Here is a 133,685-nt window from a genome sequence, read left to right on the forward strand (position 1 = left end):
GGGTGTGTATTGAGAGATGGGAGTGGAAAGGTAAATACAGGATAACTGCGTGATTAAAAGAGCTTTCAATAAAAAAGAAGGAAGTAATTACGAGATCAGTGTCCCTTTATATCCCAGAGAAGGGAATCTCCAATCTCCCACAGTGACAAGGTTAGCCTTGGACAGGAGCAAGGGCACTTCATAGAATATAAAAGGAGGAAAGGCAGAGCATAAGCGTATCTGTTTCGGTAGGCTGGTAGATTTAATCATGGAACAATGATGAAGTTCTTTTCTCCTTCAACTTTTTTTGGTGAAATATTAAGCAAGATGAACAGCAGAAAGTGGGAGTGAAAAGACATGGGAGGACATTTGAAAGGGATAAAAAGGTATGAAGCAGTGGGATGGGAAAGTGAACAGACCCAGAAATGTCATGATTTGGGGGTTGCCAAGAGCCCACTGAGGCTTGTGGTTACGGACTTGACTCAGACAAGACAGAGTGATTGTGAGTTTTTCTCCAGATATGTTCAGCTCCTTTTGCAGGTGCAGGGTAGGCAGGAGTTGTATTTAACTAAGGATGGATTTTTGCCAGGCAGGTATGATGGAGAGATGGGGCAAGGGAGAACTCATAGCACTGAGCCATGCAGTCCAGGCTGGAGAAGTTGAAGGGAGGCTTATGTTGAAAGGTTGATTGGATCAGAGGACTGAATGTACCAGGGGTAAAAGCATGCATAGCTGGAGTGGGGATTCTCACGTAGGTGAACTGGTGGTCTCACTGACTGACGTTTGAAGTTGGGACTTTGAGTGGAAGGCAAAAATTGGAATCAATTTCTTTTCTTTTCTTTCTTTCTTTTTTTTGGCCGTGCAACATGCAGGATCTTAGTTCCCCTACCAGGGATCCAACCCGTGCCCCCTGCAGTGGAAGCACAGAGTCCTAACCACTGGACTGCCAGGGAAGTCTCTGGAATAAATTTCTTGAGGCCTGTGGACCTTGGATAAGAATTCTCGATGTGGATTGGCAAAGTTCATAATGTTTCAAAAGTTTTCTGTTTTGGTAAATGTATGAGAAATAGGCACTCTTATACATTGCTAGTGGAAATGTAAAATGATACAAACTCCACAGAGGGAAAACTGTCAATATCTTACAAAATTAGAAATGCACATTTCATTTAACCCAGTGATTCCGCTTCTAGGAATTTGAAAGTCTAAGATAGACTTTCATACACATACTCGAACACAATTATGTGTGTACAAGAATATTCACTGTTGTATTGTCTATAACTTAAATTTTAAAAGGTTGTGAGTATCCTAAATATCAAAAAATAAGAGATTAAATAAGTTATACTACTTCCTTACAACAGACTACTACAGAGTCATAAAAAAGAATGAAGCAGCTCATTATGCCTTGAATTGGAACAATTCCTAAGATATATATATTTTTATATATATATATATTTTTTTTTTTTTTTTTTTGCGGTACACGGGCCTCTCACTGCTGGGGCCTATCCCGTTGCGGAGCATAGGCTCCTGACACGCAGGCTCAGCGGCCATGGCTCATGGGCCCAGCTGCTCCCCGGCATGTGGGATCTTCCCGGACCGGGGCACGAACCCACGTCCCCTGCACCGGCAGGCAGCCTCTCAACCACTGCACCACGAGGGAAGCCTGTATCTTTAAAGTTTTGAAGTTCACCCGGTTGAGTTTGGTGGCCATGAATATACAGAGATACCAATTTCTGCTGTTTTGTAATTTTTCTCCTGCCTTGGTACTGAGAAATTCAGAAGGATGATAACTGGATTCATTCAGGGCTGAAGTTTTTCCAGGCAGATGTGATAGAAAGGTCAAGAGGCAAAGACATTTAAGATATTAGTTAGTGGACGATTGAAATAATAAAACATGGGCTCTAGGCTACCATTTTTAAAATGCTATCAAATATAAGAATGGGCTGTTGACAAAAGAAAGGTGCCAGTGGGTTGGCAGTTCCAATGAGGTTGAAGACTAGGTAAACTGGGGGTGCTTGAGAATCACATCTGGAACAGAAGGTTGTAGACAGAAAACAGAATGTTTGAAGTGATCATTGTAGCAGTGATGTAAATTTTGATAATGACCAGCTTGTTGGCTAAAGTGGAGGTGGGGAAGAGTGTCATCAGAGGTGAGAAGATCAAGGAACTGAGACAACAGGTTTTTAGACGAGTTGCCATAAGGACATTAATATCTCCTTGGAAATGGCAGGACTTGGAGTAGAGGAAGACTCCTAGTCGTAGGTTAAAGTTTTCAGTGAATTAAGAGAAATGACTAGGAAGTTGACAGATGATGCAGAGAAGGGGCAGAAGGTGTGGCACATCCCTAATGCATGGATTCAAATCAGCAGGGAAATTTGCACAAAAGTTGGAAGCAACTGGGAATAAAGATGATACAGATCCCATCTTTGGATCTTAAATACATGCAAAATCGTTCTCAAATATGTTCACTCTCCACCTATTGCCTGTCTGGGCCATCAGCACCCCTCTCCAGGAGTTCCACAGTAGCTTCCTAAATTGTCTTCTTGTCTTGGGTCTTTCCTTGCTTTGCTGTGCTCCTCTCACACTGAGTCAGTTATTTTTATAAATTAATAACAGATTCACATCACTATTGCCTGAAACCTTTTCATGACTCTCTGTTCTTCTCTGTTTCTTTTTTTTTTTTTAATATGTTTATTTATTTATTTTTGGCTGTGTTGGGTCTTTGTTGCTGTGCGCGGACTTTCTCTAGTTGCCGCGAGCAGGGGCTACTCTTTGTTGTTGTGTGTGGGCTTCTCATTGTGGTGGCTTCTCTTGTTGTGGAGCATGGGCTCAGTAATTGTGGCTCACGGGCTCGAGAGCACAGGCTCAGTAGTTGTGGCTTAGGGGCTTAGTTGCTCCACGGCATGTGAGATCTTCCCGGACCAGGGATTGAACCCTTGTTCCCTGCATAGGCAGGTGGATTCTTAACCACTGTGCCACCAGAGAAGTCCTCTGTTCTTCTTTGGATAAAGTCTGAATGTCTTATTACGGCTAAAGAGTTCTTTATAGATCACAAACCTTGACTCATTTTTTATTCATTTATTTATTTTAGAAATATTTATGTACGTATTTTGGCTGCGCTGGGTCTTAGTTGCAGCCTGCAGGATCTTTTAGTTATAACAGCATGTGGTATCTAGTTCCCCGGACCAGGGATCGAACCTGGGCCCCCTGCATTGGGAGCACGGAGTCTTACCCACTGGACCACCAGAGAAATCCCTAGACTCATTTTTTAAAACTCTCATCTTCCCATTTTCCAGCCAGAAACTTCAATGTGCCAGACTTTCACACACAAACCCTTTTTCGTTTGTAATCTCATTCACACTCAGGACTTTAATTAGCAATAAAAAAGAAATGACACCAAATACAAATCACCAGCATAATCTCTCTTCTGGACCCAGGATCCACATATGTGGAACACTGCTTACCCGACATTTTCCCTCTTGTGTGTCATTATGAACTCATGATATACTAAACTCCATGATATATTAAAATATGATCATTTTGCAAACTGGTGACCCACAAGTCCCATCTAAACTGATGATATGGGGAATTCCTTGTCGGTGCAGTGGTCAGGACTCAGTGCTTTCACCGCCAAGGGAGCAGGTTCAGTCCCTGGTTGGGGAAATAAGGTCACACAAGCTGTGTGGCACCGCCAAAAATAAAATAAATAAATGGCTGATATATGCTTTGTTTGCCATCAGAGTGTCTTAATTTTTTTTAATTGGATGCTTTTATTAAAAACGTGGAAGATTACATATTCAAGTCCAGATTCGTGGTTTTTCTTAGAAAGCTGAAAGATTTGGCCACACTGCACCCACTGTCCTCCATAGGAATCAGCATGAGCTGAGTGGTGGCTGGCCTCTCTAGATGGGGCGTATGGGTGCCAGTTTTCAGACACCATCACTCTTACCTTTATGTGGTCTGCTTGCTGGGACCTATAGCCACTTGTGTTTGCAACCCCCAGTCTGCTATGGTGTGTCTGCCTGCCTCTTCTTCCACCCTTAATTAGATCCACACTTCCTGTGGTTCTCGATGTGCACCAGCGATACTATTTTCAGTTCCTCAAACATCCATGCTTTTCCTACTTGAGGATTTTCACACAAGTTATGCTCTCTTCCAGGAAGGCTCTTCTTCGTCCCGTCCCACAACAACACATATACCTGGATGATTCCTACCCTCCTTCTCCACTGGGCTTGGAATTACTTCCTGAAAAAGAAAAAGAAAGTGTTCCTGGCCTCCTTGGCTTATTTAGTTCTACTCTACGCCCTCATAGTACTCCACAAATTTCCTTATTATATTAGTACAATTTTGTTAAGTGTTTCCTGAGTACCAGATATGTCATAATTATAGTTATCTAAATTTTTGCCCACTTAGAGTATTTCAATGACTCTTTCTCTATCCTCTCAAACATAATTAAATAATTGATTAAATTTGTGTAACTTAAACGTATGATATGACTCCTTTGTGGGTGGCCCTCCCACTAAATTGTAAATGACTAGAGTGTGGGATTATGTCTGTCTACAGCGTTGTTCTATCCCCAGCACCTAATTTACTGTTGAACACCCAGTAATTTAGTAGTAGGTACTGAGTAAAAAATGTTGAGTACATGAATTAATGAAAGAAGAAGAATATAGGATAAAGGGATTGGATATGAAAACTAAGGGGAGGTGGGGAGATGAAGACCTCCTGGCTTCTGAGTTGAGCCACTGTATGGTTGGTGGTGCCATTAACAGATAAAGGTGCACTGGACAAGCAGAAGGCTGTGAGGCAGATTAATTCCATTTTGGACATACCAATATTGAATGTTTATGAGACTCGTGAGTACGGGTATCTGGCACATAATTAAACATATGTGTCTAGAACTCAGAAAACTCTTTAAAGTGGATAGTATCTTTATTTTGCAGAGTTGAGGTCAGACAGACCCCAGGCACACACAACTAATAAGCAGCAGAGATAGGCCCTAAATCCTGTTTGTTAGGCCTGAGATTAATACTAACCAATCTTTCAGGCCTAAGGTTTAACACTATCCATTCTCTTCTTTATTGCTATGACACTTGTTGTATTATAAAGAACACTATTCATTTTAGAGATCTGTCCTTCTAAAATATTCATTCTTAACAGAGCTTATAATAAAATAACATTTTATTTTATTTATTTTTAAATATTTATTTATTTATTTTTGGCTGCGTTGGGTCTTCGTTGCTGCTCACGGGCTTTCTCTAGTTGCAGTGCGCAGGATTCTCATTGCGGTGGCTTCTCTGTTGCGGAGCACGGGTACTAGGAGCGTGGGCTCAGTAGTTGTGGCACACAGGCTCAGTAGTTGTGGTTCGTGGGCTCTAGAGCGCAGGCTCAGTAGTTGTGGCACACGGGCTTAGTTGTTCCACGGCATGTGGGATCTTCCCGGACCAGGGCTCGAACCCATGTCCCTTGCATTGGCAGGCGGATTCTTAACCACTGCTCCACCAGGGAAGCCCCTAAAATAACGTATTTTAAATTACAATCTTCAATTTCTACTCATCGGTTCTTAAACTGCGGACAATAACTCACCCTTAGGCTTGGGTGCCAGTATAAAATTGTATAATGCTTTCCTGCCAGAATGTGTTGTCAAAGGATAAAGAACAGTGTGGCCTAGCAGAAAAAAATACGAGCTCTGGGCCAGAGAGATCTGGATTTGAATCCAGGCCCTGCCACTTACTACTGTAGGAGAGGAGAAAACTTATTCTCTATCTACTCATGATCTGCTTCTGGGGGACTGTGAATTAAACTGAGAAAAGATATAATAACATGAGAAAAGGCATATATTTCCTTATTGGTGTTAATACTTTTTGTACATGGGGGCTTCACAGAAAAGAATGAAAACCCAGAGGAGTGACTAGACTTGGGGCCTCATATACAGTTTTAACAAAGAGCGATATATTATGGAGAAGTGACTAGGCAAAGGAAAAGGGATTTGTGCTCCTAGGAATGGTACATTGTGAAGGGTGACTACGAAAAGTGTGGTAGATAAGGGATATTTGGTACGGTTTGTTATGCAGATTCAATTCCTCTCTGGTGGTAAGAATCATTCTCCTCTTACTGGTATGGGAGTCGGGAAGTTTATGTCATCTTTACAAATGGGACTCTATGTCATCTTTACAAAGGGAAATTTGTTTCTCAACTCCCTTCAGCCTAAAAAAATTAATATGCCAAAGTGGCATATTTGGGGTGGCATGCCCTGATCCCCTTTACTACATAAGCCTTAGGCAGATTCCTTTAACTCTTAATCCATATACTTACCTGTAAAATATTTAAGTATTTGTGTAAAACACATAAAGTCCATGACTAGAACATGGTAGATGCTCAATAAGTGGTAGCTACCACTATTATTATTATTATTAGAGTAAGAAAGTGATTGAGAAGATAGAGTTATATATAATGCTGAAGTGAGGTGGAAGTTAAAATTGTCAGAGCTAAAGTTAAGGTCCAATGAGGTTAGGGTACAGGATAGAGTCTTCTACATGGACAATGAAATGGCCTAGAATAATAGTGGGGCTTTCATGCAATTTTGTCATTATCAGTTTCTGCCTGTCTTTCTTGAGGCCAGAAATAGTGCTTTATTCATTTTTCTATTTTATTTCCAAAACAGTGATTGATACATAGTAACACTTTCAAAATTGGATGCATGACACTGTCCAGAGAATGAGAAGACAAGACACAGATGGAAGGAAATATTTGCAAAAGATGTATCTGACCATAATGATGGATAAATGTCATTATACATCTGTTCAAACCCACAGAATGTACAGCACCACAGGTTAGCTTTAATGTAAACTATGGACTTTGGGTGATTATGATGTGTCAACGTAGGCTCATCAGCCACAGCAAATGTCTAACTCAGGTGGGGGATGTTGATAATGGGAGAGGCTGCTGTGCATGTGTAGGGCCACAGAGTACATTAGGAAATTCTGTACCTTCCCCTCAATTTTGCTGTGAACCTTAAACTGCTCTAAAAATATAAAGTCTTAAAAAAGAGACATACCTTTTTTTACTTTATTTTATTGAAGTATAGTTGATTTACAATGTTGTGTTAATTTCTACCGTACAGCAAAGTGATTCAGTTATATATATATATATATATATATTCTTTTTCACATTCTTTTCCATTATAGTTTATCACAAGATATTGAATATAATTCCCTGTGCTGGACAGTAGGACCTTGTTGTTTACCCATTCTGTATATAATAGTTTGCATCTGCTAATCTCAAACTCCCAATCCATCCCTTCCCCACCCCTCCCCCTTGGCAACCACAAGTCTGTTCTCTTTGTCTGTGAGTCTCTTTCTGTTTTGTAGATAAATTCATTTGTGTCATATTTTAGATTCCACATATAAGTGATATCATATGGCATTTGTCTTTCAAAAAAAGAGACATATCTGATAAAGGATTGGTATCCAAAATATACAAAGAACTCTTAAACTTAACAATAAGAAAACAAACAACCTGATTTGTAAAATGGGCCAAAGACCCTAACAGATACCTCACCAAAGAAGATATACAGATGGCAAATAAGCACATGAAAAAATACTCCATATCATATGTCATTTGAGAAATACAAATTAAAACAACAACGAGAGGTTGGTGACCACATGGAGATGTGGGGAAGATGGAGATCACGGAAGCTCCTGGTCCTTCATGGTACCCTGCCCTAGGCATCTCTTCCATCTAGCTGTTCCTGAGTTATATCCTTTTATAACAAACCAGTGATATAGTAAGAAAAAAAAATGAGACACCACTACACACCTATAAGAATAGCCAAAATGTGAAATACTGACAATACCAAATGCTGACAAGGATTTGGAGCATCAGGAACTCTCACACATTGTTGGTGGGGACGCAAGATGGTACAACCACTTTGAAAGTCAGTTTGGAAGTTTCTTACAAAACTAAAGATACTCTTACATATGATCCAGAAATCACACACCTTGGTATTTTCCCAAATGAGTTGAAACTTTAGGCCTACTCAAACACCAGCACATGGATGTTTATAGCAGCTTTGTTCATAACTGCTAAACTTGTACACAATCCGGATGTCCTTCAGTAGATGAATGGATAAATAAACTGTGGTACATCCAGACAATGGAATATTATTCAGCACTAAAACGAGTGAGTTATCAAGCCATGAAAAGCCATGGAGGAAACATAAATGCATATTACAAAGTGGAAGAAGCCAGTCTGAAAGGGTCACATAGTGTATGATTCCAACTATATGGCATTCTGGAAAAGGCAAACTGGAGACAATAAAAAGATCAGTGGTTGCCAGGGGTTGAGGGGAGGGAGGGATGAATAGGCAGAGCACAGAGGATTTTTAAGGCAGGGCAAGTACTCTGTATGATATACTACAAAGATGGTTACGTGTGAGAGTACAGAACCAAGAGTGAACCCTAATGTAAACCATGGACTTTGGGTGATGATGACGTATCAACATAGGTTAATCAACTATAACAAATGCACCACCCTGGTGGGGATGCTGATAATGGGGGAGGTTGTGCATATGTGGGAAGAAGGCAGTATATGAGAAAAGTTTTTATCTTCTCAATTTGCTGTGAAGTTAAAACTGCTCTAAAAAATAAAGTCCCCAAAAAATTAGATGTGGAACTTCCCTAGTGGTCCAGTGGTAAGCCTCCGCGCTCCCAATGCAGGGGGCCCAGGTTCGATCCTTGGTCAGCGAACTAGATCCCGCATGCCGCAGCTAAAGATCCCACGTGCCACAGCTAAGACCAGGTGCAGCCAAATAAATAAATATTTTTTTAAAAATAGGTGTATGCATGGATGAATGAATGAATGAAAACAAACTGTGTGGTTAATTCAGGAATCTGTTGAAGTCAAGCGGGGTTTAAAAAAAAAAGTGTTTATGAAGAAGAAGACTATAGGCCAGATTTAAAGTCTGAAATATGTCATACTTATAAAATATATTTGTTTAACTATATGTATAAAACATGTAATGTAGGGAATTCCCTGGCCGTGCAGTGGTTAGGACTTTGCGCTTCCACTGCAGGGGGCATGGGTTTGGTCCCTGGTCAGGGAACTAAGATCCCGCATGCGGTACAGCCAAAAAAAACCCCAAAAACAACACGTAATGTTATAATAATGATTATCATCTACTAGTTATCTATTGTTGTATAACATGTTACCTCACAACTTAATGGCTTGAAGTGACAAACATATATTACCTCACAGTTTTTGTAGGTCAGTAATCCAGACACAGCTTAGCTCAGGGCCTCAGGCTCAAGGCATCTCACAAGGTTGCAGTCAGGCTGCAGGCTGAGATTATGATCTCATGTGAAAGCTCAAGCAGGGGAGAATCAACTTTCATTCCATTCATTTGTTTGTTGGCAGGACTGAGTTCCTCGCTGGCCATTGGCCAGAAGCCTCCCTCTGCCCTGTGGGCCTCTCTGCCCTGTGGGCCTCTCCAAGCGTAGCTTACAACATGGCAGTCAACTGTCCTCAGGGAGAGGTATGGGGAGATGAATCACAGTATTTCTGTAAACTAATATTGGTATTAACACCCCATCACCTCTGCTGTATTATATTCACTAGAAGTTAGTCACTAAATCCAGCCTACACTCAAGGGGAGAGCTTTACGCAAGGGCATAAATACCAGGAGGAAGGGATCCCTGGGGACCATTTTATTTATTTATTTATTTAAAAAATTAATTTTTTTAAGGAAGGAAATTCTTTTTTTTTTAAATATTTATTTATTTTATTTTTGGCTGCATTGGGTCTTCATTGCTGTGCACGGGCTTTTCTCTAGTTGTGGAGAGCGGGGCCTACTTTTTGTTGCAGTGTACGGGCTTCTCATTGCAGTGGCTTCTCTTGTGGAGCATGGGCTCTAGGCCAGCGGGCTTTAGTAGTTGCGGCACGCAGGCTCAGTAGTTGTGGCTCACGGGCTCTAGAACACAGGCTCAGTACTTGTGGCACACAGGCTTAGTTGCTCCACGGTATGTGGGATCTTCCCGGACCAGGGCTCGAACTCATGTCCCCTGCATTAGCAGGCGGATTTTTTTGTTTGTTTGTTTGTTTGTTTTTTTGGCGGTACGCGGGCCTCTCACTGTTGTGGCCTCTCCCGTTGCGGAGCACAGGCTCCGGACGCGCAGGCTCAGTGGCCATGGCTCACGGGCCCAGCCGCTCCACGGCATGTGGGATCTTCCCGGACCGGGGCACGAACCCGTGTCCCCTGCATCGGCAGGCGGACTCTCAACCACTGCGCCACCAGGGAAGCCCTTGAGGACCATTTTAGAGGTCACCTACCATACACACATGACCATTTCTAGAAAGGTTTGACAAGGATATGCAGTGTTCATCCGCTTGGCCTATCAATCATGAACTCTCATGTAACTCTTCCATGGGATGCTATGACACTCTGCCCAAAGGATTACAACTATGGTTATTAGCTTATTATTCTTCTTAAATTAAATCTTCTTAAATTGATATTAAATATTGGGTATGAGACCATTAATACAAAGTGACATCCTGTTTATTTTATTTTATTTTTTTAAGTTTTTTTTTTTTTTTTTTGGCCATTCCATGCACGGCTTGCAGGATCTTAGTTCTCTGACCAGGGATCGAACCTGTGCCCTCTGCAGGGGAAGCACAGAGTCCTAACCACTGGACTGTCAGGGAGTTCCCATGACATCTCTGTTTATTTTATTTTTTTAATTAATTTTTTATTGGAGTATAGATGATTTATAATGATGTGTTAGTTTCTGCTGTACAGCAAAGTGAGTCAGTTTATACATATACATAAATCCACTCTTTTTTATATTCTATTCCCATATAGGTCATTATAGGATATTGAGTAGAGTTCCCTGTGCTCTACAGTAGGTTCTTAGTAGGTATCTATTTCTATATACAGTAGTGTGGATATGTCAATCCCAATCTCCCAATTTATCCCCCCCCACCCCCGACATCCCTGTTTAAATGAGTCTTCCTTAAGTTGGATGAAAAAGGGTGAAACACAATGGTATGGCTGTTTCTACAGCTTCCATGGGGAAAAGGTAGGGAAGTATAAAGTATATAGTATCACGTCTGCAGTGTAGAACATTCCAGAAGACAAATAAGCTAGAAATGATGCTCACTGCTTTACTTTCCCTTAGCAACTGACACAAGAAGTGAGGTGATGCCAGAGGACTCTCTGAGTAATACCTTTATTCTCTCCAGCTATATTTCTCAATGTGACAATATTGTCCTGGGTTATGAAGGCAACCACTTTTCTTTTGAATACTTAAACACTTGGAAGCCATGATGAAGTGTGATGCCAAAATTAAATTAAAATAATGAAGTTAGGGATCATAACTTCTAATGTACTCATTTTTTAAATGAAGCATCTGAGTCACAGACAGTTTACAAACCACTTGCCCTAGTTCACCGCATTCCATGGACATTAGTGGGGCTGTAAGATCAGACCCAGTTCTCTTCCCCTTGTACTTTCATTGGTATGTCTGACACAGGCAGAGATTTTTTTTTTATCATTATATGTATTGGTTGGTCTTGTTAGGACTAGATTATAAAATTATGTCTTTTCTTATTCTATATTCTGATTGTGTAAAAAGGGACACTTGTATTAACATGTGTATGGTATTCAGTTGTATAAGGTGGAGAAAGCACCCTAGAATAAGAGGAAATATTACATAAGACTGTGAACTTTGGGATCAGATAGTCCAGAATTGAGGTTCTATTTAGTAGCTGTGTCATCCTGGGCACATTATTAAACTATGTTAAACCCTAGTTTCCCCATTTATAAAAACAAGAAAAACAGTGTCTCTCAAAAAGAATCATTGGATGGATTAATGCCTGATACACATTAAGAAAGAAGTAGCTGTTTATTTCTCTCCATTCATCCATTCAATCACCCAGTGTTAAAAACTTGAATTACCTTTCATGGAAATCACAAAAAGGGACATGTAATCCTATATTTGGACGGTTAAGAGTTGGTATATTGCTTGGTAAATAAAAATGAAATTCCAGTCTTTAAAATAGTCTGTTCTTTCACTCTAGTCTAATCCTACACATTTCTGCGTAAGTACACAGGTTTTTCACTCTCTTCCAATAAAGTGTTTGTAAGAAAGGAAAATTTTTTCCCTCTACCTTTTTAGATTTAATACCTGGGGTGTGTGAATTAAACTGACAACAGACAGATTAACAGGGGGAAAAGGTATATAAATTTAATTGATGTTTTTAATTTTGCATGCATGGGGCTACACAGAAAAGAAGTGAAAACCTAATGAAACAGTTAGACTCAGAAGCTTATATACCATTTTAACAAAGGGTGACTAGACAAAAAAAAAAGGAGGGGGGTGTGGACTTCTAGGGGCAGAAAATTGTAAGAAGGCAAATATATGGGATAACCAATGGAACCCCTTTAAGACATATTACCTATATAAATAACCTATATAAGGGTTATTTGAATAAAGTTTGTTTACGCAGACTCACCTTGGTGTTAGCTTTCCATCTTCTTCAGGTCCATAAATCTCCCAGGGAGGGTATTTATGGCAGTCCTCATTTCTCAGAAGTTTCTGCTTTTAGTCAGATAAAGAGAGCTCCAAGAAGTTTTCTTTCTGCATCTGTTGATTCCCAATTGCCTTCAGCTCAAAATAATCCATATGCCAAAGTGGCATATTTTGAGGTGGTATATTCTAATCCCTTTCATATTCATCATTTTTAATTCTTCTATCAAAATGTGACTGTGAAAAAAAAAAAATGCGGTTGTGGTCCCAGGACACAAAGACTAACAAGCTACCAATCATAGCCTCAAGGAGCTCACAGTCTTAATAGGAAAACAAATATAAACAAATTACTTCAATATAATATTGTGAGTGTTGCAGTTGAGTTGTTCAGAGGCTGCTATGGGAACCCAGGTAGGGAGAGAGACGTAATCTGATATACGTGGGGTGGTGGTAATAAGAAATGGTTTCCCCAAGGAAATCATGCTTGAGCGAGCAGTCTGAAAACAGTCATGGGAGAAAGAGCATTCTAGGCAAAGTCATAATATGTGCACCAAGCGAAGAGGGGGTCCAGTACATGCAGGTTATTAACTATGGCTAGAACTCTGACCTATGGGGAATCAGCAGGAAATGAGACTAGATATACAGGCAAGAGCTATTGTATTAAAGACTCCTGCTTAAGACTGAATTTCACCTTGTAAGTGAGTGGCTTTTAAAGTGGCTTGGCACTAGAGGGTGTGCAAGATGATCCATTTAGGCCAAAATATTAGAACTTGTTTTTTTTAATTTCTTCTACTTTGGGATATGTTGTATAATGTATAAATTTGTGTAGTATTACATATATACACAGTTTATATCTAAGTAAATAGACATGGGTTGGGAGTATATGCCCTCCTCCCCTCCCCATAGGGTTGTATGACCAAAGAAGTTCGGAGATTATTGCCATCAAAGGGTGTTTTTCACAGGAGTTAAGCAATTAGATTTGTGTTTGAAACAATGCTCTCTAAGGTCAGGAGGGGGCAAGATTGGAAGCAATTATGGAGAAGAAGAGATGGTTGCCAGTGGTGTGGGTTTGAGTTGCTGTGGGCCTGAACTAAGGCTGTGTCAGTGGGGATACAGAGGAGGACCCAGGCAAGATCTTTTTAAGACATACTGATTGCATTTGGATAAGAGACGGTGAGTTGGGACTAAGAAACTATTGCGGGGACTTTCCTGGCGGTCCAGTTGTTAAGACTTTGCCTTCCAGTGCAGGGGGTGCAGGTTTGATCCCTGGTCGAGGAGCTAAGATCCCATATGCCTCACGGCCAAAAAAACAAAACATAAAACAGAAGCAATATTTTAACAAATTCAATAAACACTAAAAAAATGATCCACATCAAAAAAAACCCAAAAACGATTGGGGAGGAATAGCTTTTCCTCTATCCTCTTACGTTCTTTAATTGGGAGTGTGCAGATTAAACTAAGGAAAGGCTGATTAACAGGAGAAAAGGCATACAATTTTCACTTATATTTATGTGCATAAGAGTTCGCAGAAAAGAAGTGAAACACAAAGAAGCAGTTAGACTCGGGGCTTAGGTACCATCCTAACAAAGGAAAGGGGGCTTGGGTTTCAAGGGATGACAAATTGTGGGACGTCATCAGGAAATATATGGGGGAACTAATGGAAGATAAGGATTATTTCAGTAAGATCTGTTTATGCAAACCCATCTGGATGTTGTCTCTACATTTCTGGTGATAAGAGTCATTTTCTTCTTGATGCTGGGTTTGGGGTTTGGGGTAGACACTTTCACAAAGGGAAATCCATGTCTTGCATTTAGGCAGATAAGGACAGTCCTAGAGAACTCTTCCTGCATATGTTGATTCTCAATTGCCTTCCGCTCAAAATAATCCTTATGATGGAGACACATTTTGGGGGTGGCCTGTCTGATCCTCTTTAGCACCACTAACTGAAAGAATAAAAATAGAAAAAGAAGTAGATGGGATTGGAGGCCAATATTAAGTTCAGTTTTGGATATTTTAGTTTTGAAGTATATGTGGTATATTTCATCACAGTTATCCCACTGCAAAGACTTAGAAATATAAGGAATTAAAGAACTGAGATCAAGTAGATGACAAAGGGTTAGCTTTCTCACCACTTACCCATTAGTTCTCCTAAAGAATACTGAAAATGGTTATTTTGCTGGACAAATAGAAGTGAAACCAGAATTAGAGGTGATATTTACAAACCTCTGTCATTATTCGTTATGATAGCTGAGAACACAATTCCTTTTTTCTCCTTTTTGTTTTTTCTCAGTTTTACCGAGGTATAATTGACAAAATTGTAAGAAAAGTAAAATGTGCAGCGTGGTGATTTGACTTTTCCCCTTTCTTTTAAATCTTCATTTTAGAGTTCACTGTCTTAGCAGGATAAGTAATGCTGGAGTAAAAACTCCCAGGTGCACTGGTTTCACACCAGTGGGAGGGCAAAGAAAGGGCCACTGAAGCACTATTTACTCAAATTGCAAAGCCATTTAGATGATAGTGTTTATTGTTTCCAAAATGATTTAGTAATAGCTAACACTTATAGAGCATAAACTATGAACACCGTGTTAAGTGCTTTTATTTAAATCACCTCAATAACTGTTCACAAAACCCTAGAAAAAAGTACCGCTATCACAATTTTCAAGAATAAAAAGCTGTGAATTTCGAATAGCTAGTAAATGTTGGGTCTAGAATTTGGACTCATGTAGTCTGGCTTCAGAGATGCACGTTTCTTGCTTCCCTTTGTGGCTTCCAAACCAGTTCTCTTCCGTTCTTTCAAGAGCCTTGGCCCCTTTGGGCTTGCTTCTTCTGTCTACGTCTCCTGCTACCGCAATTCTTCAGAACCACTTTCTTATGTCCTTGTCTGTCCCCATTAATTCACCAAAGCCAAGCTCTTTTGTTACTGTTTTCTTTGCAACCTGTACTCCTGTCAATCCGTTAACCTCATCCACAGTCACACACATACCTCCTCTCCCTTAACCTCCCTCTGCACCCAGCTTAGATCCCAAGATCCCTCTTCATAATCATTCTTTTGCAAACACCCAAATTCCAGTAGCTGTCTCTTTCTCTTTCATTACTCTCACGGAAAAACAAAAAAGCCACAACCCTGATTAAATCTAATTGTCCATCTCTTCTGGAGAAATTGGCATACGTAGGCTGGATGGTTTTACTTTAAATTCACGACCACAAACCTCAACTGGCTCTGCAGGCAATCTCCATTGCTTTCACACTTTGTAGGGCCCTCCCAGGTACAAAAGACTTTTAGACCTTCCCCCGAGTCCCAAAGGGCAGATTTAAACAGTTACTAATTCGGGGAGTAAGGGAATGCAGAAAAAAAGGAAAGGCAGTCAAGAAACGATAGTGCAGCCACAGGGGCAGGGGCCTGGTTTCTCCTCAAGGGATATACACAACAACCTGATATAAATACCTGAGTTCTTCTACAGGAACTAAGGCCCCCACCCAGCTGGAGGATGGTAACTTCAGGCTGAGTGTAAACACGGCTGGTTGGAACCAGAAGGCAGATTCCTGGAACACCACCCTGTTACCTCACCACCAACCAGTCAGAGGATTGCCACACACCCTGCAGCCCTCCCCCCAAATTTTGCCCATAAAAACTCTTCCCTGATGGAATTCCCCGGTGGTCCAGTGGTTAGGACTCCGTGTTTCCACTGCTGGGGGCCCGGCTTCCATCGCTGTTCAGGGAACTAAAATCTCGCAAGCTGCTCTGTGCGGCCAAAAAAAGAAAACAAACAAACAAACTCTATGCCAAACACCATTGGGGAGTTTGAACTTTTTTAACAGGAGCATCCTGTTCTCCTTGCTCAGCCCTTGCGATAAAACTTTCTCTGCTCCAAACTTGATGTTTCTGTTTGGTCTCACTGTGTGTCAGGCACACGAACTTGGGTCTGAAACACTATTTTCTCCTCTTTTTAAACCTCCCACAATGTCTCCCTCAACCTACTCTTAGCTGATAAGCCTGCCTCAAATTTCATTGAGAAAATGGGATGGTCAAGGAGGAAGTCCTTCATGGACCACCCCCTAAATCTACAAGCCTATCTGTACATGTATCCATCGTCTTTGTCTTCTCTTAGTATCATGCAGAAATGCCCCTGCTTCTATCAAAGGCACTCTTTCCACTTGTACTTTATTTTTAAAAAAATTTCTGGCCTCACCACGTGACACCTTAGTTCCCCGACCTGGGATCAAACCTGGAAGTGGAAGTGCGGAATCTTAACCACTGGACCACCAGGGAAGTCCCTCCACTTGTACTTTGGATACCATTCCTTTCCATCACAAAGATTTTGCTCCTTTGTTATCTTTTTTTTCTCTCTCTTGCATCCCCAATATTTCCCTCCCTGTTGGATCATTCCCATTAGTATACATTCCCTATATCTTTCGTTAAAAAATACAAAAACAATATAAAAGATACAAAAACAAAATCCTCCCTGACTTCACATTCTCCCACAGTTATAGTTTTCTATCGCTCTTCACAATAAAATGTCTCAAATACCTGTCTTCACTTTTTCCATCTCCAGCTTAGTCTTGAACTATTCCAATCCGTCCCCCCTACTTCACTGAACTGCCTCCGACAAAGTCAATATTGAGCTCCATGGTGTCAATCCAGTGAGCTCTTTTCTGTCTTGATGTTACCTGTTCTCTCAGTAACACTTGAGACAGTTAACCACTTTTCCTTTCCTGGAGCATCTCTTTTTTTGGCTTTTACAACACTATACCCTCCAGCTTTCCCCTCTCCTCACCCAGTCACCTTTTTAGGGACCTAACCTCTATATTTGGAAGTTTTTCAGGGCTTTGTCCTGGACCTTCTGCTCTTATTACATTTTCTTTGATCTCGTTCTTTCTTATGACTTTATTTATTTACTGGCCACACCGCATGGCATGCCGGATCTTAGTTCCCTGACCAAGGATGAAACCTGTGCCCCCTGCAGTGGAGGCATGGAGTCCTAACCACTGGACCACCAGGGGATTCCCCCTTTCTTATGACTTTAAATACTAGCTATGTTGATGGTGCTCAAATTATCATCTCTGTGCTAGTACACTTCTCTGAGCTCCAACTGCCCATTTGATATCTGTATTTGGATAACTCAGATCATCTAATTCTTCAGGTTTTAGCCTGAACTTTGCATCATTAAAGAAGACTTTCCTGACCACTGTAACAGAAGCCACCTTATTCTCTCTCTCCAGTTCCTCACCATTATATTTCTATTATTTTTTTTAATATTTATTGATTTATTATTTATTTATTTTGGCCATGCCAGGTCTTAGTTGAAGCACATGGGATCTTTAGTTGTGGCATATGGGCTTCTTAGTTGCGGCATGCGAACTCTTAGTTGCGGCCTGCATGCATGATCTAGTTCCCTGACCAGGGATTGAACCCAGGCCCCCTGCACTGGGAGCATGGAGTCTTAGCCACTGGACCACCAGGGAAGTCCTTTCCCTGTTATTTCCTTTGTAGCATTTATTCTATTTAAGTTTTTTGTTTACTGTCTATCTTGTGCATTTGATTATAACTTCATTTATTTGACTTTCACTATTTGCTATGCAGTATTTTAAGCCCTTTATAAGATCTAATTTGCTTTTTTGACTGACCATGTTTATCAAAAGCTAAAAGAAAAAAAGAGTAACCTCACATTGCTTCACTTTTATTTTGGTGAAATAGAAGCCAGTGTTAGTAAACTGATTTTCAACCTTACAGTTTCATGAGAAATTTCAATATGGTTTGCTAACTAGTATCATGTTCCATATACTTTATACTTACATTTGCTTAAATACACTTCGGTTTATTTATTTTTTAAAATAAATTTATTTATTTTATCTACTTTTGGCTGCGTTGGGTCCTCATTGCTGCATGCGGGCTTTCTCTAGTGGCGTTAGTGTTCAGTATGAGAGTAGATAATATATTTACTAGTTTTGTGATCTTGAATAAATTACTTAATATTTCTGTGACTCAGTTTCTACACTTACCTACAGGATTATTGTGATTATTAAAATAACAAATGTAAAATAGCAAATGCTTGAGAAAATGCTCTCCTTTTTTGATCCCTGTATTCACATGATTTCTTTTTAACACCTGATTTCTTTTTTTTTTTTTTTTGCGGTATGCGGGCCTCTCACTGTTGTGGCCTTTCCTGTTGCAGAGCACAGGCTCCGGACGCCCAGGCTCAGAGGCCATGGTTCACAGGCCCAGCCACTCCGCGGCATGTGGGATCTTCCTGGACCGGGGCACGAACCCACGTCTCCTGCATCAGCAGGCGGACTCTCAACCACTGCGCCACCAGGGAAGCCCCTGATTTCTTTTTAACACCTAATGAAAGGCAAAGGATTGAGAAGAAGGATTTATTTATCAGCAGCATAGGTGAATCTTCTTAAGGTAATCAGACAAAATGAGAAAAAGAAAATTTTGATGAGAACTTGGTGGCTATTGCTAGTATGGTGTTTTAGGATACTTCTCTCATAGTTGTTTATCAATGGTACAAAATAGCAGTAGTTGTCTTTCTCTTTCACTACCCTTTAAATGATGGGCCTATTGGTAGTTTTTTTTTTCTAAGTATAGGACGCATCAACACTCAGTTTGGAAGCACAACTTGTGTGCTAAGAATAAATGGTAAGTGGAAGCAACCTAATTGGTTGCCACCAACAGATGAATGGAGAAAGATGTGGTATATACATACAATGGAATACTACTCAGCCATAAAAAAGAACGAAATTTTGCCATTTGCAAAAACACAATGGACTTGGAGGGCTTTATGCTTAGTGAAATAAGTCAGACAGAGAAGGACAAATACTGTAGGTTATCACTTGTATGTGGAATCTAAAAAAGAAAACAAACTAGTGAATACAACAAAAGAGAAACAGACTCACAGATACAGAGAACAAACTAGTGGTTACCAGTAGGGCAAGGGGGGCCAGGGGGAGGGGCAAGGTAGGGGTAAGGGATTAAGAGGTATAAATTCTATGTACAATAAATAAGTTACAAGGATATATTGTACAGTACAGGGAATACGGCCAACATTTTGTAATAATTATTAATAGAATACAATCTTTAAAAATTGTGAATCACTATGTTGTACACCCAAATCTTATATAACATTGTAAATCAATTATACCTCAACAATTAAAAAAAAGAATAAATGGTAAGCAAAAAACAGTAAATAGAGGCACAGGGCAAAAGCTGAACACACGTGAACCTAGACCTGCGTCAAGGATTTGAGGTTGCTAGTAGCTTATTTTGTGGGCGGGGCGCCGCACATCAAGCAAGAATCAAGACCAGTTCCGCACCTTTGTTCCTTTGGCTCCTGACCAGTCAAAGCCGGCCTGTACTTAACACCCAGTCAGATTCTGTTGGCAAACCCTAGCACCGTTTTGATAAAAATCGGAGGCCAGATGCACGAGTTCATCAATTTAAAAGAAAATAAGTTGTTTAGATAAGCTGAGCCATTTTTTAAAGTTGACTTGGTCTCACATTTCAGAAGAAATGGCAACACTGGCCAATTTTTTAAGCTGGTGATTTCATTCAATAATTCCAGGAGGTCATTCCACTGTAATTTTAAGAAGTTGCTTGCTAGAACAGGGTACTTTCTAAGATCTGTATGAAAAAAGCTCTGGTTCTTCTTCACCCTGGGGTACTTTTAGGTCGAACACCTAAAACTGCTTCTGGAAATTCCCCCACGGGACTTTCTTAAATCTAGACCCGTTCCTTACCACTTTGTACCTTCCTCACCAGCCATATTCTTTAGCCTCTCCAGTTTTCAACTTCCTAAATCTTTAACTTCACCCCAGGAATTAGTCCAATCAAACTTTCCCTTCTTAGAGCTCTTCCTTACGTTAGCTCCAAGAAACTCCCATGAGAATCACGTGGCTAAATTTGTCCTTAATGGCGCTCCGTAACTCGCCTACTGTGCCACCACCCTTCCTCACCTCCTGTTAGCTCCGCCCCGCCCCCTTCTCGCTTTCCTCCCCTTCCCCCCCCCCCCCCCCAGTCCCTGCGCTTGCGCACCTCCAATTCAGGCGCTTTCCCTTTCCTGGCGACCAATCCACTTCCTGCCTCCGGTCCTCGGAACATTCCTCCCCTCCCTTGAGGTCCTGGCTAGAGGTGCTGGTTGTGGCTGCCCTGAGGACTGCCTGTCTGAAAAATTCGCTCCTCTCATTGAGAGGGCAATTTGAAGCAGTCGCTATGTGTGTGGCACCTTTCTGAGTATTTACGCGCGATTCTCCACCCCGGAGCTAAGCTAAGCGCGTGGGGATGCCGGCGGAAGGAAGCACCGGGCTGTTTTCGATCTGGCAATCGCACGGAAAACTGCTTCCTTTCCACCTCCCTCCGCCCCGCCCCCACTCGCAGCCCGGCCGCGCTGGTGAGTGGCGGGCGGGAGGGCCGGCGGGCGGAGGGAGGAGGGGGAGCTGAGGGAAGGCGGGCCCTCGGCTGCGAGCTAGGTTGGGGGAGGGGAGGGGAGAGCCCGAGCGCTGGAGTTGGTGCTGGGAAACCCGGGGCTAATGTTGACAACAGGCTCGAGGTGAGTCTCGGGGAACCTCCTTCCCCTCCGCTCCAACGATCGGGAGGAAGCGGGGCTGGGGGGCACCGGCCTGGACTCGTACTCCCTGGGGGACCCAAGAGGCGCCTCCGCACCCCAGCGCTCCGGGGGTGGCGAGCAGGAGCCGGACCGCGGGTCCGGCGTCGTCCTCACACCCCTCTCCTCCGGAGGCTCCCATCAACGCGGGAGCCCTTGGCCCGGGGCAGGCAGGAGGTGCGGTTGAGGGGGTGCCTGCCCCACATGCCCGGGCCGGGCCTCGGGGCCGGAGGCGGGGAGCCCGCCGTGACGGGCTGCAGCCGTTTGGGGGTGTGGAGGAGAGCGAGGGGAGGTTGGGGAAAGCGCTCGGGGAGCCGGGAGGGAAGCGAGGGCGAGGAAGTGGGGAGGGTGCGTGTGTGGGAGGATGTGGAGCGGGGAGACCGGCCGGAGCGTGTCGGGCTCCGTCGGTGAGGGAGTGTGGGGTGCGAAGTTCGGGTTGGGGCAGGGATGGTGCGCGAAGGTGACCGTGGACCCGCGTGGGAAGGGGAGCTGTGGTGGGGAAGCGTGTCGGGCAGAGGCGTGTGGAGCAAGAGCAGGGGGTTGTGGGAGACGAGGGTGTAGGGGAAGGGGTTTGGGTGTATTGGGGCAGGCATTAGTGGGTGTACTTTGTTTTTTAGTCCCGTGGGCTGGTGATTCCTCACTTTGCCTTCATGCCGGGCCTCCTGGTCGTCTCTTGTTGGCCCTGTTGAAGTAACCGGACGATCGTGGGGTATTTGGTCTCCAGGTTGGCCAAGCAGAGCCAGCTTTCAGGCTTGAGGGGACACTCTGGACCGAACCGTCAGTTCTCTTGCTCCCTTGGGGCTTGTACGCAGTGATGCCTCAGACCTGAGGAAAACTATTACTCGCATTGCTCCTTTAGCAGAGTTGTTGCGTGTTCATGAGGACTGTACAACTCCTCGAGAAAATCGTTTTTGAACTCTGGTGAAATTTGTAAAAGCTTTGAAAGAGTCCTTTATACTGAGAACGTTCTTTAAAGTCGAAGACTGGGAGGTAATGCCCCTGTGCGGTTCTGCCCTTAGAACATTTTGAATGAATAACCGAGAATGAAAAGAAAAAACAGCATTCTTTTACTCTGGAGTATTTTCAGAGCAGTCTCTTTGTGATTTCATACATCGTCCATATGGTAGTTTGCGAAGGAATATCTTTGAAAGGGAAACACCCCTTTCTCTGCACTCTCCCCGTACACGCCATTGCTAGTACCTGTTTTGCCAGTAAAGTAGTTTTTACTTTCTTCTGGAAGTTCAGAGTATATTTAGAAAACCAAACAAAATATACAGCCCAAAGGCCAAGACACTATTTTGGGAGCTAGGAAGGTGGTTTTAAAGCATGGCTTCCTTTTAAGGACTGTGTGAATGTAATTATACTCAGTAAAATAGCTTGTAAGAGCTAATCATATCCATTTAAAAGGTCACTAATTTTTACCTTATTTTGAGATAGAATCTATTTAAAAGTTTTTATTTGAAAAACTTGTGAAACATTTTAGGTAAAATAGATGTTTATTAAAGCATGAGTTTATTAAAATAATTTAAAGAAATTCGAGCATTTCATTAAATATAATTTAACACAGTTCAGTTTTTGAAACTTGATGTGGTACAAATGCATACTGATCTGAATCATGTTGTTCGTATCTTTTATTTGTCTTTCTAAATCTTAGAGTCAGGGCGTATAGTGGAAAAGAGCACTGGACACAGAGTTTCAACCCAGCCACTAAACTAGTTGTGTAATCTAAGGCAGGTCACTCAACGTAAAGATTGAGAATTGGAGGAGGTAAAATCTAGTACTCCTAACTTGAAAAATCTCTCATTTTAGGATGAACTTTTCAGTGTTCTCTGTGAAAGAGAATAAACATTTGTTGAACGCCTCCCTCATGCTGCTACTGGTTTAGAAATTTAAGAAGTCTGTAATTCCAGAGAGGTAGCAATAGTTCCATTTTATTGATGAATAGACTCAGAGAAGTTACATTGCCCAGTTGCCATAGCTAGCAGTTTGCAGAGTTGGGATGCAAACTTAAAAGTCTGACTGACTTTAAAGTTCATATTACTTTCACATATTGCATTGCTGCCTCTACATGAACCTTTAGATTTCCATCGTATTTTTTGTTCACTGAAATTTAGTTCCAAGTGTACTTTGGGTATATGTTTGTAATACAGGGATTAAATGATTCAAAGGAGATACCACTCCCAAGACTTAAGGGTCTTACTGAGAATCTGTTTTGCCATGCTTTAGAGCAGAATTTTATTCATGAATGACTACTACAGTTTGATGTAGAAGGCACTTAAAAATCTATTGAATAATTGAGTACTGTGGAGAGTCACAAAAGTCTGGGAGACTCTTGTGCTAATAAATGATGATCCTTTATGAATTTGTCAGATTCCGAGTGAATTTCTTAATGTTTTAACAGAACTTAATATCTAATTTCATCTTCATAGATGAGATATTAATTATAAAATTCGATGCCATTCTTTTTTATATCCTGAGAACTACACTTCCTCGTATCAGCTGAAATGTTGCTTGTTGCTGCTTCACAACAAAATACAAATTCTGTATAAACATTATTATTATTTTTTGCATAGAATTACAAATATTCCTAAGTAAGATTATCTTGTTACCTAGGAATTACCTGTCCCCATATATTTTAGCAGAGAATATGCCAGAAGTTGAAACATCATGTGAAAACTGCATAGCCATTATCAGGGACTCTTTCTACTCTGAGATACGTAATTCTGATTTGTTGTAGTCAGTATGTGTTGTCAAGTTTTCCAGCTGACAGTTTCATATTCTAAAGGTTCTTCATAACTTGAGTTAAGAGTATGAGTTCAGATTCCAGTTCTGTCACTAGCTGTGGCGGCCTTGGTCAGGTTACCTGGTCAGGTCTCCATTTACTCATTTATAAAATAGGGAAAGTAATACCCACCTCATAAAGATTTTAGTATCAAATGAGATAATGTATGTAAGATGTTTACTCTGGTACCAGTGAGTAGTAGCTATTGGTATTCAATCTTTTGAAAGTTTGCTTGCTTTGGGGCAAAGGTGGTTATTTAATTGAAGCTGCATGAGAAATTGATAACTACACTTCCCAGATAATATAAATATTAACAGTATCTTACCACATAAATATGTAGCTATGCTCTTATATATTTTAATGATTGTTTGAACAGGATTAACAGCCTTTTTTTGTTCAAGTTCTACCAATGGTGTTAATTAAAGCCTTTGGGTGTCATTGTCCAAAAAAATGCATAGAACATGGAAGTGGAGGGGAATAAGAGTAAAAACAGAAAAAGGGAAAGGAAGAGGTGGCTGAGAGAAGGTACAGACTATGGCATGTGCCTCCAAAAATTACTGAAAGTGCTTCTGTTGGCTTAGATTGTCTTTCTGTGGTAATATTTTATTAGAGGGCTGAAATAAATGCTTTGTGTCTATAAAATATTATTGCAAATGTTTTCTTTGCTAACCTAGTTTTTATTGATGTAATTTAAAACCTATATTTGAAAATACTTAAAGAGTACTGTGTTTGTCTTTAGCTTGTAAAAAAAAAAAAAACTAGGTAAAGTCATTCTATACTTCTTAAATGGAAAGTATTTTGGTTATCTTGGGTACAACTTTCAGATGATTTAGGAATTTAAACATGAAGTACTGTCCATAAAAGAAATTATATGAGGACATTAAGTTCTAAGTAGAGATGTATTTTTAGAAAAGAAAATCATGAATTTTGATGGGGAATACATTTTTTGTTCCAGAGTTTATTTACAGTTAACTGTATGGAACCTGTACTATAGACCAGTGCTCTCCAAAAGAATCTTCTGTGATGATGAAAATGTTCTGTATCTGCACTGTCCGTACCCACTAGCCACATGTAGAGTTGAGCACTTGAAATATGGATAGTGACTGGAGAACTGAATATCAAATTCTGTTTAATTTTAATTAATTTACAATGTAAGTAGCCACATGTGGCTAGTGCAGTGGTTTTCAACTGGTGGTGATTTTCCTCCCAGGGGACATTTGGTGATGTCCAGAGTAATTTTTGGTTTTTAAAACTGGGGAGATACTACTGGCATCTACTGGATAGAAGGCAGGGATGCTGCGTTTAAACTTTGTGCAGTGCACAGAATAGCGTCTCCCTCCTCCCATCCAGAGAATTGTCTTGCCCAAGATGTCCTGAGGCTGAGAAACCCTGGGCTGGTGGCCCTTGTATTGGCCGATATAGAAGAGGATATACAGTTTTTTTATAATCATTATTATGTTTATTTGTAAACTAATTTTGACTAATACTAATAAAGAGATGAAAGGTCTAGTCCAGTTTGGGATAGTTAACAGTTTTTGTATTTGAAAGTTCGATAAGGTTAGAGCAATGAGGTGAAATTTATGAGTCTTCATAGGAGGCAAGAGCTCGTTTATGCTCCCACTTAGATACTTGTATTGAATATTGTATGAAGTAGTGTCACCAGCATTTCTTAATGGCTGTGAAATGGGGGGGGTAAAACTGATTCAGAATGTTCTCAGTTACATACTGAAGTATTTATGATTAAATATGTTGTTTTGAAGTTGACAGTGGTTGAATCTAGGGAATGGTTACATGGAGTTCCTTATGTTGTGCTCTCCACTTCTGTTTGTGTTTGATTATTTCCTTAATAAAAAGTAAAAAGAAAAAAAAATACTTAGACATAGGCATAACTAATAATGATAGAATATGGAATTTTATCACTGAAATAGTATTCGTTTTGCATGCATTTTATTTAATCTCTCACAATTGCCAAGTTGCATTAATATGTTCTGCTTAACAAAATAGTGTCACGTCACTAAAAAACGTCACTGCGTCTACAATGCTGACATTCTTTTACTCTTACAGATTGTCCTGGGTAACATAATGCCAGCTGAGCGTAAAAAGCCAGCAAGTATGGAAGAAAAAGAATCTTTACTAAACAGCAAGGAAAAAGACTGCAGTGAAAGGCGGCCAGTGAGCAGCAGGGAGAAACCAAAAGAGGAGATCAAGCTTACCGCCAAGAAGGAGGTTATTAAGGTCCCTGAAGATAAGAAGAAGAAACTGGAAGAAGATAAGAGAAAAAAAGAAGACAAGGAACGCAAGAAAAAAGAAGAAGAAAAGGTGAAGGCAGAGGAAGAATTAAAGAAAAAAGAGGAAGAAGAAAAAAAGAAGCATGAAGAAGAGAGAAAGAAGCAAGAAGAGCAGGCAAAACGTCAGCAGGAAGAAGAGGCTGCCCAGTTGAAGTAAGAACGTTTATTCTGACTATTGATGTGCAGGAATGGGAAGATTGGAATGTTTTGGAAAAACAGTGATTATTTGAAATAAAACTTCCAGGGTGCAGTTTCTTGAGAGTTGGGAGTATCTTAATTTACTTGTTCTGTTAGTTTTACTGATGAGCTGCATGCTTACAGTGCTTTCATTCTTTAAATTAAATAATAGTAATCTTTAATAAGTGTTTTTTGAGGTGTGGGGCAATCTGGGCTGTTTTTGTTTTTTAAAAAGGCTTTTTTTCATGGTACCTTATGCCATCTTTCTAAGTTGAAAATCTGTAGTTTGTTTTTTTCTTCTTGGCCGCGCCATGCGGCTTGCAGGATCTTAGTTCCCTGACCAGGGATCCAGCCCGGCCCCTGGCAGTGACAGTGCCAAGCCCTAACCACTGGGTTGCCAGGGAATTCCCGAAAATCTTTAGTTCTAAATGGCTGCTATTTGTTGAGTTCTTATTGTATGCCAGGCACTACGATTGTATCAGTACATGTCTTCAAGGCAGTCTAATGAAGTAAGCTCTGTGATCCTCGTTTTACGGATTAATAAAATGAAGCTTCAAGAGGTTAAATGACTTGCCTAAGGTCACAGTAAGTAGTAGAACAGCTGGGATTTGAACCTATGCTGGGCTGACTTTAAAACTTTTGTCCTTAAGTACAATTCCATAATGCCTCCCATTCTTATCTTTATCTAAATCTATTTGTAACCATGTAAATCTGTGCAAGTGATATAATGAACTGGTGAAAAATGAGGTAGTCCTCATGGGAAGACTACCAGGATGTAGCAGAAATGACAGTTGTTGAATAGTGCATGAGCTCCTCCCTTCATATATATAATTTAAAAAGCTGTTTGCAAACATGAATTTTCATGAATCTCTAGAACAGCTCAGCTACCTACTTTCTTACCAAAGCTCTTTTGTACCTCTGTTTTTAATGAGGAACTGGAGCCTTGGGTCTGAAAAGCAGTAGTAGTGACCTGTTTTGGAATATTCAGAACCATGATTCTTGAGAGTTTCTTGCTTATTTTCTATTTTAGTTTTAAAAAAACAATTCACAAGGATATTTAATTTCACTGTAAGTTTTGTTCTCTCACCCCTCCTATACAAAGAGCTTAAAAAAACAACAGCAACCAAAACCCCAACTTCTTACTGGGAAAAATTCAAGGGTGCAAAAAGTAGAATGAAATGATCTACCACCCCTCCCCATCTACGCAGCATCAACAATTCACATTTTTTTCCTTTGGAGTATTTTAAAGCATCACATTATTTCACCTGTAAATTTATAAATATAAATAAATACCTTGTGTGTGTGTGTGTGTGTGTGTGTATGTATGTATGTATGTATATTCATTATATATCAAAGTGTTTCTAATAAAGATGGTAATGGAGTTCTTGAGTGCATACACGTAATGAGTTATGCTTTCTTAATGTGTACTCTCACTGCTAATCTTGCGTTTCTGTGTGGCTGGGAGGCTTCCAAGAGATACTCACATGTCCCTGTTCCCAGTGGTAGATGCAACTCTCTGTTAACATATTGTGGCTGTTAGTGGAAAAAATCATAGAATTATAGGGTAGCTCATGGATGGTTATCTCAGAAAGATGAAAATCTATTTTATTAGAAATTTATATTTTAAAGCTACGTATTTTGGTATCTCAGAAACCTCAAAGTCAGATTGTCTCCACTCTCCCACTCCTGCCCAAGTTATTTTACTGCTTCTACAGTTTAAACATGTCCCATCTTTTTAGTGGAAACATAGGTAGATTTGTTTTTAATTATTCTTTTCAGGATACACTGAGTCTGTTAACCTTTTATTAAAGTGCTTTTATCCTATAGTTCTTCTGGTTCCTATACAAGCTTTCTTAATTACACTTGAATTTTAAGACCTAAACCTAGCAAGTACTTTTATTAATAAAGGTTTGTTTAATGTTGAAGTATGGAGAAATGGTACGTAACATCTCAAAACATCTTAATGCATTCTTTTATAATGTTTATTCTTTAATTAAAATATTCTTTGTGGACATTTTTTGTTTTTCTGTTTTCCCAATGCTTTTATTTGTTTTAGGTTATCTTTCTCAAACGTATTAGTTTTTTCATATTAAGCATCATGTGTTTTATCCATTTATTTATTTTTTTCAGCTTTATTGAGTTAGAGTTGACAAATAAAAGTGTTTTATCCATTTAGCTTGCCAGTTGGCAGAATGATTTTTAATCTAGTTATTCAGAATCCTCCGCTCTGCCACTTTTGGTGTTATCAGTAGAATGGGTTCTCATTATCTTAAGTCATTAATCAGTTGTCTTTAGTAGTGAAAGGGCCTCTTGCATCTTTTGTTCCTCTTGGATTCTGTTGCTTTTCTGATCACCTTTTCATTGGCTTTCACTCTTATAGGATTCATCAGTGATGCTTCAAAATATACAGTGTATTTTACTTACATGTTTGTTTGTTTTTTTATATAGAGAGAAAGAGGAATCCCTTCAGCTTCATCAGGAGGCTTGGGAACGACATCAGTTAAGGAAGGAACTTCGCAGCAGAAACCAAAATGCTCCAGACAACCGACCAGAGGAAAATTTCTTTAGCCGACTAGACTCAAGTTTGAAGAAAAATACCGCTTTTGTCAAGAAACTAAAAACTATTACAGAACAACAGAGAGACTCCTTGTCCCATGATTTTAATGGCCTAAATTTAAGCAAGTACATTGCAGAGGCTGTAGCTTCTATTGTGGAAGCAAAGCTAAAAATATCTGATGTGAATTGTGCTGTGCACTTATGCTCTCTCTTTCACCAGCGTTACGCCGACTTTGCCCCGTCACTTCTTCAGGTTTGGAAAAAACATTTTGAAGCAAGGAAAGAAGAGAAAACACCTAACATTACCAAGTTAAGAACTGATTTGCGTTTCATTGCAGAATTGACAATAGTTGGGATTTTCACTGACAAGGAAGGTCTTTCCGTAATCTATGAACAGCTAAAAAATATTATTAATGCTGATCGGGAATCCCATACCCATGTTTCTGTGGTGATTAGTTTTTGTCGACATTGTGGAGATGATATTGCTGGACTTGTACCAAGGAAAGTAAAGAGTGCTGCAGAGAAGTTTAATTTGAGTTTTCCTCCTAGTGAGATAATTAGTCCAGAGAAACAGCAACCTTTCCAGAATCTTTTAAAAGAATACTTTACGTCTTTGACCAAACACCTGAAAAGGGACCACAGGGAGCTACAGAATACTGAGAGACAAAACAGGTGATTTTCAAATGTTTCTCAGAAATGAGAATTTGTTTTGGAGCTCATACTTAAAAAATTTTAAAGTCTTCATGCCACTGAAAGAACTTTTGGAAAAGGGCTCATTGCAGGTGATTTCTTAACATTCCAGGAAAATTTCACAGTGTAACAATCTAAGTACTCATGTTTAAATGTGAGTCTTCGATAGATTTTGTTTCTGATTTTGAAAGAAATCCGGCAAGTATGTGGTGATTTTTACTTTGTGGATCTGTTTTCTTCCTGTGATTTAAAAAACTCCTTAATGTTGAGGGATAAGTTTTCTTTTTCTGTCACTTTAACTTATCTGCTATTTTTCTGTGTGTTTCGCTGTTCCCTCTCTATAACAGATTTGCTTTCATTGTTTTGTATTTTACGTTTATTGATGTCACTGTTGATACTCGCTTTTTAAGAAAACAAGTCATTCATTATCAGTGATATTTTAGGTTAGAAATTTGGAAAATAGTGTACCAAAGTAGCTGTGAAAAAATTCTTCAAGTGCAACTATGCATTTATGGGAGTCTTTTTCCTGGGGACATCCATTCAAAATTCTAAAGGAATGTGTGTGTCTGATTTAGGCCACCTTTGACAGTTACAAGATACTGTAGACTACTGTGTAGCATCTGCACCTAGAAGGCATCAACAAGCTAGAAGTAGATGCAGTTGGTGGGTATTAGGTCAACTTTATGGAGGGTTGGATTTGGAGGAGGGCTGAAGGGGTACAGAAAGGAGGCAACAGCAGTAGCCTTTGGTCGGATACTCTACAACTATTTAAAGTGCATGTCAGGGGGAGAACACTTATTCCTATAAGCCTGTAGTTGGAGAGGACTGACTGGTTTAAGTAGTTACCACTAGAAGGTGATTGACTCAGCCAGAAAAGACTGCAATAGTGTATGCCGGTAGTTCAGTTAGGTCAGGGGTAAGATAGGTGCAGAGACGATATGGAAAAATCCTTGGTGGCTGAAGATCACTAAGAGGTGAGAATTTAAGATGGCAGCGGTGCTCCTTAATGTTTCTTAAAAAAAAGCATCCTCGTTTTTTTGCTTTTGAATAGCAAGGACTGGTTTTTTAAAATAATTAATTTATTTATTTATGGCTGTGTTGGGACTTCGTTGCTGCGCACGGGCTTTCTCTAATTGCGGCGAGCAGGGGCTACTCTTTGTTGCGGTGCGCGGGCTTCTCATTGTGGTGGCTTCTCTTTTTTTTTTTTTTTTGCGGTACTTGGGCCTCTCACTGTTGTGGCCTCCCCCTTTGCGGAGCACAGGCTCCGGACGCGCAGGCTCAGCGGCCATGGCTCATGGGCCCAGCCGCTCTGCGGCATGTGGGATCTTCCCGGACGGGGGCACGAACCCGTGTCCCCTGCATCGGCAGGTGGACTCTCAACCACTGCGCCACCAGGGAAGCCCCGTTTCTTTTTTAAAATTTATTTATTTTACTTTTGGCTGCGGCTTTTTCTAGTTGCGGCGAGTGGGGGCTACTCTTCGTTGCAGTGCGCGGTCTTCTCATTGCCATGGCTTCTCTTGTTGTGGAGCACAGGCTCTAGGCACGTGGGCTTCAGTAGTTGTGGCACATGGGCTCAGTAGTTGTGGCACGCGGGCTCTAGAGTGCAGGTTCAGTAGTTGTGGAGCATGGGCTTAGTTGCACCGCGGCATATGGGATCTTCTTGGACCCGGGATCGAACCTTTGTCCCCTGCATTGGCAGGCGAATTTGAACCACTGTGCCACCAGGGAAGTTTTTTTTTTTTTTTTTCTTTCTTTTTTTCCCGAAGTTTTCTACTCTTTTTCCATTTCTCGTGTGTCCTACCTAATACATCACAGCTGATTTTGAAAGTATGTTTTGATTACTTTTTATTGGCTACTTTAAGGGTTTTGTGTGTGTTTTTGATTGGCCTCACAGAAGCTTATAGGGTAGAGAGTCTGTAATGATTTAATCTGGTCATCCTTCCAATGCAAAATGGAATCCATTTTATAGATTATCTGACATAAATTATCCTTCTGAAAACTTCTCGAGCTCAGTGCTCTGAACCATTCCACTGTTGGACATACCTATTTGCTAGGAATTCAAGCTGATGTTTAATGCCCCATGTAATGGTTCCCTTTGATTTACTTCTTTTTTCTGATACAGACGGAATAAAGCTACTCAAAGTGGGGGGTCCATGAACTGTTTACCTGTTCACAATGAATTAAGCTGAGAAACTGAGACTAACCATTTAGACATTTTGATAGCAATTCTCCATTGCCATGATATTGTCACTGTGTTTTATAGCTGTGCTGTGATTGGAAAGAAAATTATTCCTTTATGGCAGATAGTTTGAGAAGCACTGGCATGTGACATGTCTCTTCTTTTACACCAGGATGTCTCAAATATTTGCAGACTGCCAAGATGTTTCCCTTTCATCTTCCCCAGGCTAAATACCTCTGGTTCCCTCAGTATGCTACATGATTTCCAGACACTTCACTATCCTTAGGACGTTTGTTTTGGATGCCTTCTTATCTGCTTGTGACCTACAATTCCATTAGTTTTTATAGCTGCCTTGTCAGTCTTGACTTTTTGTTACACCTAAAGACTAATTTCTCAGAGGAACTGCTGCCCAGCCAGTTCTTCACATCGAACTAGTGAAATAATTTTTTTATACCTAATACAGACTTACCTCTTTGAAACTTTATTTAGATACTTTTGGCATATTATGTTAGCCTAATGATAATCGATGATGGTGTGTGTGTGTGTGTGTGTGTGTGTGTGTGTGTGTGTGTGTGTTTGCTGCACTGCGCGGCTTGTGGGATCTTAGTTCCCCAACAAGGAATTGAACCCAGGCCACGACAGTGAAAGCACTGAGTTCTAACCACTGGATCTCCAGGGAAGTCCCAATGATGTGTATATTATTAATTGTACTTATGCATTGGTCACATTTAGATTAGATAAGGAGACCTTTTTTGTTGTTATTAAAGTCACACAAGAAAATTTTGAACAGGATCTTGTGTTGAGAGCACAGCTTTATGGCCTTTTCCTAGAAACTTACTCATTTTAATACAGAACTATTAACTATGGTTGGTTATTAGAGGAGGTTATTTACTAAGTGTAAATTGACCTTAGCATGGTAGCAGTTATTTTATCGCAGGGACTGTCCAATTAGATGCAGTAATTTGGGGGAATGTGAGAATCTTAATCACAATGTAGAAAATAATTGGCATATAGCTTAATAAGTCACTCACGCCTTAGGATAGCTTCAACTTGAGCAGCCTCTGTAGTGAGGATTTAAATGCCTGACTGAGCAAAGAAGACACGAGGAATTGGTTAGTGCAGAGTCCCTACTTGGCCTAATGTTAGTCTCCTTACTTCTAACAGGGTACGTTACAGTTAAAATGACCAGTTTCCAAAAGCTTCTTGCTCCCAATCATTGTCCAGTAGGTGTTTTGAAGTTTTTCTGTATCATAGGAATAAATCATAGGCAATCATTTTTTCCCAGTAAGGTTTCTCTTAGGCATGATAATGCTAGAAATCTAAGTGCCAAGCTAGTGAGTATTTAATGCTTGTACATAGTTAAAATACTTTAAGCCTTTATTCAATAACTCATAATGATGGTTTTAAAAAAGTGACTATATTTTCAGTCTATGGATTATAAATGCTCTTGGTCATTTTAATTAACTTGGGAGATGGCATTGTGCTTAGGGATTGTGAAGTGTTAGTCTGTACTCATTAAAGTCTTTACTTAAAAATTGATTTAACCAATTAAAAAAATAGAGTAATAAAATCTCTGGTGTTTTCTTAAAAACACTGTAATGAATGAATGAAGACGGTGACTGAATAAGACCTATCGAATCTCAGCTGTTATCTCGGCTGATAGATTTTAGATAGCTACTTCTGTTTCTAGCCCCCTGAGGGATTTACAGTTGTCAGCTAGCAATACAATTGACCCTAGCGTTGGGTGAATTCTAATAAATTTGAATTTATAAGCTTTTCATACTTTAAGTACAAATCTTATTTTTAAAATGCACTTTGTTAAGTGATTGATCTGGGGAATTAATATTTACACATTTAAAAGATCATTTAGTAATATTTGCCAATTTAGAATTAATAGCTTTACTTCTTGCTAAGTTTTGTTTTTTATGTTCAGTGCTCTTTATACTTGAAATGCTTTGTACTTTGAGATATTATTCTCATTAAGGTAACATAATCTAGTATTTTTTGGCATTTAATAAAAATTGGGTAAATAAATGATTTAATTTTATTAGCTGTAACTTGATGTTAATTATGTAACAGTTCATTTCTAGCAGTATAGTGAAATCATGAATTCAGATATTAAGTCAGAATTCTTGCTTGAATAATTCTCAAGTGTCTTAATTTCTTTTTTTTTTCCTTATTAATTGGTGGGAGTGGGGGTATGTTTCTCTTTTCAGTACTGGTGAATTACGACCTTCATGATTGCATGCTCAGTCCAACAGCAGTAAATGATTTAAAGTTTAGTAAGGAAGAAAAATGTAGGTAGAATGTAGGCTTTTCCCATGTTAATAAAACCAGGGAGGTTTCTTTTTTTTTTTTTTGAATTTATTTTTTTATACAGCAGGTTCTTATTAGTTATCCATTTTATACATATTAATGTATATATGTCAATCCCAGTCTCCCAATTCATCACCCGCCCTCGCCAGGTTTCTTTTATTATTGCAAATTCATGAGGCATTACTTTAACAGTGTTGAAATCTGAAAACACATCAACCTGAAATTAAATAGTGTTGCTTTTACCTTTCACATTCTTTCCAGATAAGTTGTACCTTGCCTTGTTTAATAAATTGTGTAGTAATGTTTAAGCACTATTAAAATGTTATATCACTGTGCTTTAGACTTACAGAGGCTTTAACAATTTTATAAATGCTTCAAAATTATTACCTCCTTCCAGATAATTTCTAATTCTGAGTCAAAGACTTTGACATAGTTGGTTAATAAATCTTTGGGTACAGTTATGCTTAACTATTGCTCTAGTCTCTTTTCATATAAGATTGTACAACATCTGTAACCAAATTCTAAAATGAAACCACAAGAAAATTTAAGTTCTCATGAGAATTTGATAGAGCGCTAAAGGAGATGAAAAGTGAAACCTAGTAGTTTTTCATGGGTCTGCTTCATGGTTATTTTTTCAAGATTTGGCCATGTGTTCTGTGTTGTTTTGCATGACTGCATAAGAACAAAGCTAAAATGGATTTTCTGTGGTCTTTTCAAGATTTTTTTCTTTTTTAACTTGGCTAATAGAAGATCAAAATAATACTTGGCCTTGAAGTTCTTGCTTTTTCTACAGTGAGCTCTGGCATTTTTTTTTTTCATGAAAATACTGTTTTACATTGATACAGTGCATCAGATGTATGATTTCAATTGATCCTCACAGTACCCTTGAAAGAAATACCTGTATTTTGAAGGTGATAGATCCGATTTAGGGATTAAAGAGCTTGCCCAATGTGACTTGGATAGCAAATGATAGAATCAGGTTCTTTCCTACCTTTTCATTCTGTATTTTTCACATCTTCCATAGTACTCATTTTCATCTGCATTTAGTACTTATTTTTTTATTATTATTTTTAATGTTATATATTTTTAAAATTAATTATTTATTTTTGTCTGCATTTGGGTCTTTGTTGCTGTGCGTGGACTTTCTCTAGTTGTGGCGAGCAGGGGCTACTCTTTTTTGTTTTTTTTGTTTTTCTGTTTGTGCCTGTGTTGGGTCTTGGTTGCTGTGCGCGGGCTTTCTTTAGTTGCGGTGAGCGGGGGCTACTCTTGGTTGTGGTGCGCGGGCCTCTCATTATGGTGGCTTCTCTTGTTGCGGAGCACAAGCTCTAGGTGTGCAGGCTTCAGTAGTTGTGGCCCGTGGCTCAGTAGTTGTGGCTTGTGGGCTCTAGAGCTCAGGCTCAGTAGTTGTGGCGCATGGACTTAGTTGCTCTGTGGCATGTGGAATCTTCCCATACCAGGGCTTGAACCTGTGTCCCTTGCATTGGCAGGCAGATTCTTAACCACTGCGCCACCAGGGAAGTCCTAGTACTTATTTTTAAGGTGCCTAGTAAACTCATTAGCTACTCAGGACTTAACAAAGGCAAATCCAAACAAAAGAAGGACCCAAAAGAGAATATAAAACAAGAACCTCAATGTGGGAAGGCTTGCCTTTGATATGCATTTGAGAGACATCCTAATTCAAAATAAGGTACCAAGTGGATAATTTAAATTTTATTTGAGAGGCAGTATAATCCAGTAGTTATGAGAATGGACTTTGGAGCCAGACTGCTTGGGTTCAAGTTTTAGATGTCATTTACTTATTCTGTAACTTTGGGCAAGTTACCTCACATCTCTGTGCTTTGGTTTTCTCTTCTGTAAAATGGGATAACAATAGCACTCTACCTCTGAGGTACATGTGAGCAATGCAGTGAACTCATATGTGTAAAAGCATTTAATAACAGTATCTGGCACATTGTAAGTATTCAATAAATGTTAGTTCACCGTTAATAGTATATTGCCTGCTCAATCCTTCAGAAAGGTTTTTGAATGAGAATTTCTCTTTGTGCCTTTTTATGATTTTGAAAATTTGTATGTTAAACTTCTTAAACTTTCATGGGTTATTTTAAAAATTCATTTTTAAAAACAATACAAAACAACAGAATAAACACTATACAAAATAAAAGAAATAGCAAGAAAGTCAGGCAGTAACAATAAAAATGAAAAAAATGGAAAAAAAGAAAACCGAATGTCTCAATACTAGAATTTTTTGAGGCATCTGTGGCTTTTCTTATTTATGAGATATAATGCTAGATTCCAGAATGGACTACTTGAAATTTTCTGCCAGTTTTACAATATTAAGTTAAATTAATATTAAATATAATATAAAAAACACTCCAGAAATCAAGGATTGATGTACCTTAGGGGGTCCTCCCAGATAGTGATATCTCATATTTTGGGTGAAGGAGGTCTACTTTCTTATTTTTTTTATTACAGTGAATAAGACTTGGAATTAGTTTTGTTTTCATTGCTTACTTTTCATATCTTTATGGTACTATTTCCTCCCTATTGTTCAGTGATACCAGGAGAGAGAATGAACTTGTTTATAATATATTTAACAGTGATACTCGGTTATCTCCAGTTATGACAGGGATTGGCAAACTATGGCCTGCAGGCCAGATTAGGCCCACCACTCGTTTTTGTACAGCCGGTGAGCTAAGAATGGTCTTTACTTTTTTACATGGTTCAAAAAAATCAAAAGAAGAACATTTTGTGAAATAGTAAAACTATGTGATGTTCATACTTCAGTGTCCATAAATAAAGTTTTATTGGAACATAGTCACACTCATTTGTTTACATATTGTCTGTGGCTGCTTTTGTGCTATATCAGCAGAGTTGAGTAGCCGCAACAAAGACCATATGGTCTGCAGAGCTTAAAATAATTATTATCTGGCGCTTTGCAGTAAAAGTTTGCTGACCTCTGGTTTATGACAATCTCAGAATAATGGCTTCAAAGCAGCTTTGTGTAATAGATGTGTTTCTGAAGAGATTGTAATTAAAGTGATATGTTATGAATCATATCTTTAACTTGATTTTGCTTAGTGATATATTCCCATGGAATTTACATAAGAAATTTTGGTGAGATTTATACTGATGTACAGAAAAGGTACTCTGGTCAAAGGTGCTGTGTATATTTAGTTCCCTCATACAGGTCTAAAATTTAATCAAACTGAAAAACTTCCATATGGACTAAATAAACTTATAAAAACTGACTTATATAGTACATTAACTAGAAACTGTTTCATTTAAATTTCATTAGAACCTCTAAATGACAGGGATTTTGAATTTTCAGGTACCTGTGATGGGTTCTTTCTTTGCTTGAAGTCTATAGTCTTATTACATGCTATAGGATTTGTCAGATGTTTAGGAAATGTATATTGAATAAATGGTCAAGGAAAAAATACATATGACTATATAAGTTTTGTGTATAACAGAACTCTTCTGATGCCATTTCATTGGTATCCTGTACTGCTTCTGAGTGCGTAGTATAAGATTCGATTAGAAAACCAGTCAACCAAAATCTAACCGCCCTCCCCACTATTCTCATTAGACAGTAGCCTAAACACGTATAAATTACGTAGTTAGGTAAATTAGTACTGTTAAAAGTTTAATCGTGGAATTGAGGTTTTGGGAGGATGAGGAGTATCTCTGAAGCTTCAAAGTTTTAACTGGTTCCAGGAGAAATGGAAAGGAAATGAATGCATACAAAGGGACCCCTCATAGAATTCAGTCACTTTTAATTTACCCATGCAAAGTCCCAGGCAAAAGTTTGAAAGTGAAGTTGATACTGGAAAAAAGAATTCATTTTCTGTTCTGATAAAATAGTCACCACCTTGCTACAGCTTGTATGTCATAAATCCTTAGTGAATATTGTATAACCTAAACTGGGTGTATGTTCTTCAGATGACCAGAATGTCAACTTGTTAGAGAAATAAAGTTCCAGGTTCATGGTATTTTGAGATATTTTCCAATTTCGTTTCAAGCTGAAATAATTTTGCATCTTAGTTGTCATTAGAGGTTTTGAAATCCCTTGGAACTATTATCCCTTTTAACATTTGTTTCTGAATAAACTCAAGTTTTTATTAATTAACATTTTTCCTAATAATTGTAGAACATTTTAGAGTAGCCTGCCTTTGAGTATTATTTATTCAAATTATTTAATTTTAATGGCTTTTTTAACTTCAAAAATGACATGACTTCTAATTAAAAGTTCTAACAAGCTCATTTAAAGTATTGTCAGTCATTTCTTTCATGGCTTGAATATTTTTAAATGCTTGGGTTTTTGCTTTAAAAAAATTCATTCATAAAACTTACTGAAAGAAACTTTGTTTTTGCCTGTAAAGTTAGTCTGAAATATATGTTTGAAAAGAGAAAGAAACTTCCTTAATGACAGTGTTGTTAGAGGAATACTTTTTAGCCTGGATTATTATGGTTAAACTATCTTGGCATTTTACTTATCTATTTGTAGAACGATATTGTCTGATGTGTATTTAAATCACAAGAAAATGAGTGAAAAATTCTCACTTTAGATCCTAATAGGCCAGATTTGGGGAAAAAAAGAATTGGATTTAATGAATAATAATTGATCTTTGTATTGATCTATCTTGTGCTTGTAAATGGGAACTACTATTCCTAAAAATAGAAAATGTTGATATTGGGAATATTGTAGCATTTAAACAAAAGTTTCTGTGGATAAGAATGGGATAAGATGGGAAACTTTGGAAATTGTTCCAAATAAGCAGGGATAAATAAGTATAGGGATGGATTTTCTACTTCATTTTCTATAACTTTTAAGGAGATAACACACACAAAACTCTCATTTTCTTCACTGTTCATAAGGAAACTCAAGGAATAAAAAATACTTTTAAATATTACTTTTGAAAATGACTTAATTTACAATTTATAATTGATTTTTGAAATCCATATTGTATTTGTATTAAGGTTTATAAATTTCAGATGTTACACTACTACATAAATATTTAGTTGTAGAAAAATTGGGTCCAGCTATAGACATTTCAACCATCTAAACTACTACAGTAAAATTTTTACTTTACACAATTTGAAAATTTTCATTAGTTTTACATTTCTAATTATGGGTGGCTTATTAGTGAACTGTTTGCAGAGTGCAGGAGTACTTGTGTCCTCTGCTCCTCAGGGTGGCCTGGCCTTGATTAAGTGGGTTTGCTCAGTTAATATTTGTTAAATGGATAAATAACGAGTGCTTGCACAGTAGCTTGAGAATTGACTACATGGAAGATGTAGGCTTTTTCAAGATAATCTCGAATCAAATCATTGTGAAAGTTTAAAGGTACTGATTCTTTCTATAACATGCTGTTTTTGAAAACCAACTTGTATGTCTGATGAGAATATGGCTGTAACAAAATACTAAAAATTAGTGGTATACTGTTGAATTTTATATTTCTGCAAGCATAATTGTTAATCACACTTCATGTTTTCTGAAGAACCAATGTGAAAATTTAATTGTTTAAAAAACTTTAATTGTTTAGGTGAATTTGCTGTACAAGTTTTAATTTCAGATACGTCATGAAAGTTAAGTATTAAAAATAAGTTGTTAAAGAAGATTGTGTTAATAAGCTTGTGTGATAAAGTCAAATTTTATGGAACATTCCCAATGTAATAATACATGATCCCATCTATTTTGATAAGATTATCAGATTATTTCATCATTTGTTTATAGGCGTATTCTACATTCTAAAGGAGAGCTGAGCGAAGATAGACATAAACAGTATGAGGAATTTGCTATGTCTTATCAGAAGCTGCTGGCAAATTCTCAATCCTTAGCAGACCTTTTGGATGAAAATATGCCAGATCTTCCTCAAGACAAACCAACACCAGAAGGTAAGATATCCTTAAAAACAAACATTGTGATTTTTTTTAGTAGACAATAATCACTTATATCTTTAGTCTTCTCAGATGTGTAATATTTAAAATGGATGTTTTGAAAAATCTTTAAAATTTTTTAAATGAAGAAGTAGTATTAAGACCTAATAAGAACATTGAAAATCCACTTGAAATGCTTCTCTGAATGGAAAAGGCTTTGCACTTAGAGAATAATAATTAATTCATATGATACGATTAATTTCTTCAGGTTCTTTTCTTTTTTGCGGTATGCGGGCCTCTCACTGTTGTGGCCTCTCCCGTTGTGGGGCACAGGCTCTGGACGCACAGGCTCAGCGGCCATGGCTCACTGGCCTAGCCGCTCCGCAGCATGTGGGATCTTCCCGGACCGGGGCGTGGACCCGTGTCCCCTGCATCGGCAGGCGGACTCTCAACCACTGCGCCACCAGGGAAGCCCTCTTTTCTTTTTTAATAATAAATTTACTTATTTAATTTTTGGCTGTGTTGGGTCTTCGTTGCTGTGCATGGGCCTTCTCTAGTTGCAGTGAGCAGGGGCTACTCTTCATTGTGGTGCGTAGGCTTCTCATCGCGTTGGCTTCTCTTGTTGTGGAGCACGGGCTCTAGGTGTGCAGCCTTCAGTAGTTGCAGCGCATGGGCTAAGTAGTTGTGGCTCACAGGCCCTAGAGCACAGGCTCAGTAGTTGTGGTGCACGAGCTTAGTTGCTCCGCGGCATGTGGGATCTTCCCGGACTAGGTCTCGAACCTGAGTCCCCTGCATTGGCAGGGGGATTCTTAACCACTGCCCCACCAGGGAAGTCCCTTCAGGTTCTTTTGTAATAGATATCCTTAGATTGTGTCTAACAGGGGCCTGTCTTAAACCATACTTGGAAAGATTTACTTTGTTTCTTGGATAGGTAATAAAGTGAATTGGACATTTGTGATACTAATATTTCTGTGCTTATTTTTATTTGTAATTTAGTTTTTTGTTTTTTTTTAAGGCTGAGATTCTACTTTATTTTACTTATTTATTTTTAACATCTTTATTTGAGTATAATTGCTTTACAATGGTGTGTTAGTTTCTGCTTTATAACAGAGTGAATCAGTTATACATATACATATGTTCCCATATCTCTTCCCTCTTGCGTCTCCGTCCCTCCCACCCTCCCTATCCCACCCCTCTAGGTGGTCACAAAGCACCGAGCTGATCTCCCTGTGCTATGCGGCTACTTCCCACTAGCTATCTATTTTACGTTTGGTAGTGTATATATGTCCATGCCACTCTCTCACTTTGTCACAGCTTACCCTTCCCCCTCCCCATATCTTCAAGTCCATTCTCTAGTAGGTCTGTGTCTTTATTCCCATCTTACCCCTAGGTTCTTCATGACATTTTTTTTCCCCTTAGATTCCATATATATATGTGTTAGTATATGGTATTTGTCTTTCTCTTTCTGACTTACTTCACTCTGTATGACAGACTCTAGGTCCATCCACCTCACTACAAATAACTCAATTTCGTTTCTTTTTATGGCTGAGTAATATTCTATTGTATATATGTGCAACATCTTCTTTATCCATTCATCCGATGATGGACACTTAGTTGCTTCCATCTCCTGGCTATTGTAAATAGAGCTGCAATGAACATTTTGGTACATGACTCTTTTTGAATTATGGTTTTCTCAGGGTATATGCCCAGTAGTGGGATGGCTGGGTCATATGGTAGTTCTATTTGTAGTTTTCTAAGGAACCTCCATACTGTTCTCCATAGTGGCTGTACCAATTCACATTCCCACCAGCAGTGCAAGAGTGTTCCCTTTTCTCCACACCCTCTCCAGCATTTATTGTTTCTAGATTTTTTTTTTTTTTTTTTGTTTGTTTGTTTGTTTGCGATATGCGGGCCTCTCACTGTTGTGGCCTCTCCCGTTGCGGAGCAACAGGCTCCGGACGCGCAGGCTCAGTGGCCATGGCTCACGGGCCCAGCCGCTCCGCGGCATGTGGGATCTTCCCGGACCGGGGCACGAACCTGTGTCCCCTGCATTGGCAGGCGGACTCTCAACCACTGGACCACCAGGGAAGCCCTTCTAGATTTTTTGATGATGGCCATTCTGACTGGTGTGAGATGATAATCTCATTGTGGTTTTGATTTGCATTTCTCTAATGATTAATGATGTTGAGCATTCTTTCATGTGTTTGTTGGCAATCTGTATATCTTCTTTGGAGAAATGTCTATTTAGGTCTTCTGCCCATTTTTGGATTGGGTTGTTTGTTTTTTTGTTATTGAGCTGCATGAGCTGCTTGTAAATTTTGGAGATTAATCCTTTGTCAGTTGCTTCATTTGCAAATATTGTCTCCCATTCTGAGGGTTGTCTTTTGGTCTTGTTTATGGTTTCCTTTGCTGTGCAAAAGCTTTGAAATTTCATTAGGTCCCATTTGTTTATTTTTGTTTTTAATTTCCATTTCTCTAGGAGGTGGGTCAAAAAGGATCTTGCTGTGATTTATGTCATAGAGTGTTCTGCCTATGTTTTCCTCTAAGAGTTTGATAGTTTCTGGCCTTACATTTAGGTCTTTAATCCATTTTGAGCTTATTTTTGTGTATGGTGTTAGGGAGTGATCTAATTTCTTATAAGTGATCTTAATCACTTATTGAAGAGGCTGTCCTTTCTCCACTGTACATTCCTGCCTCCTTTATCAAAGATAAGGTGACCATATGTGCGTGGGTTTATCTCTGGCCTTTCTGTCATGTTCCATTGATCTATATTTCTGTTTATGTGCCAGTACCATTACTGTCTTGATTACTGTAGCTTTGTAGTATAGTCTGAAGTCAGGGAGCCTGATTCCTCCAGCTCCGTTTTTCATTCTCAAGATTGCTTTGGCTATTCGGGGTCTTCTGTGTTTCCATACAAATTGTGAAACTTTTTGTTCTAGTTCTGTGAAAAATGCAAGTGGTAGTGTGATAGGGATTGCATTGAATCTGTAGATTGCTTTGGGTAGTAGAGTCATTTTCACAATGTTGATTCTTCCAATCCAAGAACATGGTATATCTCTCCATCTATTTGTATCATCTTTAATTTCTTTCATCACTGTCTTATAATTTTCTGCATACAGGTCTTTTGTCTCCTTAGGTAGGTTTATTCCTAGATATTTTATTCTTTTTGTTGCAATGGTAAATGGGAGTGTTTTCTTAATTTCTCTTTCAGATTTTTCATCATTAGTGTATAGGAATGCCAGAGATTTCTGTGGATTAATTTTCTATCCTGCTACTTTACCAAATTCATTGATTAGCTCTAGTAGTTTTCTGGTAGCATCTTTAGGATTCTCTATGTATACTATCATGTCATCTGCAAACAGTGACAGCTTTACTTCTTCTTTTCTGATTTGGATTCCTTTTTTTTCCTTTTCTTCTCTGATTGCTGTGGCTAAAGCTTCCAAAACTATGTTGAATAAGAGTGGCTTCCCTGGTGGCGCAGTGGTTGAGAGTCCGCCTGCCGATGCAGGGGACACAGTTTCGTGTCCCGGTCTGGGAAGATCCCACGTGGCGTGGAGCGGCTGGGCCCGTGAGCCATGGCCGCTGAGCCTGCGCGTCTGGAGCCTGTGCTCTGCAACGGGAGAGGCCGCAACAGTGAGAGGCCCGCGTACCGCCCAAAAAAAAAAAAAAAAAAAAAGAAGAGTGCTGAGAGTGGGCAACCTTGTCTTGTTCCTGATCTTAGGGGAAGTGGTTTCAGTTTTTCACCATTGAGGATGATGTTGGCTGTGGGTTTGTCATATATGGCCTTTATTATGTTGAGGAAAGTTCCCTCTCTGCCTACTTTCTGCAGAGTTTTTATCATAAATCGGTGTTGAATTTTGTCGAAAGCTTTCTCTGCATCTATTGAGATGACCATATGGTTTTTCTCCTTCACTTTGTTATTATGGTTTATCACGTTGATTGATTTGTGTATATTGAAGAATCCTTGCATTCCTGGAATAAACCCCACTTGATCATGGTGTATGATCCTTTTAATGTGCTATTGGATTCTCTTTGCTAGTATTTTGTTGAGCATTTTTGCATCTATGTTCATCAGTGATATTGGCCTGTAGTTTTCTTTCTTTGTGACATCTTTGTCTGGTTTTGGTATCAGGGTGATGGTGGCCTCGTAGAATGAGTTTGGGAGTGTTCTTCCCTCTGCTATATTTTGGAAGAGTTTGAGAAGGATAGGTGTTAGCTCTTCTCTAAATGTTTGATAGAATTCGCCTGTGAAGCCATCTGGTCCTGGGCTTTTGTTTGTTGGAAGATTTTTAATCACAGTTTCAATTTCAGTGCTTGTGATTGGTCTGTTCATATTTTCTATTTCTTCCTGATTCAGTCTTGGCAGGTTGTGCTTTTCTAAGAATTTGTCCATTTCTTCCAGATTGTCCATTTTGTTGGCATAGAGTTGCTTGTAGTAATCTCTCATGATCTTTTGTATTTCTGCAGTGTCAGTTGTTACTTCTCCTTTTTCATTTCTAATTCTATTGATTTGAGCCTTCTCCCTTTTTTTCTTGATGAGTCTGGCTAATGGTTTATCAATTTTGTTTATCTTCTCAAAGAACCAGCTTTTAGTTTTATTGATCTTTGCTATCGTTTCCTTCATTTCTTTTTCATTTATTTCTGATCTCATCTTTATGATGAATTGACCATTTATGGCAATCTGTCTTATACCAAGTAAATACCAAAAGGAGGGTTGCTTCTTAAGGGTTTATGGTAAGATACCAAAAGGAGTGTTACTTCTTAAGGGTTTATGGTAAGATAAACCATAAACTTGTGATGATAATTATGATATAAATTGTACAGAGGGTTACAAGTCTTAAAACAATGCTTCATAGGGGAGGTGGGACTTTAAGCTGGATGTTTAGGAATGACCAGGCTTATGTATTTCTTATATTGGTTTTAAGTTTTATGAAGGTGGGCGTAATATATCAAATAGCTACTTAATCTCATATCAGTTGCTTAAAACATTTAAGAGAAAAGCATCTTTATCCTGTGCTGTCCTGGTTTAGAGCTTTACTTAAAACACAGTTTGTGATTTTCTGGTAAAGATTGTTACATGAACAGTTCAGAGTGCTTGTGGATTGAAGAAGCATCTGTTAATCAAAACATTCAAGGTTTATTGGTTTTAATTCCTTGTGATTTACTTTATTGTAGAGCATGGGCCTGGAATTGATATATTTACACCTGGTAAACCTGGAGAATATGACTTGGAAGGTGGTATATGGGAGGATGAAGATGCTCGGAATTTTTATGAGAACCTCATTGATTTGAAAGCTTTTGTTCCAGCCATCTTGTTTAAAGATAATGAAAAAAGTTGTCAGAGTAAAGAGTCCAACAAGGATGATTACAAAGGTAAGTGCTGGAGGACAAATTTTTTTATATTGAAGTGCTATAAAGATTAGTTTCAAAATAATATTTGTAAATTTTTTTTTATTTACTAGTTTTGTAATACGAACATTGAGTCACTAGATTAAATGAATGGCAGAATAATATGGGCATCTTAATTAATTTGAGTTCACTTTATCTAATCAGCTTTATCTTCCCCTCATCTTTACCACAGATCCTCATGCCATGTATGTCTCCATTCATCAATTCATCAATCCATCCATCTGTTCATTTCTTCAGTGAACAGATGGCATACAGAATCAAAGAAGTTATGGTCTTTGTTCTCAGTGAACATAATGTATTTTAAAAAATCTGAATATGTCAAATTTCTTGCCAGGTATAAATGTAGATTCTAAGACAAACGATGCAGATTTTGTGAGTCTGTAGTTTTTGCAGCAGGATTTCAATATGACTTTTAATTCAGAGGTACTGATTCTTTGATTTCAAACAGAGGCAAAGGAACCTAAGGATAATAAGGAGGTATCAAGTCCTGACGATTTGGAGCTTGAGTTGGAGAACCTAGAGATTAATGATGACACTTTGGAGCTAGAGGGTGGAGATGAAGCTGAAGATCTTACAAAGAAACTTCTTGATGAGCAAGGTAAACACTTTTGCCAAAAATTTTAATTTTTGACTAGTTTTTTTTTTTTTTTAAATGTCTGTTTTATTTTATTTATTTTTGGCCACACTCTGCAACTTGTGGGATGTTAGTTCCCTGACCAGCGATTGAACCCGGGCCCTCGGCAGTGAGAGCACGGAGTCCTAAACACTGGACTGCCGGGGAATTCCCAAGTTTTGATTAGTGTTTCTACACAAAGCCCTCGCCTGAGAATATGGGTCTTTACTCTTTTATTCCTTGTTTTTCTGTTGTTTCTAGGCTATCACTTTTTTGGAATTTGATTTGGAACAGAAATACTACATGTCCTATATTATGTGGCTACAAACTTTAGTGATAATCTGAATGTTAATATATATTTCTTACACTTCTCTACTTGCTAGCATTGTCCTTAATGTATTCTAATGCTGATATAATGTTTACAGTCTTAACATAAGTGTATTTGAAAGTTGAGAGTTAAAAAGACAATTAGTATATCAGTTCATCTGTGGTAATTTTATCTTTATAATTGAGTAATGTTTTATATTTAGTAATAAAATTATCACATTGTTAATTATTTCCTGAATACTTCCCATCAAGTTTCTTTATTAGTTAGGATTCTTTATTAGAAAGATACCTTCTGTCAGTATTGCTTGTCTCTCTATGGACTTCATTGTTTCCTACTGCAGATTCTGTTTATCCATGTCATGAAGGGAGTGAGGCATGGCTGGAGGCTACCCTTGGCTCAAACCAGTTAGTGACATCAGAAGAAAGGAGGGCTTGTCTCCCACTGTCTGTGTATAAGCCTCATGGAGGGACTTGGCTAGTCCTGTGTCATGCTTGCCTGTGGCCGTGAGGAGTGGTGGTGTCTGTGCTTGGGCAGCACCCTTCCCCATCAGAATCCCACGGATTGCCTTCGAGGGCAAGCGATGATCGTACTGTTAATTGAAGACATGGGAGAAGGGATGCATGCATGACAGATGAAAATAGCAGATCTACTATAAAACTACATGCAACTTATGACTTATCATGTAAAAGTTTGCCTTTTTATAGTTGATATCTGAAAGACAGTAGTGATTTAGGGTTATGATTCTAAAGATACCCACACTTTCTAGGGTAATATCTCAAAAAATGCTTCATTTTTTCATGAGTAGGAAAAGTGCTCTAGATTATCTATGCCTCAGATAACTTCTTACTGGATGTTTTTATTCTTATATTGTCTACGTATATATATTTTTAAACCTATTTAAAAACGAATTTCATGTTAGAACAAGAGGATGAAGAAGCCAGCACTGGATCTCATCTCAAGCTCATAGTAGATGCTTTTCTCCAGCAATTGCCCAACTGTGTCAACCGTGATCTGATAGACAAGGTATGATTGCCTCTGTGTGACTTTACTCAAGCACGTAGACCTTGTAGGATAGCTTGAATTAGGAACGTCTATGGTTTTTGGACTGTTGCGGCTGTAGAATGAACCATTTCTTCAAATGGAATCTAATATGGGAATTCAAAATAAACACATACAGTGGTAGCCAATTTGTAGATGTTGTGTTTGGGGGTGGAACTGTCTCTAGAATGCTGTTAGCTTGACACCTCTCCCCTTCACATAGGGATTCCTCAGTGTGGGAAATACTGTGTTAGACCAGAAGTTCTTAAAGTATGCTCTGTAGATTCCTGGTGTCTTCTGAGGCACTTTCAGGGGTCTGTAAGGTCAAAACTCTTTCCATACTAATACTAGGATTTTTTTTCCCCACTTTTTCACTGTTTTTGACATTTGCAAAAGTGGTGATGGGTAAAGCTGCTGGCATTTTAACACGAATCAAGCTGCATGGGTAGCAGACTGTACTAGTAGCCACTGCCGTGCATTTGCAATTAAAAGAACAATGCTACTTTCACTTAAGAATCTCTGATGAATCCATAAAAATTGGAGTAATTTTGTTTCATTTCAGTCTTCGAGTACACTTCCTTTTTTTTTTTTTTTTTTTTTTGCGGTACGTGGGCCTCTCACCATTGTGGCCTCTCCCGCTGCGGAGCACAGGCTCCGGACGCGCAGGCTCAGCGGCCATGGCTCACAGGCCTAGCCGCTCCGCGGCATGTGGGATCTTCCCGGACCGGGGCACGAACCCATGTCCTCTGCATCGGCAGGCGGACTCTCAATCACTGTGCCACCAGGGAAGCCCAAGTACACTTCCTTTTAACTTGATAAAATAAGGACGTGTAAAGCACATATACTGTCTCAAAATTGCCTCGAGAAAAGGTTGCCTCAATCATTTGTGTGATTGAGTTGCAAGCTAAACTAGTTGCTTTTTACATAGAATACTGTTTTTACTTGAAAGAACTGATGGACAAACTGTGGTTATTCAGACGTGGGTGTTTAGCAGACATTTTTCTAACATGAACAGGTGAGCCTCTCACTTCAAGGGAAACAACTAAAAGTATTTATTGCCAGTGGATAAATTTGACTTTCCAGCAAAAATTAGAATTTTGGAAAACTTCTGTTCACCACCATGAGCTTGACATCTTCCCAGTTCTTTTCTGAAGAGGCTTTATTGGTGAGACTTTTCTGATAAGATGAGTGGTGATGTCAAATAATGTAATTTAAAAATACTGTGTAAGTGTTTGGAAGATCTGCATAGCTCAGTGAACCATTGTTCTGAATTACCAGTACATAAGGTCAACAAAATCTTGATTGGATATTAAAAATTCACTCAGTGCAAGATAGACCAATGGATTTTAATCTAGCAGAGCATGAGAAGTTGATTGATACAGTTTCAGATTTCACATTGCAACTGATGTTTAAGAAACTACCACTTGTCAAGTTTTGGTGAAGTATCAAAGAATATCTATAATTACTGAAAACAATATTAAAATATGCCTCCCTTTCCAGCTACATATATGTGTGAAACTGGAGTTTCTTTTTTTTTTTTTTTTTTTTAATTAATTAATTTATTTTTGGCTGCGTTGGGTCTCTGTTGCTGCGTACAGGCTTTCTCTAGTTGTGGCACGTGGGCTTGTTGCAGAGCACGGGCTCCAGGTGCTCGGGCTTCAGTAGTTGCAGCATGTGGGCTCAGTAGTTGTGGTGCACGGGCTTAGCTGCTCCACCACATGTGGGATCCTCCTGGACCAGGGCTTGAACCCGTGTCCCCTGCATTGGCAAGTAGATTCTTAACCACTGCACCACCAGAGAAGTCCCTGGAGTTTCTTCATATACTTCATCCAAAACAACGTGTCACAACAGATTGAGTGCAGAAATAGATACGAGAATCTATAGATATGAAAATCTAAGGTATCTTCTAGAAGAATACCACTCTTCTGTCACTAAATTTTTTTTCATTAAAAAAAATTTTCCAAAAAATGTTAACAACTAATAGATTTATTGGTATTTTTATGTGAATTAATATTTTGAAAATTTCTCAGTTTTAACTTCTAAAAACAGTAACTGCTGATAAACATATTAACCCACAAAAACAAAGTTCTTTCAGGTCCTTAATAATTTTTAAGAGTATAGGACACTCTTGAGACCCAAAGTTTGAAAATCATTGCTTTAAATCATTTTTAAGTCAAGGTGTAATGTAATCTTTTATCCTTTTTTCTCCCCATAATGTATTGAGGGTTCCCTATAGAGTACTACAGACATCAAGTTGTTTTTTGACTTTCAGCTTGTTTAGCTCTTCTACAAATAATTTAGATGTGTTTCAGTAACTATTCATATAATCAAATAGGCTTGAAAAAAATTCGAAATTGGCTAATCACCTCTTGGAGTAATTAGGTCAATGTACAGTTTTCAAAAACTTAGTAATTACAACATTTATTTCTGTTTTCTGAAGAGATAGTCTCTTTTTTCTTTCATCTGTAGAATATAGCAGAGACTACCTTTTAAACAACTGCTTGTTTTCCTAAGGTTGGGATATGATTGAATTTTTCCCCTGCTAAATTTTCATATATTCACTGGATATCAGCAGGATGAGAGATACCTTGACATGCCTGCCACACCCTTGTAGCCATTTTGAGTGCTATCCTGAAAGTTGAGTGGGAAGATCTCATGTGAATCTGTATTGGAAAGTATCCTGCAGTGCCCAGCTCAGTAATGACCATATGTTAAATTCTGGGTTAGCTCTTGGAGGTTCAGATGGAAAATAGGAGGTTACCCTGCCCTGTTGGACCCCAGTGGGTTCCTCCTGGGAGTCAGCTTCCTCATGAAAGGAATTTTTTCCATCTATATTGGCAGAGTTCCAAATGGCTTAAGAGGGAAAAGTAGTTGGAAAATAGAAAAATCTAAGAATTCTTTTGAATTCAGTACTTATGTAACAATATATAACCTGAAGTGAAGATTTCTTTTAGGTGACTTCTGCAGGTAATGTCATTCATGGTGATGCTTATTTCTGCATGCATTTGATGATCAGAAGAGTTTATTTTTACTTAAAAAAATAAAAAATGATTGTTGAACTGTCTTTCATTTACTTACAACGTTTTGAAACAAGTTTTCAAAAACTGCTTGTTGAGTTGTCAGGCAGCACTTGTAACCCGGGCAGACAGACACCACACCAGTGATTCCTTTGCTTTCATTTCTCCCCAAAGGGCAGGGCTGGTTAAATCTAAGAATTAATATACATGTGGAGCTTTTTTTTTTCTTTTTAATTTCCTCAAATTTATTAATTCTGGCAGTTTTCATGTAGTCTTTTATTCATTTATTCTACATATTTATTGAGCCACCACTATGTGTACCAGGCATTTACATGTTTACGAACTCCTAATCTTTGCAGAGTTTTGAGCATTGTAGTTTTTTTCCATCTAACTGGCCTTTGATTATTGTGATAGGAAAAGTGTTTATTGCCTGTTAAAGGATAATGTTCTAAAATAGTTATTGAAGTACATCTTATTTTTTGTTTCCTAATTTATGTTGAAACATAGGCCATTATTAGCCATTAAAATTTTTTCTTTATATTTTTCAAAAAATGTTGATTTGAGGGGTGTGTGTGTGTGAAGTTTTCCAGTGTTAACCAATTTTCTTTTCTGAGTACATGACCTTTGGGATTTTTATTATACTAGTCCAGAATTTTTCAGTGTTTCATATGGGTGAATTACTTGAAGGAACTTTAGTATATTTTCAGCTTTTCTCTTTGTTATTCTAATTAGCTGTAAGAAGCTTTAATGTTATATAATATAAACTTTAATAAAATGTATTATACTCCCTTTACAAGCAGAAGAAAAAATTTACATTGGTTTTACTTTTGACTAATAGTGACAGTTTCAATCTTGGTGAATACTTTCAATGTGAGTTAGTTTCCTGGGTTTGAATCTAATCACCATTAGTTGTGTCATTTTTTTCAGCAAAAGTTTTAATCAAATGGGAGGTGTTTCAGTGAGTGTATTGTTGAAGAGTTGAACCCCTTTGTAGGGAAGTCTGAGGATCTTTGTTACCTGATCCTCAAATCTACCTAAAGATTGGGATTAATGATAAAATAATCATGCGAACCTATGGAAGGAAAATACTTGAGATACCCAAAAGGATATTTGATAATAGTTTTTTTCTTTTTAAAGTATAACTTAAACTTGTTATTTTCTTAAACCATGTATATTGAAAATCTTTGATAATGTTTAAAATATATATATACCTATATTTAAAAAATACCAACTACTCATAGTTTTGTTTTCTAATGGCTTCCCGGAACATACACTTCTCGTAGCTTTTCTTTTACACTTATATTAGATGTTAGACATATTGATGAAATATTGAACACATTTTCGTTATTAAAATATAGAATAGTGGATTGCTATACTAAATAATAATTATGGGTATTTATTGTAGTCCTATGATGTGGTTTCTTTAGTTTGTTACCAGATCTGACTGTTGACAGTAAACATTTTTACTCAGTGTTGAAGCACTTACTCATACATGTTTCTGGGGATAATCTGTGTCTATGTCTCATACGTAGTTGGTCTTTATTCTTTTTTGGTTATCCTTATTAGCATTAGTAATTTTCTTGGTTCCTGGCTTCTTGTTACTTTGTACATTTTACCAGAAAACTTTCCTGATATTAACATTGATTTATGAGATCAAAAGCATGGATTGCACATTTCATATAGTTATTTGCCAAACATGTCATGGTGGGTCTTCAATCTACTCACTTGAAATTCTGTTTCTAACACTAGGTTGCAATTAAAAAGTTTATGAAACATATATTTTGAGATATATAAGGAGAGAGGAGTTTAAGCTTAGTGATCTTTAAAGTTTGGGATATGCTTATAATACTAGTGTCTTAAAACCATTGTGAACTGTTTAGGAACTATTAGAAATCCATTGTAGCATGCAGAATTTCTGCTTTCAGTAGCTAAATGGAGATTTTTTTAAGAAAAAAGTTTGCTTTTTCTCCTATAGGCAGCAATGGATTTTTGCATGAACATGAACACAAAAGCAAATAGGAAGAAGCTGGTCCGGGCGCTCTTTATAGTTCCCAGACAAAGGTAGGTAAAAAAAAAAAAAAAAAGAGTAATTTCTTAGTGTTTTTACCCTGCAATGATGATTGTAAGGTCTAAGTTCTTGTTTATTTATCTCTTAGAAAATATCCCTTGTCAACAGAACTTATTATCATTGTTGTTAGCATATTTTCTAGAACTTATTTCTCATTGATTTTTGTTCATGAGCTCTAGTGGGAATATTTCTTCTGATGCTTTCTTGTTATTTTGAGAGAAAAAATTTAAGAATTATAGGAACTTAAGTAACTTAATCATTGCTAGAAGCAACTTGTTTACACTTTTGCCTCTGAGGGAAAAAATAATAAATGGTATATCTTCTTTTGGAGAGTTTTTATTTTGTAGAAAGATCAGACTAAATTGATTGTATCTAATTTTTAAGAGTTGTGTTTAAATGAAAAATTTCAAGTTTTTTTTTTGTAATTATGCTAGTTTGGACTTGGAAGTCACATTAGTGATTATGTTGCTGGTAATTCAAGAAATTATGAATAATGCTGGTAGACAATTCTAATGCTCTAACTTACACTAAATAAAAACCCCTACTTCACCCGCATATTTTAGGACCACAACAGGTCATAGATTGTTGACCTTAGGAACCTGGAGGAGATCCATTTCTGTTTATTCAACAGTGAATAATTAAAGGATTTTGTTAGCTATTATCATGATTACATACATCATAGCTAAGATATATACTTTCCCCAGAAGATACGGATTCTGAGGGATTTCACTAAAGATTTCTTAAGCAAACTTTTAATTTGGTTCATTCATTGGTCTCTTAAGTGGTAACATTTCGCAGTGAAACCAAATCACTACTTTTTTCCTTTATATTGGTTTTTATCTCCTTGTCAGCAGCATTAATGAGCACTTGTTTTTTCATTTTAGTGGGACAAGGGAGATGGAATGTGCTAATATAGTGAGTAGATAATTCAGAATTATCTAATTGAGAAAATCATAGATGAATTATTTTTATTATGTAAAATTATGTACTGCATTTCATCAAATCTGAGGTGCTGTCAGTTATGAGGTGCATCATTATTTCATGTACAACTAAGAAAGAAAAGAATATTGCCAGTTACTTTTAAGCCTTTGATTGTGAGACACATTTTACTTTCAAACTCAAAATTTCAAACTCCAATGTTTTTTTCCTTAATATTTTGGACCAGTTTTTTAAACTGATTCTTTTCTTTACCTATACAGTGGAGTGTTTACTTTCATAGTTTTCTTTTCAACTGTTTATTTGAATGAAGAAACGTAGTAACAATTATCTGGACTTCTAGCATAGAATGAACCAAATTTAGCAAAAATAAAAGGCTTTGTTAACAAAAGAAATTATGCAGTAATATTAAATAGTTTACTTATAAGAGAGCATCTTGTCTCCCTTTATCCCCATTCCTTCCCACTCCCTCACCCCAGAGAAAACTCCTGAAAAACTATATACTATTACTTGGTTTTATGCCAGTTACATCCTTTATAAGTGGATTTATCTGCTTAGCTCAGCAGTTGGCTGCAAATTAGAAGTAGTTGGAATCTGCTAGAAACAGACTTGAAAGTAGTAGGAAGTGACAATTATGGTTTGAGAGGAGAGAAAAAAATAAAGATACAAGTACTTAAAATGTATATCCTTTTGGAGCTATGAGGAAGAGACCACATAGTCTTATATACCTGAAATATATAAATATAATAATTTAGGTTTCTTATATTCAGCCTGAGTGATCAGGAAAGGTTAAATTATGTTCTAAAATTTATTCATTAACTAAGGGTCTACTCTATACTGTGATTAGTGCTGGAGATACAGTGGTGAACAAGACAGATTCAACTCGTATTCATGCAGCTTACAGTTTTGAGAGGAAGAAAGAGAATTCTAAGTGCAGTTGACAGGAAGAATCCCAGCATGCTTTGAAGTATGTAACACGGGGAACTGATTGACTTAGTCTCGGCAGTAAGAGAAGGCTGCCTGGAACAAGGGTCATTTAATCCGAGACCTGAGAAAGGAATGAGCTAGGTGAGGGATAGATGAGGAGAGGGAACGTAGAAAGCATTTCTGATAGAGGCAACAGAACCAGAGACAGGAAAGGTCACACATCAAAACTACTGAAAAAACCTGTTTCTTGGTTTCCCTGGACATTGTTGTCTAGACTAAGCTGCAGGAGGGAGGCCATGTTTACTTCTTTATCCTCAGCACTGAGCACAATGCCGCAAAGACAGAAGGTGATAAACTTATGTAACCTGGTATTTACAATGCCCTTACTCATCTAGCCCCTTTTCAGCTTCTTCAGTCGTCATTCTAGCCACTCTTGGAAAATCCTGATCTGTAACGATTTCTTGAATACCCTTTGTTCTCTGCTTCCAAGCCTCTGCTTTCTACTCTATCTGGGATATCCTGTATTTTTCCACCAAAAAATCTCCAGTCTTGAACTCTTAGCGTAAGAGTTATCTTCTCTGAACAACCATCTTTATTTCCCTTACGTATATATAGGTGCTCTTTAATAGACTTTCGACTTAATGTCTTCATACATACAAAGAATTCGGCACGTTACATTAGGCATATTGGGTCAGTGTTGGTTTGCGCCTGTACCCCTATGAAACTGTAAAAATATGGGCCCTTTAAAAGAGGACTAGATCTTTTCATTTTGAACATCTACAACATCAACTGTAGTGTTTGATACACAGTAAGGGCTTGAAAATATTTGATGAATTAATATTGGTCATATGCAAATTTAAAATTTTATTTAAAAAATAAGTAATGCACTCACAGGACTCAGAACACTGAAGTATAGAACATTGTGCTGAAAATTATCTTTCCCATCCTTGTCTCCCCATCTACCCAATTCCTACTCCTCCCAGTAGGAAACCGCTGTCTTGATTCTTGCATCCTTCCAAAGTTTCTTTTGCATGTGCAAGAACATGCGAACATTCTTATATTTCCTGCTTTTTTACACAAGGGCAACTTCTTATACCTATTGTTCTGAACTTTACTGTTTTCACTTAACAGTATATCTTGGAAATCTTTTCATGTCTATACATAAAGATTTCTATTGTTCTTTTTAAAGCTGCAGTGTTTCTTTTTATGAATGTACTGTATTTAACCACTTTGGACTTCCAGTCTTTGCCATTACAAACAGCCCTGTATTTGTATAATACCTTTCCTTTCTTCTTCCTCCTCTTCATTATGTTAGCTAGTAGTTTATTCATTTTAGTTTTTTTCACACACATACACACACACACACACACACATACACACACACACAAAACCCAGCCTCTAGATTATCTATGTATTTATTCTCCTGTTTTACTGTTTTCTTACTCATTATTTTTGGATTTTATCTTGATTTTCTTCTTTTTTGGTTTCTTTAATTCATTTTGTTCCTTTTTTGGCATTTATATTATATATTGCTGTCCTCTGACCCTGGTTTTAGCTGTATCTCTTAGTTCTGACATGTGGTGATTTCTATTTTTATGTTTTCTGGAAATTCTCCAATTTCAGTTTGTTTTTACATTGTTACCTAAGGAGATATTTGAGAGAGTTTTGAAATTTCCAGGTAGTGGGACTTTTTTGTTTTGTTTTCTGGTTAATCATATTTTTATTGCACTGTGATTAGAGAATACTGTGTTACTTGTGCTTTATGGAATTTTTAAAAATTTTCTTGTGGCCTATTATGTAGTCAGTTTTCATGAACATTCCACAAACATTTTTGGAAAAAGGGGCGCCTCTCTCTTTGTGTGGCATCTCCCTCCCCTCCCCCCAAAGGACATGGATCCTAGTGAATGTCTTTATTCTTCTCTATGGCCAGGATTCCCTCCTTTATCCATTTAGCCCCTCCAGCCTGAGCCGACTATAAAAACCAGAATGAATCATTTTATAGTTACTTGAGTGCCTATGACTGTGAGGACCCGAAGGTTTTATATGTGTGTATATGTGGTAGAGAATTTAAGCTGTCTTACCTAGTTTGTATAGTTTGGTTTAGGAAGCACTAAACTAGATAACTTTTTAAGGTTTTTACAGTTCTTTTCTTTAAAAAAAACAAAAACAAAAAAAACAGGCTTTATTGGAATATAATTCACATAACCATACAGTTCACCCATTTGAAGTATACAGTTCAATGTTTTAAATATATTCAACTATCACAACAATAAAATTTGAAAACATTTTTGTCCCCCTAAAAGAAACCTTATATCTATTAGCAGGCAGTTCCATTCCCTCCCTGCCCACTCTCTCCCCTGTCCTAAGAAACCACTAATCTACTTTCAGTCTCTATGGATTTACCTATTCTGGGTATTTCCTATAAATGAAATCATAAAATATGCGGCCTTTTGTGCCTGACTTCTTTCGCTTAGTAGGTTTTCAAGATTGATCCATATCATAGCATGTATTAAAATTTCCTTCTTTTTTAAGGCTGAATAATATTTCATTGTATAGATATATACCACATTTTGTTTACCCATTTGTCAGTTGATGGACATTTGAGTTGTTTCCACTTTTTAGCTATTATGAATATGCTGTTGTGACTCTTTGTGTACAAGTTTTTGTGTGGTCTTTGTTTTCAGTTCTCTTGAGTGTATACCTATGAGTGGAATTGCTGTGTTTTAGGGTAACTATGTTTAACATTTTTAGTAACCACTAAACTATTTTTCGCAGTGGCTGCATTTTACATTCCCAGCAGCAATGTGTGAAGGTTCCGGTTTCTCCATATCCTTACCAACAGTTGTTGTTGTCCCCGTTTTGATTATAGCCATCTTAGTGTGTAGTGGAATCTTATCTCACTGTGGTTTTGATTTGCATTTCTCTAATGGCTAATTATTTTGAGCATTTTTTCATGTGCTCATTGGCCATTTGTATGTCTTCTTTGGAAAATGTTCTGTTCAAATCCTTTACCTCCTTTTAAGTTGTATTATTTGTCTTTTTATTATTGTTGTATGAGTTCTTTATATATACTTTGTACACGTCTCTTATCAGATATAATTTGCAGATGGTTTCTTTCATTCTGTGAGTTGTCTTTCACTTTCTTGGTATCATTTGCAGCACAAAAGTTTTAAAAATTGATTTATTCCATCTTTACAGTTCTTAAATGTCTGATGTGGAGCACTGTTTTAACTTTCAGTTGTGTTCTTCCTTCATTAAATAAACAGTGGTTTAAAAAAAATCTCAAAAGGCTGGCATTATATCTCTTAGCCTGTTAATTTGAAGGAATCCACAGAAATGAAATCTACTAGAAACCTCCTTAATTATATATTTATATATCATCCTACAGTTAATTTGTAGTATAACTGTCCACACATATAATTGAAATTCCACATAAAGTGCTTACATCTTTTAAAAAAAATTTTATTGAAGTATAGTTGATTTACAATGTTAATTTCTGCTGTACAGCAAAGTGACTCAGTTATACATGTATATATTCTTTTTCATATTTTCCATTCTGGTTTATCACAGAATATTGATATTTCCCTGTGCTATACAGTAGGGCCTTGTTGTTTATCCATCCCATATATACTAGTTTGCATCTGCTAATCCCAAGTGCCCAACCCTTCCCTCCCCAACCTGACCTCACCTTTGGCAACCACAGGTCTGTTCTCTACGTCTGTGAGCCTGTTTATGTTTTGTTTCATAGATGTATTCATTTGTGTTGTATTTTAGATTCCACATATGATATCATGTGGTATTTGTCTTTCTCTGTCTGACTGACTTCGCTTAGTATGATAATCTCTAGGTCCATCCATGTTGCTACAAATGGCCGAGTAGTATTCCACTGTATATATGTACCACATCTTCTTTATCCATTCATCTGTCCATGGACATTTAGGTTGTTTCCATGTCTTGGCTATTGTACAAGCTGCTATGAACATAGGGATGCATGTATCTTTTCAAATTATAGTTTTGTCTGGGTGTATGCCCGGCAGTGGGATTGCTGGATCATATGACATAAAGTGCTTACATCTTAAGTATATGTGTATATCCACACCTAGATCAAGATAGAGAACATTCCTAGCCCCTCCAGAGGTTCCCTCACCTAAGCAAACTTTCAGGTGTAAAGTCAGCCAGAATCAGGGAGCGTACCTAAGCATCTCTTAGTTCCTTGTTTTGAATATAGATGGACCTGGTATTGGTTTTAGTGACTTTGAAGCCATATGGATTTTGCCGTGTTTTAGCAGATGGATGTATGTTCAGAATCTCTTTACATTAATATAAACAGAATATTCTACAGAGGTGAAGTGCTTCACTTAAGCCTTGGACAGCTTTTCCTGATCCAGCTTTTAGGAGCATTTGCTGGAGTTTTTGTGAGAGTCTTATAATTTGACCTCCCCTTGCTAAAAAATGAGAAACTGAGTTTTGGGAAATCTGTTAGCATGTTGCACCACTTGATGGCACTGTTGAATTGGGAATGTGAATGTTGTGGAAAAAGTCATCAGAGCATTTGGTTGTCAATTTCCGAGTAAATGATCCCAGTCTTTTGTTTATTATATTTTCTCTTTTTTGAATCATCATCTGCTTTGGTGTTTCCTGTGAAGAAAAACCTTTGTATTCTTTAATTGAGCAGTAACAGTGTTCTTTCACATTAATTTTTTTCTAGACATTTTTGAGCACAGATACAATTAATAGCTTTCAACAGTTAAATTCTTTAGATTTTAAAGAGACAGAAAAAAGCTGGACTTTTTTTTGAAAGCTGATTGATTACGAAATAAAAGCCTTTAAGATTCCTTTTTTTTCCCCCTCAGGAACAAAAGTATGTTATCCTGCTTTCCTGTTCTTACTTGTAGTTAGTAACTGGATGTTTACTTAGTTGATGATCATTAACTGCTTGTAGGATACTTAAATGTGTGATTTAGGAGACCTTGAAAGTATAAGCAAGGTTTTATTATTTAAGAAAAAAACACTCTTTTTAAATGGTTCACTCATTAATTGTTGGTAAAAATAATTATCACTCTCAGAAGATTATAAAATTCAGTTTTCAAAGGAAGGGTCTAAGTTTATTTTCTAGTTCACTTTTAGAAAAGTCAAATAAAATAAAATATCTAGCTTAAAATTTAACACAGAAATTTGCTTTTTATGTTGATTAAAGTGTTTGATAATTTTCATGTGATTGATATAGCATTTAGCACTCCATTCCCTTTGGGCTTGCATTTGTAGGAAGGTGGAAAGACAGAAAAACATACTTAAATAGGACTAACATTGAAAAAATATATAATTTCTTGTATTTGCATCATAGGGGATCTTACTTTGTGAAGTAAGGAATGAACATTCACAGAACTTGGAAGATTTAAGTGGGGCAGGATGACATTTAGTATCAACGATCCATTTAATTGTAAAAAGTATAGTGGAAAAAGGAATTTTAGGAATTTCTTAGTTTGAGAAGGATTTGGTGAGTTTATTAGTAGAGGATTCTGGGAAAACAGAATATCTGGCTTTACTTCCATATGACCAATTCTGAAAGAAACAAAAACTAGGATTACTAACTACTTAGAAAGGCTTAATTAAAAGAGTTAAGATCTTCTAGGGGATCCTTAACCTAATTTTTAAATTCCTGTTGAAGCTGAAAGTGCTGACCTGTGTTGTTAGTTTACTGATGTTACTCTGCATGGATAACACAGGCTGCTTTACTTTAAAATGGGTGGCTCTATCCACCTTTCTTTGGGGGCTGGGAAAAAGCTTTGAAGTATCAATAGATTGAGCCAATTGGAAGAATAAAAAAAAATGAAGCAAAGTATAGGTGACTTGACCAGGAAAAGAAGAAAAAAGGAAATGACATAGTTTGATTAAAATTTTTTGCTTCTACGTGTTATAATCTCAATTTTTTTTTTTTTGCGGTACGCGGGCCTCTCATTGCTGTGGCCTCTCCCGCTGCGGAGCACAGTCTCCGGACGCGCAGGCTCCGGACGCACAGGCTCAGCGGTCATGGCTCACGGGCCCAGCCGCTCCGCGGCATGTGGGATCTTCCCGGACCGGGGCACGAACCCGCGTCCCCTGCATCGGCAGGCAGACTCTCAACCAGTGCGCCACCAGGGAAGCCCTATAATCTCAAATTTTGTTGAAAAATACATTGAAAAAGACAATCAAGATTAGTATTAATTTTGTAAACTCAGAAGCTAATTCTTAAAAAAAAAATCCAGGTAGAGAACCATTTAGAAAATATAAAGAAAACATTAAAAAGTTTAAGAATAAGCCAGATGATATACTAGAAGTTTAAAAAAACCACTTGAAAACCTCAGTGAAACAAGTAATTTTTTTGGAAAAAATACACATTTTCAAACTTGATTCAATCAAGACAAAATTAAATAGACCAGTGATTATGGAAGAAAATGTAAAAAATTATCAGAGTAATTTCTTTGCTGTATCGTTTTTTCCAGAGCATAGGAAGGAGAACTTCCCATTTCATAATATGAAGAAATAGGCAAAATCTTAACAAAAAAAAGAGCGAGGATGTTAAAAGTGTGGACCGGTCTCACTTTTTAATGTCGATATAAAAATTCTAAGTAAAATACTAACAAATTATATTTAATAGTATATTAGAAACAAACATCCAGCATGATCAAAGAGGATTGATCTTAGGAATGAAAAGCTACTTTAAACAGGAAACTTATTTTTTATTTTTATTTTTTTGCGGTACATGGGCCTCTCACTGTTGTGGCCTCTCCCGTTGCGGAGCACAGGCTCCGGACACGCAGGCTCAGAGGCCATGGCTCACGGGCCCAGCCGCTCTGCAGCATGTGGGATCTTCCCGGACCGGGGCACGAACCCGTGTCCCCTGCATCGGCAGGTGGACTCTCAACAACTGTGCCACCAGGGAAGCCCAGGAAACTTATTAATATATGTAACACCAGTAGGGAAAATAAACTATATGATTATCCCATTGACTGCATAAAAGATATTTGATAGGGCTTCCCTGGTGGCGCAGTGGTTAAGAATCCGCCTGCCAATGCAGGGGACACAGATTCGAGCCTTGGTCCTGGAAGATCCCACATGCTGAGCAGCAGCTAAGCCCGTGTGCCACAACTACTGAGCCTGCACTCTAGAGCCCGCCAGCCACAACTACTGAGCCCACGTGCCACAACTACTGAAGCCTGCGTGCCTAGAGCCCATGCACCACAACAAAGAGTAGCCCCCATTCACTGCAACTAGGGGAAGCCCGCGCGCAGAAACAAAGACCCAACTCGGCCAAAAATAAATAAATAAATTAATTAAAAAAAAGATATTTGATAAACTAGTGCTTGTTTGATAAAATATAAAAGTTGATCAAATTTAATATTATTCTTATAAAAATTGGATACTTCATTAATATGAAGAATAGCTTAGAATAAAAGCTGACAGTAAGAAATATCTATCAAGCACCTATGAACAAGTAAGTAAATTATATATGTTAGAAGGTGATAAACTCTATTTAAAAAATAATAGTGCAGGGTAAGGGGCTGGGGGGTGGGATGGATTTGCAGTTTCAATGGTGTATTCAGAATGGGTCTCATGGAGGGGGTGTCATTGGAACTAAGACTTGACCTTTGTGAGGGAGTAAGTGGCAGAGATATTTGGGGAAAGCAGACTCCAGCTACTGAGAGCCAGTGCTGAGGCTCTGAGGATTACTGGGGGTCCAGTGAGACTGGACAGAATAGTAAGAGATGAGGTCAGGTCAATTCATGAGGTCACAGAAGTGCTGTTTGAGAGAATTAGAGCCTGAGCCTCCCGACTCCCAGTGCATTACTCTTTGTTATCCCATGACCTCAACTCTTGAGTCTTATTTTTCTGACCTGTAGTTGTGGCAGTTGGGAGGGGTAGAACCTGGGGCATAGGTTTAAAGTCCTATATTTGTAATTGATCATGAACTGAGAGAAAAAGTATTTTTTGCTAAAGTGGATATGAAAAAGCTAACGTTCCAACTAAAATATAATAATATATTAAAGTATAATATTCTAACTAAAGTTTGAAAGTTTAGAAAGTAAATTTGGTATTAGTATGAATCCATCTATTATGCATGAAAATTACGTGTGCAGTTGCCCTAGGCTTTTTTTTCCCCACACTAGCAGACGTTAAGAAAATTATTACATATTTGTGAGAGTGTCTTACAGGATACCTCTTTTTTGTAACATCAACAAGGAGTAATGTGACCCACATGTGTGCATTTTATGTGTGACAGGAACTTAACCTTCAATTGATAAAACTTTTAAAATAATTTAAAGAAACATTTAAAATAAGGCTTAACACTAAATGTTTTGATTCAGCTCTTTACATAACGGACTGTACTTCTCATTTCTTTAAAGAAGGGTATAATGCATTTAAAATTTTTTGAGGTACTTTTACAGAGCCACCACATTCTTGACTTCTCTCAACCTCTGTAGTCTTATTTCTGAAATGGTGATTATAATGTCTACCTGATGGGGTGGTTATCAATAGCAACAAGATAAATAATGGAGATTGGATGCCTAGGACAGGGCCTGGCACCTTGGTAAGAAAAATACGTGATAAGTTTTAAAGGAAATTATAATGGTCAAAGAGGAATACAAAATTTTTGAGGCTCTTAGGCATGAATTTGAGCACTTTCCTCTCCTTGACTCCACCTTTCAAATTTCTGTCCATTCTTCCTTCCTTCACTATGTCCCTTCTGAATTTTCCAGGTCTATTTCTCAGCCTTTCATGGTAGGCAGAGTTTTCTCTGATGATCACACCATTTTCATGTTCTGTAGTATAATGATATATTCAGGGACATGTAAGACTTGTAGAATTATTTGTCTGTTCTAAATGGCTGCGGGTTGTTGTAGGTTTTGAGCTCTTGCTTTGAATTTTTCTAGTTTTTTGCTTCCTTCCTCCCTGTCAGCTCCCATTACTTGCTGCTGTCAGTGCAGCTGCTTGTATTAGTTCCTCACAGCTTCTCATCTTCAGAGTCTGGTCTGCTGAGTGTTGAATCATTGGATAATCAAGTTTTATAAAATAATGTCTGTGGCAGGAATGGAAAATAAATTTTTAGCTTGTGTGTTGATTCTGATTAGTAGTGGCTGCCTGGAGTCCTGGAATCTGGAGTTGCATCCAAATTTGATGAGAAAGTGCTCTGATGATGAAAGGGGACAGCAGCATGAGGAAATGCAGATTTGCGTTTATTGTCCTGAGTAAGAGTCGAGAAGCCCCGTGGGAGAATCTGAGTGGGTTCTATAATGGGTAGAATAAGTTAGTGTGTGGGTTTTGTGATTATTACTTTTTTTGACTTCTTAGATACCCTTTTGGTTATTGGTTACCCTTTTACTTTACATTGAAGCTGAAATAACTTATCCATGGATAAATGAAGGAAATTGTTTAAAAGGATTGTTTTATACTGTTTGCTATCTTTGTTTATTTACTCAGTAATTATGTGATTAAAACTTTAAGCCATGTTTTCTTTGCTTGGTATTTCATATTTTATCAAAATTGAGTACTCAATGGAAATTGCAAATGTGCAGTAAATGTACTGAATGGAAAATACCATATTATTAATAAACTTTCACAAGGCAAATTGAATTTCCAAATACTTCATTATAATGGCAATACATAGGCATGTCTGTATGATTATTATTAGTTTTTATAATCATTTAATGTGTGAATATATCTGAGAAAGTTTAAATTTTAAAATGAGTTATTTCTGGTGTGCCTTTCCTTTTACACATATCACATGTAACTTTTGCAGGTTGGATTTGCTACCATTTTATGCAAGATTGGTTGCTACATTGCATCCCTGCATGTCTGATGTAGCAGAGGATCTTTGTTCCATGCTGAGGGGGGATTTCAGATTTCATGTATGTATTTAAGCATTTATTTTGTTATATATATATACACACACACTTATGAGTGAGGATTCTTTAGTTTAAAAATATGATTATTTTATTGGTAAGCACATTTTGAAACTTGATAGTGGTATAACAGTTCAGAATGTATGGACTTCTAAATTTTTTAAATGTAAATCTACTCAGCAAAGCTTGAAATTGATAAATGCTATTCCAATTTGGAGATCAGCTGTTGCTGCTACCTTGTTTTCCCATTGTAGGGTCTGCACTTCTTGCTTTTGTAAAGTAAAAACATTCTCCAAGGTCAAGAGAGCCAGCAGGCCTCATTGGTGTTCCCCGAAGAAACATAAGATTGGCCATGACAAGTCAGGGCACACAATGCCTGTAGGATGCCTGTTCAGGTGTTGGGGGTCCAACGTTTGGGGCACACGAAGTTGCGTAAATGCTCTGATTTCAGTGAATGCTGTCATAGACCATGTTTTTATTGATTCTTGCCTTAAGAATCCTTAGCTTGAAGAAAGATTCTTAATAGAGTGCCTATGAGTGGTTCTCCCAAACCCATGTTACCCCACCATCTTGTGGATACAGGCTTGAAAGGAGTAAAAGGATACCTTAGCGGTGACTGAAAGTGAACATTGGTAGAATTTGAAAAGACATGAAATGCAAGTGTTCATGTATGCCCATGGAAAAATTGTGTTTGTAAAATTTAGCTTTATATAGCAAGTTGCTTGGAATGCAGATAAATGTTTGCTCTGCTCAATATGCATTTCATTGCACTAGCTATACACAAATCGGTAGTATGGCTGAGCACCAGAACAGACATAATTCCTGAGGTCAGGAATCTCATGATGTAATTGGGAAGATAAGGCCTAAATGCTCATAAAAGCAAGAGTGAAATAAAAATTTAAACCCTAAATAAATTTGATATTATAAGGAAGTGCATGCTTAATTGCCAAATGAATTGTTGGAGAGTCAGTGCCTTGAGTCCAGAGGAAGCAAAAGTCTGTGTGAGGGGTGGAATGGTCTCTAAAGGCTTCTTGCCATGGGTGTTAATTTGTTAGTATGAGATTTGTGGGTAAGATTTTTCTGGGCCAGCTTTTTTGCTGAAGTGTGTTTCAGACTTTCATAGATAATATTAATCAAGGACCGGTTTCTATGTCTAGAGAAGTTTGGAAACACTGAAATCCAGAAAGTTAAACCGTTTTGCTTTTGTTTTATGGTAAGAATTCTCAAAGCTTTAATAGGGTAATGAGCACTGTGAGCCTCCTGGAAGGGGCTGAATATACAGTCACTCAAAAGACACACTGTTTACATGCTGCTAGTTCGGGGGCAGATGCATCTGAAGTCATATTGTTGGTATTTTAATCCCATCATACAGATACAGACAAGACACTGTTTTACTAGCAGGCAGTATGACTGCATTGTATGAGTTACATGCGTACACCCCTCCACCAAACCACAGTCAAACAAACCATGAGTTGCTGGACCAAGCATAATTAGCGCTTTTGGTGAGAAACCTAAAATTAAGAAAATTCTGTTCATGTGTACTTCCCATCCCATCTTTGAAAATTGGGGTGAGAGTTGAGGGAATTGGCATTTTTGTTATTGTTGTAAGGTTTCATTACAACTAGAAGAGTATCAAGATTCCAGAGTATATTTGGGAACTGCTATTCTCAGGGGAGAGAAGAGAGGGCACTTGATGTCATCGATCACCTCTGCTTCCTCCAGGGTCTAGCCTTTCCCACCCTCAAATCTGCAGACTTTGCCATTGACTTTTTATCAGGCAAAAAATGTGCTCAACACTCTCCCATCCTTAAAATAAAAACAGGAAAACTTTCCTCAACTGCACCTCTCCCCCCGTCCTCTTTCATTTCCTTCTTGTTTGATGTTGTAGAGTATACGTGTCTCTTGCACTTCTGACGTTTACCCTTTGTTTTACCATCATAGCGCCCTGGCAGAAACCACCAGTGTCCTCCTAATCGCCTCATCCTAGTTGATGTCCCTGCAGATTCTGAATTGCTGGACTCTCCTGCCTTTTAGGAAACTCATTCTGACTCTACCACATACTAGCATTGTAACTTTGGCCAAGTTACTTAAGTGCTCCATGCCTCGATTTCCGTGCTTGTTAAGTGGGATAATTTGTATTTTAATAAATTTATTTATTTATTTATTTTTGGCTGCGTTGGGTCTTCGTTGCTGCGCGTGGGCTTTCTCTAGTTACGGCAAGCGGGGGCTACTCTTCGTTGCGGTGCGTGGGCTTCTCATTGCGGTGGCTTCTCGTTGCAGAGCACGGGCTCTAGGCGCGAGGGCTTCAGTAGTTGTGGCACGTGGGCTCAGTAGTTGTGGCTCGCGGGCTTTAGAGTGCAGGCTCAGTAGTTGTGGCTCATGAGCTTAGTTGCTCTGTGGCATGTGGGATCTCCCAGGACCAGGGCTCGAACCTGTGTCCCCTGCATTGGCAGGCGGATTCTTCTTCTTCACTGCACCACCAGGGAAGTCCCAATTTGTATCTTTTTAAATGAGATTGTTCTTACTGATTAAACGAGATAATTCATATAAAGCTTATCACACAGATGTCATTATAATAATAGTTACCTCTTCTCTACCACCACTCTCTCCTGCTTCTCACTTATGACTACTCTCCTCAATATCCTTTGCTCTGTTTTCCAGCTGAGTTTATATGTTGATGTTCCTTCCCCAGACTTTCTTCCTTCACCCTCCTTTATGATGGAACACAGTTTACCTGGGGTTCAGGTGGCATCTGTTTCCCAGCAGCCTCACGTATATATCTCTTGCCAGAACCTCTCTCCTGGTGCTTAGTAAGTTCTCACGTACTTTTAGCTAAATACATCCATAAAACTCATTTTCTTCTCAAAACTGCCTTTATCCTTCACTTTCTTATACCGGATTCTATATTCTCCCTATAAATTTGCAATATATTTTATCTAATCACTGAGGGAAATACATCTACTTTCGCCCCTCTGACATTCGGGAGCCAAATTTGTCAAATTCTATTGATATATCTGCTAAAACACCTCCTCAAGGCTAGCGTCTCTCCTTCATTCCCAGTGCCGCCGTCTTTCACTCTCTGTAGCGTGAATTAGAATAGCTGTTTCACCAGGTTTCCCATCTCTGGCTTCTATCCAGCTCCAACATATTGTCACAATTGATCCTATTTGTCCCATGCTTAAGAACCTCACCTGAGGAATAACGCTGGTTAGCAAAACAGTATGAAATCTCACCTGGTAGTCAAAGAAATTCTAGTTAAAGCAATGGATTTGCTAATTTGACTAACAGGTTAGTGAAGGTAATAACAATGAGAAACCATCACATATACTTGAGATTGGAATTTGGAGAAGGAATTTGGCAGTATGTTTCAAGATCCTTAGAGGCATTCATACGGTGGACAACTCTGGGAATCTGTCCCAAGTAAACAATCCTAAGTACCCCCAAAAGCTTTATTCACATCATGAATTGTAATAGGGGAAAAAAGGGAAATAATCTAGAAGTCCAAAAATGGATTAAGAAAATGGTCATATAATCACAATGCTGAAATGATATAGAACCATTAGAAAGTCTTATTTACCAAAAAGTTTTCAAATCATAAAGTGCTTTTTTTTAAACATTTTTATTGGAGTATAATTGCTTTACAATGGTGTGTTACTTTCTGCTTTATAACAAAGAGAATCAGCTACACATACACATATAACCCCATATCTCCTCCCTCTTGCGTCTCCCCCCATCCTTCCTATCCCACCCCTCTAGGTAGTCAGAAAGCACCGAGCTGCTCTCCCTGTGCTATGCAGCTGCTTCCCACTAGCTATCTGTTTTACATTTGGTAGTGTATATATGTCCATGCCACTCTCTCACTTCGTCCCAGCTTACCCTTCCCCCTCCCCGTGTCCTCAAGTCCATTCTCTACGAAAGTGCTTTTTTTTAAGGGGAAAAAAAGCAAGCTCTAAAATCTTACACATAATAAATTTATAGTTATGTTAAAATTCTTGGCAAGTAAAGACTAGAAAAAATTGTATATCAGTATGCTACCAGTGGCTGTCTTTGGATAGTGGGGTTATGCGAAATTTTTTTCCTTTCTAGTTTTCTGTGTCCTCCACATTTTTAGCAAGGCCTACTTCTTTAATAATGGAGAAGACAACTTTAATTTAAATGTAGCCATATCACCCTCACTGATTGACATTTTTGAAATCAGTGGTCTTCTAACTTTTTTGATCAAGCCTCTCTGTTGGTAAAATAAGTTGACCACATATCCCAGTATAGGCATACTTATTTATAAATTATATGCATTTGTAATTCTACCAGATATTTCATGTATATCATAAAACATACAAAAATAACTTTAAAAGTATGAGATAAAAAACAAAAACATAAATAGATGTTTCAACATTTCTTTTTCCCCACACCCCAGTAGATGAAGAGTCTTGCCCTCCCTACTTTGGAGATCAGTAGTCCCTAGAATAAAATAAATAAGTTTCTTTGAAGGCAAATTTACTTATTTATAAACCCAGTGCCTACTTAGTGTTTAGAGTATAGTGGATTTTCCAAAAACTTAGTTGAATGATTGAATGTTTATGTAAAACAAAATGAGCAAATTATGGAGGACAGAAAATATAATATTTGGGTGAAGTTATAGAGGGGCTGGTTTGGGACAAAGGGTTCTTCCTCCAGGGGAATAATGAATGAGAGGCCTTGGAAATTCTTACTTTTGTATCTTGACATATTTGAAGAGTTTTTATTAATGTATATGAATTTAATTATTTGAGTAATCTCAATTCCAGCTGTTATTAATAAATGAGTTGTAAGCAGCATTTTTGCTAAATTTGATTATGTAAGTAAAATCTGAGACATTATTGAACTAAAAATATATAGAAAATTTTACATTGTTAATTCATCTGTATTTACTTTTGCAGAAGTGTTTGACATACCATTTGATCATAAAGAGTCAACAAATGAGGTTGGAAAATATTAAATGAGGAGTCAGAATAAGTTAGTCTGTTTTTTATGTCACAGTCTTTTGAAAAGCCTTCAGTTTTTTCATCTGAAAATGAGGGAGTGAGATAATTGATTTCTAATACTTCATTTAAAAATTCTACAATCTTGTCATGTTAGTTAGATTGTACCTCCTTAACCTCAATAATATTTAGGAATAATACACTATGTTATGTGTTTTTGTAAATTGTGATGCTCAGTAATACTTAAATTGTATGATCTCCACAGCACAGTTGTTAAGAGCTTGTGCATCCAGAATCACCCAGGGAGACTGTTAAAAACATGTATATGTATTTCCCAGCCCTACTCCCTCTAAAGATTCCGCTTCAGTATATCATTTTTGAAATGCTTCTTTATCCATTTTCTACTTCTACATTTCTTTAACTGTAAAAGAAACACATGCTCATTGTGGGTGATTTAGAAAATATATAAAGAAGAAAGAAAGAAGGGGGAACCTCATAATTTCATCACTTAAAGCAAACCTTGTTAATATTTTAGTATATTTTCTTTACTTTTTTTCTTCTGTAGTTTTTTTATGGATGCTTTTATATTTTATGTACAATTTCCCACTTTTATTTCTCACTCAGAAGTATTTTACAGCATCATTTAAAACACTTCTCAAGCATCATTTTAAAGTTTGTATACTCTTTTGTCCTAGACATTAATTGCTTAGTATCAAGTGAAGTATAGTTATCATCATTACTGCCCCATCATCATCATCCTTATTTTTATCCTTATTTTACCAAGTGAGCCAGTAGGTTCAGAGAGTTTTATATGAATTGTCCAAGATTATATACCCCTACCCCCACCCCAAATGGCATGAAATGACCACAGGACTTCAGGTGTTGTGACTGTAGACCTTTTACTCTTTCACGTCACTGCAATATGTATATAAACATTAAGCATTTTCATTAATTTGTTCACTCAGTGAATATTGATTTTGTGTCAATGTATTAGCGATACAATGTACAAATGTGGATAATATTAATAATGGCTAATACTTAGTGAACTCTTCGTGGTCCCAGTCACTATTGATTGTGCTTTGTATCAGTTCACTTAATGAAGACTCACAACCGTATGATATAGGTTACTTTCATTAGTTCCATTTTACAGATGAGGAAATTGAGGCACAGAGTTTAAGTAACAGTAAGTGATAAAGCTGGGAATTAAACCTAGCAGATCTGGTCCAGAGTCTACCCTCTTAATCTAGAGTGTAGATTAAACTTGCCTCAGAGTTCACAAAATAAGATAAATTAATAAGAGGAGCTTTTTTTTTTAATATATAAATTTATTTATTTATTTTTGGCTGCCTTGGATCTTCGTTGCTGCACGCGGGCTTTCTCTAGTTGCAGCAAGCGGGGTCTGCTCTTCATTGTGGTGCACGGGCTTCTCATCGCGGTGGCTTCTCTTGTTGTGGAGCACGGGCTGTAGGCGTGCGGGCTTCAGTAGTTGTGGCGCACGGTCTTAGTTGTTCCGCAGCATATGGGATCTTCACTGACCAGGGCTCGAACCCGTGTCCCCTACATTGGCAGGCGGATTCTTTTTTTTTTTTTTTTCGGTACACGGGCCTCTCACTGTTGCGGCCTCTCCCGTTGCGGAGCACAGTCTCCGGACGCACAAGCTCAGCGGCCATGGCTCATGGGCCCAGCCGCTCCGCGGCATGTGGGATATTCCCGGACCGGGGCACGAACCCATGTCCCCTGCATCGACAGGCGGACTCTCAACCACTGCGCCACCAGGGAAGCCCTAGCAGGCGGATTCTTAACCACTGCGTCACCAGGGAAGTCCCAAGAGGAGCTTTCAGTATGCAGTACTTATCACACACCTATTTGTGAAAACACCTTTATGAAGGCTAAATTGCAAGGCTAGAATAAATAGTCAAATTTATTCAATATTAGTTTGTTTAATAGACTAATTAAACTAGAATCTAGTTCTAGTTTTTTTCTATTTGTCTCTAATCTCAAAGCTATTTTGTATGCTTGAATGATGTGATTAAAGTTCTGTAAGTTGAGTTTTTGTGATTTTATTTTTAGTTGCAGTTTTATTGATGCCTTAGATTAAATATAGTTAGAGTGAGTTTCTAATTTCCTCTGATTTTTTAAGTGAGTAAACATGGTTTTGTTCAAAAATTATCACTGAAGATCTAAAAAGTGAGCACCACCTCTGTTTGCTATAGAAAGTAGGTCCTTAAAAAGGAAGATGATAAATTCCATTAAGTGTAGGCTGTCTATGTAGAAGTTTAATACTTAACGTAAAAGATTGTTACTAATTGTCCAGATGCGGGTGAGGTTTGGACTTATTTTGAATCCCAGCACCTGATAGAGCAGTGGAATTCTCAAGTATGAGTTTAGAGTCTGGGGTTTTGGTACTGATCCTTGGTCAGGTCATTTGACAGCTTTGTGTTCTTCTACTGTTGTTGTTTTAACTATTAAATCAGAATTATACAGCTTTTGCTCCTTTCTCAGAGTGTTGTTACGTGGAACAAATAAGATAGGATAGTACTCTGAAAAAATAAGGAACACTAAACTAGTTCAAAGCACTACCATATTATTGTTATTGTTCATAGAAAAGGCTTCTAGACTACAGGTTTGGTTTTCTGGTGAAATTGTAATTCTGAGGTTAAATCCAATTACATTTATCGTGATGTGTCTGTTCACATGGTACTGTTGTAATAGGATTTTGTTATGTTCAGTATTGCTTGAAATGTGTGCCTAAGTAGAGGGCTTATATTTGCAAAGGATTTGAACTTTGATATGCGACTGTGACTGTTGATAAAAAATAGTGATTGTATTGGAAATTTCATTGTACTAATGAATTTACAATAAAAAATGTATATAGTTCATAATTATAATATACTAACTGAGGCTTAATATTTTTGCTTAAGTGAGCTCTTGGTGTTTATTATTTTTAAAGCAGCATTTCCTAAAGTGTATTCCTTATAATATTAATTTAACAAACTAGTCGTTGTTACCATTTCAAAAGAGGGGTTTATGTTGCCAAATAAATATGAGAAACATTGAATTAAGTTAAACAGGTTTCTTTATTTGAGAACCTCTTAAGGCTGATGAAATGCATTGTTTCCCCAAATTGTTTGAAACAGTTTTGCAAAGCATGTCCTGGCACTGGTGTTCCACAGAGCTTATTTTGCTTTAACTTAAGATAATTTGAATATAGCAAGAAATTATACCCAAATTTATTTAAAATATCTAGAGTGAATTCAGTCTTATTAAAATAACAATTCTTATCACAGATTTCAAAGTATTAATTATTTAAGCAATGTCTCTTCTCTTAATTTGTAGGTACGAAAAAAGGACCAGATCAATATTGAAACAAAGAACAAAACTGTTCGTTTTATTGGAGAACTCACTAAGTTTAAGATGTTCACAAAAAATGATACACTGCATTGTTTGAAGGTTAGTAGTGAATCATTTGAAATATTCTTTAATAGACACATCTAAAGTTTTAATGCTTCAGTTTGTAAGTGCTGGGAAATGATGTAATTAAGAAATATTTGATTAATCTATAGGAAGACAAAAGAGGAGTAAAAAGGAACAATAAACAGATGAGCAAAATAGAGAACAAATAATAAGATGGTGACACAAATAGAACTATAACAGTAATTACATGAAATGTAGAAGGACAAAGTACATTAAGTAAAAGCCTTAAGAATATAAGACTTGATTAAAACAACAACATTATATGCTGACTGCAAGGAAGATACCCTTAAATATTAACACCAGGAAGCCTAAAATAAAAAGATGGGGGAAATATACCATGGAAGCACTAAAAATAAATAAATAAAAGCACCTGGTTTTATTATTATCAGACAAAGTAGGCTTTAAGGCATGAAGCATTATTAGAAATAAAGAAGCATAGTTCATAATGATGATGAGGTCCTTTTAATAGGAAAGTGTGTTACCTTCCTGAATCAGTATGCATCCAGTACTGTATTTTTAGAATACATAAAGCAAAAAATTGACAAGGAAAGAGAAATAAATCCACAATTACAGTGAGAGACTTGAAAACACCTTTTAGTAGCTGAAAGCATAGGCAGACAACATTAGTATATTCAGGATTGTACAACCTTAATCTAATTGACACTATACCCAACAGGATCAGAATTTATAATCTCTTCAAATGCACATGGATGATTTACCAAAATCAACCAAAAAGAAAGTCTCAGCAAGTTCAAAAAAATTGAAATTATTCAGATTATGTTTTTTTGTCCACAATAGAATTAAGGTAGAAATTCATTAGTAACTAACTAGTTATGTGTGGTAAAGCTGATGCAGCATAGATGAAATAATTCTTCTACATTTGGAATTGGTCATTACTAACAATAACAAATTTTTTATCAAGTTGATTTCTTTGAGATATCACTAGGTATGTCGCACAAAATGGGTCTCATGGGTTCAAATACATTTGGAAAACCCTGAGTTAAACAAGTTTCTTTACTGCATGATTTCTTAAGAGTATTTAAAATATTAATAATCATTGTAAATATTCAAGGGGTTAAGTCTCCTAAACCTACTTGGAGCATTTCAGGAGTCTACAAAGTACATTTGGGGAACTTTGGACAGCATTTTAAGAGAGGTTGTGAAAGTTTTTTCAACGCTGTCATTGAAAGGAATCATGCCATGAACAACTTAGACATATTAGTATATTTCTTTGTATTAATTACTGATGTATATAGGAAGAATATACATTTATTTGACACAGGTTCATTTCTGTACATTTGTTTTAAGGAAATAATCATAAACGTGCACAAATTTATCTGCAAGAATGTTTGTCACACCATTGTTTATAGTAGCAAAAAATTGTAAACAATTTGGATGTCCCATAAATAAGAATCAGTTAAGTTTTAGTATAGTTCATATTATAAGTACTACGCACCCTTTAAATCATGCCATAGAAGGATAATAAAGACGTGGAAAAATACTCATGTTAGCCCAAAAAAACCAAATTATTAAATGATATGTGTAAAACTTTTTTGGCTTAGAAAATATGCACAGAAAAATATTGGGGGGATAAATAGTAAAATGTGGTAATGTGTTTGTAAATTTCATACAGTAAGGCTTTTGTTGTCAGAAGTTTAAAGGTAAATGTCATATAAACCAAAACCAAAAAGCTATTTAGAAAATATTAGCTATGTATGTGGCATTTGCTTAAATATATAGCATCTCCTGATAAATATAAAATGGGCTTTGATAAATTAGTTTTCATATATGTATCTAAAAGGAATGACATTAAATATCCTGAAGTTTTTAGATAAAATTTTATGGCCTAACACAAAGATACCCAGTGATGAAGCTTGGCATCTAAAGTAGACTAGGTTTTTTTTTTTTTAGTTGATTTACAATATTGTGTTTAGCTTTTCTTCTTTTTACAGTGACATTTTAAAACTTGTTGCACACATTAGGTGTATAATGTTTTCTTTCTCTAATAGGATTGAATTGTTGTCTTTGTGGTTTTTCATCATTATTATTTTTACAGATGCTTCTATCAGACTTTTCCCATCACCATATTGAAATGGCATGTACCCTACTAGAAACATGTGGAAGATTTCTTTTCAGATCTCCAGAATCTCACCTGAGGACCAGTGTACTTTTGGTAAGGGCTTGAGGATCCTAGCAAGAGGTTGAGGTTCTTGATTTACTCCAGGAGTTAAAAATTTTGACCAGTGCCTTTTATCTTGCTCTGCCATTTAAACACTTCTACCTAAACTAGAACTCCAGCCGTTCCTGCAGAGCTGTAGGAATTTTTCTCATTTGACTGCCAGTGAGTTCACACTATTGTAAAGGGGGATTAAATTCAGCCCCAGATAACTTTTTACAAGTGATGCAGAGGAGCAGGTACTCTAAATACTATTGTGTTAGAGCCCTCTTTGTGGATGTTCTTGATACATCTTTACTGTGCCATAAGCACATAAATTATAAAGGTTAAATTTTTTAAATTGGAAAACATAAGCTTGGAAAATTAACATGGGGGGAGAAGATATTTCTTAAGTGAATTAGGATGCCAGCATGGCCATCAAGTTTATTAAGCAATTAAGTTAGTATGCTTATTGGTAATACCCATGCATTGGACTGCAGCCTTTGCAAGGGAGAGAGTGTGGTGGGGGAGGGTGTCAGTGTTAGCCCTGGTTTAGGACTCCCCAGGAATAGACTGTCATTACATCAGTGTTGCTTTTAGGGACGTGTTGATTGTGTCTTTTTCTCTAGGTGTGTTATTTTTTTAGAATCTAGTTGTAAGCTTGAATACTTCTCTGGCAATATTTAAAATGAAAAAAACATGGGAATTTATTTCTAGTGAATGAAAATATTAATGTGAAGGCCATCACCTGGAGTTTATTTCCACATTCTCTCTAGGCTTATTCATATAATAGTCATTCCAAGTTCAAATTTTTATTGTAACACAGAAAAAAATCTTCCTCCTCTTTGGCTCAAGCTGGTAAGGTTAAATGAGACACTGCATATGAAAATGTAATAGAGATGCCAAGAAAGCTTAGGTTTTAAAAATGTCTATATTTTATTTGTAATATTGAACCCTCTATGTTTACTTTTTGCTAGGGAAAGTTTACTAGTTGTGGTGGTGTGGATACTTATGCCATTGATGGAAACCAGAGTTCTTCCTGCCCGACTGGTTTTCTTCGCTCAGCGGATCTTTCCCCCTCTTGTAGCGAAAGCAGCTAGCCTTTATCATTGATTGTCTTGCTTTCTGGATAGGAGCCTTGTTTATCATATAATGCTTTTGGGGCTCCTCCTATGTGTTGGGCACTGAACTCAGTTCTGCAGGGATGTTATGGCTGGTTGGGGGTGGTTAGTACAAAGAAATGAAACATAGTTGCCATCCTCAAAGTGGTCCATATCTAGTGCTAATTCCAGTGTAGCATTTTAAGTGCTTTAACAGAGAGAGGTATGCAGAGGATTTTATGGGCTCATGGAGGGAGTACTTAAGCCAGACTGAATGAGTCAGGAGAGATCTTCCCTAACAGCTTCCCAGTGTTTATTGAGTCTGACTCTTCTGTCAGACCCTTGGGATATAAAAGTGAAAAAGATAGTTCCTGCCCTCATGGAATTTGCAGTCTAATAACCCAGACAGATGGACAGTTGGAACACAGGGAGGGGGATGCAATATAATACTGTGGGTTAGCATAGGGTATTATGTGTATAGATAGAAGAGGTGCTTAATCTAGTCTTGGTATGTCAGGAAAGGTTTCCTGGAAAAAATGGTGTTTATTTTAGAGACTCACCTGAGTCTCAAAGGCAGAGAAGAGAGATACACTGAGTCAAGAGGCTGCAGGTAAGACTGGAGACGTAGGCACAGCCCCGAGTGTGAGCACTGTGCTAAGGAACGAGGGTTTTCCCCCAGTGGTATAGAGTAGCTATTGAAGGATGTTAAGCAGGGAGGATAGGTATGATCAGATTTATGGTTTTAGGAAGGTCGGTGTGGAGGAGATAACTGAGGTGGCTGAGGCCAGAGGTAGACAGAACAGTGAAACGGCTGTTTTCAAAACCTACGGGGAAAACAATGAAGAAATGGTAAGGATGGGGGAGTGGGGAATAATAACTGGCTGTATGAAGAATTTTAGGAAGCAGAACTGATGAGATGTGATGGTGAGATACTAGGGACGAGGAAGGGAAAGCGCCCTCAGATAAGACCCCATATTCCAGCATGAGCACCTGAGCGGGTGACGGTGCCAGTCACAGAGATGAGGGAGGAGGAGGAGGGAGGAGGAGGAGGGTTTGGTCTGAAGCGCGAATGCTTGCGGGATGATCTAAAATGTACCCGTATTTGTTTGGGAACACACATAACCTTTTTACTGGTTTGCATTTAAAATTATTCTTAGCTGATGTTAAAAGTAGTTTGGTGTGGGGACTTCCCCGGGTTGTCCAGTGCTTAAGACTTCTCCTTCCTATGCAGGGGGTGTGGGTTCCATCCCTGGTGGGGGAGCTAAGATCCCACATGCCTCGAGGCCAAAAACAACCAAAACATAAAACAGAAGCAACATTGTAACAAATTCAATAAAGACTTTAAAATTGGTCCACATCAAAAAAGAAAAAAGAAAGTAGTTTGGTATGTGTGTTGGGGGAGAAGGTTCTAAAGTGGTCTACATAACAGGTTGAAACTAGTCTTGATTTAAAACTGTTATGTATGTACAAATGAAAAGTTAAGTGTTGCGTTATGTTTTGTTCAAAGAACTTACAGGGTGAGGTCATTATCTCTAGCTCTGTTAAACATGGAACTGTTCTCTCTGTCTGAAAGAGTCAACATTTAATAAGCATTTACAAATTATAAAATAGATGTCAGGAGAGGAGCTAGGCTACAACATGTATACTTTAGCAGATTCATAGACAAGAGAAACAATTGTGAAACTTGGTATACCCATAATTGAACTTATGAAAGAGCAGAATTTCCCCCAGTATACAATGGTTTTACGTGTATAGAAAGGCAGACCATGGGAAAGATTTGAATGTGTTTTTAAAAATTCATTCATTACTTTGTATATTAGTAAACATTAATTGCAAGCCTCCCATGTGCTAGGCCAGGCACTGTTTTAGATGCTGGGTTTACATCAGTGAACATGCTGCAGCCCCTGCCCTCCCTGAGCTTGCAGACACAGCCTTCTTTCCAAAGCCTGAAGTCTTGCCTCCACCCGCCACCACCTGCCACCCCAGTCCAGACACCTGCTTGAAGCTCTTCAGTGCTTTCCCTCTACAGGCTTCAAATCCAGCATTGTTACTATGGTCGGTCTGCAGAATCTGGTCTCACCGAGCCTCTCCTCACTCCTTAGAACTGATCTCACGCCATTCCATGCTGGCGCCACGCTGGCCTTCATGTAGTTCCTGTAACAGATCCTTCTCTCCTCATTGCCTCTCGTCTTGCTGTTGCGTCTGCCTCAGGTGCTCTCTCTGTGTCTCTTCTCAACCTTTTGTCGTCCTTCAGAGCACAACTCAAATGTCACTTTTGCAGAGAGGCCGTCCCTAGCCCACCCTGACTAAAGTGGGCTCTCATTACTCTCCATCTTAGGGCCTTGTTATTTTCCTTCATAACACTATTCACAATTAGTATTTAAAAGGTTGCTAGTTTATTTGTTGGCTTGTTTATTCTGTCTTCCTACGCTGACTCTTAGGCTTCATGAAGGTAGGAGCCATGTCCGTCTTGTTCACTGGTGACTTCCAGTACCTAGCGTAGTGCCTGGCACATAGTAAGTGCCAAGTAAAATGTTAAATGGCTGAATAAATTCAGTAATCTTAATACTTAGTGTGGTGCTGTTTTTAGAACTAGGAGTACTGTTTGAAGATCTTCAGCTGATCAGTCTGTGGTTCTCAACTGGCATCTGGTGGGTAGAGGTGAAGGTTGCTGCACAGAACGCCCTCCCCCCACACACCCAGACAAAGAACTATCCAGTCCAAAACGTCCGTAGTGCTGAGGTTGAGGATCCTGAAGTAGATGATGATTGACTGCTTTTCATCACCTCCTGGAGCTGATGCTGAGGGCTCTGGACAAGTTGTGAAACTGGGGGCTTTTAGTTTCCTTGTCTGTAGAGACACGTCAGATTTACCTAGTACAACATTGGATGGCACAAGCTCTCAGAATAAGGTTATTCTCAGCTGTTGTGTGTGGAACAGCCAGAGGCATTCACCCCTTTATTTGTATTGTTGGTCCTTAATTTCAGTCACTAGTATATAAGCCTTGTTTTACGTAGAGTTCATATAGTTTGGCAGAGTTATAAGTCAAGTTATATTTGTAGCAGAGTTCTCTTGAGTATTTTATTGGACAAGGCATAAGACCAAGCAGTTATGGACTAATTTGTTCTAAAAACATGATTAGTGATATAACAATTAGTATGCTTGCATGCTCTTAGAAATACCTAGTAATTGTTTTTTCCCTTTTCTAGCCCTTTATCTTGAAATCTTAACACTGAGAGTAGAACTTTAGTTAGGAAGAAAGAAACCTTAGAATGAAAGTATTTTGACTAGACTTTTTATTTTAGGAACAAATGATGAGAAAGAAACAAGCGATGCATCTCGATGCAAGATATGTCACAATGGTGGAGAATGCATATTACTACTGCAACCCACCTCCAGCTGAAAAAACAGTGAAAAAGAAACGTCCTCCTCTCCAGGAATATGTCCGGAAACTTTTGTACAAGGATCTCTCCAAGGTTACCACTGAGAAGGTAAATCTTAATGAAATCATAGAACAGTAGTCAACTTGAGATTTGTGGTAGTGCTAAGCTTGTATAACATTCAACCAAATTAATTCTTCTTCGTCCTGATGATAATAGTACTGATTGCAGTGCACTTTCCTTCTAGCCCTGCACCAAATTGTTTTAGGTCAGGGACATATATTTCAGTTTTCCTAGATCAGCTTGTTTATCAATTGCTTCAGTGCCCCACAAAGTATAGATAGGAAATGTAAGTAGTTTGCATTATTCACATTTTGTAGATGGAGAAATTGAAGCAGAATTGTTAAAGTCCCAGCAGTGGAGTTTAGGAGAGGTAGGATTAAATCCCAAGTTCCATTATGATTGATTCCATACAAGTCATCATAAGAAGGAATTCATACAATGATACATAATGTATGGGACATATGTTTTATTTTCCTTTTATGATAGTAACTTCTTATTCTAATTAAAATGGTAATTCTTCTAAATTTGATGTTGATGCTGTGTGTATATTTGAAACTATTACTTTGTCTCTGATGTTCTGTAATGAATTTGCCTTTAAATATTTTGCTTTCAGTACAGGGGTTCTTAACCTTAAGCAGGCTTTAAGAGGCCCATGATCCTCTGGAATTTAATGATATTGAATCTCTGGGCCTGTCTGTATTTTTCCGGAAGAGGGTCTGTAGCTTTCTTTAGATTCTCAGCAGGGGTCAATTTCCAGAAAAGGTTAAGAACCACCGACCTGTTACCTTAATTATTGTAGTTACCTTGTTAGAACCTTCACTTTTAAGTGAGACATGTTGAGTAAACATTTTTTGGTCAACTCTACAAGTTGAAACAACATGGTATGGAACTTTTTTCTTTTCAGGAAAAAAAATTGAAGCAAATTAACTTCTGGACAGAGGAAACCTATGGGGAGGATAAGAGGCATGGAATAATACATGTGTCATGGGTGGGCAGGGTAGAAGATGATGACGAATGAGCACAACTTTGAAAATTGAAGCCACCTTCAGGGATCCAGAGACAGTAGTTGTTTAAGACAACAGGATTTGAAAGCTGTTTTAGAATTGGCTAAAAGTTTGTAAAGTATGGAATGCTTATGCATTTGAGATGACATTAACATTTCCATTGAAGCTGATATGAGAACATATTTAGTGCTTGAAAGGTGGATTGTGGATATAGAGTAGAGATGAAAGGACTACTTTACATTCTGCCTACAGTATCCGTTTTCTTTCAGAATAAAAATGGAAAGAACTTGATGATGACTAGAGCTCTGCTGATTATCTCATTACCAGTAGAGATTTTGAAAGTAATAGCTAACTTTTATGGGGTGCTTGTAATGCGCCAGACACATTCCTATGTACTTCACGCACTTTAACTTGTCTAACCCTTAGACCAGACTTATGGAGTAAGTGCCTATCATCCCCCCTTTACATGCAAGGAAACTGTGTGATGTCAGTCTTGATGTTGTGTCCTCCATCTTTTTTTTTTTTTTTTAAGATTTTTTTGATGTGGACCATTTTTTTTTTTAAGTCTTTATTGAATTTGTTACAATATTGCTTCTGTTTTATGTTTTGGTTTTTTGGCCTCGAGGCATGTGGGATCTTAGCTCCCTGTCCAGTGATCGAACCTGTACCCCATGCACTGGAAGGCAGAGTCTTAACCACTGGACCACCAGGGAAGTCCTGTGTCCTCCATCTTAAGGGATCTTTTAACCAGTTGACCTTGGGTTTATTTCCTTATTGGAAATTTTTCATTTATAAAAAGAAGTGTCTGAGGTTATTTACATCAAATGATGCACAAAAGAAAACATTATTTTTGTTAAATCTTGGGTATTTCTTTCAGTGACCTGCGTATGAGTGTATACTGTTAGCTTGATTGAAGTCCTGGAAACTCTAGGAAATTTAAGGGCATTATGGAAAGATAAAGGGAAAATGTGAATAAATTTTACCAATAATTAGAAAAATCTTATTTTTCCTATCTCTAAAGTTGAAGAGGCTGGTAGAGAATCTCTAGAGTATTTTCCATTTCAAAAGTTCTGTGACTGTACAATCATAATAAAATATTTGTATTATAGGGTATTTTGGACTACTTAGTGCTTATCTTAGTAATTTAAACAAAATTCTCTTCATTTAGGTTTTGAGACAGATGCGAAAGTTGCCTTGGCAGGACCAAGAAGTGAAAGACTATGTGATTTGTTGTATGATAAACATCTGGAATGTGAAATATAACAGCATTCATTGTGTAGCCAACCTCTTAGCAGGACTAGTGCTCTACCAGGAGGATGTTGGAATCCATGTTGTGGATGGAGTTTTAGAAGATATTCGATTAGGAATGGAGGTAACAAAGACCTGCAGCAAATTGGAATCTGTGGACAATTTAGACAGCCTTTAAGTCCTATTATTGAAAAATAAGGATTTGAAAACCCTCTTTTCCCCATATGGTGTCATTTACTATTACTTTTTTGAAGATAATGATTTCTTAATAAACCCTGTTGTGTTAGATTTCCTAGTCTTCTCTCAGGCTAATGCTGAAGTATTTTTTGCCTTTTCTTCAAGTCCAGTTAAGCTTATTTTAGAAGAGTACAGTAAATTTTTATTATTTCCTGGTTACTATTGGCATTCACGTTATAGGAATTCATAAATTTATTAATTAGGAGAATTGGTAATCATTTGATAAGAATTTCTGTAAGAATTTCCCTCTTTCTATATGCTTTTTGTTTCCTTAATTCATGGATTTCAGAGAAAATAAGTTACAGAGGGCTGATAGGGAGAATTACATTTTAACTGTTTCATAAACTATTCATTTAACAATAGCTTAATATTAAATTTAATACTTAACATGTTCTTTTTATTAAAACATTTTAAAGGTAGACATTTCTTAGAGAGAGATAAAGGACACCCAGAAGTGACTACCGATTAGAAAAGAACCCATTATTTATTCTCTGTTCAGTGAGTGATGTTGTCAAGTGACATAGGGGAATTTTACCTCTTCTCAAACACATTGCTATTCTTTAATGGAAATCTGCTTTTTTTTTTCTTCCCCCTTTAGGTTAATCAACCTAAATTTAATCAGAGACGTATCAGCAGTGCCAAGTTCTTAGGGGAACTTTATAATTACCGAATGGTGGAATCCGCTGTTATTTTTAGAACTCTTTATTCTTTTACTTCATTTGGTGTTAACCCTGATGGCTCTCCAAGTTCACTGGACCCTCCCGAGCACCTTTTCAGGATTAGACTAGTGTGCACTATTTTGGATACCTGTGGCCAGTACTTTGACAGAGGTTCTAGTAAACGAAAACTCGATTGCTTCCTTGTGTATTTTCAGGTATATAAATTGAAATAAGCAGTTGGCATCATTTAATGCATTGCTTGTGTTATAAAAATATTAGAGAAGAAACCCTGTGGCATTCATATATGATGTATAAGATATATTCATAGTTAGGTGAGATTTATTCTTCTTGCAAGTATGCTTAGCTTTAGACGTTTTAAAATAATATGATGGGGATTTCCCTGGCGGTCCAGTGGTTAAGACTCTGTGCTTCCTGCAGGGGGCACAGGTTCGATCCCTGGTCAGGGAACTAAGATCCTGCATGCCACACGGCATGGCCAAAAAAAAGAAAGAAAAATTTAAAAAATATATATATGATGAATTCTATCATAAACATTCTGATTACATTTTAAGTTTTATAATTGATGATTGATCATTAATTTTGGGAATTATTTTGGTGCTTTTATAAATTTGGTTTAGTAAGTTTAATAAGTTTGGTTTAGTAAGTTTAATAAGTTTATAAATTTGGTATAGTATGGATTATTTTGTATTTGGTACGTAATTCATGAATCAAATTACTTGTAATATTTATGCATTTGATAATATTCTCACTCATCTGTGTTCTGGTTTTATATCTAAAATTCTTGTTTCTAAATTTAAAAAAAAACCCATCATTAACATTGAAAGAAATATTTGTTCATTCATTGCTCAACTCTTGGGTTGTGCTTTCCATATCTTAAGTTACTTATGTAAACTGGTGATTTAGAGCAAGTACAGTATAAATTAAATTCAGATACAAATACAGAGACAGTTCTACAGCTTCTATACAGTTCGTGTTCCAAAAGTTAGCTGTAGCTTGGTTGTCTGGAACCTAATCATTATTTCCCATCAAATACAATGTTATAAGTACTGATTAGGGGGAATAGCTCACTATCGAATTCTCCAGATGTTACTGAAGTAAAGTACCAATGGTACCATTCAGTTCTATTTGATCGTTCCTTTCTATCTCATCTGTTATGTTGTTTTTGTTTACCCATTGACAAAGAAAATAAATTTAAAACTACAAATTTGAGGTGTCAAAAATACATCCACATAGTAGCTGATGTTAAGTGGGGGTAACTACTCTTGGGGAAGAGCTGTTTGTAACTTTCTCCTATTACTTTATCTTTGCATTAGAGGGTAACTTGTTACTCTCTTGTTTTCTGAATTGATGAGCCAAAAATGGGGAAGGTGTGTTGAAGATTTGAGACTCAGATTCTCTGTTCCATGTAAGAAATGCCTTAAGTTGGAGACTGCCTGTATTTAAAACCAAAGTTTTGCTGCAGGATATCAGTGATCACTATCAGTGTCCAAAGCAGGATCCCTTTCAGAAGAGTGTTATTATTTGCACTCACTCTAACATCACTGGCAGAGAGAAAAGAGCCACTCAGAAATATTCAGGAGTAGAAAGAGACAAAAGTATTTTCCACATTGATTAATAGCAGGAATGTGTAGCAGGGATATACTTAGGGCACGGGAGTAAGAAGTGAGTGAGGCCTGGGAGATGCAGTCAGTGTGTGCTGCCTGTAACACAGTGTCCAGTTACATATTGGAAGGCAGATAGAAAGGCTCACTTGCAGCAGTGCTTCTAAACTTCAGTGTGTACACACATCACCTGGCTATATTGTTAAGATGCACACTGTGATTCAGTTGGCCTAGGGTAGGGGACGTCTCAGATTCTGTATGTCTAATAAGCTCTGAGTTCCCACACTTTGAGTAGCAAAGACCTAGAAGAAACTGGATAGGAAGATTAAACACCCAGAGGAACACCTGTTTATATACAAGTAAATTCATGGGTTGTGCTTTTTAGTTAAATTTGAGAATTACAAGTACAAAATAGAACGAAGGAGCCAAGCTAGGAGACGAGGGAAAATATCTAAATGGTGCCATATACACAGTAGATGTTCAGTAAATGCTTGTTGATTACTGATTTTTATATATTCAAAAACCCTATCTTCAGATACTTTGACTCTTTAAAAAAAATCAAAGCAGGTAGTATAGAGAAAATAATTATAATCTATCAAAACCGTTGCCTTGGATTTGGTTGTTTTTGTAAAATTAAATATTTAAGCCCTATTTGGGATTTGGGAGTGGAGTTTCTGCCTGGTTTCAGTACCTGAAAATTTATTTGCTGTTTTATTTATTTATAATTTTTCCTTGCCTTTAAAAAAAGATTATGACAGTTACAATAAAAAATATATTTAAATTAAAGTCACCAGATGGCTTAGGAACTATATACATGGAGGGAAATAAATGTGCTAGAATCATTGCTGTTGACCATTAATAAAAATGGTAGGTGTCTTGTACAACTCTTTAGTTGTTATAACTAGGTGATGTCACGATACAGGTTATTTTAAATATTTTGTTATTAATTTCTTATAGCTAAATTTATTTTTCATTTGTTATCAGCGTTATGTTTGGTGGAAGAAAAGTTTGGAGGTTTGGACAAAAGACCATCCATTTCCTATTGACATAGATTACATGATCAGTGACACACTAGAACTGCTAAGACCAAAGATCAAACTCTGTAATTCTCTGGAAGAATCCATCAGGCAGGTACACGACTTGGAACGAGAATTCTTAATAAAACTAGGTAAGCAATTAATTACAGAGAGAAAATAAAGATGGTATTTGGCAGATCGTTTCTAGAATTTGCTTTATAATGTTTTCAGTTAGCGTTTACTTTTGTATACTTTCTGTCTTTTGATGTTGAGTGTTACATAATAGTGTTAGGTAAGACCTGGCTGACTTACTTCTTGATTTCATTAAATAATCCCAAATTGGAGGAAAACAGTCATGTAAAACTTGAAGCAAATAATAATGATGGAAAAAAAATAACCCTGTCAGCCTCTCTTAATTTTAGAATTTTTGGTTGCTAATTTAAAACCTACTTTTGATGAAAGCATCTCATATACAGTATATATTTTCAATAACACTATTTCCTAAGACAGTGCAGGCTTGACACTATATAAGGGGGGTGCCAGTTAGAAGTTTGAAACTATCCTACCAAATTTTAGATCCTAGTCACTGGGGGAGTTGTGTCTGTTTCTAAAGACTAGAGAACATGTGAGAAACGTGCTACAGGAGGATTGGTCACTTTACTTTCTCAGTATTCTTCTGCGATTGTTCTGGAAGAAGAGGTAGCATTTGAATGGCTCCCCTAAAGGACTGTAGGAGCCGACTAGCCTTGCCAGTGGAAATAACTGGAACAGGGTGGGGCCTTACCAGCCTGGTATGCTTGCTGATAGTTCTTAGCATGTTGTATTGTAGTCATTTCAAAGTGACATATAGTTTCAGCCTATGAAGCTAGTATTTTATTAGGAGATTATTTGTTAGGAGACCCTTACCTTGACCAGTTATACTAATTGTATACATTTACTATGTTGCATATCTGAAAAACCACTTTTCATGGCAAAGGCATTGGTGATCCTTTTCCTTTAAGACTATTTTTTCATATTACATCCAGCATATTAATAGGGTTTCTTTCTCCAAGGTAAATCCTGTTTTGGAGAATTCGATTGCTGTTATCTATTTGAGCATTATTTGAAAGGTGCTACTGATTATGCAACTATTCACTTTTCCTAATTCTCAACCCATAAAGGCGTATGTGACTCTTTTTGTTCTTTGAACTTTGTCCCAAGTTATCTACTTTCTTTTCCTTTTCAGATTTCTAATTGTATAAAATGATCGTTTCAAGTAGAGTGTTTATTTATCTACGTACTTATTTCATTTACTTTATATGCTTTGAAATAGTCTTAGCCTTGTTTCCCAAAGACTTTCATGAATGGCTCTCTCTGTATAGTGGGCATGAGGAAATACTAGTTGGATACCCAGTTTGGTAGCAGTAAAGAAAGCAGTATGCTTTATCCTTTATCGAGCAAAGAATTAAATTAAAGGACTTCGGGCTTCTTTTGAGGAGTCTGTCCTTGTTTAGAATATGGAAAGGAAAAAAATAGGTCACCATTTGCCAGTGCAACTCTAAGGATGGTGGCAACTAGAATCAATATGCTCCCAAGTCGTCCCATTTTCCTTCTGTTTTAGAGTCTGAATATCATAGAGAAGATATACATGAATAAATCTATATTAAATCTGTTTCCTGTTGGTAAACCATAAGATAATATAGCATCTTGCTTTTGGTAGTTTTTTGTTTTCAAGCACTTGCAAATTCATTATCATTTCAATCTTATAGCTACCCAATGCTAACTTAATAGTTAGCATTTTCTTATATTTTAAAAACCATTTTAATATTATTAAAAGTAATGAAGTGTTCATGGCAGAAATTTTGAAAAATGCCAAGAAGACAGAAATCACTGATATTTCATATGCATGGAGAATCATGTGTTAACATTTTGATATATGTTCTTCTATTTAAAAAATATTTATTCACGTGTTTGCAGTTTTATAACTGAAATTTTTTTCTAATATATTATGAAATTTCTTCCTGACATGAAATACTTTTCTAAATATTTAATTTTTTACAAAACTGGCTATTTTCCTTTGTATGAATGTGTTAATTCTGTTGTTTGACACATTATTTCTAATCTTGCACCCCTATAAATAACATTATTATGTTACTTTTGTGTGTATCTTGGTTTTCTCAGGATAGAGAGAATTATTGGCTCTAAGACACACTTTTTTGTTTTTTTTAACATCTTCATTGGAGTATAATTGCTTTACAATGGTGTGTTAGTTTCTGCTTTATAACAAAGTGAATCAGTTATACATATACATATGTTCCCATATCTCTTCCCTCTTGCATCTCCCTCCCTCCCACCCTCCCTATCCCACCGCTCTAGGTGGTCACAAAGCACGGAGCTGACCTCCCTGTGCTATGTGGCTGCTTCCCGCTAGCTATCTATTTTACGTTTGGTAGTGTATATATGTCCATGCCACTCTCTCACTTTGTCATAGCTTACCCTTCCCCCTCACCATTTCCTCAAGTCCATTCTCTAGTAAGACACACTTTAAGAACAAAACCAAAATGGTAATAGGCAATGTAATTTAATTCTGGTTTCGAAGTTCTAGATTATATTATAATATTATAAAAGGAACAGAAATGGGAAGAATAAAAGTGAAAAAAGAAAAGTCATATGAATAAATTACTTATAAAACAGAAGAGTGTATTTCATAAATTAAAAATAAAATCAGTAGAATAAAAGCCCAGAAGTTGCCCCAATTAAATACAAAACAATTTAGTGTATGACGAAGTAGGAATCTTAAAAATAGGATAAGAACAACAGGTGAGCATTTAGGGGGAAAATTGATATAAAGCCACATCTTATGTCATCAAACTCCAGATGGATTGAGGAGTTAAATATTTATTTTCTAAAAGTTAAAAATAGATCTGATCATCAGATATTTGGAGAGGTGGTAATTTTCCTAAATTTTAAAATGATGCAAGAAAGCACACATATGTTGGCAGATTTGGGTGTTTAAAACTTTTGTACGATGAAAGAAATAACTAAGATTGAAGTGAAAATAGTTTCTGTGCCAGGTTATTATCACTTACATAAAGGACACAGGCAAATTGATACACAACAGATAGATGAACATAACATAATCAAACGAGGGAGGGCAGGGAAGAGTTGGTATTTTTATTGAGTACTTCCAGTTTGCCAAAATTAAAGTGGAAGGTAATGTTGTTCATATTTGACGAGTTATGTAAAGCCCAAATCAAAATACTAGGTTAACAATCGAGCCAGAATTCAAAGACTGTGCTCTTTCTGACATATTAAGTATGTGGGGAAAATGCTCAGCATGTCTAGTGAGCAGAGAAATACAAATGAAAACCATTTGAAAGGGAGTATCACAATTATTACTCTGTCTGTTATGAGCAGGAAAACTGAGGCACCAAGCAGCTCAAATTCAAGAGAACAGTATTTGATTTTGGTCCCCAAGTACACTTAATTCTGACCCACATTTTAAATATTTTACTGTCTAGATTTTACGTTTTATTAACCGTATGTCCTTTGTACATTTTTATCTGCATTGTTTATTTTAGATTGACAGTGTCCTAGAGGTCAGCAACTGAACGGTTTATTATACAGCTTAGCAAATGCAAAATATATTTATAAACTACTTTTGAAATAACTTGCAATGCAAATGAAAATATGTTAGAAATAGTAGGATTTTCCTTACAAATTAGATGTACGGCTATCAAAACAAAGCTACTTATCCATTAGAGTTCTTCCCGTGACACGTATTTTAAAGTGGCTGTAAAAAAGGTATAATGGTATATTAGGCCATGTGAGTTTATCAGCACTGTGATATTTTTATTGAGAGTGCTTAGATTTATATAGTCCTGACTTTTAATTTTTTGCCTTTGATAACATAAAAGCCCATTATATTGCTTCTGAAATTCCAAATAAATAAATAAAATAGTAAGTTAATGGTATCTCAATCTGAGATAGCAGTTTTTTCCCTCAGTATTATTTTTCTTTTAAAACAGATCTCTCTGAGCTTTATCCATCTTTTCTCAATTTTTTTTTTTTTCATTTCCAAACTTGAATGTACCTACTTTCATCACTCTGTACATCTGTGTTTTTGTCAGTTCTTAATTGGTTAGACTTAAGACACTGGAGTAATTTTTTGTTTTTGTTGGTTGTGTTAGTTATTCAAACTTTCTGGGCTTCAGTATACCTTATAAAATGAAAGGGTTAAATCACATCGTCACTAAAGTTTCTGTCTGCTCTAATTGTCTAAGATTCTGTGAATAAACAAGTATTTACTAAACACCTACTGTGTATTTATCAATATATGGCCTCTAATGAGTTTTGAATATATAAAAAAAGTTTTTTGTTCTCAAGGCTCTTATAATCTGATGTAACATGTATTGAAATCATTAGAAAAACCATTACATGGTGTATCTTTAAATGTAAAGTGCTGTGATCAATTCTCCAAGTGCTTTAGAGTAAGTAGGAGGAAAAGTAGTACTCAGTGAGTTTATGCAGGAAGTGAAACTTAGACTGAATTTGAAGAATGTATAGGATTTGAAAGTGCATATTGAATGATATTCTCTATGGATAAGCAATTTGATGATCACGAACGCAAGGTAGTGTACTTTGTGACACAGAAGAGTCTACCCCAACTACAGGAAAAGGCTTGATTAGGACTAGGGAGCGTGGGGAAAAGTCGGATCAGATGAGACCATGGTATGTGCATCTTGAAAGTAGAGAGTAGTTTGGAACTCAAATGACAATAAAAAAGAATTGACTAGGCAGCAAAATGTGGATGAACATGAGGAGGAGGAAGGAGATTCAAGCCAGGGAATTCCCTTTGGAGGAACACGCTGTTACTGAAGAAAAAAACAAGCTCTTTGGTGACACAGCTGTTAGATGTGTCACCATATAGCTTTGCCTCTTTCCCTCAGTCTTAATTTGCAGACATTCAAATTGATAGTCAAATGTGACTTCTCCATTAAAGCGATGTAATTTTATTATATCATTGAGTTTTTAGAGATTCTTGAAATATCATTTGATAAAAAGTGTGACCAAGGTTGCATTGTATGTGGCTGAAGCTGTACCTTATGTGCTGCTACTGTTTGCCTTTGTTCATCTGAGACTGAGATAAACAGTTTGAAGCTCTGAGAAAGGGAAAAAAAACCTTTTTTTTTGGCTAGTGGTTAAGAAATATATCAGTGCTCCTTTGTTGAAATAAAGATCTAATTAAGTTTTTTAAATGGTTCTCAAAATAGTTTTAAATTCTGTTTTTATTTTATTCTGAGAACATGGCTGTTGAATTATCTTAATACATACTTTAAGTGGTATAATACTCACTGTTGAAAACTTGCCTTTATCTTTTTTTTAATGTCTTTTTCTACTTTTTCCTCACTTCAAGGCCTAGTAAATGACAAAGACTCAAAAGATTCTATGACAGAAGGAGAAAATCTTGAAGAGGATGAAGAAGAAGAAGAAGGAGGAGCTGAAACAGAGGAACAATCTGGAAATGAAAGTGAAGTGAATGAGCCAGAGGAAGAGGTGATGACTTTTATTTATAGCAAAATAGGTACATTTGTAAGAGTATTTTGATTATATGAGCAAATATTTTCTTTAATGTATAAAATAAGATCTCCTCTTTAGTTTTATTAGAGTACATGTAACTAGTAGTATATGTCTATTATAAAACTGCTGGATTAATTAAGAGGTTTTTTTTTTTACAAGTAAGAAAATACTGATCATAGGATTTTTAAAAATTACCATTTTTTTAGAGCAGTTTTAGGTTCACAGCAAAATTAAGGGGAAGATACAGAGATTTCCCATATGTCACCTGCTCGTACCTACTCACACAACCTTCCCCCATTGTCAACATCCCCCACCAAAGTGGTACATTTGTTACAACTGATGAACCTTATAGCAACACATCGTGATCACCCTAAGTCCATTATTTACATTACAGTTGACTCTTGGTGTTGTACTTTGTATGGGTTTAGGTAAAAGTATAATGACATGTATCCATCATTATGGTTAGGATTTTTATTTAATAAGCAATTTGAAGACAAAAAATTGTTTGATCTGCTATGTATCTTTTTTCTTTTTAAAAAATTTTATTTATTTAATTATGGCTGCGTTGGGTCTTTGTTGCTGTGCGCAGGTTTTCTCTAGTTGCGGCGAGCGGGGGCTACTCTTTGTTGCGGTGTGCGGGCTTCTCGTTGCGGTGGCTTCTCTTGTTGTGGAGCATGGGCTCTAGGCACGCGGGCTTCAGTAATTGTGGCTTGCGGGCTCTAGGGCGCAGGCCCAGTAGTTGTGGCGCACGGGCTTAGTTGCTCCGCGGCATGTGGGATCTTCCTGGACCAGGGCTCGAACCTGTGTCCCCTGCATTGGCAGACAGATTCTTAACCACTGCGCCACCGGGAAAGTCCCGATCTGCTATGCATCTTAATCTCACTTTGTTTTTTTGGCCACACCGTGCGGTATGTGAGATCTAAGTTCCCCAACCAGGGATTGAACCTGTGCCCCCTGCGGTGGGAGCACAGAGTCTTAACCACTGGGTCACCAGGAAGTACCCTTAATCTCACTTTTGAGTGTGGACTTTTTAACCTATAGATTTTATGAAAAAATTATGGACTAGATGTTAATAACTTTGCTTTTTCCCAGATCTGATAGTATAGGAAATCTGAAAATCATCGTGTACCATAATCATCAGTGTGCCCTTTTGTTTTTACAACTCTGTTAGGCCAAACCATATGAAATGACTGTTCTACCATTTCGGACCTACCAAAATGTCATTTTCACATATGATTCAACCTAATAGTCTTAATTCGTTCCTTTTTTCTTCTAAAGCTGCTTAAGTTTTAAAAATTCCACCTAAAACAATAGAGTATCTGGGGTTTGTTTCATAACCTGGAAGTAGACTGGGCAATGAGTTAGGGATATACAAGAAGCTATAACATGACCATTAGTTAATAATTGTTCAGTTGTGTAATGGGTAAGGGTTCCTTATGCTATTCTGTCTACATTAATATATATTTAAATTAGAAAGTTAAGAAAATGAAAAGCAGGATGAATAAGAATAACAATAAAATACTGATGAATATAAAATTTAAACCATGGAATTAGCACTTTTTCATTATGTAAGCTTATAATTATGATATGTGTATGGTTTCTTTGTGACTCTTGGGTGCTAAAAGCATTTAGGAGAGTGTGATAATTTAAAAGTGTGATTTTAATTAAATATTTTAAAAGTTTAAATTTATAATCAATATTTAAATGTTTTGTGGAAACTGGATTTATTAAATTTTTAAGTTTTGATTTACTTGAGTAAATAGAATACAAATGTTTAGAGGATATGGGTTGTTTAATGTATAAAGGAATGTAAATTATTTAAGGCATTCATAAGAGAGATTCATAAACTGAATTTTTAAAAAGCTTCATTTAGTGTGAAAGAAAAATGACCCATAGGGACTTCCCTAGTGGCGCAGTGGTTAAGAATCCGCCTGCCAGTGCAGGGGACATGGGTTTGAGCCCTGGTCCGGGAAGATCCCACATGCCGAGGAGCAGCTAAGCCCATGCGCCCCAACTACTGAGCCTGTGCTCTAGGGCCCGCGAGCCGGAACTGCTGAGCCCGTGCTCTAGAGCCCGCGAGCCAGAACTGCTGAGCCCGCATGCCACAACTACTGAAGCCCATGTGCCTAGAGCCTGAGCTCTGCAACAAGAGACGCCACTGCAGTGAGAAGCCTGTGCACCATAACGCTCACTGCAACTAGTGAAAGTCCATGCGCAGCAACGAAGACCCAACACAGCCAAAAATAAATATTAATTAATTAATTAATTTTGAAAAATGACCAATAATTTAAGGTAATTAAGATTTTCTATAGTTGGAAGTAGAAATCCCTGTCTTTTTTTTTTTTTTTAGCCCTGAAGGTCTGTACCTATTAATGAACATTTCGGATGATTTGACTACATAGCAAATAGCTTTGCTGTTAGTTAAAAATGAATTATTGTGTAAAAGGCAGCATAAATAATAATGTATGGTTTTTATAATTGGTTAGCATTTATAGGCAGTAGAAATACACCTTTGTGTTGTTATTTTGCTACCACTTTTTCCCCCAGTTTTATTGAGATATAATTGATATAACATTGTATTAGTTTAAGGTGTACATATAACATAATGATTTGATATATATATATATATAGAGAGAGAGAGAGAGAGAGAGAGAGAGAGAAATGATTACCATAATAAGCTTAGTTAACATCCATCACCTCACGTAGTTATAAATGTTTCTTTTGTGTGTGTGATGAGAACTTTTAAGATTTACTCTTAGCAAATTTCAAATATACAATACAGTATTGCCAGCACTTTCTCTTTCCAACCTGACCACTCCCCTAAAGTAGATATAAATAAATTGATAAAAATTTAGAACTGGAATATGTTTCTATAATTGATTTCTATGTAAGAGATGGACATTGCTATATTCCTTTTTTTAAAAAAGAAAATTAATTAATTAATTCTTGGCCTTGTTTTATCTTTGTTGCTACATGCGGGCTTTCTCTAGTTGTGGCGAGCGGGGGCTACTCTTTGTTGCGGTGTGTGGGCTTCTCATTACAGTGGCTTCTCTTGTGGAGCATGGGCTGTAGGCGCGTGGGCTTCAGTAGTCGTGGCACACGGGCTCAGTAGTTGTGACACATGGGCTTAGTTGCTCTGCGGCACGTGGGATCTTCCCGGACCAGGGCTCGAACCCGTGTCCCTGCACTGGCAGGCAGATTCTTAACCACTGCGCCACCAGGGAAGTCCCTGTATTGCTTTTTTAAAAAATGAGTTTGTCATAGAAACATTCAATTATATAATTTAAATTGGCTTATTAAGTACTTTATAACAACAAAAGGAAATGAGAGAGTATTTCCATTTTGTATTTTTAGACTAATCTTATGGCTGTCTTTGCATTTTGCTACTGCACTAATTAGATAAAGAATCTAATAAATTAAACATCCTCAGTAAATATGACATTAAAGAGTGACTCATTTTCCTATAAATTTCTCATTTGAATAGTTGTATTATATTTTCTCCTCTAAACGCATTTTCTCCTTTTCAGAAGTGAACTTTATAATTTTTAAAATTGTATCATTTTAACTATTTCTTTTCCAGTTGCAAAGTGGATATTATACATAATATATGTGTGTTTCCTAAGTGGAAAAACAAAATGTTCAATAGGATGACTCATGAGCCTTGTCTGGGAGGAGAATTGAAAGGAATGGTTGGTTTACTTTAAGGAAAGGGAGTTGGAATTGTTTGCTCTCCCACCCGAGACCATCCTTTCCCACCAGTACCCTCCAAACATAGGGAGGAGAACATTTTTTTTTTTTTTTTTGCGGTAGCGGGCCTCTCACTGTTGTGGCCTCTCCCGTTGCGGAGCACAGGCTCCGGACGCGCAGGCTCAGCGGCCATGACTCACGGGCCCAGCCGGTCCGCGGCATGTGGGATCTTCCCGGACCAGGACACGAACCCGTGTCCCCTGCATCAGCAGGCGGACTCTCAACCACTGCGCCACCAGGGAAGCCCACATTTTTAAAGAGAGAAGATGGGTCGATTATAAAGTAGTAAGAACAATGTAAGATATATTCTGTAAATATTTGCCTCGACTGAGAAAGAACAGGGCTGGAGTGGAACTCTTCAGGAAAGTTGTACTCTCCTTTTCCATCTTGGTCCACAACTCTTCCAAGCTCCATATGGCCTTTTGAAGTTATTCTTAGCACATAACAACCAGAATATTTTCTTCTCAGTATCAGCTGGGTAAATTAAAAGTAACTTTAAAGATGAAGTAAATGTTCTGCTGCTAAAATTCTAATTTTCTGTAGCATTTTAGAGAAAGTACAAGATTTATTATTGTAATAGCAATAATATTTATTGAGCATGGTCATTGTGTTCATATTACCATTTCTCTTGGCACCCTATGAGTTAGGTGATAAATAAGGCACAGATACGTTAATTATTTGCCCCAGGTCCTAGCAAGCCAGCATTTGAACTTGGACAGTTTGACTTGTGCTGTGCTGACCACCTGCTTTCCTTACCAGCTCATGTGGTCTGTTGACTTCCTCACCTCACAGGTTATTATGACCATGGTATTAGGACAGGGAGATTTCTTGTTCAGCATTTTAATTTCAAAAGTTAATCCGTTTTATTTTGCCTGAGCAATATAAAAAATGGTGAAAGAAAAGAGTTAATGCGTTTTAGCTTAGTTTTTGAATAGGAAGCATCTTTCAAGTGTTAAGAAATGATTAATTTTTTCCAAGGGCCAATTTAAGAGCATTTCTATTGCAAATTTAAATTTGAATTATAGAATTATGTCAAAAAAGGTTAATGCATTTGAAAAAAAAGTTAATGCCTTTCTGTATTTTCCTCAACTATTTCCACTTCAGAAATTCTGAAAGTTTTCAAATGTCTCTATATAAGTAATAATGCACTGTTTGGATTTTTAAAATCAATTTCTGTGTATACTAGAAGTGTTATAACAAATTTAAATCATTTGTTTTCTCTTAGGAATTATTTCTCATTCACTTTATTTCTCTTGGAACAACGAGAAGCAGCTGGGTTTAGTGTAGTCTTTTAAAAAAAACTTTTATGGAACAGAGTGGGAGTGAATTGTGTTGGAAGGATACTCAGATGGAATGCTGCCCCTGTGTGGTTGGGTTTTTTTTGGTTTTGGTTATGGTTATAGTTTTGGTTTTTTTGTGCCTCTTTGAAAATTCACTGGAGTTCTGCCCAATCTTCCGTTTGAAAGGAATTTTGGCTGAGAGAAAAGGATGCTGGGGGGACTGACAGGAGAGGATGGAGAGATGTAGTACTTGAAAGCCACCAGCAAGGGGAGTCAGAATGTCTATCTCCTCTGCTTAATAAAGCACGTGTCCTTGGGCAAGCCACTTGACTTTTCTGAGCCTTAGTTTTTTCACATATAAAAATGAGGACCATAAAGCTTATCCATTCTTCTTCAGAATTAGGTAGAGCAAACAAAATGCTGTGAGAGCACTTTCTAAACTGAGGTGCTTTATACAGTGAGGTGCTTTATAAAGTGTAGTGTCATTGCTTTCAAATGGTAACAATGTTAAATTTGAATTGTCAGTTTTCATTGCAGAGTTAGATGGGTATTAAAGAACTACTATGAGAAAATCAGTCTCAAGTTAGGGAGGAGAAAAATAACAAAAGGTTCAGGAAACTCGTTCCTTGTGGAATTCAAGGAAGAGTTTCTACAAAGGATCTTTGTATTACTAGATCAGTGGAAAATGTGAAATGGGTTTTCAGCTACTGGTATGTAGTACATGTTGCCAGCTGACTTCGCCCTACCATTCTAGGCAGACAGCATAAAAGGCTGAAACCAGAGAATAATAAACAATTATACAGAAATTTTAACATCTTTTTAAGGCATGTAAAAGTAGTAATGTTTTTCAAAATGTTTTAATCTACAAATGTTAATTTCAGGAGGGTTCTGATAATGATGACGATGAAGGGGAGGAAGAAGAGGAAGAGAATACAGATTACCTCACGGATTCAAATAAGGAGAATGAAACTGATGAAGAAAATACTGTACGTATGGCTGAAAATTCACTTTTTGAAATTGTGCATTATTTTCATAGTATTTCAATTTTAGCCACTGAAGTTTTAGTTTTTTGTGATAATTGAAATAATGTTTCTTTGGAAATTCATTTTTAAGTTGTTTTCCTATCTAAATACTTTTCTTTATTAAAAAGTTCTTTGAATATATAATAATGTTATATTGCTCACTCATTCCTTGAGTTATGTTGAAAAAGTTATCAATACAAAAGGTTCTGTCATACAAAACATTACAGTTAGAATTTCTGGTCTGAATTCTTGTTTCTATTCTGTTTTTATAAGGAGGTAATGATTAAGGGAGGTGGACTCAAACATGTACCTTGTGTAGAAGATGAGGACTTCATTCAAGCTCTGGATAAAATGATGCTAGAAAATCTTCAGGTATTAACTGTTGCTCTTATCCAAAGTATTCCATACAAAATACTGCAGCACCTTTGATTGTGTTTCCTACCTAAACATTTACCTCTGCAGCAGCTCTTTCTAAGTTAGACAGTTTGAAGCTGCCGATACTTCTGGCATCCCACATCCTGATTTCCCACATTTCTTTGAAAATAGGTGGAAAAAATGTAATAATACTTGGAACAGAGTGACTTCATTGTATCACCCTCCGCCTTTTCTCTCTGAAGTCGTATCTCTATTTCTAAAACACTTCACTTGCAGTTTGTTTAGGAGTCAAACTGCAGAAGATAAATATGTAGGGAAATTTAATTTAGTAAATTCTTAACTTTGATTTATAATTTGAGTAACTTGTATATAAATATCTAGAGGAAATTGGTCATTTGATATTTAAAGAAATGTTCATTATTTAATGTATTCATGATATTAAGATACTAGATTTTATAAAAAGCTCCATCTTCCCAGTGATTTAGGTAATTATGTTTTTCTGTAGTTAGAGGGAAAATCCCATGGACTGTTTACTTCAGCCCTATATATAGCTATTGTTTTAACCTTTGGTGACTTAAGAAGAGGGCTTTTGTTGGAATGGTAGGTGAAAGCCCCATGGAGTGTGGGCTCAGTGGGAAACGGAAAAGGAGGAAGTGAAAATACTGGATACAGGTAGAGCTGACTTGAGACGTTTTCTAGAAAGGGAAAAGAAATGGGGATGTAGCTAGAGAAGGTCAGAGTTAAAAGAGGAGGGTTATTTTTAAGATAGAGGATGTTATGGAGTAGATGCCGATGGAATAATCCTTTAGAGAAGAAATACTGGATTTTACTTTCATTGATGATAGTAAGGTCAGAAGCTATGATAATGTATAAATTAGCGGTACAGGCCAATTTGCTTCTTCCTACGTATATTAAAATTTCTTCATACATCTAGAAAACTCTTACTTTATGAAACAAACCTCATATTCATGTCATTTAGGAGCACACATCATCAAATAAAACATAATCATTATAATCCCTTTGACGAGGTAGTAAACAGTTTACTCCTTAAAGAAGTTTTTCCTATCTTACATGAGTCAGTAGCGATTTACTCATTCATTCGTCTAGCAAGTATTTATTGGGCCTACTGTGTGACTAGCACTGTTCAGGCTTAGTATAAAGTAGTAAATAAAAACAGACCTGGTTCCTGCTCTCAGAGAATGTACTTTTATGGGGGAGGTAGATACTTAACCACAAATACGTAATTTCAAATTATAAGTGCTAAGGAACTAAAAGAACGCTTTGGTAGAGAGTAAAGGAAGGGCCTTCTTTAGATAAGATGATCAGAGAAGGCGTCTCTGAGAGCATGACTTTTAGACAAGACAGGTACAGAGGAGTCATCTGGGTGAAAAATTAGGGTAACGTGAAAACGGTGTGTCAGAGGTCCTGAAGCAGAAAAGAACTTGTGTTTGAAAAACTTAAAAAAGGCCAGTATTAATAGAACACGGTCTGTGGGTGGATCACAGCATGAGAACAGGTAATTGGGAGTGGCCTGGTCCTTTAAGGAGCTGGTTCAGACTGGGATAGGACTGAAAGCAGGGAGACTAACCAGGGGGGTGGTTAGAAGGCTGTGGTGGTAACCCAGGTGAGAGATGATGGCCATCTGTCTAGGGGAGTGGCAGGGCACACGGACAGAAGTCTGGATTTGAAAGCTGTTTAGGAGGTAGAATGAACTGGATTTATTTGGTGCTTGATTAGATAAGCAGTGTGTGGGGCCCAAGGAGTCAAAGACGACACTCAAGTCTTTTAGCTTTGGGGCCACTGGCTGGTCTCTGACAGGAAACGGGAGAGTGAGCCCAAGTTCCACTTGTTAAGTGTGAGGAGCCTGTGAGGTGTTGGTGGGAATGTCTGGAAATCAGAAGAGAAACACAAACGGAGCGGTTGTTAGAGCATATTTAAAGCCATAGCAATAACTGACTCACCCAGATGTAGAGTGTGGAGACAGAAGAGGAGCAGGTTCAGGGTTGAGCCCTGAGGAGCCCAACATTTAGAAATAAGGTAGAAAAGCTGAGAAAGTCAGAGGAATGGGAGCTTTTGATGTGGTCCAGTGATCATTGCTTATTGAGCACTCTTGAAGAAGTGATCTGGAAGGATGTGAGGATGTGATCAGAGAGGAGGAAACTTTGAATTCACATTTTTGCATTTGTGTTTATGTACTGGAGAAAACTTCATCCTCTGTTAGGCACTGATTTTAAATCATTATCAAATACCCCAAACAAACAGTTGTACAGGTGTCTTCCTTTTGCTAAAAATCATAGGAAGTTGCAGTATCGTGAAGACATTGACTCTTCATGAATCAGGTCCTTAAATTTCATGCAGTCCTAATTCTGTCCCACGGGGGGCATTTGGGGATGGGGTGGGGGTTGGGGGAGAGAAGAACAGGGACATGAATGTAGCGTGAACTTAACAAAATTATTCCTAAAAGCATCTGTAAGAACAAACAGAAAAGCTAGGAGACTTGTAGAAAATGAAGGGTGAGTTGAGATACAAGATATACATACAGTTATAGGTTGTTGCAGGAATAGATAGATTAATCAAACAGAGGAGAGTCCAGAATAGACCTCAGAACGTGGCAGTTTAATCATGATGAAGTTAACATTTCACATCAGTTGAGGGAAAATGGTGTATTCAACAAATGGTCAATAAAAATAAAGCTGGATTTCTGTTTTATTTCCACACCAGAATTAATTGCAAATCTCTCAAAAAATCTTAATCATTATGAAGACTGTTGAGCACTGCATTAAGACTTTACATTTATTCTTCATACAGTGCTGTTGGGTGCTGTTCATATTCCCATGTTTCACTTAAAGAAATAGGCTTGGAAAGACAAAAAAACTTGCTTAAGGTGAAAGGGTAGTGAGTGGTGTAGTCTCTTATCAACCATTTGTTGCATTACTTTCCAGCACAGAATGCCATAAAAACTTCCAAGAAATAACAAACCGGGGGCGGGGGTGGGGGGGGAAGGTCTATAGCCGACACAACACAAGTCAATATCTCTAGTATACCAAAGAGATCATACAAACTAATGAGAAAAGATGAATGACTCATTTTGTTGTTGTTGGAAAGAATATGCAAAATCGTGCTAAAGCTCACTGACAATCAAAAGATAAGCAAACTAAGAAGGGCCTTTTTATCAGATCATCAGATATTAAGATTTAAAAAGTGACCGTATCTATTGTGTTAAGTGTGGGCAAACATCTGTATTTGGTAAGGGTAAATGAGTCCAGCGTTTTTTAGAGAAAATTTGGTAAACCTGTCAGATGGGTGTGCCATTTGATCTAAAAATGTACCCTTAATAATAGTCTCTCAAGTGCATGAAGTTAAATATAATGTCACAAAGATGTGACATTGTAATAGAAAAAAAAGTCTAAGCTGTCTATCAATAGAGGACCAATAAAATAAATAAGACACACCCCTATAATTAGCTCTGTATATATTCAACTAGATGCCCAAGATATTGAATCAAAAAGAAGAAAAACATGTATGTTTAGTATAGAATAATATGCATCATGGTTGCTCCTGTTTATATGTGTATATAGTATATGTTTATATATGTATATATATGCAAGAAAAAAATCTGGAAGGACATGACCCATTGTTAATAGGAGTCGGGCTGAGGGAGGTAACTGGAGGGATTGGTATGGACGCACTTGGTAATATATATATATATTTTTTTTTTTTTTTAATTAATTAATTTATTTTTGGCTGCGTTGGGTCTTTGCTGTGCACCGGCTTTCTTTAGTTGCAGTGAGCAGGGGCTACTCTTCGTTGCGGTGCATGGGCTTCTCACTGCGGTGGCTTCTCTTGTTGTGGAGCACTGGCTGTAGGTGCGCGGGCTTCAGTAGTTTCGGCACGCAGGCTCAGTAGCTGTGGCTTGCGGGCTCTAGAGCGCAGGCTCTGTAGTTGTGGTGCACAGGCTTATTTGCTCTGTGGCATGTGCGATCTTCCCAGACCAGGGCTCAAACCCATTTTCCCCTGCCTGGCAGGTGGGTTCTTAACCACTGCGCCACCAGGGAAGCCCGGTAATATATTTTTGTATTGAACTAGTTTACGAAAAGAGCATGTTAATTTTGTAATCAGGAAAGAAAGATAATTTACAAATCAAGATTCATCTAACATGATTCTTTCAAATTTTAAGTATTGATAAAAAGTCTTGATAAATCTTATGAACCTGGGAGAACTTTAAGCAAATTCTAAGAAATTGGAACTTAGAAATCAAAACAATAAAACTGGGCTTCCCTGGTGGCGCAGTGGTTGAGAGTCCGCCTGCCGATGGGACACGGGTTCGTGCCCCGGTCCGGGAAGATTCCACATGCCGCGGAGCGGCTAGGCCCATGAGCCGTGGCCGCTGAGCCTGCGCATCCGGAGCCTGTGCTCTGCAACGGGAAAGGCCACAACAGTGAGAGGCCCGCGTACCGCAAAAAAACAAAACAAAACAATAAAACCTTACACCTTTATTACCATTTTGCTTGATTTGCAAGTCTCTTGCATATATGGCACCTATATCAAAAGACTATTTAAATAGCAGTTAAGCCGTTTTAACACCTTCATGGCCTTTCGGCATTACCTTCTTAGCTTTGAAGAGTCATGTTCCGCTCTTTTCTCATTCGTGCTCCATTCATCAGACTTAGAAAATTATTTACAGTTCCCTAAATGCACCTGCTGTTTCACATCCTTGCTTTTGCACCTATTCTTCCCCTGCCTAAATTCCCTCCATATCCCCCAAACTGCTCTTTTACCATCTGCTTGGAAGAAGTCATGTGAAGTCTTAATGTTCTCAAATGTCCCATTTTCATTCGACCTTTTGTGAAATCTCAGCACCCACCCACTCTCAGCTAGGCCTGTGTGGTCACTCCATCCCCAACACACGTTATACACAACCCAGATGAATTGTAATTAATTTATTTCTCTCGCTTACTTAACAAGTTTATGAGCTCTTTGAGGGTAGAGACTATCTTTTTAATATTAGTATCTCCAAGCCTAACATGTAAGTCATTGGTGAAGGTTTGTTTAAATAATTGGTTGATAAATCCAGTGTGAATGCTAAAAATAATTGATATTAATAAGCAAGAAGTTAATCTGAACATTAATTGATTCCATTCACTCTTAAATATTAATTGGGCACCTGCTGTGTGTAAAGCACCACCACAGAATGCCAGGGAAAGGGTTCAGTGATGAACCCCATCAGTCAGGTGGGACGTCTCATGGATAAGCAGGCAGTTATGGCCTATGATAACTACAGAGGAACATGTGTGCCATGAGTGTGAATGAGAGGACAAGTGCACTCAAGGAACAGGGAAACAGTAGAACCTACAGCATTGTTTGAGCTTGGGAGAGGCTGGAGCCATCAATAGGAGCCAAATCATATAGTTCTTCCAAGGCATGTGTAAGGGTTTGGAGGTGGGGGATGGCTCTGTGGTTTCAGAAAGACGACTTGGCTCTAGTGTTTGCTCTAAGAAATATAGCACTGAAGGAATTGTTTGCAATGTATTGGGTTATTTGCATTTTTTCATTTCTGTCTTTAAGCAACGAAGTGGCGAATCTGTTAAAGTGCACCAACTTGATGTTGCCATTCCCTTGCATCTCAAAAGCCAGCTGAGGAAAGGGCCCCCACTCGGTGGTGGGGAGGGAGAGACAGAGTCTGCAGATACGATGCCATTTGTCATGTTAACCAGAAAAGGCAATAAACAGCAGGTAAGAGTCTGTCCACCCTGTATTCACAGTTGGTTGTTAGTTATCAAGTGTAAGCAGTAACTTTGTTGTATAGGTTCTAAATTATCTTTTGCTTACAAGGGGAAAGACTGGAAACACTTAAAGTATTCAGTGATAGGGACTTCCCTGGTGGTCCAGAGGTAAAGAATCTGCCTTGCAGTGCAGAGGACGCGTGTTCGATCCCTGGTCAGGGAACTAAGATCCCACATGCTGCGGAGCAACTAAGCCCGAGCGCCTCAACTAGAGAGCCTGCGTGCTGCAAACTACAGAGCCCATGTGCTCTGGAGCCCGCACGCCACAACTACAGAGCCCACGAGCCCTGGAGCCTGTGCGCCACAACTAGAGAAGAGAAAAAATCCGTATGCCACAACTAGAGAGAAGCCCGTGTGCCACAACGAAAGATCCTGCATGCCTCAACAAAGATCCTGCGTGCCGCAACGAAGACCCGACACAGCCAGATAAATAAATTAAAATAAAATTTAAATCATATGTATTTGTTAGAAGATATAAATACCTTGACTTTCAGTAGAAGGGTTTCATGTGTAAGCGCAGGGTGGGAAAGGAAAGGGGGGTGAGGGCAGATAATCTCAAGAAAATGCTCACTTGCCAAGATTTCTCTTGGGAAAAAAACAAAAATCATTGTTTTCTGACCCCTAATCCTTCTCCTCCATTCACCTTAAATTACCTCTTCCTTCTTTCCCTTATCTCACAGATGGCCCTCAAAATCATTTCCCCAACTACTAAGCTATCACTTTGATGCAAACATTCACTCATCAAATATTGTCTACTATGTGCCAAATACCATCCTAAGTGTGAGGCTACAGTGATGAACAAGACGCAGCCCCTGGCCTCGTGAATGCGCAACCCAGATGAGGGAGAGAGCCAGCATAGTATATTTGCAGATAGTGAAAAGTGCCCTGAAGAAAACAGAGCCTGGCTCTCAGACACAACTCTAGGATACATCATATATTACCAGTTCTGTAAAAAAAATTCCACACTTTAATATTTCTGAAGGCAAGCCACCTCTTAGAGTTGGTGGACTCTTGGGATAATTGACAGCATTTTTTCCTGTTCTAGTGGTATGTAAAATAATGGTACATCTTATAATTAATGGCAGTGTCTATGAAATACAGTGGCTACCACAGCTTATCACAGACAAGTTCAGCACCTGGCTCCCCCATTCATTTAAATAGTCATTTAACAGATACTTATTGTTGACTTGCCACATACCAGGTACTGTTCCATGTGCAGAAATGCAGGAGTCAGCCAAGTCCCTCCTCTCTTGGGAGCTTTCATTCTAGTATTGAGAGGCAACAATAAAGAAGTAATGTCAGGTTGGAGACAGTGCTGTGTTGGAAGATAAAGCAAGATAAGAGGATAGAAGAGACTGGGTGGGGAGGAGGCTATGAGAGGGAGACAGCTGCTGCGGGGGTGACCGGAGAAGACCTGGAATGAGGTGTTCTCTGTGAGGGCAGGGATGTTCTGTTTCCTCCCTCCCAGCACAGCCTCCAGGAGATGATGCCTACCTTAATTTTTTATCTCTGCTTTGGTCAGGTAATTTCTTGTTACTCAAAAGATCAAAGTTGTACAGTATACCATTATTTTGCTATACTGCAAATAAATCTTGAGATATGAAAACTGAATACCAGTTAGGATCACAGAATGGAGGGCTGGGAACAGGGTTTCCATCATGAGTCATGTTTAAATAGTTAACTTTGACTTCGATTCCGAGCACTGCTGTATCTTTTTCAGACACTGTCTTCCTAATTCCTTTCTAGTCAATAGGACTTTCCTCCGTCGCAGGTTCTAGGGTTATCAAGTTTTTAGGAAATTTCCCCCCCTTTCTCACCCTCAGGCCAGAGATGAGCCCTCACATTTCCCCTTTCCCTCATCCTCCACCCAGTCCCTAGAAAAATAAGGGTTTGTTTTTGATCAAGACCCTAAACTTGGTGTTGGAGTGAGATCTTTGTAAAATTGCTCTTCTCAGCACTTGGAACTGCTAGTTCACCATGGTTACCAGGATTTTCAAAGCCCAGAGTTTTTGCTTTTCTTTTCTTTTCTAGGAATGACTTAGTACTCTGAGTAGACTTTTCTATTTCAGTCATCACATTTTAGGTCTGATTCATTTTCTTTTTCTTTAAAACCTCTCAGCTTCCCCTTTCCACTCCCTCGCTCTCCCCTCATCACCAGATTTCTTGGCACAAAAAGGAAGTTTTGTTTTTTTTTTAAATTGTGAAGGGCAGTATGTGGCAACATCAGTTTGGTAGGCCTTGGTTCCTATTCCCGTACAGCTCCTGAACATTTGTACTACATTGGCACACTTCTTGAGCCTTGATTTTTCTTATTTAAAAGGAGCCTTAGGAATATCTTTCTGTGAAGATCAAATTACACAACAGTAAATAATCAGTTTTCTTCATTCGTCCCTCCCTTTTCTGAGGCACACATGAAAATTCAGTATACCTGTGAATTTGCACACCCCATTTGATCTTTTCAGAATGTGTAGGCATAAAATTAAAACCTACCTTCAGAAACTGTGGAGCTTTGAAAAGTAAATTCATTTCAGCTGTCCTGAATTCTAAATTGTATGGGTCAACATAGGACCATAAGTCTGTGTTTTAGAAGAAATATTTTTGGTTCAAAGTGGATAGATTATATAGTGTGTAACCTATATAGCTTCAGAATGAGGAGTGAAGTCCTTATTTCTTAAAATGTGAAATTTTGTTTAAGGAAACATTTTTATTGAACTTTATTTTTAAAATGTTAGCAAATATGAAATGAGAGCTCAGAGTACTTGGTTATTAAGTAAATTTTCAACTCATAAACATTATTTGGAATTTTGGAAAATGTTCAATTTTAGGAACATTATTTGAAGAAACATCACTGTTATTTTGTGGTCTGACGAAGAAAGTATATTTTGTTCTGATTTTTATTTCTTTATTTGACTTTTGGGTGTTGGCCCTTCTGGTGCAATGGTTTTTTTAGAAATGTGAAATGTGTAGCTTTATAGGAATCTTTAGTTTTTAAGTGAAAGATCTCTTTGTGCACCAGATTTGTGCCCAGAAATAACTTTCTTCTATAGTCAGTAGGAAAAGAAAAATTTGCACCAATGAAGTAAGTAGTTGAAAAGAAAGGATAATACTGTTGATAGTTTCTTTCTATATCTAAATGTCTGTGAATTAGAATAATGAAATAAAATGTTTTGATCATTAAAGCAAAAGTTTTAATGTAATAGAGCCATTATGTAATGTTTTAAAGAACTTTTTGATTGTTTTAAACAAATGCACAATATATTTCTTATAGTTTAATCCTTGTTAACAGTCCTGAAACAGGGACATCCTGCTAAAAACAAACCATTCCGTAGATAAGAACTCTCCCCCATAATAGAGAAATAGATCTCATCGGTCAGTTGATTAACTCTTTCTCTTTTCCAGTGTCACAGCTATCTTTGGAATATGAAGGTCTGTTAAGCCTGAAGGCGGACTAGACTGTATAGTTCAGGAGGGCAGAACTGATTCCAGAGGGTAGAAATGAAAAGGGTGCAGATTACAGCATTCTGTATAAAACCCTTTCTCATAGTTAGCCATATGTAATAGGGTCTGTACAGTGGAAAATGATCCCCTGTTGCTTAGATGTGTGCTCCCAAACGGTGCAGAAAAGGTTGAACTTGATGGAGGTTGAACTTGATGGCCTTCCACTTCCCATCCAGCCCGAATGGGTTTGTCTCTAGTAGAGTAACACTGTTGTCTGTTTACGTTCTTAGATGATGCTGTCTTTATTGACTTATTAAGGAAGGAAAGATTATTATTTTTCTAAACTCATTTAATTCTACTTACTAATTTATTTGAAATCTTTTTTTCTTTGATTTTCTCAAGCCATTTGTGATTTCTTTATTATTTTTTTTTCTCAGTTTAAGATCCTTAATGTACCCATGTCTTCCCAACTTGCTGCAAATCATTGGAACCAGCAACAGGCAGAACAGGAAGAGAGGATGAGAATGAAAAAGCTCACACTAGATATCAATGAACGGCAAGAACAAGAAGATTATCAAGGTATCAAATCTTTTTCAGGATGGAAGTGGAAATTTGGGTTTTTAAAGTACAGAACATCAAAGCTTTTATTCTGCACCTTTTCATGTCATGTTTGTATATATTTAGCCTGAGAAGTTGATTGTTTTTTATATTCCATTCTGTCTTCATTTTTCTCTCACTTATTTTGTAAAGTATCACTAATGTAATTTTCGTCATATTTTGCTTCCCCCATAATTCAGTTAGGTTCTATACTGTTAGAGCTATGTTTGCAAGTGATATAGTACCAAGTTTTAATTGCCTCATGCTGCCAGTCAACTGTGAGCAAATTATTATTCAACAAATGTCATTTCTTTTGTCTACTTGAGAATCCTGGTCTCGAGGACCCTCTATTCCTTCAGATTTGCGGGCATCAAGTTAGGATTCCAGTTTTATAGAGACATACCCAGCACACTTGGATTAACTGGAACTTTACATATAGAGTCCACTGACACTTCATAAGTCAGCCTTTTGTCATTCCCCTGGCATCCAGATTTTAGAGCCATAACATGGCTGTCTGTATAGTGCTATACTCACCGACTGCTTTTTGTGCAAGAGATTGTTGTATAAATAAATAGTTGGTTTTCTATCTTTTTTTGTTGTTAATTAATTTTTTTTTTTTGGCCACTCTTCGTGGCATGTGGGGTCTTAGTTCCCTGACCAGGGATCAAACCCGTGCCTCACAGTGTAAGCGTGGAGTCTTAACCGCTGGACCGCCAGGGAAGTCCCAGGTTTCTATCTTTAAATCCCACTTCTAGAATCTTCTCTTCCAGTTCAGTTGATACCCAATGTTCTTAATAATAAATAATGGTAGGTAACACTCAGTGTAAGTGCTTACTATGGCCGGACACTTATGTACTTTATCAAATCACTTAATCCTCACAACAGTTCTATGAGATAAGTGCTTATTATTATTCCCATTTTACATTTAGGGAAACTGAACCAAAAGTCGCATAGCTAGTATGTGGCAGAGCTGGGATTTGAGCTAATATTATCTGGCTCCAAACGCCGTGCTGATAGCTGTTGTACTAAACTGCTTCTTACGCTGTTTCACTGCCTCAGGACACTTAACATCGTGGCCACATTGACTGTAAAGGGAGCGTTGGATGTTAAATGATACTCAAGAGCATGTCTCCTCTCTTGATTGCTCTTCTTGTACTTATTAATCATTTTAGTCCATATAATGGTTATTTTTCTTTAGTCAGCTACCTGACAGGACTAATAAACTTGATCTCCGTAGGGTTTTATTTGCTTCTTGGGAGTACATTTACCAATGTTAAATGCCTTTTCTGTTTTGCTCCTAATTCCAGAAATGCTGCAGTCTCTTGCCCAGCGCCCGGCTCCAGCAAACACCAATCGAGAGCGGCGGCCTCGTTACCAACATCCAAAGGGAGCGCCTAATGCAGATCTAATCTTTAAGACTGGTGGGAGGTAGGACGGTCTCTCTTATTTCTGCCTTAGCTATTTTTCATGGTGTCCATGTGAGCAAATTAGATAGTTCTGGATTATACCTAATGATCAAGGCCCAATGATTAGCAAAATAGAGAAGTGTTTGAGTTGTAGATATTTGAGTAAAGAAAACCTATTTATAAATATGTTTGTTTGTTTGTTTGTTTTTTAATCTTAATTTCAGCCACACCAATCTTGGCTTTCACTTTTTCTGAGTGGGCTTCTTTGGATTTTTTAGTTTCCTCTTTTGAGGACGAACTAGTTAACAGATTAGTTTGAGAGAAGTCACAGGCTTTTTGTTAGAATCTCTCAAGCCAGTGTTATGTAATCATAGTGTTTACAAAAACTCAAAATCTGTTACTAGACTTTCAGTCATGCAGATTGAGTTTGTTTTGAGGTATTTTGTTTGTTTGTTTTTAAATTATAAAATATCCTGCTGGGATCTATGCCAGTTCTTCTTAAACTTGAGTTGCTTAATGTGAAATAATTAAAACTCTGGAAGGTATTTCATATAGAAGATATTGCCTAAGACCTCACTCATCTTGTTTTTAAAGTTGTTGAAAGTTTTGCTGGGATCTGATCTAAAGACCCGTACCTATCAACTTTGTTTTCTGTCTTGTGTTTGGGTTATTATCAAAAGTGACATAGGCTTTGTGCTCTTACTGGTCTTCCTTGGGGTATTTAGACTGAGGCTCTACAGCAGCCCTCAAATGTTGTCACCTTGTTGTTGGAGACAGGCGAGCAGGTGTAGAAAAGACTGCTGGGGTAGAGAAATGGTCCACTGAGGAGAGTAGTAGCATTGGAGAAAACACAGATGTTCCAGCCTGTGTCTTCACTCACTAAGTATATTCGTGTTCCTGGTAACATTTTTCTTTGAACTATATGTTCAGACAACTCTAATCAAATTGCCGTTTAGGAAATTGGTTTGTCATTGACAGTTTAGGGATATGTTTTTTAACAGCTATTGAGTGTAATTTTTTTTTTAGAAATGCACGTTACAAATGATGTACAATAGGCATAAGATATTAGGTTATTTTAAATTACCCAACCTTCATTAAAGTCCTTTAATAATACCTTTTATTGTGCTAAGACGTGGAACCGGCTAAGTTAAGAAAAAGCCCATGGAAATTTTAGTTTTCTCCTTTTACATTTTCTTAGAGTAGCTTTAAATATATACCATTGTGTTCTTGGTAATGTCTGCTCCCTCTTTCTTATCTTGATATTTTTCATCAACTTCACTGGCCATATTGCAGCCTAACATCTCTGAACAGCATTGTTTCTATTAATCCCTAATCCTTTCTCAGTTTAGATATTGTAACAGTAGCATCATTTCCTAATTTTTCAATGTTTGGGTGACTTTACAGAATCAATAAATGTGACATTTGCTACATAATTACTATTTGCGGTAGGATTTGCTCCCCTCAGCTTACATTTCATCCAGCACCTTCCATGGGTTCAGTCCTGCACTATGGAAAATTCAGAAGTAGAAGACAGAGCCTTTACTCTCAGGTTTATAGTCCAGTTGAGAAACCAGGTCCAGGTACTTGACAGCTAATTCTGCCCTAGTCATGTATTTATTTTAAAAATCATTGATGGAGAGTCTAAGCACCAAGCATTTCTCAAGGAGTATGGAATAAAAATATGGGAAAGCAGATGTATCAACTTAAACATGCTGTATAGTTGTGTATATGAACACAGAGATGTGCCTTTCTTAGTTTGCTACCAGTTACTCAGTCGTTTTTCAAAGTTCTTTGTTACCTTTCTGATTTCCTTCCCTCCCTCCAGCCCTGCAGGCAGCCAGACTTGGAACTGGCCACGCTGGCTCTCTCTCACCTCGCACTCACTGTGCATCTGCCTCTCTGCCCCTTCCCTGACACCTTGGCCTTGGCCCGGCCGCCTCAGTGCTCCGTTCAGCCATCTGGGTGGCTGTCTTGGAGCGCTCTGCACATGGGCCCCCCTCTTCTGTCAGCACACTCTCTTCCCGTGACCTCTGCGACTCTGCTGCCCTTTCTGGTCTTCTTCCCTACCTGCCTCCTCTGCTTGTCTCCTGACTCCGGGGTGGCCTTGCCTCCTCCTGGAAACACCCGTGCCCCTCAGGCTGGTCCTTGGCCCCTCCTCACTTACGCCGAGCGCTCTTGCAGGTGTCCCCTCCCGTGGCTCCATTACCAGCCGGATCTCCAGCCCAAGCCTCCACTCTGGTTTCTGACCGTGCACCTGCTGTCTTCTGAACAACCACCTAGACGTCTCCCGGGAACTTCGACTTCAGCGTATCCCCGCCCCATCCCCTCCCCTCCTCTGTTCTCTAGCCCAGTGAACGGAAGCTCTGCCCTCGCAGTTGTCCAAACTAGAAAAGGAGGTTTTGTTTTTGACTCTTCCTCTGCATCAGTCTCTCTGTGTAGTTAATTAACAAATACCCTGATTTTACTGGTAAATGGCTTTCTCACACTGGCCCTGTTTATTCCATCTCCGCCATGGAGATCCTAGATCAAGCTACTGTCATCTCTCATCTGGGTTACTGCCTGCAGCCTCCAGATATGCTTCTCAGTCTCCAATTTCAACCCCTTCCAATGCATCCTCTCTGCTCTCCCCACAGTGTTCTTTCTCAAGTGCAAACCTGCCGCCTGACCAGGAGTGAGCTCTTGTGCTTAAACCCTTCAGTGGCTCCTCATGGCTTGTGGGATAAAAGTCCCAGCTCCTCACTTGGCTAACACGACCCTGCATGATGGGGGTGCACTCCCCTTACTGGCTTTACCTCTTGCTATTTTTTCCCCTACTTCCACCCAGCTGGCCTTTTAGCTCTTCTAGTTATGCCCTTTTTTGCCTCCCTCTGTTTGGAACCCTTTCGGGCTCTTCCCCAGATAACTCCTGCTCCTCCGTCAGATCTCCCCTTGAAACTCGGGAGCCTGACCTTGCTGCCCTGGCTCACTGTGTTTCCCCAGACCTTGTTGTGCTTCGTCACCTGCTAGCTTGTCTCCATCCCCCAGGAGATTGAAGACTCAGGGCAGACATGAAGCCTTGTCTTGCTTTCCGTTATATCTCCTCCATAGGTCTTGGTGCCTGGCACATAGTAGATGCCCAGTAAATATTTGTTGAATGGACAGAGGGACTTCAAAAAAATCTATGCTTAGTCATTTAACAAACTTTCTCCCTGTGTTATGCTCCCTAGCACCCTCATTCCCTTTTGTTTTCCTGATTTTGTGAGACTCCCACCTCTTGAGCTACTTGGCTTTACCTATTTTAAATCTCTTCCTCAAATAATGACTTGGGAAAAAGAAATCCTAACTTGTCCAACACTCTCGAAAATGGCCCTCTGTAAAGTCTTATGGTTTTATAGTCTTCTCAAAGCCAGTGCTCTTAAAATGCAGGTTCAGATGAACATTGTAGAGGAACAAGCAAATGTGTAAAAGTGAGTTTTTGAAGCCTTTCAAGTACCAAATGTTCTTTGCTATTTTTTAAACTTAAGTGAAGAAATGTAGTCACGTGGAAGAACGTTAGGTGATGGGTGGTGTCTTTTGGTAGTTTGGCTCCTCTTTATTTTCTTCTATTTTTAACGCTGGGCCAGACTCAGTAGGAACCTGTGCATCTAGAGCCGTGGTCCTCGGGTGTCTGCGTGCTGAAGTCCTGTAGGAAGAGGCAGAGGGAGGTTCTGTGAGTGAGGTCTGAGAAACTGTTTTCAATTTGACTCTTAACTTGGCTAGTACTTTTTTTAAAAAGTTATTAAACTGTTGACATTATATGTCAGATAAAGGGAAATTTACTTGGAAACTGGTTATTAAAGCAGTTTTAAGTTTTTATTACCTGTAGATTTTGATAAGGCTCCCAGACATTAATTATAATGATTTTTATATTTTATAATCAGGATTGAAATAGGGCTGTAAGTTAAAATTTCAGTCCTTCTCCCTGGGCAGGAATGCTCTAAGAAGGAGTAAGCATTTGCTTATAATGAGTTAAAATGGCAGTAGCACTCTAGGTAATACAATTACCAAGGTGTTCTGTAGTGCAGGACAGGGTTGCTTTCTACCCTGTGAGTGTTGAATAAACTGTGAAACTCAGCATCTTTGGCAAGTGTTAATACTAATATGGTTTATATGCTATAAATTTGTGTGGATTATACCAGCGCTCCTCAAACTTTAAAATACCTATTTTAACCATCCTGACTCTTGTTAAACTGCTGGTTCTGATTAGTTTCTAACAAGCTCCCAGGTGATGTCAAAGCTGCTGGAGTGTGGACCACACTCTGAGTAGCAAGGGGTTATAATAAGTGTGTCTTATTTATCAAAGACTGTGAACGCTTTTCCTGTCATTCATTGCGTTTATCTAAAGTATTCTGTTTTAGACCATTGCTTTGTCTTGACATCAGGGGAGAGACTGTTTCTTTCTCTCAGAGAATACTTCTACTGACCTTTTCCCATTCAGTTCAGTTCTGCACGACTTAACGGATGTATCCAGCTGAAGATAGACTTTTCCGTATTTGCATTTTATTCTTTGAAAGTTTCTTGCTAATGCAACTTGCCTTGTGAGAGACAACCTGTATGAGTTTGCTAGAGCTGCCAAAAGAAAGCATGATAAACTTTGTGACTTAAACAACAGAACGGTTTACCTCACACTTCTGGAGGCCGAAATCCAGGGTGAGGGCCGGGTTGGTTCCTTCTGAGGCTGAGAGGAGAATCCGCTCCAGGCTCCCTCCTGGCTTCTGGTGCTTTGCCAGCAATCTTTGGCATCCCCTGGCTTCCACAGCACCATCTGACCCATGTCTTCATCGTCACGTGGCGTTCTCCCAGGGTGTTTGTGTCTGGGTTTCCTCCTGTTATGATCAGGGGCCCATCCTACTCCAGTCTGGCCTCGTCTTAACAAATTACGTCTGCAGTGACCCTGTCTTCAAATAAGGTCACATTCTGAGGTACTGCGGTTAGACTTCAACATGTGAATTTGGAGGGTACACCGTTCAGCCATGACACAAACCATGAATTTTCAGCATCTTAGAAAGTAGTTACAGGAGAGCTACTGGGACCACCCCCTTCTGATCAGCATCAGAATTGCTCTTTTTAGTGCCCCTCCGCCCCCTGTTGTTTCTTAGTTAGTAGGAGTTTGTGTGCTCTTTAAAAAGCACTGACTTGTCTGCAGACATCAGTGAATAGTGGCTGGGGCCTTTTTTAGGGGCCTTTTCTTGCTGGAGGGTCGTCCTCAGTCCTGGTTCTTTAACATTGCCCTGTTTGTGCCTCTAGGAGACGTTGATCCAGCAGCACGTGTCATTTCATTAGGTCCTGTATCTGATGTTGTGGATAGTGGAGTCCTCCAGCAATTGAATGAGAGCAGTGGACACATCTCAGCATGTCGGTCTAGAGAGTTGCGAATCTAAACCTGGGACAGGCTGGGGCCATGAGGCAGAAACAGCAGCCTCTGCCAACACCGGAACAAGCCGTCGCTTCCAGATAAGGCAGAAAAGGCCTTTTGTAATGGAAATCACGTGAGGGTTCATCTTCTCTTGAGAATGCAGTCAAGAAATGAGATGGTTGACTTGATTCCTGAGCAGTTACACCAAGAAGAGCGTCAGTGAGATGATTGAGCCGAAGAAGAAACGGTTGTAATGGTAATGGTATGGGGGAAATGAACTTGAGTTTAAAATTGATTTGAGTTACAGTGTCTCTGAACTGAACATCCCAAGTTGGAAGAAGATACATTTGGGGGCTCCAGGACTATAGTAGCAAAGTATAGAGCAAGCAGTAAAATCTTCTAGTGAAAACTTACATGCAGGACAACAAAATGATGAAAGATATCCAAATACCAGATAATCCACCAGGAAGGCTTTTGTTTAGGAATTTGTCTCAAGAGGAACAAGGGATGAGGGAGAAAAATCAGTTTTACCCATCAGAGTCAGTAATGTAACATTGCCTACTAGGGTAAAAAGAAAATGTGAAGACGATTAGTGTACAAAGCATGTACCCAGATGGCTTAGGGGAGTCTGACACCAGCCTAAGAACAGGGATAGTTGAGCCCATTGTAAGTATCATTGAAAACAGACAGCGTGCCAGGCAGATGTCACAGAAGATGGACGAAGGACAGCGAGAAGGGGATCCGGAGATTTTGTTGACCTTCATGGGTTTACAGCCTCTGTCTCTAAACAAAGTATGGAAACAGCAGAGCTTTTATTTTGCTTTTGTTTTTCTTTTGTTTTGTTTTGTTTTCCCCCCACTAAGTAGAAATGAACATTCTTAGCCTGTTTCTGGCAATCTGTTAATTTATTAGGATAGTTGTCTTTTGTTTGCTTTCCAATAGGCATAGTAAATTTAGTTGAAGAGCACATCTGTATGCTACAACTTGATTACATCTTTTTTTCTAGCTATTTTGCATTTTTTCTTTTACCATGTTTCAGTTTCTGCATGTAGAATTAAATAAGAAACAAAACTTGTAAAGTTGTAACATTTCACATGGAAATGCTGCCCGATCTTCACCAGCTTCAGAAATCTGACCTTTGCCGATGCTGCAATAAAGTGTTGTAATTTAGATTTGGTGTGGTTGTGTTTTATTTGGTTTGGGTTTTGGAAACCTATTAAATGGGTAAATCAGTATCTTCCACGGTCATCACTATTCTTTATAAAATAGTCTCAGAGACGATTTCTTTAGCATTTCACTAGTATTGTTGCTCTCCCTTTAGCATCTGTTACTTGCATTGTTTTCCTGGGTTCCTGAGTTAGTTACCTTTGGGGTCAGTACAAAAAGTAGCCAGTGGAGTCCAATAGAATAAACATTTTTAGAACAGGCTTGAAGCTGGTTATGATGGAAAATGCTGGTACAGCGCAGTCTAGCCTGGGGTGGTGTTTATGATCTTACCCACGTGTGTGCCGCAGGGCTGATAAACGCCTCTGTAAGGCAGGTGGTTCAGAAGGGAATTGCGAGAACCATCGTTTTCAATTTCTTTCCAGGTGTTTATTCCAAGGCTGGCTGAGACAAATCCAGAAGGCATGAAGGAAGTTTCAAAACTCGACTTAATTCTCTTAACCCTATTTTCCAACCCTCATCGCCATCTTCCTTGCTGACCTGTGTACTATTTCTTGCTATTCGGTGTTGAGGAAAATGGTTTACAAGTTTCGTCATGTTTATATTGTTTCCAAGTTTAAATTGTTAGAGGGAACCAGGGGTAATTCTGTTGTGTATCATGCACAAGGCAGAGAATATCTGAAAATCAGCTGTGATAATTCACCTTCATTCACTTTTCATCTATCATCTAGAATAAACAAGGTCACTAGCAGGTGTAACCATAAAGAAAGTAGACCAAATAAGATGGTGTGCAGCACTGTGCTTTATTCCGTTAGATTTCTGTAGCAGAGATAGGTTACTGGTGATTAGTGACACGTAAGATAGGTTCTGTTTTAACCACCAAGGAGCTTGCTTATATTTAAAAACATAAATAAGGGGGAAAGCCTGCTGGATTTTGGAGAAGACTGATTCTCATAGGTGGTCAGTCTTTTGGCCTCTTTCCCCCACCTTGTGATCCACCAAAGGTAAGCAAAGATGTGAACAAAACTGATGTTTGCTGTCAGACTTCTCCCTTTGATCCTTTGATGCCTTTTGGGGGAACAAATAAGCTGAGAAGGCCTCTGGGCAGCCCAAGGGTCACTCTCCCAGTGAGTCTCTGCACTTGCCTACAAGAGCCGCCCAGGCCCTGTGAGCTCATACCCCATAGAGTACCTGACCTGTGTGAGACCTGGGGGCTGGACAGATAGCACACAGCAGCTGGAAGAGCCCAACAAGGAGCCAGACTAGAAAAGGCAAACCACATAAGCAGGATACGGCAATACCAAAGGGGAGAGCATGGCACAGGACCCCGAGAGACCTGGTTAGGTAGTAATCCTGGAACACGTAGAATGTTAGTCCTGGAAGAAACACTCATTTTGCAGATGGTGAGTCATCCTGAGCAGTGCGGTGACTTAACTTTCAGCGTAGTGAGATCAGCCATTGGTGGTATCAGAATTTTTGTGATTAGCAGAAATAACTTGTTGTAGAAAGGAAATAGGCCCAGAGTGGTGAGGCCAACAGCAAAGAGAGGTGTAGACCTCAGATTTCCTAATAACTCCAGCCATATCATAGAATATCTTTGGAATACTCATAATGGAAAACCTGGGATAATTTTTTTTTAAGACAAAATATCTTCTTATAAAAGGCAGAGATGAAATGTATTTCAGGTTCCCTTCTAAAATGGTTTTAAAATTTTGTGTGCTTGGATGGGGGTGGGGGGTAAACCTCCAGCTATTCAGAAGCCTCTTTCATTTAGTTGCAAATGAAAGAGACCCAATTTGAATTCACTTAAACTCACAGGAGATTATTGTAAGGATCCTAAAGTTTGAAACCAACATGAGAATATTGTTGGGCTTTAAAGATACCTAAATGCAACCAGAATCCTCCAGTGTGTGTGCTTTCTGCTCCTTGTAGTCTGCTCAGGTGTGCCATAACAGAATACCACAAAGCAGCAGCTTAAACAGCAGACACTTATTCCTCACAGTTCTGGAGGCTGGAAGCCCAAGCACTGCTTCTGGTGAGGCTTCTCTTCTTTGGCTTGTAGCCAGCACCCTCACATGGCCTTTATTCTGCATCCCTGGTGTCTCTTCCTCATAAGGACACCAGTCTTATTGGATTAGGGCCCCACCCTTCTGACCCCATTAACCTTAGTTACCTCCTTAAAGGCTCCATCTTCAAATACAGTTACATGGGGGCTTGGGCCTTCAACCTATGAATTTTGAGGAGGGGCACACAATTCAGTCCATAACACTCATTGTAAACTTGGCTGCCAACAGCTCCTGAGTTTTAAATCTTGCAGCTACAGAAACAACTTGATGGACGACAGTGCAGCCAAGTCTGCATACCCACAGATCTGCTGGTCCATCCTTGGATCTGTGGTCAAGGGGGCAGGTTCTGTGAAACCATAGCTGCTCAAGCAGGAGCCTTAAGAATTACCTGGGGGGGGGGGACTTCCTACACTCAGTTATCCATAATTGGGGTTCTCAGATTTTAAACATGAGGTTTTCCACATAGCTATGCATTTATTTCTAAAGTTTGGATTTTAAAGAACTCCAAATGTTTTATCTGTACAACCTCTCATTAAAACATCTCTTTCACTCTGTGTGGCTGGCACCAGGGTATAGCTGCCCCACCTCTGTCTAGTGCTCTTCCCTAGACTTGTTTTGAATGAAAACAGAATGGAGGTGGAATCAATTTTAAAATATTTAGCATGCTATATAAGTAAAATCATGTTTTTGGCATTCTTATTTAAATGCAATTTTTTTTTTAAACCTTTGGACAAAGTACAAGGGACAGTCAGCCATCTTCTGTTATCTCAGTAGAAATTCTTCTTTCTGGAGGAGTAACTTTGGAAATTGTTGGATTATTACTCAAATGTTTGTTTCCTTGGAAGCGGTTCTAGTTTTATAGTTATTGGGGAAAGCATTTCAAATTCTGCTGAGTGTGTACGTGTATGGTGTACAAGTGCTCATGCTATTACCCTGTCTTTGGTTTCCTATTGATACTGTATAGTCAGTCTGATTAGATTCATGGATTTAAACATTTAGATGAATACTTGGCGACCATGAGAAGGGAAAGATTGATTGACCCCATTCTGTATACCAGGCACTGGGGATACAGAGGTGGGGAAAGAATCACTGCCCCCATGGGACTGATGTTCTAGTAGGGGAGACAGACAAGAAATGTGAAAAATTCCGTGAAATTAAGTGATGGTATCTGTAAAGTGCTTAGCTCATCACGTGGCATATAGGAAGGGTCCATCTGATGGTGGCTAGTGTTATTATGACACCTTTGCATATGCCGTTTCCTTTGCCAGAAATGTCCTCTCCTTACTGCCTGGCTGTGCTACTGGCCTTCCAAGATGTAGTTCAAGCTTCGCCTCCTCTAGGAAACCTTGCTGTCCCCTCATCCCTGATTTAATTTAGATGCTTTCCTTGAGCTTCATCAAAGGGACCTCTGCCTGCCCACCTGCCCCTGGCAGGGGGATGAGGTTAATTGGAGGGTGGTGCTCAGTGACTGTTCTGCAAGAGACATGCAGAGCCCCTTGATAGGAGTACCAGGCTAGGACTGGGGGACCCTGTGAGGTGCTCAACATGTGCTTCCCCCGAACTACGGGAATTCTCAGGGAACCTGCTCCACCTCAGGAAGTGTGTGTGGCCACGTTCCCAAACACCTCCCCTGCCATGTCTGCAACAGGACTTCCGTGCTCGAAGGTGGGATTTTTTGCCAGGCTTCTTTGAGGGGGCATCGGCAATGGAGAAGAAGCAGACAGAGCAGAGCAGGCAGCGGATTTGAAAAGAGAAAGCAGAGTTGTCCTCAGCTTAATCAGGTTGACCACCTGCTTGTGTGTGTAGCAGAAGGGCACTTAGGGCTGGTTCACTATGACTTCTGTGTACAAGGGGGCCACTGACTGAACACCAAGCCTAGGAAGGATTGTAAGGAATGGCCCAAATCCCCCAGTAATTTATAATCTTGTTCTAAGCCACGCACAGAATGTGCAGCCTCCCACGTCGGCCAGGGGCCATCATGGCGCTGCCCCTGCCTTGATTCTGGTGAGGTGGGGGGCGCTGGCGGGGGAGCCACACAGAGCAACCCAGGGTTCTGCTCCTGCCACTTCTTGGGTAAGTTTCTTAACCGAAGCCTCACTGATGTCATTTGTGCAATGAGAATCAAATGATGAATTTTCCAGGGTGGTTGTGAATGTAAAGCATTCACTCAACACCTACCACGTGCCAGGCTGACGTCCCTGTGACACACAAGGCAAATCCTGCTTCTATGGAGTTTCCGTTCTTGGAGGGAGAGACACATAGGAATGAAAAATTAAGAAAAATATCAAAATGAGAGAAGCTGAGATGGATACTGCAATGCCGAAGGCCCTTTTCTGGGATGGGCTTAGCTGTAGGCGCAGGAGGGGGCCTGCGGAAGCCCACGTGAAAGGGCTGATGCAGCAGGAGCAGGAAGGCCTGGCATCCTTGACCCAAGTCAGGACAACCCAAGGGCCAGTCCAGCTGTCCTTAAGCCCACATCACAGCCGCCTTGCCCCTCTGCCCGTCTTGCCGGCTCCCCTCCACGGCAGTTGGTCCCAAGCGTGCTCCCTGATGAACATCGCGTGCTCTAACCTCCTTCCCAGGCTCTGCTTTCCTGAGACCCGACTGCAGCCCAAGTGCTGTGCAGGGAGAGGTGCCGTGACTGGTGGCCCCTCGAGATTGACCCCCCCAGATGGCAAGGATCAGCCCCTGGAAGATACACATTCCAGACAAGAGGTCAGAGAGGGAGGAACGAGCATGGCCTTCATGAGGAACAGAAGGAAAAACCAGTGAGAGGTGGACGCAGAGCTTTGAGAGGCAGGGCCCGTATCAGAGAGGACTTGTAAGCCAGAGGGACACGTGGATTTTCTTCTGGGTGTGATACGATTGATTTGCTCTGACTGTACAGGATCATCTGGCTGCTGAGTGGAGGTCAGATTGTAGGGGCTAAAGTAGAACTGGGGGGACCTGGGAGCAGGGTATGGCCAGGGCCTGGCCAAGAGACGATGGGGTGGTGGCAGAAAGAGGGGGCAGATTTCCCAAGTAGAGGGGAGAGGGCTGCATGATGGGTAGGTGTGGGAGAGGGTAGGATGTCCTGGCCTGCACGGTTGTGGTGGTGGGGCCTGGGAGGGAGGGAGGGAGGGAGTGGGTGCAGCCCGTCCCCAGGTGCTGTCATTCACGGAGCGGGAGCTGCCATCAGGCTCCCACCCGCCTCCCTTCGAGGGTTTGCATGATGTTTTCACAGGCTGCCAGGGAAAACGGCCACTGCCAAATGCACCTGGTTTCTGGAGACTTCCTCGTCTGCAGGTGGGCAGGCAAAGGTCTCGGCCAGAGAGCTGAGACCGTGACGTTGCCCTGGGCAAGTGGAAGGGGGCCCTGGGGCCTCTTCTCCAGGAGTGCTGTCCAGCTGTGCTTTTGGAGTGCAGGCCCTGGGCCTGGACCGGGTGAGGAGCAAGGGGACCCTCCCGCCGGCCCCGTGCACACTGGTGGGCCGACTGCAAACGGTTGTCTCTCTGTTCTGCCTGACCTGGATTTTCCTTTCCTTTTTTTTTTTAAAATCTGACTTTTGTTTGTTTGCTTTGCATTGTTTCTGAGAGACTCTACTGAGAGACCCAAGGCACCCGGGCTGGTGGCTGCACACCCAGATCAGGCTGGGGCTGCCTGGTCGCAGCCTCCCCTTGGCCCTCCCAGAGGCCCGGGCCTCCTTCTGCAAACCCCCAGCTTCCCGAAGCCTCAGCACCAGGCAGACCTCACCCACCTGGGGCCTCTCTTTCCCTCCTCTTTACCGCCCCCTGCTGTAGGAACTGGGAGACGCCATTGGCCCATACGGCCCCCCTCGGGAGGAAGCCATCTGGTCACTCCCTCGGGAGCGGGAGCGGCAGAGGGTGGGAGAGAAGATCTGTGTATTTAGGTCCCTAGAGCCAGCAACGTGTGACTTTGGTGTCCCGCCCCTTCCATGGTCCACTGGGGTTTCTGCACCAGCTCCCGTGGTGTTCCGTGACTGCTGCTCTAACCTGCAAACAAGCACAGAGAGCCAGTGCATGAAAGCCAGGGCACCCTGGGTGTTACAGGGAGAGGAATTCTAAAATAACTACAGAATCCCTAATCGCATTTTACTTTTTAAAAACTTTTTATCTAGAAATAATTACAGACTCACCAGAGGTTGCAAAAATAGTCGAGCCCTGCAAACCCTGGGTCCAGCTTCCCCCAGGGGGGCATCTTATATGATGATAGTACAATATCAAAACCAGGAAACCGACATTGGTTCAATACTGGTAACTAGACTATAGACCTCATTCAGTTTCCACAAGTTTTTACACTTGCACGTGTGTGTGTGTTTCTACAGAATGGGATTCCATGTGTAGATTTTTGTAACTCCACCACCATCAAGATACAGAAATGTTCCAGCACCACAAAGGAACTCCTTCCTGTGTGCTACTCCTTGACCCCTGGTGTCTTAGTGTTCTTCAGAGAAACAGAACCAAAAGGATAAAAAGAGATGTATATGGGGATATTTTATAATAGGAGTAGGCTCATGTAATTATGGAGGCCAAGATATCTCACGGTCTGCCATCTGCAAACTGGAGAAGCAGGAAAGTCAGTTCTTCAGTTCATCCCAAGTCTGAAGGCCTGAGACTCACTCTTGAGCCAGAAGGCGAGAACCAGGGGCACCCATGTCTGGGGTCAAGAGAAGGACGTCCCAGCTTGAGCAGAGAGAGCAGGCGCCCCTTCATCCACCTTGTTCTCTTCATGCCCTCAGTGGACTGGCAGATGCCCACCCACATGCGTGAGGAGGATCTTTACTCAGTCCACTGATTCAAATGTTCATCTCTTCTGGAGACACCCTCACAGACACACCCAGAAATAATGTCACACCAACAACCTGGGCATCTCGTAGCCCAGTCAAGTTGACACATAAAATTAGTCATCATACCTGGAAATAACTAACCTGGTTTCATCTGTATAGTTTTGTCATTTTGAGAGTGTTATATAAATGAAACTGCACAGTATGGATCAATGATGGATTTACGATGCCCTTGAGATCCATCCAAGTCGGTGCATGTGGTTCCTTCTTATTGATGAATGGTACCCCAGTGTATGGATGTCCCAGAGTTTAACCACTTACCCACTGAAGGACATTTGGGTTGTGCCCAGTTTGAGGCTATTCTGAATAAATCTTCTGTGAATACTTCTGTACAAGTTTTAAAAAAATTTTGGTAAAATACACATAAAACTTACCACTGTAACCATTTTTAAGTGTATAATTTAGCATGTGTACAGGTTTTTGTATGGATGTAAGTGTTCACTTCTCTGGGATAAATGCCTAAGAGTATAATTGCTGGATCATGTGGTAAGTGCATGTTTAGTTTTTTAAGAAACAACTGCCGAACTATTTTCTGGAGTGACTATACGATTGTCTGTTCCCACCAGCAATGTAGGGGAGATCCAGTTGCTCCACACTGCTGCCAGCATTTGGTCTTATCACTGTTATTATTTTTTTTTATTTTACCTGCTATAATCAGTGTGTACTGGTATCTCCTTGTTATGATTTGCGTTTCCCTAATGGCTAATGATGGTAAGCACCTTTTTATGTGCTTGTTTGCCATTCATAGATCCTCTTTGGTGAAATGTCTGTTCATGTCTTCTGCCTTTCTAATTTAATTAGAAGCAGGGCCAAACGTTTGTGTATTTATTGCATTTGTGTTTTCGAGTTTTGAGAATTCTTTAAATTCTTTTACAGATTCCAGATATAAGTCAGATATGTGGTTTCCAAATAATTTTTCCCAATCTGTAGCATGCCTTCCATCCTTTTAAAGGGGTCTTTTGCTCAGCAAATTTTCAAATTTTGATGAAGTCCAACTTATCTTTTTTTTTCCATAAATGATTCTTTTGTTATCATGTCTGATTACTCTTTGTCTAGCCCTAGATATCAAAGATTTTATGTTGTCCTTCTTTCCTAAAAGTTTAATTGTTGTATGTTTTACGTTAGGTCCATGATCCATTTTGAGTTAATTTTGGTGTAAGGTGTGAGGTTTAGGAATTTTTTTAGCCTATGGATGATCAATTGCTCCAGTGCTGTTTGTTGGAGAGGCTGTCATTCTCTATTGGGTAGCTTTTGCACCTTTGTCAGGAAAACCACAGAACCTACCGCGTGGGTCTATTTCTGGGTTCTCTATTCTGTTCCATTGATCTCTGGGTCTGTCGCTTCACTAATACCACACTGTATTACTGTTTGGTGAGCTCTGTGGTAAGGCTTGATATCAGGTAGAGTGATTTCCACCCACTTTATTCTTTGTCAAGCTTGTTAGCTAATCTAGTTCCTCTGCATATAAATTTTAGAATAAGCTTGTCTCTGTCTACAAAAATATCTTGCTGGGATTTCCATAGGAATTCGCGTTATTATTTTTGAGCTACTGTGAATAGAATTGTTCTCGTAATATCGTTTTCAGATTGTTTATTGCTAATATCTAGAAACACAGTCTATTTTTTCTACACTGGTCTGGTATCCTGTGATGTTGTTTGACCCAATTAGTTCTAGTAGCTGTTTAGTGGATTCCTTAGGATTTTCCTTATACAGGATCATGTCATCTGCAAATACAGTTTGACTTCTTGCTTTCCAATCTGGATGTCTTTTCTTTCTCTTACCTGATTGCACTGTCTAGAATCTCCGATACAGTAACCAGTAGAAGTGGTGGGAGCGGACATCCTTGCCTCATCTTAGGAGAAAGCATTCTGTTTTTAACGGTGTAATATAATACAGAGAGCACCACATACTGGCCAAGTACCAGGGTCCTGAGAAGGGGGGGGGGGGGGTGGGAGAGGACATCTGCTTCCCAGGGAGAGGGGTTGGGAGGAAGATGAGCTCACTGAGGTCAGGAAGTCTGTGAGTTTGTCCCGACATTCCAGTACGGGGAACTGACAGCTGAAGAGGACGGACTCAGCACTGCTGATGCTGTTGCAGGCTTAGCTATGCTTCCCTGACAAGGTCGACCTCCTCTCCCTCCCCACCACGCCCGTGAATGAGACAGCCAGACGGCCTCTAAGGGTCCTGTGCCCTCACAGGCTGCATCTCACTCCCCGTCACTCCAGGGGGGCAGGGGCAGGCAAACTGAGAGGCTCCCAAATGTTCCAGGGAAGAAAGGTAGGACCAAGCACCTGAAACTCTTGCCCCAGTGGGGATCCTGCGGACCTTCTTCCCATATTAGGAACCTGACCTTCATTAATCCATTCACTTAGTTAATGCATTTGTCTGATACCTGCTAGGTGCAAGGCATCTTTTGAGTCGTGGCATGGGATGAAATAGACTAACAAGGTCCTTATTCACCAGACACTTATAATTTAAAACAGAGGGATGAGTCTCAAATGCTTATACTTTAGAAACAATGTGATCCCTGGGACGGGAGAGGCATAAACAAGTGCTATGGTCTTTCGGAGAAAGGAAACTGTGTGTGTGTGTGTGTGTGTGTGTGTGTGTGTGTGTGTGTGTGTGTAGGGAGGTGTGGCTAGGGCAAGTGGGATGGGGGTTGTTACCAGTAGGGGGGGCATAGGCAAGCTGAACCCTAAATGATGTAAAGGATTTTGACAGATGACTGGCAGCAGCTTTGGGGACACCCTAGAGCTGAAAACTCTCATATGCGCATGACTCGCCTGAGGTCTTGTGAAAATTCCGATTCTGATTCCATGGGTCTGGGAAAAGACTTGAGAGTTCTGACAAGCTCTCAGGTGAGGCTGATGCGCAGGTCAGAGGGTCACCCTGAGTCGCAAGAGTGTAGAGAACGTCTGATATGATTTGGCTGGAGAACAGTGGGAGGGAAGGAGAGCAGAACTGGAAAAGTAGGTGGGGGCCAGATTCCAGGCTGAGGAGTTTGAACTGTATTTGGCAGGCAGTGCACAACCTCTGAAGGTATTTGGGTCATGAAATGAACGAAGCTGGCTGTTAGGAAGATTAGCCCGGAAATTACTCAGTGGAGAGATGGAGTGGGGGCAACTAGAGGGACAGTGATTTGTCATACACCCATGTATCCATCCACCCACCCACCCGTCCATCTATCCACCCATCTACGCATCTACCCAACATCTGTCTGCCATCTGCTTACATTTGTTAGATGCATATTATTCTCCAGACCCTGGGGAAGGATGGAGAAGACCCAGTTTCCCCCTGCAGGGATCCCAGAGCCCAGTGGGATTGCTGAACCTGTGTTATGTGTGCAGGTGCTATGGGAGCACAGAAGAAGTGGGTGGGTGAGGGGCTTCATGAGGAGGGGACCCTTGAGAGCTTTTGAAGAGCAGTGGGAGTTACTTGGATAAAGAAGAGTCCAGTTGGACTCTCCCGGTTAGAGGGAGCCACTCAAGCAAAAGCCGGAGGCGGGCAGCATGTGATGCTTGTGTTTCACGGCTGTGAGCCTGGGGCTGATGGGGTGTGGTGTTCAGCCGGCGGAGGCTCCAGAGGTGCAGTGGGGTCCCTGGCCACCAAATAATAGGGACTAGCTTTGGTTATGATGGGACTAGTTCTGAGATGGCTCTCAGAACTGATCGGAAGGTTGAACAACCAGCTTAGGCAGGTACCCAAGGTCAGGCTGTGTCTCCCCACCTCTCTGAGGATTGTCTCCCAATGGGTAGGGTGTGGTCAGCCATAGCACAGGGCCCACTCTCGGAGGCCGTGACCGTGACTGGAGTCTGTGGATGCTTATGTGCCCAGGCACCGTGCTCAGAGCTTTCTTTACACAGGCCAGTAGCCCTGGGAGGGGTCCCCTCTGTAAGGACAAGGAAACAAGGCTTGAAGAGGTTGGTGGCTTGCCTGAGGTCACCCAGCTAATGGGGCCTGGATGAAGCCAAGTCGGCTGCGCTCCAGAGCCCAGAGCTGTAACCCACTGAGCAGGAGAGGGAAATGGAAGGGCCAGCCCAGTGGGGACCACCCAGGGCTCTGATGATGTGGGGAGCTGACCACAACCTCCACCAGGAGGCAGAAGAGGGGGTGCTGGGGGTGTCGCTGTGACGGGCTGGAGGAGAACCTGTGGATGTGGAGGAGAGGGTGCTAAATGGGGCCTGCAGGAGGCAGGGAGATGCTGCTATGGCTGCTCGGGCTCCAGGGATGCGAGAGGTGCTCCAGATGGCACCAAACTGAACTTGAGTCCACTTGCCTGGGGTGCAGCAGAGCCAGTCTTCACCACTGGGTTGTGGTGAAGGAAAGTACAGCCTTTATGTCAAGACTCCAAACATGGAGAACAGGCAGCTCATGCTCAGAAGACCTGAACTCCCTGATGGCTTTCAGGGGAGGGGTTTTAAAGGTGACATTTGGGATGAGGGTTGCAGCTCGTGGACTTTCTTCTGATTGGTTGGTGGTGGGGTAACAGTGATGGTTCAGGAATCTTAATCATCAACCTTCTGGTTCCAGCCAGTATGGGGTCTGCATGTTTGGCAGGGGGGACTGGGTGTGTCTTAGTTTCTGCAGAACAACTTGAAGATGTGCGTCACATTGTTATGTGTATCCCTTGAGGAGGAACTAGGACTCTGTTTCATAGCTGAACTCTTGTCATTACTTTTCTTGCTTATCTGCTTTTCCTTTGTTTCTGCATTCCCTCACTTCCCTAATTAGTAACTGCTTGAGTTTGCTCTTTGGAACTCAGGGAAGGCCTAGGAGACTAAAGCCTTTTTCTACAAACAAGAAACGGGGACATGGAGGGGTTTTTGTACCCAGGAGGGCTCCACAGGGTCCTGCTCAGTTTCACAGAGAGGTCTCAGGGCTACGGGAGCCAGAGGCCTGGCTTTAGAGCACTGTGGCCGGCTGTGGACCAAGGGAGTGTTACTTAAGATCGTAACCAGAGGATGGGTGTCTGTTAGCCAAAGGCCTTGGTTGCCTCTTTGGGCCAAAAGACGCAACCAGCAAGGTTGGGAAGGAGGTCACCAAACAGACGTGGCAGTAGTGCTCGGCATAGAGGTGACCTGGAGGTGGGGATGAGGGATAGAAAAGACACCAGGAGAGGGACACTGCCAAATGAAGTCACCACCCCTACACACACACACACACACACACACACACACACTCTCTCTCTCTCTCTCTCTCTCTCCCCCTCTCTCTCTGATACCCCATCCCTTCAGCTCTTCATGGGCTCTGAGGAGCCCTCTGAGGTCTGGAGGCCTTTACTAGCGAAGAGATTGGGGTGGTGTCTGGGGGCAGGTGAAAGATGGCAAAGATCTACTCCTGAAAGAATGCTGTGGAAGCAGAAACTCACTGCCAGAGATGACATTGAAGACAGAGCCCCCGTAACCCCCAAAGGCAGGGACTGGGAGTTGCTGAGTTTCCTACTGGGGTTCCAGCCATCTTACTGACTCCAGGATGGCAGAGGGGAAGGGCCTGTCTGCCTGGGCTGCCATAACCAAGTCCCACAGACATTTGTTTCTCACAGTTCTGGAGGCTGGAAGTCTAGGGTCAAGATGTCGGCGGAGCCGGGCCCTGGTGAGGCCTCTCTCCTCGGCTTGCAGTCAGCCACCCTCTCACGGACTTTCCTGTGTGCATTTGTGGGAGTGAGAAAGGGTGCTCTAGTGTCTCTTCCTCTTCTTATAGGGATCCCAGCCCTGTTGGATCAGGGCCCCATGCTAACAACCTCATTTCACCTTGGTTACCTCCTTCAAGGCCCTATCTTCAAATAAGGTCACATTGGGGGTTATTTGGGGCCTCAACACATGAATTTAAGGGGACATAAATCATTTGTAAGAGAGCCTAAGAGACCCTCTGGTCCAGCCCCCTTATTTTAACCGATGAGGACACTGAGGCTCAGAGAGGTTAAGTGGTTTGCTCAAGGTCACACAGTTGGCTGGCAGCATAGCCAGGACCGGAAGTCAGGCCCATCATCTTCCAGATGTGTGGGGGAAGGGACAGTGTCTTCTAGCTGTTGAGGGTGTGTGGTGAGGCCTTCGGAGGCGTGCCCTCCGGTATCAGCCCTCTGTTTATGTGAGACAGGAGCAGAGGGGAATAGGCCCACCCAAAACCAGAAGGATTTAGCTCAGACCTCAGAAAGGCTTCCTGTTTGAAAAAGTGGGGAGTCACTGCCAAGTATGGCCAGTGGCAGTTATGGGGCTTCTTCCTCTGAAAGTGGCAGAAAGGTGGGCAGAGGAGCAGGGGGATGGACTTATAACTGCTTCAACCTCCTCCTAGACTTAGGATTCTTTGATGACAATTAGGGAACTACTCAACCGGAACCACTTGAATCCGAAAGTCTTGCGAGGAGGAAATAGTCACCGATAAAACCCTCCCTCTGCATACCTTTGGCCCAGCAGCCCGACCTTGGGGGTGAGGGCAGGGCCTGGGCCCTTGCAGGGCTGTTTACCTTGGTTAGGCAATGCAGATAAGTGGCCTTGTTTGTGTTTGCAGAGGGGGCCAGCATTTGGGTGGGCAAGGTCAGGCCAGAGTGACGAGGAGCTGTGGGAAGCCGGCTGGGCTCAAGGTCAGGGGCTGAGGCTGGGGCTGGGGGAGGGGAGGAGCGGCCGCAGCCCAGCTGAGAGGCCCATCATCCTCTCCCTGTCCGCCCTCTGCTCTCCTGGCCTGCTTGCTCTGTGTCAGTTCCCTCTCTCTCTCTTAATCTCTCCACAATCCACCCTTGATAACAACGTTCTGTACTGACCCAGACCCAAAAGGCTTTTTTTTTTTGAGAAAATGATGTCTTCATTGAAAAATGAATTTGGGCAATCCCTTTCAGACCCACAAGTGCCATTTTTAGGAAAATAGGGAATTCTGAGACCTGCCCTGTCGGGTAACAAAAAGAGCATTTGCCTCTCTGAGCACTGTCACTCCTGACTTGCGGTGGGAGAACACGGTCTCTGGAGAGGCCTGCTCTTAGTACAGCCTTATTGTGACCTGTGCGCAGTGTTTTCTGGCTCCGTGTGGTAAAGCCATAGCCCCCTGGAGAAGAAGAGTCAGGAAGGGCATCTGTGGTGGGGTGGAGTTGGGGAGGAGGGGGCTGCTGTCTGCTGCTGAGGTCCCCGCTCGCCCCCAAGCCTGTGCAGCCACAGCTAAACCGCATCTTCTCTATAAAGAGGTTCTAAGACTTTTAGAACACACACCTCTTGGTACCTGTTACTGCATTGGGAGAAAGCCATGCTCTGTGGCGCCCCATGCTCCACCCCTCCGCCACGTCCTCTATGGACCTGCCGGCCAGCAGAGGAACCGCCGGGCCTGGTGGGGTTGGCTGGCTTTATTTTGGTCGTGCCCACCCTTAGTGGGCAGGGGTGGGGAATGAGGGAGGGAGTGTCACGCCCAGTGATGGTGGGACCCAGGTTTTGGTTCAGTTCTGACCTCAAACACTCGGCCCCACAGCGCTGGGAGGCAGCCCTGGGTGGAGACTGTTGATTTGAGAAGAGCGGTCAGTGGGCACATAGCCCTCGTTCCCTGGCACCTGGTTTACTAAAGAAATGAGTGCATTTAAGACCAGAGGGGCCTCTGTAGATGGAGGAAGGCCCTGCTTCCTGCTGAAGCGGCAGAATCTGTTCCCATCCTAGGGCTCGCCTTTAACTGGGGTCAGGGTGCCTCTACGAGCAGGGTGTGACCTCGCCTTGGCCCTCAGGTCCTGTTCTGTGTGTCACTTATATCTCAGGGCTGCTGGGCTGGAGGCTGTAACCCCTTCTGATGAGCTCTTGTAAGCTGTTGACCTACATCTACCCAGCTGGGGACAGGATATTTGCATGGTGCCCCTGACCTGGCCAGTTGACCTCGGACATGGGGATGTAGCCTCACCAGCCTGTGTGTCCCCGGAGCATCCTCATCCCACCTGCAGGGCACTGGGGTGGGGGAAAGCAGGTGGCAGAAGATGGGTTTTGTGCCCAGTGTTGCCCAGTCACTTTCTGGCTCTGTGACCTTGGACCTTGGCCTCTCTAACCTTCAGCTTCCTCATCCTTCAGCGGAGATAATAAAGGAACTACTGCACAAGTTTGTCACAGGGAGGAATTAAGGTGACCCACGTCCAGACCTTAGCATGGGAGCTCCTGCTGGGTATTGGTCAGAGCGCAGCCCACCTGAGGTGGAATCACGCCCGAGGCCGAGATGCCCGCTGCTTACTCGGCAGTGAAGACAGCGAGTCTGCGTTTGGACGTGAGGGCGTCCAGGCTCAAACTGTATGGCACAGTCTTACCTCCAAGGAACCCTTGTTGGCCCTAAACAACAAACTCAGCTCGAATAAGTGGACTCCGTGCCCTCTCCCGTCACAAACTCAGCCAAGGGGTGTCAGGGAGGCCCCCTCCCTTCCCAACAGGCCCAAAGTCATCCTCAGCTGAAAGGGCTTCTGGGGTCCCAGCGACGCATGGGACAGGCTGCTCTAATCTCAGTTTGAGCCCCTTCCTGAGACTCCCGAGAACTGGGTGTGTAGCTGGCAGCCGGTGCAGCAGCCGAAAGTGAAGACAGCGCAGGGAACATTCCGGCAACCCGTCCTCTGGGCCCTAAGTGTGAATTTCTAGCCTGGCCTGGAAGTCACCTTTTGGGTGGGTCCGGCCACCCCGTATCAGGGCCTCCTGCTCCCCAAGGGCAGGGCCCTGGGCATCCCAGAAGCTGAGAATTAATGTGGAGCCAGAGGTGCCTGGAGATTGAAAGGATCTCCCGGGCTGATTAATACTGTGACCTGAGCTCCCAGCCAGGTCCCAGTGGGTCTTGGTCTCCCTGGGGCTTCCATGCAGCCCTCTCCTGACCAGGGGCCTCAGAATGGAATGTTCTGGGGCCAGCAGGTGTGTGACAAATGCTACAAATGCTTGCTCACTGATGTCAGAGGATCAGGGCTGGCCCTGGGCCAGACGTAGAGGTGAAGGCTGACTTTGCTAATCCCAGCTTTCCTCCTTCCTCTTTGTACCTTCTGCTGCCCTTACACATCCTGGGCCTCTCTTCCTTTCTCCTCCTTCCTGACCTTGAAACTTCTCCTCTGGAAAGGGGAGTGCATTTAGACTACAGTGTAAATGACTGGCAGCCCTTCAATGCTCTGCCACCCCCCTTTCTCTCTATCCTTTTAACAAGCTCCACATGGCCTCAGTCTTGGGCTTCTGAAACTGGGATCATGAATCCCTGGGGGTACCTGGTGATGCTCCAGGGGGGAAGAGAAAGCCAGAGGATAAGCCGCTGCACCTCCCTGGAACATCCATTTTATTTGACGATGAGAAAACAATTATCTATGAAAATAAACATAGGTGTGTTATAGAGTAGGAAAAATTTGCCTGGATTTTAAAGACAAAACAGAGTCTACTCTCCATATGCAGTAGTTAAATTTGTTTCCTCAAGGCTCAGAGGAGCATAGTTCCCACCTGATTACTCTAGCCATGGACTGTGGGAACATCCCGTGATGACAAGACAGCCCCTCCCGGTCATTTACCATCTTGTCGACAGGTTGGTAAGTCTTACTCTACAAGACTTACATGCTTCTCTGTACATTTAAAGAATATTTTTGAGATGAAGGTTAGACTTCGTGTAAGTGTAAAACTCATGTTACCCTTACACAGAGCTTTAAGGGCATCCGCCAGATTGCCCTGTGTTTCTGAGCACGTGTTTACTTAAAGGTTTAAAAGTTTTAAGAAGTACAAACCTGACTGCACCAGGTGTAAAGCTCTGAGCAATCACAGGTGAAAACTGTTCATGAAACCTTGGAGAGCACAGGCTACAAGGACAAAATAAAAGTACAAGGAGTGAAGGTGGACTTGAGAATATGAAAGAAAAAGGAGAAAGCTTGGAAATTGGGAAAGAGGGCCACCACCAGGAAGTCACACAGAAGAGCTGGACAGGGAGAGTTGGGGGGCTGCGTGGAAGGCTCTCGGCTCTGCAGCAGCCCGGACCCTGTCCTCCTTCTGCCTCTACCATCTGCCTTACATATGCCCCGCATCTCTAAAGGGGGAAAGTTCCCTAGAGTGCAGCTGTCTCAAAGTCAAAGCCACAGCAGCTGACTTTTGAGAGAATCTGCTTCTGTTTTCCAAAGTTTATATTTGCTCTCTGATGACTTTTGCTGCAATGAGATTGCTCTGAAGATTCCCAATATTATAATCAGTCAGTGGATGCTGGAGGAATGAGATGAAACACGCTGATGGTGAGATGGGTGAATGAGGAAATAGACACGGTAGTGTTTTGTTAAGGACTGCTTCCTGGAACCCGGGCAAGGATGGACCTCGCCCTTGGGGGCACTGGCGTCACCCTTTGGAATTCCCTCTCTTTCCTCCTGAAATCCCCTGGTGTCCCAGCGTGCCTCCGTTCAGTGCCCCTCGGCACCCGTGGGCTCCAGGACTGATGGTGATGACATTCCTCGTGATGCCTGAGGGGCTTCCCGGGCTATTGCTCCCCACCCAAACCCTTTGATTCTAGCGTGCACCAGGCACCCTTCCCACCTCCCTCTGTCCTTGGCTGCGTTCTGTCAGTCACCTGGGTCACAATTGGCCACAACACAGCATAAAGGGCAGGAAAGCCCCACAGACCAGTAAGGCCCTCACAGGCCCATCTCTGGATTGAGAGCTTGTGTGAATTCTCTGGGGGGGCAATTGGGGATAATCATTTGTCTCCCTCCTATATGTAGAGAAGCCAGACCCAGGAAAGCAGAGAACAGAAACGAAGGAGAACACGCCTACACAGAGAACCTTCTAGAGATGCAAGACATTCACCGTCAATGTCCCTTGCTCAGCGTGGGAAGTTTCCTCACCTACACGCATGGGGAAGCGGAGGCCCTGAGAGGTGAAGGAATAGGGGTGGCTGGTGCTCACAAGGACCAGCCCACCGTGGCTGTCCCGTCCCATCCCGTAGGCATGGTGATCTCCGTTTTATAGATGGGAAACCCAGACATAGAGACACCAGGTAACCCCCCTACAGGCCCAAGCTCATAAACACTGGAGCCGGAACTGGAGTCTAGGAGTTCTGACTCCAGAGCCCGTATAGTTCACCACCGTGCTGTACTGCCCTCCAGGCCACAGGGCTTTTAAACACAGGACTCCAAGTTGCCACGTCTCTGGCCTCTGCCAAAGGAGTCCTGAATGCCCAGTGTCTGAGGCCACATGGAGCCTCCCTCGTACAGAAGGATGCTCCAAGTGTCTCAGCCAAAAAACAAAGGCAGGGGTGCAGCTGCCAGGCATGTGTGCAGCTGTCCCCTCAGCCTGGCCTCCGAGGGCAGTATCCCCGCTGTCCCCAGGCATCTGCCTGGGAAACCTCTATTTAAGCTTAAGGCAGATTGTCTTTTCTAAAGATGACTGCCCTCTTTGATTTGATGTCTCAAGTAGTTTGACTTTAGGGGAAAATGCTGTAAGAATCTCCAGCCTGGTGTCACATCTGTGTTTCTGGAGCCAGCCCGCCTGTGCTCTCACATCCCAGGCACAAGACCTTAGCAGCTTTTCTTGTTTCTCCTTCTGAAGGACAAGCCCGGCACTCTGGCGTCCAGCTCCGTCTGGGCCGGGTGCAGTGAGGGAAAGTCGGTCTCGTGGGGCCTGACCCCTCCAGGCACAGACAGGACAGTCTCTCATGGTCAAGGGCCAGAGCGGCGCGGGCAGCCTCTGTCAGACAGCACGTGTGTCTCCTCCTGTCTCCATGCCTGCTTCTTCCAGAGACGCCGCCCCTGAAGTAAACGTCTTTGTCTCATTGTCCTTTCGTAGGTAATATCCACCTGTCTCCCGGAGCAGGCTTTTCCTGAGGGATTCCTTCTCCCCTGAGCCCTCCCCCATGGGCTGCAGCGGGAGCTCTTCTTGCTGGGAGGACCTTGAAAATGGGCAAAATTTCCCCAGCCGTCTGGGTTGAGCCCTGACCATCAAGTGCACGCCTAACTCCTATTATTTTTTTCTTTTCTGCTTTCCATGTGGCAA

At 39.6% G+C, this 133,685-nt stretch overlaps 1 protein-coding gene across 2 annotated transcripts; it reads left to right on the top strand.

Annotated features, from left to right (window-relative positions):
- The first annotated feature begins 20,754 nt into the window (after window positions 1–20,754).
- UPF2 (UPF2 regulator of nonsense mediated mRNA decay) lies at window positions 20,755–114,846 on the top strand. Of its 2 annotated transcripts, none has more exons than XM_029237302.1 (22): window positions 20,755–20,884; window positions 25,944–26,320; window positions 28,793–29,572; window positions 39,820–39,980; window positions 45,138–45,335; window positions 45,820–45,969; window positions 47,232–47,335; window positions 52,343–52,428; window positions 64,077–64,185; window positions 72,474–72,587; window positions 74,668–74,784; window positions 79,172–79,357; window positions 81,482–81,685; window positions 82,397–82,672; window positions 85,064–85,247; window positions 90,491–90,630; window positions 96,563–96,667; window positions 96,977–97,075; window positions 102,644–102,811; window positions 106,737–106,878; window positions 108,204–108,324; window positions 113,568–114,846. In XM_029237302.1, the coding sequence occupies exons 2-22, from the start codon at window positions 25,962–25,964 to the stop codon at window positions 113,575–113,577; spliced, it is 3,813 nt and encodes a 1,270-aa protein (XP_029093135.1). In that variant the 5' UTR covers window positions 20,755–20,884; window positions 25,944–25,961; the 3' UTR covers window positions 113,578–114,846. The 2 variants fall into 2 exon arrangements, with proteins under 2 accessions (XP_029093135.1, XP_029093134.1); XM_029237301.1 differs by lacking the exon at window positions 20,755–20,884 and adding an exon at window positions 20,926–21,043.
- The last annotated feature ends 18,839 nt before the right edge of the window (window positions 114,847–133,685 follow it).

This window comes from Monodon monoceros, unplaced genomic scaffold (genome assembly GCF_005190385.1).
Source record: "Monodon monoceros isolate NGI ecotype Baffin Bay Population unplaced genomic scaffold, NGI_Narwhal_1 Super_Scaffold_21, whole genome shotgun sequence".
Taxonomy (NCBI): Eukaryota; Metazoa; Chordata; class Mammalia; order Artiodactyla; family Monodontidae; genus Monodon; species Monodon monoceros.

Excerpts from the sequence above, each read along its gene's own strand:
- UPF2 (XM_029237302.1), top strand. The coding sequence starts at position 25,962 with ATGCCAGCTGAGCGTAAAAAGCCAGCAAGTATGGAAGAAAAAGAATCT. Across the intron at positions 39,981-45,137 it reads AGACAAACCAACACCAGAAG|AGCATGGGCCTGGAATTGAT; the intron begins GTAAGATATCCT and ends ACTTTATTGTAG. Across the intron at positions 85,248-90,490 it reads AGAATTCTTAATAAAACTAG|GCCTAGTAAATGACAAAGAC; the intron begins GTAAGCAATTAA and ends CCTCACTTCAAG.